This window comes from Saccopteryx leptura, chromosome 3 (assembly GCF_036850995.1).
Source record: "Saccopteryx leptura isolate mSacLep1 chromosome 3, mSacLep1_pri_phased_curated, whole genome shotgun sequence".
NCBI lineage: Eukaryota > Metazoa > Chordata > Mammalia > Chiroptera > Emballonuridae > Saccopteryx > Saccopteryx leptura.
This window is the reverse complement of record NC_089505.1, coordinates 225,177,042-225,321,220: the sequence shown is the minus strand read 5'-3', so window position 1 is coordinate 225,321,220 and position 144,179 is coordinate 225,177,042. Positions and strand designations below refer to the sequence as shown.

General features: G+C 43.9%; 3 protein-coding genes across 3 annotated transcripts; all 3 read left to right on the top strand.

Annotated features, from left to right (window-relative positions):
- The first annotated feature begins 43,417 nt into the window (after positions 1-43,417).
- TTL (tubulin tyrosine ligase) lies at positions 43,418-78,619 on the top strand. The gene is made up of 7 exons (XM_066377731.1): positions 43,418-43,785; positions 47,705-47,783; positions 55,885-56,117; positions 58,236-58,371; positions 65,306-65,575; positions 72,925-73,068; positions 75,197-78,619. Exons 1-7 carry the CDS (start codon positions 43,629-43,631, stop codon positions 75,309-75,311), a joined length of 1,134 nt encoding a protein of 377 aa, XP_066233828.1. The 5' UTR covers positions 43,418-43,628; the 3' UTR covers positions 75,312-78,619.
- Positions 78,620-84,285: 5,666 nt separating this feature from the next.
- POLR1B (RNA polymerase I subunit B) lies at positions 84,286-106,047 on the top strand. The gene is made up of 15 exons (XM_066377730.1): positions 84,286-84,513; positions 85,479-85,646; positions 85,878-86,024; positions 87,238-87,370; positions 87,988-88,124; positions 88,846-89,069; positions 89,811-89,982; positions 91,959-92,130; positions 92,876-93,157; positions 95,493-95,626; positions 99,159-99,329; positions 99,882-100,043; positions 103,050-103,241; positions 103,667-103,920; positions 104,525-106,047. Exons 1-15 carry the CDS (start codon positions 84,337-84,339, stop codon positions 105,405-105,407), a joined length of 3,408 nt encoding a protein of 1,135 aa, XP_066233827.1. The 5' UTR covers positions 84,286-84,336; the 3' UTR covers positions 105,408-106,047.
- Positions 106,048-125,982: 19,935 nt separating this feature from the next.
- CHCHD5 (coiled-coil-helix-coiled-coil-helix domain containing 5) lies at positions 125,983-129,385 on the top strand. Its single transcript, XM_066377729.1, has 4 exons — positions 125,983-126,226; positions 127,026-127,166; positions 127,368-127,533; positions 129,209-129,385. The coding sequence occupies exons 1-4, from the start codon at positions 126,135-126,137 to the stop codon at positions 129,230-129,232; spliced, it is 423 nt and encodes a 140-aa protein (XP_066233826.1). The 5' UTR covers positions 125,983-126,134; the 3' UTR covers positions 129,233-129,385.
- Positions 129,386-144,179: the final 14,794 nt, after the last annotated feature.

Genomic DNA, 144,179 nt, shown 5'->3' with positions numbered 1-144,179 from the left:
ACCCCTAAGAAGGGTCAGAAGTGGGGGTCTTGGCTGGAGCAAAGATGTGGAGGAGGACTGTCACAGGTAGAGCTTCCCAGGAGGGGACTGTTAGTTAATGAATGGGCTGATGGCAGAAGCCACCTAATAGCTGACTTGAAATTTTAATCTTTCACCTGACCTGTGGTGGTGCAGTGGATAAAGCGTCGATCTGGAACGCTGAGGTCACTGGTTTGAAGCCCTGGGCTTGCCTGGTCAAGGCACATATGGGAGCTGATGCTTCCTGCTCCCCCCAACCCTTCCTCTCTCTCTCTCTCTCTCTCTCTCTTTCTCTCTCTCTCTCTCTCCTCTCTAAAAAAATGGATAAATAAAAAAATTAAATCTTTCTAGGCCATATTTTTTGTCATTTAAAAAGAAAGACTTGGACCAGATCAGCAGTTTTTCATTTTTTTCTTCTTGTTTTAAGCCACAGAATCCATTATTTAATTAAAATCTTAAACATAATGGTGAATATTGAGACAAGATGGGCTGTTCTCACCTGCTGGTCTGGGATGAATAGGTAAAGTGGCCTTTCAAAGGCTCACAGGAAAGTGGACATTATTTAGAAGCAGGAAAACCAGAAAAGGCCACAAACCCTCTGTTACAGCCCTTTGGTAAAGGCAGGATGGACCCCTCTTCCCAAAATTTGGTTCAGATGTCCAGGCAGATGATGCCACCCACGGATGAAGCAGAGGTTTATTACTCACATAATGAGGTTTCCTGGGGAGAGCAGAGCAGGCTCCCAGCCAGGTAGGAAAAGGCTGGACAGCAGAAAAGAGAGTGGTGTAGGTGGGGTAGGAAGTGGTCAGCCGACATTTAAAATGAAGTTGGACTTGTTCTTGTAACTGCCCAGTTGAGGGACTCCTAAATGCCATGAGGAATGGGCACTATGTTAATGGACAGAGCTTGATGTTTCTGGCCCCTGGCCATTCTTTTTGTGACATCTCGCTCTGGTTGGGAGCCACTTCCAAGCTTCTTCTCCTTTCTGAATCATGAAGCCATCTCAGCATCAACAGTATTTGCTGAACGAACAAAGACTTGAGATAACATGATGTTGTGGAAAGTCTCCAGTGTGGAGGAGAAGGGCTCAACTTGAAGAGGTCAAGCTGGCATATTCCAGAACTCATAATCCACATCTCAACGGTGCCAGAGAAAACTCAGACCACAAGAGCATAGTCTAGTGTAGATCTCTGCCTTTCGGCTTCTCCAAGGGACACCCACTCTGGACTTCCTGCCTTCCTCCAGCTGCGCTGCCCTAACGGGTACCTCAGTGGGTATCACAGAATTTCCCAACTCTGTCAGGAGTCTGGGATCCCCCACCCCGTGCAGCCTGTCACCCTCTAACTGCCATTTCAAACTCTTTTCTGTTTTAACTCGAGAGCACCAGGCACTTAGGTGCTAAAATCCAGTTGTTAGGAAGATGAAAATTTGAGAGTTTGGGGGAGAATTCTTCACATCACTCTGTCTTTCCAGGCATGAGCCTCACTATTAAAATTATCCTTTGGTTTTTCTTTAGGTGACATTTCCCAGGAAACCCCTTGGGGTCCAGGGTTTGCATATTCCTGGGCCCTCGGCCATACACCACAGCTGGCATCCAGGGCCTGGGTGAACTGGCTATCAGAGATGCTTGGGGAAAGACTGGGAGTCAGCACAAAGAGGCGACACTGCCAGGTCTGAGGCAATGACCTTGGGTCACTGTTCCAGGGAGAAACTGGCTGGTTGAACTAGGCAGGAGTGGGGAGGAGGGATGGGGCGATGACAGGTCTGGGCAGCAGGTGTGGTGGGGCTGCCAGGTTTGGCTGGGCAGTCACCTGGTTGGGGCACTAGCCTTCTCGTCTGGACCCATCTTCCACACAGAATGAGAAACGGGGCCCCACAGAGCCTGGTCACGGGTTTAGGAGCCATTTGTAGCTAGCAGACCTATATGGGAGGAGTTTTCTAAATGGCTGTGGTGTCCTTCTAGCTATTGCTTCTGGTCCCCACTCAGTAAATGAACTTCTTTTAATTTTTTCAGTGTTGGTGTGTTGATGTTAAACAATGCTTAGCTAAAAGAATCAAGATGAGGGCTGGAGGAAATTACAGGTCACACAGGATGGAAGTTGCACCTCCCCCAAGTGGAAAGCAGCCCCTTCCCCTCCAGGCTGTGCTGGCCCTGAGCGGCTGTCCCTAGGAGGCTGTCACCTTGCCACCTGTATCTGGGGGAATTATAAAAGATGTAAATGGCTCTCTTAGTTCATCCTTCTGGGGTACAAATGAGTTCTTGATTTTACTAAACTGCACCTCTGACAATTATCTTCCGTGGTGGAATAAGACAAAACTATAGTAACTGAGCCCAAAAGAGGAGGGTGTTAACGATGCACCAGATGAAGGAAGAAGAGAGCGTATAAAAAAGCTAAGTGCCAAGCAGCGAAATGTGGCTCTATGTCCCGGGAGCCCGGCTCTGGAAGGCCACAGCTGGGCATGCTTCCCCCGCAGTGCCTAGTCCTCCCACCACCACCGCCCCCGAAGGCCAAGTACCAAGAGGTGTCCTCTCCTCAAACTCTGAGCCATCAGGAGCACCTCCTGGGCCATCTCTTGGGTCACCTGAGTGATTCTGTTCCCACCGTCTGTACTGCGGTCCTCCTGTGGAGGCTGGTCAGCGTGTGGCCAGGCTGAGCAGCTAGTGGAGCGGGAAGGGGTGTCACCAGGCTGCTGCTGCAGAAAAGAGACAAAGCGAGTGAGCTGCCGGATGCTCAGACTGTCCGTTTACCATGGGGACATCAATGGCCTTCTCATCATGTTTTAAAGAAGAGAAGGAACCAAGAGGTTTCCCGACTCCCCACGCACCAGCTACTCTTAGCATCTTCTCCAAATCCATAGGAAAATAGCAAGAAAAGGAAATAGTAAGTCCCTGTCACTCGGGCCATGCATCCAGAATTTGCATAGACTGAGCCCTGACATGCTCAGATCCCAGTAGAGTTGAAATGTCACCTTTTCCCTCAGAATTGGCAGGCCTTACCTGGGAGAAGGGAGAATCTACAGCTTTTTGAAGAAATTCAGGAATCCCTGCATGTTCCAACTTTGGGGACACAAATACTTGCACATCAGTTGTTCTACATGAAAGAACTTTACAGCTCTGCTGTGAATAATTACGACCACCCCTACCCGCCATTACCTTGTTTTCTCCTACTGAGAAAAGAGGCAGTCCCCACCATCCAGAAGCCAGCGGGACACTCACTCCTATCTGGCCCTAAGTGAAGCCTGCCCAGAACCTCTTCCCGACTCAGATCCACACAAGTTGTTCTGCACTTAGCAGTCAATCTAGTGACCAAGTTCACGAGCGGCTCTGCCTCACCAGTCAGGTCTCAAGCTCCCTAGGGCAGGGCTGGTGCCCGGATTCGAGTGGGCAAGAGGCATGATGGGAGCAGCTTCTGAGCCCGCCTGCGCCCACACTGCCTTCAGCACCCCATGCTGTGTACTAAGGTCTCAGAAGGGGCACAACTCAGCTGTTGGAAGAGCACGAGGTCAGAAACGTGACAGTAAATCCCACATCAGTCAGGAGCTTTAAGTTCATGATCCCACTTGGTCTAAGGCTGCACATGTAGCCAGAGGCAGATTTAATGGCAGGTGCACTGGGCATGCCGGGCATGCCAAACTGAAAGGCCCCACAGAACCCTAACTTTATACTTTTTCTCTAATGACACCAAGTTTGGTTTCATATGTGCAATTTGAACATTAATAGTACATAATATTTTTATTTATTTAAAACTATGGTTAACATGTATTTTTATTTTCCCTGTCGCTCTCCTTTTTTTAAAGGGCCCAATATTTTCTTCTGCGCCCAGGGCCTCAACCGACCTTAATCCACCTCTGCATGTAGTAGATACTCCACCAGGAGAGGAATAGAAGTCAAAGGGTTGCCGCTCCAGAGCTGTTGGCAGAACTGCTTGTGGCCTGCATCCTGTCCTCTGCCCCGCCCCCTCCATGGGTGTGTCCAGTGTTTGTCATGCTCCCACCACACAGGAGGCTGGAAGGTGCTGCAGCTCCCCTGTGGCATCAGGACACCAGTGGCCCAAGGCAGGCTGGGATGAACTGCACCCTACACCTATAGAGCTCATGTGGGTGTTTAAGTGAGCAGTTGCCATGTAGCAGACAAAGGGACCACAGAGGTTAAGGTCTAGGTGACCCACCCTGGGGTGTGGGCGGGCTCCACATTAGGGGTCTTGACTTCAAGCTGGCCAGGGGCAAGCAGGCCTATGGAAGAGTCCTGACAGCTCAGGGTCAACTCAGAAGTTGTCCAGATGTCAGAGCAGCACCAGCAGGTGGGCGACTGGAGGTGGGACAGGATGCTCACGGGAGAGGGGGGGACACCTTTACTTCAGGTTGGTTTCCTCTACCTCGAGAACACCTGCTCCATTCCCCCTCCCCTCTGCCATGATCATTTTGCCCCAAACCTGAACCTCTTCTGTGCTTCTTAGCTATTTTTGGCATCCTAGCATGCAATCAAAATCACTGTATGCCTGTGATGCCCAGACACTGTGCTTGGCATGAAGGATCTAAAGACAGGTAGGGCCTGCCCAGGCGGTGGCGCAGTGGATAGAGCATCGGACTGGGATGCGGAGGACCCAGGTTCAAGACCCCAAGGTCACCAGCTTGAGCATGGGCTCATCTGGTTTGAGCAAAGCTCATCAGCTTGGACCCAAGGTCGCTGGCTTGAGCAAGGGGTTACTTGGTCTGCTGAAGGCCCACAGTCAAGGCACATATGAGAAAGCAATCAATGAACAACTAAGGTGTTGCAACGAAAAACTGATGATCGATGCTTCTCATCTTTCCGTTCCTGTCTGTCTGTCTTTATCTATCTCTCTCTCTGACTCTCTCTCTGCCTCTGTAAAAAAATAAAATAAAATAAAAAATAAAAGACAGGTGGGCAGGGTCGCTGAGCTTCACTGCTAACAGTCATCTTTCTGAGCTAGCGCACACTGACAGGTCGCTTGGCATTGCTATTGGTTTTTGTTTGGGCTTCTTCAATTAAATCACACCTCCCCCCCCCTTCTGAAGCTTGCTCACTGGCCTTGTTCCAGACAGGCTGCGATGTCCTCTGAATGCTGGGAAGGTGGTGGAAGCTTTTCTGGACAGGGATCAAATGACACCAAGGGCCAGCATGCTCCCCAGGTGGGCCCGAGTAGGTGAGAAGGAGAGAAGGGACAGGACTCTTCTGGGACTACAACTCAAACGCAGTGACTGAAAATGGAGAAGATGGCAAGTGTGTGACTTGATGGCCCTTGAGCTAAGGGTTAGGAAAGTAGGAAATACTCTTTTCAACTCACATCTCATATTTAGCTGTCAGGGACCTGAAGCTTTCAAAGCTAGAAATGTCTGCAGGCTCTTCTATGAGGCAGAAGCCTGGGGCTGGGTTGGAGGCCCTGTCATTACTTTGACTGCTTGCTAGAAATGGAGCATGTCCAGGTTGTGACTTATAAGTGCCCACAAGGCGCACAGACCCCTTAGCTAACCACGTCCCCTCAGCAGGTTCTGGCAGGTACCCATGGTTCAGATGCTGTTCTGGGCTGTACGGAGTGGTGTCTCTGCCCCCCATGAGCTCCAGTTAGTGGGAGAGTGGGGCTGACACAGCATGGAGGCTGAGTCTCCTTCCCCTGCCTCTTGTACCCTCACACAAGGGGCTCCGAGGTATAGCCTTTGTCCCTTGTGAAACTGGAACTCTGTGTGGAGGAGTGCCTCGTGGAACAGAAACCTGATGTGAGAGGCCTTGTCCTCCACCCAGGGACTCCAACCTGCAGCAGGAGAGATGACACCCTTCACGGGTTGGTGGGGGGTGCGGGGAAAGATGGGGGCTGGCAAGCTTGCTGGGTGCGGCCTCCATCCCAGTGCCGCTGAGCTGTGGGCAGCCAGCAGTCGTGTGATGTGCTCCTGTGCAGGTTTTGATGAGAAGGGGAAGGTGTCAGGTGAGCCATAGACACTGAATGTGTTAGTCAGTTGGGCATAAAGCATGTGTCAGAAAGACCTTGTGGGAAAACAGAAAAGGAGGAGCCCCACAGGGCATCGGAACCGATGGGCCCAAGGCCTGTGGAGTGAGGAGAGCCTAGAAGTCGGCCAGGACTGAGCAGAGGGGATGCAGGCTGCAGGGAAAAGGGCACTGCTTGCCCTCCACCCAGCTACTTTGGGAAGGGGCCCTTTCTCAAGGAAATAACATTGTAATGAGAAAGAAGAAGTAGAGAGTAATGGAGTGGAGAAACACGCGATCTGGTCAGCTTTATCTCGGGAGAGGACCCAGTGGAGGGTTTGGAGGGTCTGGGCACAAGATCAAAAAGGGGACAGAGCAGGTTGGGCATAAAATGCCTACCAAGCCATCTGCTAGGGAACTTCTTGGACACAGCCTACCCACTGTCTCTTTGTAAGTAAATCAAATGTTTGGGACCTGCAATGCCCCACTGTCCCAGCTGTTGCCCTGGGAAGACTGACTGTGCCTGGAGCATGTTCCACAGCCCCAGCACGCACACTCCCAACAAGTCCTTTTGTCTTCTCTGATTCTACTTGGATCCCTGCCACTTGGAAAGAGAAGAACCTTGATGGAGCAGTGTGGTCAAGGTGGCCTAAGGAGCCAGAGCCAGTGGTTTTCAAACACTGGTCCATGGTTGAAATATAGAATCTATAATCATTGGGTCTATAGTCTTCATACAACTTCAGGGTGGTTAACCCTTTCATGGACCGGCATGAAATTTTTGGTGGACCAGTCCATGAACCAGCCATTGAAGAACACTAGCCAAAGCCACAGAAGGACAGACGTCAGTCACAGCAAGGAGACCTGCTCCAGCTGGGACAACCAGGAAAACTTCATGGAGGTCAGTAATTATGGCCACTACGCATAAGACATTTACCATGTGTCAGGCAAGTGCAATTTACATGGACACTTTCATGAACTCTCTGCCAGGAGGGTATCAATGCTCCAATTTTCTAGACTAGACTCTTGAGTCCAAAATAACTAAAAAGCTTCCCTGGGGTCTCCAAGCTGAGAAATGGTGGAGGCAGGCACAGCCCCGGCAGTCTGGTTCTCAACTCCAGGCTCTCAAAGGCTGCCTGTGCTCCTTTTGCCAGATGTGAATTATAGACATGGGCACTGGGATGGCTTTTTCTGAAACTTGGCAGTGGGTTTCGGCTACTAGAAAATGGGCTGAGGACAGAGAGGAGAAAAGATGCTGACTAATCTACCCTGTCCAGGTCTGCTGCAACAGTCCTGGCGCTGGCTGGCCTGGCAGTGCTGGTCCCTGCTGAGCTCCCTGGGGTGTCTCCTGCAGCAGCGCCCTGGGAAGACACACCGCCCACGGCTGCAGCTCCCGAGGCTCCTTCACCAAGTTGGAGCTGGGGCTTGGCAGGGTCCCATTCATCACCGGGCTTCAAGCAGCTGGCCAGGAGTCTGCAAGCTTTGGTGTGACCACCTTTCCAGGCCTGGAGCTGGGCCAAGGCATGGTGGGCCTTGGCTGCCCACTCCCACTGAAGCCAGTCCAGGAGGTGCATTCTTTCATCCTCTGGGCATTTCTGGAGCACAGGGATCCTCTGGGCCACCTCCTGGGTGAGGACAAGAATGCTCTCCAGAGCCACAAGGAGGTCTTCCTGGCAGGGCCCGGATTCCTGGCCTCCTACCACCATCGCCTGCACAGCTTGGATTCCAGACACCATTCTTTCCAGGGAGCTTTCTGGCCTGTAGGGTCTGAGGTTTGGGGTTTGGGGGTCTTCACAGACAGAGAGCTGTGGGCAGAAGGCATCTTGGAGGGCCTGTCTATAGTCTTCATTGATACTGCTGAGGTGGCCAGTCAGGGCCCTGGCTCTAAGGATGAGCTCCAAGCAGAGAAGTTCAAAGCGTGTGGACAGGCTGGGCGATGGTCTGGGGGAGGAGGACAGGATCTGTGCCACATCCAGCAGAGCATCCGTGAGCACGTGAACTTCCCTGCACAGAAAAGAGACCTCACCCTTTACCTGCTCATCCCCACATAGCAACCTAGACAGCCTGGCAGCCTCCTGGAGCCTCTGAGAAACGTCTGCAGCCTGAGCCAACCCTTCCTGCAGCCCCTGCTGGCCCTTCACAGCCTGTCGCAGAGGCTGTAGAAACAGTCCTTGCCTCCAGCTGAGCCTCTCCATGCACTGGAGCAGGTCTTGAACAGCTACTGACCATAGAAGGCACCTGTCTTCAAAGTTCTCTTCCCACGATATGGGGTCTTGAAGATCATCAGAGACCAGAACCTTGTCCAACAGCTGTTTAGCATAGGTTTCTGCCTCCTCCAATCTGTCCTGCATTTGTAAAAGTGCTTCTGGATGCCCAGTTGAGTCAGGGTCCTTCTTACCCCAATCCATGGGCCCACTTTTGGCTGCTAGTTGAGCCATAGAAACTAAATTCTGCTGAAGCTCCATGAACACTGTTGTACTCGCTGGAAGATCTGCTGCTGGGTTGTGACAAAACAGCTGTTGACACAGAGGGTACCAGTCACCAGCCATAGCTACCAAATCCTGCCTGTTGTTTCTGGCTCTCTGAGACTGCTGGAGAGATACTTCCAGAATCCCGGTGGCTCTAGCAGCTGTGCAATATGCTATATTCCCGGCTAGGTCAGTAACAGAAAGTGCCAGTGTTGGGATTTCTTGGAGTCCATTCATCCTCTCTGACCTTAGTGGTCCGTCCCCAGCCAGGGACCCTCGAGCTGCTTCCACAGCTACACCCCACTCCTGAGGGCTGGTGCTTGAGGACACTGCCTGGTGGCTACGGCTCTCTCTAACAAGGGCGAGCTTGCTGATGATGGGGCATGGAGGAGCCCTTCTCTGTGTACAGGTGTCAGGAATCAAGAGGCTGGAAAGACAGTCCCTGGGTGGACAGGAGGTGCCTGGGTCACTTTTCCCCAACTCAGACTCTCTATGGTGTGTCAGTTCTGGAGCTGGGGAGTCCTGGAGGTTGGGGAGAATATAAGACTGTCTCTTCGCCATGTCAAACCTTTGGACTTGGTGCCGAATGGGGCTGAGGATAGCAGGATGGTTAGTTCCATCCAGGCCCTTCTGGAGTCTCTGAGCTGCACAGATGAGATGTTTTGCTGCGGTCAGAAACGCACCTGTGTCCTGAGAGCTGAGCCCATCTGAACAGTGCTCAGCTGCCACACCCAGGACCAGGGAGGATTGCTCCAGCTGCTGGATCAAGATTCTCAGGCCATTCCGGAAAATGGGGTCTTGATCTTGGTCGACATACCTGTTCATCACTTGCACTATGTGTGAGGCCCGGCCCTGTAGGTATGCCACAAGTCTGGGAAAATGTCGGGAATCTCCACTCTTCAAAGCCCAAGTGAAGAAGTCCAAGTGCTTGGCCATTTCCTGAATGGATACACTCAGGAACTCTGGAATATTGAGAACATCATCAAAACATGCCAACAGGCGTTCAGACACCCTGGCCCAGGCCTGGAGCAGGGCCTGCAGGGCGGAGGGGCTGCAGTCTAGGCGGGACTCCTGTGGGTCTTGTGAGAAAAGCTGCTGCACTGTGACCACAAGTTCCCAGAGTCCTGACAGGGTGGTGTCCAAGTCTCTGCCAGTTTGTTGTCGGGGACAGCAAACTAAAACCAAGTGGCCCACCTGGAGCATCTGCTGGGCCTGCTTCTGGAAAGCTGCAAGAAGAAGCTGGAGGCTCTTGGGCACAGCCACGCTGCCGCATGGGGAGCTAACTGGTGCTGTTTCCAAGGCGACTTGGACCAGCCTTTGCAGAGGGCTCTGCGTGTCGGTGAACGTGTCCAGGATCTGGCGTAACAGCCCGAAACGCACCCCTTGGGACAGAGCCTCGGTGGCGGCCCGCAGCGCCGCGCGCTCCTCCTGTGGCTCCAGTCCCCGCAGCTCCAGGAGCCGGTGGCAGGGGGCCACGAGGCGCAGCCTCTCGGGCGGCGCGGCGCCGGCGGCCAGGCGCATGCAGGGCCACAGCACGGCGGCCAGCAGCGTTTCCAGCCCGCTCCGCAGGCGCTCAGGCCCGGGCGTGGCCCCCAGGGTGTGCAGCTGCCGCAAGTGCTGGGGGAGCGCGCCATGCGCACAGGCTGGGGTGGCCAGAGCGCCTGGCTCCAGCCGCTCTAGCAGCTGGCCCAGGGTCTCCCGGGCCAGAGAGAATAGGCGGCGCCTGGTGGCGTCCAGTGGCGGGCGCTGGGATTGGGCGCGGACCGCGGTGAGCAGCGCGGGGACCCGGCCCCGCAGCAGGCGTCCCCCGGGCCAGCGCGCGCCCAAGCGGCCCAGGCTCAGCAGCGCGCCGGCCAGGTCGGTCCAGGGTCCTCGGGGCGAGCCCGCGCCCGCAGCTTCCAGTGCGTCAAGGCAGGTCAGGCACCGGCCTGCCGCCCGCGCCGTGGTTCTCGCCGCCGCCGCATCCTCCAGGAGCAGCACCTGTTGGGACAGAGGAGGGGAGGGAATTTTGAAAAAACCTGCACGTTTCTGGAGCGACAGCAAGCTCTCCCCACCCCACACCGTTTTACAAACAAATGTACAAACATCCCAAACACTGAAGAGAACTGAATTTCAGCCCCTCCCTACCCCGCCCAAAACAAGTCAGCTAGGAGTGACATTTAAAGAAAAATCACCTAGCCCTGGCCAGTTGGCTCATTCGGTTAGAGTCTCGTCCTAAAACACCAAGGCTGAGGGTTCATCCTGATCAGGGCACATACAGGAGGACCAATGAAAGCACAACTAAGTCGAACAACAAATGAATGTCTCTCTCTCTTCCTCTATGTATCTCTATAAAATCAAGATAACATTTGGTGTAACTGAAAATGTAAGGTCTCCTAAATTTGAACTACATCTCATGCGGGATCCAGTCTGGGTTTGAGTGCCTATCTCCAGATTAAAGGAGACTATCAACCCTCAACAGGATAACGGCACGTAACTCACGAAACTGAGGAAACAGTGTGTAGGAAGAACTTACTGTTTGAATAAGCATGATGGGGCCTGGAGAGATGGCCTATCCAGGAAGCACCCCTGAGAATCTTTCCTATCCTGACCACCCCTGCCCTCCCCTTCCACAGAGCTGGTACCCAGATATTTCTAAAAGCCAGCCTTACCCCCTCTCTCCTCCTACCAGCAGGTGCCCAAGCCCCCTGGCTCTGTCTCTCATCTCCTCAATTCCATTTTATTTTAATAAGAGTTCTGTTAAATTACAAATATACCCCCCCCAGTGACCCACACTACTAAAGTTTTAATAATGAGCATTACTAATATTTGATATTTATGATATATGTTCCATCAGGGAGCATGTCCCAGATGTTGTGCCAGATGGTGGAATTCCAGGATGGAGAGTGGGGGCATTTGGAAGCTGAGGGGCTGTCCTGGCCCAGAGGTCCTCCCAGCTGTAAGCCAATGAGCAGCACTTTCATCTTAGAACCCAGTTTCTGTAGCTTCTCCCCATGGCTCCTGGCCAAGGGCAGGGTGGACAGTGAACCCCTTAGTGACACTGTTTTATTAGGGGTTTGTGGATAAGTGTGGGGGTAGAGGGGCCGCACATGGGTTTATGATCATAGAGTCTAGCTCAGTATGTCTACTCAGCTCCCTATGACAGCTTCCACACTTAGCATTTATATAATTGGTAATGAACTCTGTGCCTGTGATCTTGGCAGATACTTGGGCAAGTTTCTCTATTGGGAGAGTGTCCACTGTGGGAGTGACATGACTCATCCAGACCACCCTGCAATGAGCTCTCTGTCCAGACAAACCAGCCAGCTCTGACATCAGCCTTACCTTTGTGGTATCCAGCAGGATCTGCTGAGCTGTAGTCACTAGCTCTTCCCGGTGGCTCTGACATTCTGGCTGAAGACGGAGCTTCTCAGCTACCAGGACGATGTCCCTCCCAGACGTGATGAGAGAGTGGGCAGCAGGCCCCATTTCCTCCTGGAGCCACTCCTCCTCGGAGGCTCCGGCCAGCCTGCAGACACATTCTCACTCAGCATGTACTGACATGCGATATTATAACAAAGAAACACCACCAGGAAACTATGATACATAGAAGTTACGGAGCATGAAGAAGCCATTAAAATGCTGTAAATCTTAATCCCCTCACCCTAAAATAAGTCACAAAGTTGTGAGGTACAGCACAGGGAATGTAGCCAATAATATCATGATTACTTTGTACAGTGGCAGATGGTTCCTAGACTTACTGTGGTGATCACTTCATAGGGTATATAAACATCGCATCACTATGTTGTACACCTGATACTAATATTGTATGTCAATGAAAATTAAAAATAAATTGATTAATTTTTTAAAGGTAAAATAGGTCTATTTTTCATTTGTTTAAAAAAAAATTTTATTGATTGATTTTTAGAGAGAGACGAAAAGCAAGAGAGAGAAACATTGATGACCAGGGATGGAACCCGCAACTTTGGCATATCAGGCTGACACTCTTACCAACTGGGCTACTCAGCCAGAGCCTAGTGTAGGTCTGTTTCTATGATGACAGAAGTCTCTCCAAGATACTGTGTTGAGAAGATAAAATCAAATTCTAGACGAGTGTGTGTGGCAAGATCTTATTGTTCTCATTATGTGCAGATTTATATGGAGAACCATTTATCTAGACAAATAATCATCAAATGGGTTATATCTCAGCATTTTAAAATATGTTTTGTTCCTTTTTAGACTGTACTCATTTTCTCTGCAATGAACATGTATGATTACTATAAAAAAAGTAATCCTCTTTTTGTAGAGCAGAAATATGTAGAATCTTATTTCAATCCATGTTATCAAGAAGTTTTATGTAACAAAAATCCATTTCCGTGAACACAAATGTCCACAGCAACTGTTTTGTTCATGTGATTGCAAATATTCCCCTTTCAATAATAATCCCTAATCACACAAAACAAAGCAAGAGAAGTCGCAACCCTTATATCCTCCATGTTTATATAGGCAATTCTTTACAAATAAGGCTGAAGGCTGTGCCTTTGGAACTGTAGGCCACAAGATCACACAAAGTGCCAGCTTGAGTGGTCACTGAGAAGCTTCTCTCCTCTATGAACAGCAGCCAATTTCAATGCCCCACCCTGCCCCAGACATCCCAGCTACCCTCATGTGAAATGTCCCCTGAGCTTCCCATGTGCATTGTCACACCAGCCCAAACAGCTCAGCATGGCAAAACACTGAAACACTGGGAAGAGGAGGGTGGCAGAGAGAGAAGAACTCGTAACAGCTGTCTCCATCCCTTATTTTACTTTGAGCCCTTGTGGAGCATTTGCTCACCAGCTGCAGCTGACATTTGGGCCACTCAGCTCATAAATATGATGGTGCCACGTCCTAACAGCTGTTTGTTTGCAGAGTGAGGCCCGCATGCACACAACCTCGCTGCCTGGGTTTTCTCATTTCTTGGTGTTAAAAAGAGAAAAGGGAAACACAGCTACCAAGCATCAGGGTTATATGTGTGAGATGGGGTTGCATCGTCCAGTGTCTAGGCAAGTTAAGACTGTGTCCTAGTCTAACCTTGCTTATGAGGTACCCTATTTCCCCATGTATAAGATGATCCCCTATATGAGACATACCTTAATTTTGGAGCCCGAAATTTGGAAAAAAAATGTATTATGTAAAGTTATTGAATTCAAGTTTTATTCATCATAAAATCCATATAACTCATCACTGTCAAAACTCCCATCCATTAGTTTGTCCTCATCTGTGTCTGATGATGATGTTTTCAACAATGAGTGCAAAAACAAGCATGAAAAAGCAGGAAATGCATGTAAAAAAACAAACAAACAAACTACAACCACCGTATAAGATGCATCCAGTTTTTAGTCCCCAAATTTTTTGAAAAAAAAAAAAAGAAAAGTGCATCTTATAAGTGGGGAAATACGATACTTCATACAGAGAGAAACCCTCTGATGACCTGCTAGACTTTCCCACTCTCTTCTCTCTTCCTTGAGAGAGTTGGAACGCTTTTTGTTTTTCCTTTCTTTCCTCACTCCTATCTCTATGTTGAGATTTGAATGAGTTGATTCAATGTTTTTAACTTAAAGCGACAATTAGAATTTCCCTTAGCCCCGCGCCTTCTCTTTTAAAGACACATATTCTCCTTTCCAAAGGCCTTTTCTCCATCTTCTTTTTTCCTGAGGTCTCTGGTATTCGTGTGGGAGTTACAGTGTCTATCAATATCTTTCTTAGCTTCTTGAGTTGGGGTGCACAGAGAGATGGTCACTAAGTCCTTGCCCATCTGCATTCATGTCTCCCAGTAGTGTGCTGAATGATAAGGTGTCTGGATAGTACATTCTCTGTGGCAGGCCTGTCCCCTCACAGCCCACAGATTTGATTCCAGCACCTCCTGGTCCCCAGCATTATGAGTGCAAGCCCAAAGGTCAGTCTGTCTAATACCAGGCTAACTGAACTGCCTTTGTAAGTAGTTTGTTTTCTTTTGTCTGAAAGCACTGAAAGTTCAGGAATTTACCAACGCATGTTTTATGTGTATTTTTCCTTCACAATCTCATCTAGAACCTAGGAAGCAGTTTTTATGTACAGATTTGGGTCATTAATTGGCTCAGAGAAAGTTCTTGTGCTATTTGTTTAATTATTGCCTCTCCTCAATGTTTTCATTTTTCTCCTTCTAGAAGTCCCATTATTTGCAAATTGGATCAGTCTTACATGTCTACTATTTTTTCATGTATGATATCTATATATTTCTGCTTTAATCTGTGGTTTGAATGATAACTGTTGGTTTGATCTTTGAAGTCACTAACTTGAGTCATAGTAGTAAGTATTCTCATTTTTCTGCTTCAAGCCATGAGGGTATCAGACCAACCTTTTCACCAACAACACTTATAAAAGATAGATATAATGCTAAAAAAATTCCAGCTATTTTAAGGTTCTAGGGAACAATAAGGCAGCAGGACTTAATCCTAAGTAACACAGGCTGAGAGGCAAAAAAGCCATGTAAAATTGGCAGCTACACTGCAGAAGTCTCCAAGTGCTGAGAAAACAAGAATTAGGGTCTGAGTCTTGTCAATGTGGAGGGAACCTGGTAATCACTCCAGGGTTTCAGCTGATACCCCAGAGGTTACACTGTAGGAGTGAGAACTGGACGGAGGCATTTCCTTGGAAAGATTGAAACAAGTCATGAATCATCTCAAGGCTTTGATTGGATAAAAATGACCTCTCCCTAGTTTAACTGCACAGAAGAATAAAATTAAATTCCCTCTAGAAGGAGACAATTCTATCTAGAAGCACTACAATTTTGCATACATAATGTACCATATTCAGAGTTTTAAAATTACATGAAAAAATAATGTTTACTTGGTAAAGTCAGACTTTATAATAAATAGTGTTGGGACAACTCAGTTGTCATCTGGAAAAATATAAGGTGAGTTTCCTATTTTAGTCCATACACAAGATTGAAATCTGAATGGATTAGGGAATCTAAGTGTAAAATCAAAGTCATACAAGAGCTTGACCAGGCAGTGGTGCAGTGGATAGAGCATCAGACTGGGACATGGAGGACCTGGGTTCAAAACCCTGAGGTCACTGGCTTAAGCAGGGGCTCACTAGCTTGAGTGTGGGGTCACTGGCTTGAGTGTGGGATCATAGACATGACCCCATGGTTGTTGGCTTGAGCCCAAAGGTTGCTGGCTTGAGCAAGGGGTCACTCATTCTGCTGAAGCCCCCGGTCAAAGAGAAAGCAATCAATGAACAACTAAGGTGCCACAACGAAGAATTGATGCTTCTCATCTTTCTCCCTTCTTGTCCGTCTGTTCCTCTCTCTGTCTCTGTCTCTCACACTAAAAACAAAACAAAACAAACAAAAAAATAAACCCCAAAAAACATACAAGAAAAGATGAGTGAATTTTTCTTTAATCTTGGTATAGAGAAATCTTTGTAACTATGAGTCTACGTCCAAAGGCAATAAAAGAATAGGTAGATAAATTTAACTCCATAAGAATTTTAAAATTTGAATGACAAAAAAAATTTAAAAAGTCAGAAGACAGATGGCAAACTGAGAGAAGGTATCTGCAATATATATAACAGACAAAGGACTAAAACCTTAATGCATAATATATTTCAATATTTATAAACCTGATAATATAACTATCCCCTATACACTTTGCTTTTATCACTTAATACCTGTATGTATTGGGTTAATAATATAGCCCAACATGTATTACAAAGGATTAATAACTTAATACATATTTAACCCAGAAATCTCATGACTAAGAATCTACCATCCCCAACAATTTGAAAGTACATATGCACAGGATTATTTGTTGCAAAATTGTTTATAATTTCAAATCCTGGAAACAACCTAGCCGCCCACTGATGGGAGAATGGTTGAATAAGTTGTTGTGCATTCATACACATAAAGGCATATTATGCAACTGTATAAAAAGGTAAGGATATTTCTGTAAAATGATATGTGTTATTTCCAAGATATATTGTTAAGAAAAAAAGGTGCACAACAATATCTGTAGTCTATTCCCCTAGGCAAGAAAGAATATATCAGAAAATAAACCCAGAATGTAAGAACCCCCAAAATGAATTAGGAAAAGTGATAAATGACTCTAACTAGTTATGATAGATGGCAAAATTCTAAGATGGCCCCCAGGTTCCCATCCTCTGGTGTGCACATGCTGTATGTACAAGGGTCTCTCCTGCTCTGTGGGTCAGACCTGTGAATTGGATGGGATTCTTTGATTATGTTATGTTATATGAAAAAAGGATTTTTTTCCAGATGTAATTAAGGTCCCTAATCAGTTGGCTAGAGTTAGTCAAAAGATGGTCTTGAGTAGGCTTGGCCATATCAGGTAAGCCCTTAACAGAGGGAGAAGATTCTTTCTGAAGAAATACTAACTATTGGCCTTAAAGAAGCAAATTGTCACATTGTAGAGAGGGACACATGTCAGGGTCTCAGTTCTACAACCCCAAGGAGCTGAATTCTGCCAACAGCCAGTGAGCGTGGATGTATACCTGCCCCTCAGATGAGATTGCAGCCTGGTCGACACTGGGCTTACCCAGGTCTCCCAGCCTGGTAAATCAGTGAACCAGCTACCCCACACCAAGACATTGTGGGATAATAAATGGGTGTTGTTTTAAGCTGCTAAATTTGTGGCTATGTATGATACAGCCATTGCAATGTATGATGAATACCATTGCAAATGCAGGAAGAACATGATAGCACTCGGGGGAAGAACTAACCTAAGTAACTTTGGAGAACACCATTTTTCCATGATAGGGTCAACCTAAAAACAGTAAAAACTGCATACAACCTGCCCTCTAGTCAGTCAGTCTCTGTCTCGGGTGATTACAGGTGAAGTCTGCAACTTGATGCGTGTGCTAGCATTGAACAGTAAGTGGATCTGTTGTGGATCATGAGAGTGAGAATTCCCACGGTTGGGGGGAAAAAAGCTGCAAATAAAGAGAGGGAATGGAGAGAAAGAATGTATAGTGTTGGATTGAAATGGAAGATACCAGTATGATTACATATATATGAATATTACATATGAATATGAGTTCAGATACATAGAGGTAAGTATCAAGGAGTGTGTGTCCATGGATTGGCATATGTACGTATATTCTTGACTCTGTCTGCTGAAAGGCCCAAGGAGCAATGACCCCTTGTAGTCATGAGCATATTTAGAGCCCACTTCTTGCTTCCTAAATACTATTCTTCAGTAAAGAAACCAGGGTTCTTTGGGGAAGAGGTTGATTCCAGGGTTTGGGCTGGGAAAGTACAAGATGAGTCTGGAAAATAAAGAAGTACTTTAAAAAAATGGAGATGTGTCTAAAGGACACAGGAGCCGATGGAAGGAGCCCCTAGTGACCAAAGCAGGAATGAAATGAACAGTAAAATAAATAATAACACTATTGGATTAAAACCCATAAAATGAAATAAATATCCATGAGTCTATTATGTATGAATAACTGAATAAATATAATTGAATTATTGTATAAACAGGAGAGAAATGATAAACTTTCTGTACAGAAGAATTTCAATTAATAAGTGTAGAAGGAATGAGGGAAATAAAATATTATCAGTAGGCAAACATTGCAATAACAACGCTTGCAAGCAAGATGAAATGATGGAAGCTAGTGGCAATGCCTAAAGTTTGAAAAGAAACATGCAGAAGTTACTTTAATATACTCACCAATTACAAAGGGAAAAATAGTGGAGATATCTCTTAGTGCCTTAACCAAATGTTTGAAATCACCAATAGTAAGACATGTTAATATGATCGAGTGCATAACAAGAAACACAACATCACTTCTAGGATATCCCTGACAAAAACATGTAACCTCAATCGAATCATGAAAAAGAATCATGACAAACCCAAATTGATAGATATTCCACAGAAGAACTGAGTCCTTATCATAGTGCCAGAGTCATAAAAAACAAAGAAAGAATGAGGAACCATCACAGGCTAAAATAGCTTATGAAGCAATCACAGTGAGAGATTTTTATCACACTTCTCTCAGAAAAAAAGTCTATTGGGATGTACAATCTGAATCTGTAAATTCAACCTAAATGACATATAGAGAGAACACTGTACTACATAAGAGAACACATGTCTATTCAAGGGTATATGGCACGTTTACAAATATAGACCAAATGCCAGGCTACAAAATAGGGCTCAAAAGTCATAGAAGCTTTAATAAGCTGCAGTTCAATTATTCTAGAAATCAGAACTGAAAGAAAACTGGAAAACACCAATCCCTGTGGTCCAGGAGAGACTGATGTTGGAGTGGACCAGGGAGATGTGTTAGCACCATCTTTCCCAGGGCTGCTGGGATGTGCTTGCTGACTCTGTTCTGTCACCAGACTCTGGAGCAAATGGCATCTCCCAGGAGGGGCAACCCAGGGGCTCTGCCCCATTTACCAATCAGTATAACTAATTTACATATCCATATCTATGCATGTGTATATATGTATATGTATGAGGCCCATTTACACATATATAGCCATGTATACACATGTGTATATATGTATATGAGTATGTATACACAGTTATTTATATAATTTTTTTTTTAAGGAAAAGGGACTGATGGGGAATAAAAAAGGATAAGAAGAGAGAGAGGGAAGGAAAGAGAAAGGGGAAATATCTGGAATAAATACAGTGTGTCTGTAAAGTCATGGTGCACTTTTGACTGGTCACAGGAAAGCAACAAAAGATGATAGAAATGTGAAATCTGCACCAATTAAAAGGAAAACTCTTCCAGTTTCATACCTATTCAGTGCAGTTCGATGTGGGCTCACGCACAGATTTTTTAGAGCTCCTTAGGTAGCTATCCCGTATAGCCTCTAGACTCATCACTGACTGATGGCCTACCAGAATGGGGTTTCTCCACCAAACTGCCGGTTTCCTTCAACTGCTTATCTCACCCAGTAATGTTATTCCTTTGTGGTGGTGCTTCGTTATAAATGCGCCGATATTCACGTTGCACTTTGGTCACAGACTCAAATTTAGTGAGCCACAGAACACACCAAACTTTCTTCTGTACCGTCCACATCTCGACTGGCATGGCCGTGGGCTGCTCCGCTGTATACACAGTGTTCCGTCATCATCTGCACACGCGCACATGCTGCCACATCATCCTACAGAAACTGGGAGGGTTTTCTTTTTCTTTGGTGCAGATTTCACATTTCTATCGCTTTTTGTTGCTTTCCTATGACCAGTCAAAAGTGCACCATGACTTTACGGACACACTGTATACACCCCAATGTTCATTGTGGTTATCTCTGGGTTGTAGGCTTATGGGTAATTATTATTTTCATTTTTATTGTCTAAATATTCACAATAGGATACATTTTTAAGTAAAAGGAAGCATATACTTGTGTTGGCCTCCTCTCATGGGGTCTTCCTGAAACCCTGTTTGCTGCGAACTCTGGTGCTGATGTGGCGAGCTCTTTCTGGCTCCTGGGAACTTGTGCAGCAGAGGGAAACACTGGAGCTTGCCCCAGACACTTAGCATGCTCCGTGCAGACTGCCTCCACTCGGCCCTTCCTGAGACCTGCTGCAGGAGCTGCCTGGAGCACCGGAGCCAAATCCAAGCCAGAACATGAATTATTTGCAGTCTTTCCCTGATTGATGGACTGGACCATTTCCCATGGTCATGAGCATGGGTAATTTTCTTTATAAATAATTTACTTGCTCGGAACAGACAATAGAACAAAGGCATTTATATTAAAACAGACAAAAAAGGATTTTTAACTTCTCTCAAATTTAGCATACCTGTTTTTTGTGATTACAAAATGCATTGCATTAGAAAATATAGAATGTACAAAAGAGTACGCAATCGGTATAAAATCACTATTCTCAAACTCCTAAGTTAATTAATATTTTGGCAAATTTCTTCCCATGAATTTTTTTCATTTTACACAATTGGGACTACGCCATCTACAGTCTCCCAGTTTCATATCTTTTGTATGTGTTAAAATATACATAACATTAAATTTACCATCTTACTAATTTTTATTTACTGATTTGAGAGAGAAAGAGGGGTGAACATCAATGTTTTGTTCCATCCATCCATGCATTCTTTGGTTGACTCTTGTATGTGCCCTGACACATACAAGATCACACCTGCAATCCTACCACATTGGGATGATGCTCTAACTGAGCTTCCTGGCCAAGGCATTACCTATTTTTAAATGTACAGTTCAGTGGCATTAAGTATATTCACAACGCTAAGCAACCATCACCACTGTTCATCTCCAGAACATTTTTCATCTTCCCAAACTGAAACTTTGTCCCCAGTAAACAATAATAACTCCCCATCTTAACCTGTACTCCCCACCCCAGCCTGGCACCCATCATTCTAATTTCTGACTCTATGAGAATTGACTACTCTAGGGACTTCATATAGAATTGTACAGTATGTTTGTCTTTCTGTGGCTGGCAGATTTCATTGAGCATTAAGTCCTCAAGGCTCATCCCTATTTAGTAGCAGGTGTCAGAATTTCCTTCATATTTAAGATTGCATAATATTACATTGTATGTGTAGAACACATTTTGTTTGTCCATTCCATTATGGATGGAGACTAGGATTGCTCCCACCTTTTGGCTGCTGTGAGTCATGCTGCTATGGACTTCAATGTGCAATTATCTTTTCGAGTCCCTGCTTTCATTTCTTTTAGGTATATGCCCAGAAATGGTATTGTATCATCATATGGTGATCCTAGTCTTAATATTTGAGTACTCATATACAGTTTTGACTCTTCTTTGTTTCCAAGTCACTTAAGTTTTGAACATGATTATTTTCAACAATATTTTTGTAACTTTTCATTTTTATATAATTTCAAACTTTCAAAAAACTTGCAAAAATAGTATAACAAACGTTGATGTATTCTTCCACTGGATTCACTAATTGTTCTCATTTTGCCACATTTACTTTATTATTCTCTTTCTGTACATGCATATGTATGATGTGTGTATGTGTGTGCATGTGTCAGTGTAGTGTGTGTCTGTGCATGTATCTCTGTGTGTAGAAAGTTCTAGATAGGCTGCTTCTTTATCCCAAAATAATTTATTGTGAATTTCCTATGGAAAGGACTTCCATTTTCATAACCATAGAACAATCAAAATCAGAAAATTAAACACTGACACAATACTATTATCTAATTCAAAGTCAATACTCATATTATGCTAATTGTCCACAGTCTCAGAACATGCATTACATTTAATTAAATCCTGTGGTGGGCAGTTCTAAAGATGCCCCGACCTCAAAATACTGACCTCCTGGTTAGTCAATCAAAATCCTTATCTGTTTTTGATGGAAAAGGACTTTGCAGATGGAATTAAGGTAATAATCAGCTGACCTTGAAATAGGGAGATGACCCTGGACTATCCAGGTTGGTCCAATGTAATCACATGAGCTCTTAGAAGCAGAGGCAGAAGGCAGGAGGAGACATCAGAGAGGTCTGAAGCATGAAAGGAGCTTGACTCGCCATTGCTGAAGGGGCCGCATAGAGTACATGCAAACTTGAAGAGCAAAGGCCAGCCTCTGGCTGACAGCCAGTAAGAAAGGGTTTCCTTGGTTCCATGAACACAAGAACTAGATTTGGTCAACAACCCAAAAGAACCTAGAAGCAAATTTTTCCCAGAGCCTCTAGGTAAGAGTCAAGCCTGTAGACACCTTGATTTTGACCTGTGAGACCCAAAACAGAGAAAACAGTCAAGCCCACCAACTCCTAACCTACAAAACTGTGAGACAGAGGATCCAAGATGGCAGTGGAGTAGGTGAAAGCTATACTCACCTCCTCCCAGGACTAAACTGGAATTACAACTAAATTTTAGAACAATCATTCTGAATAAGCAACTGAAGACTAGCTTAAGAGAAGTCTTATAACCAAGGATTCACATAAAAAGCCACATTGAGACTGGTAGGCAGAGCAGAGACATAAAAGGGCTGAACTCATACCTACAAGTGGCAGTTGAGGTTCCAAAGGGATATCTGAGCTGCAAAGGTTCCCCCTAAAAAGTGTGGGGTCTTACTTCATGCCAGGCTCTCCAGCCCAAAGCAATAAAGCTGGGAAGTGGTGCCCACATAACATCTGGCTGTGAAAAGCGGTGGGGATTCTGTCTGCCAGGGAGAAACAGGAATCTTCAGAGATACAGGCACCTTCTTAAAATGCCAATGCACAAAATTTCATTCACAGTCACTCACCCCAGGCAACTATGGAGGTAGGGCAGAGCAGACTAGAGTCATGTGAGGAGAATCTGGGGATTGTTGCTCTGGGGAGACAGCTGAAGGGACAGCTGCCAGGATCCCTAGGCTGACTCATTTTCCCATACTGCAGGCCCTCTCTTCAGAATCAGCCTGGGGAAAGCAATAGCCTTACCCACTGGATTCTCTGTCGCCACTCCCTGTGGAGCTTAGGCCCTGGTAAGGAGCACACCCAGAGATTCTTTTGGTGTCTGAGCCTAACAGGCAAACAGCAGGTGGAGGCAGATGTTAGGGTGCCTTTGGACTTTTGCTGACCTTCCCCCAGGGCCCAGGGCTGGTAAAAGCCAGCCTTGATACTCAGCTTGGTCCTTCCCATGCATACCCAGGCCCAGCAATGGTAGACACAAACTATGGAACACTTGTAGCTCAAAACAGGCTGTGTAGGGACAGTTACAGGCAGTATCTTGCATCTGGTTTGCACCAGAGTCCCTTCCAAGAGGCCAACTTCAGACAATTTCAGAACAGGATCCAATTAGTTTCACAAAAAGCATATCCAAAAGGGAGATCTTGACAGGCGCCAAACCTAGCTGAAGCAATTTCTGCTTCCTGTGGTCAGCAGCTGCACAGCAGCTGGCATGCCTTAATCCAGGTAGAGCCTTACAGTCAGCCAGCCTGAGGTCAGTCCCACACATGAACAAGCCAGTGGCAATCAAAAGTCAGTTACAAAAAAAGGGCCCACATAACCCATACAAGAGACATTCATGGAACACCCAGCTCAGGTAATCAAGGAAACTGCACCACTGGACCTCACAGAATACCTACATAAGGCCACTCCATGAAGACTGGGAGGCATAGCAGATTTATCTAATACATAGAAACAAACACAAAGAGACACCCAAATAGGGAGACAAAGAAACAGGCCCCAAATGACAGAACAGGAGAAATATCCAGAAACGAGCTAAATAAAATGGAGGTAAGCAATTTATCAAACATAGAGTTAAAGCAATGGTTATAAGAATGATCAACAATATGAAAAAGAACATAGAATCCATAACAAAGGACCAGTCAGAAGTGAAGAATACAATATGTGACATCAAGAATACACTGGAAGAAATAAACAGTAGGTTGGATGAAGCAGAGAACTGAATCAACAATTTGGAAGACAAAGCAGAGAAAAAAAAACAACAACACCCAATCAGAGCAGCAAAAAGAAAAAAAAGAATTAAAAAGAATAAGGATAGTTTAAGGGACCTTTGGGACAACATAAAGTATAACAACATCCCCACCATATGGTTACCAGAAAGAGAAGAGAGAAAGCAAGGGATAAAGAACCTATTTGAGCCTGACCACTTGGTGCATAGTGGATAGATCATTGACCTGGGACTCAGAAGATCCACGTTCAAAACCTGAAGTCACCGGCTTGAATGCAGGCACATCTGGCTTGAGTGTGGGCACATCCAGCTTTAGTGCAGGCTCACCAACTTGAGCACAGGGTTGCCAACTTGAGCATGGGATCATAGACATGATCCCATGGTAGCTGGCTTGAGCCCAAGGTTGCTGGCTTGAGCAAGGGGTCATTGGCTCAACTGGAGCCCCCCCCCCCCATTAAGGCACATATGAAAAGCAATCAATGAACAACTAAAGTGCTGCAACTATGAGTTGATGTTTCTTATCTCTCTCCCTTCCTGTCTACATGTCTCTTTCTGTGCCTGTGTCTGCCTCTCACTTAAAAAAAGAAGAAAAACATATTTGAAGGAATAATCACTGAAAAATTTCTTAATCTGGTGAAGAAAAAAAACACACAAGTCCAGGAAACACAGAAAGTCTCAAACAATATAGACCCAAAGAGGTCCAAACCAAAATACATCATAATTAAAATGGCAAGGTTAAATAAAAAGAGAGAATCTTAAAAGTCAGAAGAGAAAGACAGTTATCTACAAGGGAGCTCTCATAAGACCATCAGCTAATTTCTCAACAGAAACATTTTAGTTCAGAAGGGATTGCCATGAAATATTCAAAGGGATGAAAAGCAAGACATACAATTAAGACTAGTTTATCCAGCAAAGCTATCATTTAAAATTAAAGGTGAAATAAATAGCTTCCCAGAGAAAAAAAAGCTGAAGGAGTTTGTTACCACCAAACCAGGAAATGTTTGGTGTACCACCTTTCACAAGAAATGTTAAAGGGCCTACTTTAAAAAGAAGAGTCAGGAGAAGAAGGAGGAGGAGGAGGAGGAAGAGAAAGAAGAAATGCAGCAGGAGGAGGAACAAAGGCACATAGTGAAAAGAATAAAATGGCAATAAATATGTACCTATCAATAATCACTTTACAGCCTGATCTCTGGTGGTGCAGTGGATAAAGTGTCGACCTGAAACTCTGAGGTCACCAATTCAAAACCCTAGGCTTGCCTGGTCAAGGTACATATGGGAGTTGATGCTTCCTGCTCCTCCTCCCCTTCTCCCTCTCTCCCTGTCTCCCTTCTAAAATGAATAAAAATGAAAATTTTTTTAAAAAAAATAAAAAACCCTGATCACTTTATATCTAAATGGCTTAAATTCTTTAATCAAAAGACATAGGGTAGCTGAAAGGGTAATAAAACAAGACCCATATATATGCTGTGTGCAAGAGACCCACCTCAGAGAAAAGATATGCTCAGACTAAAAGTAAAAGGATGGAAAAAGTTATTTCATGTAGATAGAAAGGAAAAATGCTGGGGTAGCAATACTTATATCTGACAAAATAGACTTTAAAACAAAGGTTATAGTAAGAGACAAAGAGAGACACTACATAATGATAAATGGAGCAATCCAACAAGAGACTATAACCTTTGTAAACATTTATGCATCCAACATAGGAGCCCCTAAATGTGTAAAGCAAATCTTGATGGACTTAAAGAGAGAGATGAACAGTAATTAGTCATAGTAGGGGATTTTAACATCCCATTAACATCAATGGATAGATCCTCCAGATAGAAAATCAACAAAGAAACAGAGGGAGTAGAAGAAAAAAAATAATAAAAATTAGAGCAGAAACAAGTGAAATGGAATCTAAAAAAATACAAAAGTTTCAATGAAACCAAGAGCTGGTTCTTTGAAAAGATAAACAAGATTGACAAACTTTTAATGAACCTCATCAAGAAAAAAAGAGAGAGGACCCAAAATAATAGAATAAGAAATGACACAGAAGTAACAACTGACACCAAAGAAATACAAAGGATTATAAGAAAATATTATGAACAACATTATGCCAACAAATTGGACATTCTGGATGAAATAGATAAATTCACAGAAACATACAATCTTCCAAAAATGAATCAGAAAGAATTACAAAATCTGAATAGACAGAATACAGCTAGTAAAATTAAAGCAGTAATAAAAAGAAAAATCCACAACAAACACAAGTCCTGGACTGGATGGCTTCAAAGATGAATTTTTTCCAAACATTCATAGAAGAAATAACACTTATCCTTCTGAAACTATTCCAAAAATTCAGGAAGAGGGAAGACTCCCAGGCTCATTTTATGAGGCCAGCATTATCCTAATTCCAAAACCAGATAAAGACACTACAAAGAAAAAAAATTATAGGCCACTATTACTGGTGATCATATATGCTAAAATCCTCAATAAAATATTAGCAAACCATATACAGCAACACATTAAACAGATCATACTCTGTGATCAAGTGAGATTCATTCCAGAGATGCAAGGTTGATAGAATATCTGTCAATCAATAAATGTGATACACCACATCAACAAAATTAAGGATAGGCACTAACTGGTTGGTTCAGTGGTAGAGCGTCGGCCTGGCATGTGAAAGTCCTGGGTTCAATTCCCAGCCAGGGCACACAGGAGAAGTACCCATCTGCTTCTCCATGTTTCCCCTCTCCTTCCTCTCTGTCTCTCTCTTCCCCTCCCACAACCAAGGCTCCATTGGAGCAAAATTGGCCTGGGTGCTGAGGATGACTTCATGGCCTCTGCCTCAGGCACTAGAATTGCTCCAGTTGCAACAGAGCAATGCCCCAGAAGGGCAGAGCATCACCCTCTAGTGAGCTTGCTGGGTAGATCCCATTTGGGCGCATGCAGGAGTCTGTCTCTCTGCCTCCCACTTCTCACTTCAGAAAAATAAATAAATAAATAAATACTTAAGGATAAAAACCATATGGTTGCATCAATAGATGTAGAAAAAACACTTGATAAAATCCAGCACCCATTTATGATATATATTAAAAAATCTCTCAGCAAAGTGGGAATAAAGGAAATATACCTCAATATAATAAAGACCATATATGACAAACCCACAGTCAACATCATACTCAATGGGCAAAAATTACAAACCACAAGTGTTTCCCTTAAGGTCAGGAACAAGAGAAGAAGTATACACTTTCACCACTCTTATTCAAAATAGTACTGGAAGTCCTAGCCAAAGCAATCAGATAAGAAGAAGTAAAATTGTTGTTATTTTCAGATGACATGATACTGCATATAGAGAACTCTAAAGAGTCCATCAAAAAACTACCAGAACTGATAAATAAATTTAGTAAAGTAGCAGGATACAAAATAAATATCTAGAAATAGGTAGGTTGCATTTTTATACATCAATAATGAACCAACAGAAAGAGAAAATAAGAAAACTATCCCATCTACAAAAAGTTTAAAATACCTAGTAATAAATTTAACTAGGATGTAAAAGACTTGTACTTGGAAAATTCTAAGAAATTGAAAAGAGAAATTGGAGAAGATACAAATAAGTGGAAGCATATACTGTGTTTATGAATAGAAAGAATTAACATCATTAAAATGTTCATACTAGCCAAAGCAATTTATAGATTCAATGCCATTCCTATCAAGATACTAATGGCGTATTTCACAGAACTAGAATAAGTATTCCAAAAATGTATATGGAACTACAAAAAACTCCAAATAGTGATAGCAATCTTGAAAAAGAAGAACAAAGGTGAAGAAATCATGCTACCTGATAACAAACTATACTACAAGGCCATAGTAATCAAAACAGCATGGTACTGGCATAAAAACAGACATATAGATCAATGAAACAGAAAAGAGAGCTAAAAAATAAACCACACCTTTAAAGTCAATGTGTAATATTTGACAAAGGAGGCAAAATATACAATGGGGTAAAAATAGTTTATCAATAAATGCTGTTGGGAAAATTGGACAGATACCTGAAAAAAACCTGAAACTAGATCACCTTCTCACACCATATACAAGTATATAAAGTCATTATGAATCAAAGACTTAAATGTTAGACTCAAAACCATAAAAATCCCAGAAGAAAACATAAGTAGTAAAATCTCAGACATTTCTCATAGCAGCATTTTTTGATATATAACCTCAGGCAAGGGAAACAAAAGAAAAAATAAACACATTGGACTACATCAAACTAGAAAGATTTTACACAGTGAAGGAAACCATTAATGAAATGAAAAACAACCCACCGAATAAGAGAACATATTCTCCAATGATACATCTGATCAAGGTTAATATCTAAAATGTATAAAGAACTTGTAAAATGCAACACCAAAAATAAATAAATAAATAAATAAATAAATAAATAAATAAATAAATAATCCAATTAAAAAATGGGGAAAGACTCTCTCCAGTCCTCAACATAGGACTGGACGTTCTAGCCAGAGTAATCAGACAAGAGAAAGAATAAAAGGCATTCATATTGGGAAAGAAGAAGTAAAGATTTCATGTTTTGCAGATGACATCATTCTGTATATAGAAAACCTCAAAGACTCCACAGAAATGCTATTAGAAACAATAAACCAATACAGTAAGGTCACAGTATACAAAATTAATATACAGATGTCTATTGCCTTCTCATATGCCAACAATAAAATTTCAGAAAATGAACTAAAAAAAAATAATCCTTTTCATGGTAGCAACAAAAAAATAAAATACCTAAGAATAAACATAACAAAGAATGTAAAAGACCTATATTCTGAAAACTACAAAGCATTATTAAAGGAAATCCAAAAAGACACAATGAAATAAAAAAATATTCCTTGTTCTTGGATAAATATAGTTAAAATGGCCATATTACCCAAAGCAATATACAAATTTAATGCAATTCCCATCAAAATTCTAATGTCATTTTTTAAAGAAATGAAACAAAAAATCATCAGGTTTATATAGAACCATAAAAAATCTTGAATGACCAAAGTAATCCTAAGGAAAAAAAAACGAAGCTGGAGGCATTGCAATACCTGACTTCAAATTATACTACAGAGCCACAATCATTAAAACATTATACTGGCAGAAAAATAGACACACAGACCAATGGAACAAAATTGAGAGCCTAGAAATAAAACCACATATATATGGTCAAATCATATTTGATAAAGGAGTCAAAAATACACAATGGAGAAAAAAAGCCTCTTTAATAAATGGTACTGGGAAAATTGGAAAGCCACATGCAAAAGAATGAAACTTGACTACAGTTTGTCTCCTTGCACAAAAATTAATTCAAAATGGCCTTGGCTGGTTGGCTCAGTGGTAGAGCATTGGCCTGGCGTGCAGGAGTCCCGGGTTTGATTCCCAGCCAGGCCACACAGGAGAAGCGTCAACCTGCTTCTCCACCCCTGCCCCTCTCCTTCCTCTCTGTCTCTCTCTTCCCCTCCCGCAGCTGAGGCTCCATTGGAGCAAAGTTAGCCCGGGCGCTGAGGATGGCTCCATGGCCTCCTCCTCAGGCGCTAGAATGGCTCTGGTTGCAACAGAGCGACACCCCAGATGGGCAGAGCATTGCCCCCTGGTGGGCATGCCAGGTGGATCCTGGTTGGGTGCATGCGGGAGTCTGTCTGACTGCCTCCCCATTTCCAACTTCAGAAAAATACAAAAAAAAAATTAATTCAAAATGGATCAAAGACCTAAATATAAGATCTGAAACAAAAAAATTACATAAAAGGAAACATAGGCACTAACCTCATGGACCTTGGCAGTAGAGAATATTTTATGAATTTGACCCCAAAGGCAAGGGAAGTAAAGGCAAAGATAAATGAATGGGACTACATCAAACTAAGAAGCTCTGCACAGCAAAGGAAACTGAAAACAAAGCAGACAGCCAACTAAATGGGAGATGATATTTTCAAACAACAGCTCAGTTAAGGGGTTAATATCCAAAATATATAAAGAACTCACAAAACTCAGCAACAAACAAGCAAACAATCCAATAAAAAAAATGAGAAAAGGACATGGAAAGACATTTCTCCCAAGAAGAAATACAAATGGCCAATAGATATATGAAAAGATGCTCATCTTCATTAGCTATTAAAGGAATGTGAATCAAAACTACAATGAGAGACTACCTCATACCTGTTAGAGTAGCTATCATCAACAAGACAGGTAATAACAAGTGTTGGAGAGGCTGCAGAGAAAAAGGAACCCTCATTCACTGTTGGGATTGTAAATTAGTACAACCACTATTGAAGAAAGTATGGTGTTTCCTCAAAAAATTAATAGAACTACCATACGACCCAGCAATCCCTCTACTGGGTATATACCCCCAAAACTCGAAAACATTGGTACGTAAAGACACATGCACCCCCATGTTCTTCACAGCATTGTTCACAGTGGCCAAGACATGGAAACAATCAAAATGCCCTTCAATAGAAGATTGGATAAAGAAGATGTGGTACATATACACTATGGAATACTACTCAGCCATAGGAAATGATGACATCGGATCATTTACGACAACATGAATGGACCTTGATAACATTATACTGAGTGAAATAAGTAAATCAGAAAAAGCTAAAAACTATATGATTGCATACATAGGTGGGACACAAAACTGAGACTCATGGACATAGATAAGAGTGCAGTGGTTACCAGGGGGAGGGGAAGAGAGGAGAGGAAAGAGGTAGGGGAGGGGGAGGGGCATTAAGAGAAACATATAAGGTGACAGAGGATGATTTGACTTTGGATGATGGGTATACAATATAATCGACTGTCCAAATGATGTGGAGATGTTTTCTCTAAATCTACGTACAGCTAGTGCTTGACTTACGACCACGATTGGTTCTGACAGACCGGTCGTAACATGATTTGGTCGCGTTATATGTACAGTACTGTGAAATGATGCTATAAAAATCTTTAAGTCATATTTTATCATAATTTTCTTTCATTATTGTTATATATTTATATCATAATTTTCTCTGTTCATTTTATGCCATTTGTATCATTTCTACACCATTTTGTTTCTTATTTTTACATTCATCAGGTTTAAGTAAAACACTGCATTACCAGTACAACTGGTTTAATATTTGCAAAGACAATTTCCTCTTGGTAGACATCTTGGGAGAGGTTTGATGAAAAATATCCAAGACACAAAACACAAGTTGCTGAACCAAGTCTGGGATAACAGTTGAAATGGTGCACGCGGAGATGGTAGTGCTGCCGGAAGCTGGTCCGCACTGTTGTATGCCCAGCTGGGCAACGCTTGCGCTGCCAGATGCGGAGCAGTCGTGGCTAGCAATTGTGGTCATAAAGTCGAATGATCGTAAGTTGCATAGGTCATAAGTTGATCATTATTTGTACTCTGGTTGATCAATGTCACCCTGATAAATTTAATTGTCTAAATAAAAATAAATAAATTTTTTTAAAAATGGGGAAATGACCTAAATAGACATTTCTCCAAAAAAGACATACAAATGACCAATAGATATATGAAAAGATGCTCAACATCACTAATCATCGGAGAAATGCAAGTTAAAACTACAGTGAGATAACACTGACACCTGTCAGAATGACTATCATCAATAAATCCACAAACAAGTGCTGGTGAGGGTGTGGAGAAAAGGGAACCCTCATGCATTGTTGTTGGGAATGCAGATTGGTGCAGCCATTTTGGAAAGCAGTATGGAGTTATCAAAAATTAAAAATGAAACTGCTTTATGACCCAGACAGTCATCTTCCAGGCATATATTCGAAGAAATCCAAAACACTAATTTATAAGGATATACACACCCCTATGTTTATTGGAGCATTATTCATAATAGCCAAGATTTGAAAGCAGCCCAAGTGTCTATCAGCAGATGAGTGAATTAAAAAGCTGTGGGACATTTATATAATGGAATGCCACTTAGCCATAAAAAAAGAAAATTTTACCTTTTTTGATAGTATGGATGGAACCAGGAGAGCATTATGCAAAGTGAACTAAGCCAGTCAGAGAAAGACAAATATCATATGATTTCACTCATATGTGGAATCAAATGAACAAAATTAACTAACAAGCAAAATAGACATTCTCATACAGAGAGAGCAGGCTGACAGCTGTCAGAGGAGGGATGGAGGTGGAGGGATTGAGAAAAAAAAAGAGAAAAAACTCACTGACATGAACAACAGTGTGGTGATTGCCAGGGAGATGAGAGATGGAGGAGTGTATGGTGGGAAAATGGTGATGGACGGCGACTTGACTTGGGGTGGTGAACCCACAATACAGTGTACAGAGATGTGTTGAAAAATTGTGTATCTGAAATCTGTATATTTTGTTAACCAGCTTCACCCCAATAAATTTAACTTTAAAAATCTGTGAGATAATGAATTTATGTTGCTTCAGGTTCCTAATTTTGTGATAACTTGTTACAATAGCACTAAATATTTGGCTTTCCCCTGCCAATATAGTTATGTTTTCTTCTGTTTCTCCTTTGCTCCTGAGGACAGGGACTGTGAATGTCCTATTCACTGCTGTATTTCAGCACCAAGAACAGTGCGAACATCTAGTAGGTGGTCAGTATATACTGCTGCATGAAAGAGAGGAATATTTAATGAGACTCTTTCTACTTTAAAGATATGTCTGAAGCAATTATTCACTGCTATCATGCTCCAGGTACTATGACAGGTGTGGACTATTTTTTTAAAGTTTTTATTTAAAGAGAAAGGGAGGGGGAGAGAGAGAGAAACATCGATTTGTTATTCTATTTATTTATGCATTCATTGATTCTTTTTTTCCTTTTCTTTTTTTTTTCTAGGTAAGAAGAGAGAAGATAGTGAGGTAGACTCCCGCATGTGCTCCAACTGGGATCCACCTGACCGCGGCTCCTGGGGCCAAGGCCGAAGTACTGAGGTATTTTTAGCACCTGAAGCTGATGTGCTGGTGCCAACCAAGCTATCCTCAGCGCCAGAGGCCACGCTCCAACCAACAGAGCCACTGGCTGTGGAAGGAGAAGAGAGAGAAGGGAAAGAGGGCAAGGGGAGGGGAAAGAAGCTGATGGTCGCTTTTCCTGTGTGCCCTGACCGGAAATCAAACCCAGAATGTACATACACCACCAGACCAATGCCCTATCCACTGAGCCGCTGGCCAGGGAGCCACTGGTTGTTTCTTGTATGTGCCCAATCAGGGGGTCAAACCAGCAACCTTGGCATATCTGGACGACACTTGAACCAACCAGCCACCTGGCCAGGACTTGTGTGGATTATTTCTCATGCCCTGATAGCAGTTCTGTGAGGGAGATTTGGTTAGTACATCTACCTTGAGAGATGATGCACAGGCAGGTTTCAGAATTTAGCCAGACAACTGGTAAGTGGTGGGGTGGGACTCAGATACAGGAAATCTAGCTCTAGTATCTACACTAAGTTTTGGACCGTAAAAATGTAACACTTTTGTTACATGTAAATTGTATTTAACTTTCATTTATAGAGTTCAGTTTTGTTGTTATAACTAGGCCCTTTTCTATTAACCCTGAGATTGAAATTTAATATGGAAATAATTTGCATGCAGGTTTACTAAAAGAACCAGGTGTGATGCACTGAATGGCAGACATGAAAATGGTGTTTAGACAACTTTGAAAATTCTTCTCTCTACAATAGAAACAATCTGTGAAACAGAAATGAATCTAGAAACCTTTTGATGGAACATATAACTGCTTCTTAGTGGGAAACCCAGTCAAATAATTCTGAAATATATGCATGTTGAAATTATACCCCGACTAACAGCATATTAGGTAAGTTTGATTTAGGTTTTATCAGTTTATTTTTTACACCTCATTTGACTCCAATAAGGTTCCAGTGACTCTTCTTCTTCTGCAACCGTGTCAGTGTAAAGGGTTCAGTTTCTCTGAGATCATTACCTGTTAGCAATTTGCACAAACTGTTCGCTCGCCTGAGCCAGTTCCACTGCGGTCTTCTCCAAAGAGGCAAAGACCTCACTCCCCATGTTGTTCCTCTCCATGGCAATGATCAGATGGCAAAGCTGGACTGTCATTGGTGAGATGAGTCTCTTGATGACCTCATTCTGAATCATGGAGCCGATGTCATCAAAGACAAAATGCTCCATCTCTTCCTGTCTGTGAACAGAAGTGTGACAGGGTCACAGTTCATGCTGACTGACACACAAGAGTGTTTCTTTCTGACTTGATGTTCATCTAACTTTACTTCTACAATGGGGAAGAAATCTAAGAAATATTAAAAAGGATAAATATGGGTAATTATCAGGACCTTACAAATATAGAGTAGGTTGTGGCTTAGCAGCAACATGTGAAAAGTGTGACTAAGACAATGAGATCAGTTCAGAGAAACAGAATGGAAAATGGACCTACAAACTGAAAATGATTAATTATGAAACCTGACTGAGGTCTCCATTATTTGTAGCACTGCATATGTTGAAGGAATATATTCTGCCCAGCTTTCACTCTGGGAAGCTCCTCAGAATGAGGGATGAAAGCCATGTGGCATCTCACAGCAAAATTCTCGAAGATCCTAGGAGCACTATTAGTGGGATTAATAAACTTCCTTCCCCAGGTGGCTTGCAAAGCTGGGGACAACTCAAGGATATCATATAAAAATCTGAAGCACTGTGTGAGTAGACAGACAGATTTCCAATGCTGATATTCTGTGATGTGTTCAGTGGTATTCTCCCGTTCAAAACTTCCCTCAAATGAGATGAAAACAGGAACCTCAAACCTGCCCTTCTTGTTAGGATAAAATAGATTACAACAGGTCAAATATCCTGCCATCACATCTGGAAAAGTCAGATAAATTATATACATTGTATTCTAGAACAAATGAGATCGCTGTAGAAGCAAGAATCCTGAGATGGACTGAAATTCCAGAGGGGAGACATGAGTCAGTATCAATGACTATTTATCATCTTAGGGGCATTTGTTAATTCTGGGCACAGGTTGAGGAATAGGGCCTGGACTAGTAAGAAGCATTGTGTTGGGGGAAACAACTTTTGAAAACCTTTTATAATAAAATAATCCTACACCTAGAAACACTCATAGTCCAACTGCTGAAAATTGAACACAAAGAGAAAAATCTTAAAGCATCCAGAGAAAAAAAGGTATGCTATCTTTAAAGGAGCTCTATTAAATTATCCACACATTTCTGTGTCAGTACAATCTTATGTCAAAACCTCAGCACAAGCAAAGGGCAAGAGTCTTATCCAGTCACACAAAAATCTCTTTAAAGCAATGTAGGGTGTCCCTCTCAGATCCTTTCAATGAAACAGTAAGTGCTCTGGGAAGCTTAAGAGCTTGTTCCTCAGTCTCTCAGCAGGAATCCAGGATATTTCTTACTCTGAAGGTCCACAGCTCCTAGAATTAGGTCCTGTGTCCAGTCTTCATCTCTGTGGACCCCAGCTTCAGAAGAGAGGGGTCTTCACATCACACAGGAGGCCCTCAGACTCTTACACTTAGCTTTAATTGGGATTTGATTGCTCTGAGACCATAATTTTTCTCTCTTCAAAGAATCAATGATATTTAATAGCACAAAGAAGTCTACGACCCATTACTTCCCATTTCTCCTGCATCTCTAAAAACCAGGGGTATTGCATGAGGAAGTGCCTCTCCTCTGACTGTATCTTGTTTCAATTCATCACAACTGTAAGTTTTAGAAATCGTTCTGCTAAATTATGACATTTACATTTTTTATGGTGTTAGTTAGTACTAGACTTGTCAAGGTGATCATTGCGTAAGTTTTATAAATGTCTAATCACTATGTTGTGTACCTGAAATGGACATAATGTTGTATATTGACTGTGATTGAAAAATTAAAACAAATAATCTAAATTGTGACACTTTTATCAATACTCCACTTAGAGTGAGGATAGAGTACTCATTGCCAGTGGGCTGGTGAGTGACCCAGGTTCCGAGTCCTGGTCCTGTCCTCAGATCTGTTTCCCAAGACCTTTCCTGGTGATACTTTCTCAAGTTGGACTCCCTGAAAGAGTGTGTCATGATACAGGGGGCTCTGTGACACAATCGCCGAGGGAGTGAAGGAGGGAGTGTTGTGGTCTGCATGTTGTCCCCTAAAATTCATATGCTGACACCTATCCCTCATGGAATAGTAATTAAAGGTGGGGCATTTGGGAAGTGACTAGGTCATGAGGTTAGGAGCCTTAGTGAATGGGATTTGTCCTTATAAAAGACTCCAGAGAGCTCTCTTGCTTCTTCTTCCCTGTGAGGACATAAGGAGAAAACAGCTTCCTGTGATGCAGGAATTGGGCACTCACCAGACACCAAATCTGCCAATGTCTTGATCTGGGACTTCCAGCCTCCAGAACTGTGAGAAATAAAGCTCTCTTGGTTATCAGCTACCTTGTCTATCGCATTCTGTTAGAGCAGCCTGAAGGGACTAAGACAATAGGGAACGGGGTGGGGACGAGCAGTGTCTTGGCCTGATATATGAGGAGCATGAAACACATTGCAGACTTGCTCCCTCTAAGACAAGGTGCCGGCATTTTGTGCCCCGTCTTCGTTCAAGCTACTATAACAAAATACTGCTGCCTGGGTGCTTAAACAAGACACATGTATTTCTCTTTTTTCCAGAGGCAAGAAATCTGAGACCAAGGTGGCAGCAGATTCAGTATCTGGTGAGGACTCTCTTCCTGGTTTGCAGATGACTGCCTTCTTGTGTCCTCACGTGGTGGAGAGAGGGGTAGTGTGTCTCTTCTTCCTTTTATAAGGCACTGCCCATCATGAGGGTTCCACCTTCATGACTTAATCTAACCTTAATTATCCCCTAAACTCCCCACCTCCAATACCATTACCCTGGAGATTGAGGCTTCAACATATGGATTGGTGGGAGACACATTTAAGCCACAGTATTCAGTAGTTAGCCATTAGCCATGGGCTGCCTCCCAGTTCCCCTCCCTGTGCCCAGGCACAGGCTAGAGGGCACGTCTACACTGTGAACCAGGTGAAGTGGTTCCTGTGTTGAGGGAAATTCTTTAGAAAAGGGGTGCACTTGAGATTGGTCTCACAGCAGCTGGAGGTGGGTGCACTGACTTGATGAAGGGAGCCAGGTAGGGAAGCAGAACCAACCTAGGGCAGGGATGTACTGACAGATGAGGTATAACTCATGTGCCTACCATACACCCAGTGCTGGGATTGGCCCCCCCAACGACACAGACTAAAAGTGGGGGAGGATGATTCTATATAGAAAATCAGGTCCCTGTGGAAGGATACCAAGCAGAAAAAACAACAGATAGCACTACCAAGGAATTGAATACAGTACACATACATATCTGAGGTGATACACAAAAACAAAGTGCTTAGCCTACTATCTAAAGTAATTTTACTAAATTTATAACTCTGTAATTACATTAGGCAGAAAAAAATTGATTTAAAAAATTCCTTAATTAAGCAATGTCATCAATGACTTCATGTCTCAGAAGCATCACAAAACAAGGAACCTGTTCTCCAAAAAGGAGGGGAAAACCAGTCTCAGACAGCCCTGGCTGAGGTGAGCACAGACTCAGGGCCACACTTTGATTAAATCTGCACCAAACTGCCAAACAAAGAGCAACCCTCGCAAGGTGAGCTTCCAACCCTACAACTGCAGTCACATCCTCAGCCCAGTGCAATCCCACTTCATGTGGACCATTGACACTCACACATAAGCCCTCTCCTAGGCCATTAATGAGCCACTGTGACAGCACGCTTTTCCATCCTGGTCTGATAACGTGCTAATCAACTGACTCGTTTGGCCTTCTTCCACTGGTTAGCCCTGATTTTATATACATGTGATAGAAAATAAATAATTAGCCTGACCAGGCGGTGGCGTAGTGGATAGAATGTCGGACTGGGATGTGGAGGACCCAGGTTCGAGACCCCAAGGTTGCCAGCTTGAACACAGGCTCATCTGGCTTGAGCAAAGCTCACCAGCTTGAGCCCAAGGTTGCTGGCTCGAGCAAGGGGACACTCGGTCTGTTGTAGTCCCCCGGTTAAGGTACATATGAGAAATCAATCAATGAACAACTAAGAAGCTGCAATGAAGAATTGATGTTTCTCATCTCTCTCCCTTCCTGTCTGTCTGTCCCTATCTGTCCCTCTCTCTGTCTCTGCTACAAAAAAAGAAAATAATTATGTACTTTATGTATATATATGAACATGTATATATATAAAATACATAAACTTGTACATATATGAAGCAGAGGAATGGCTTCTTAAAAATGCAACCGAAAAAAAAAATGCAACCAAGATGCAAATCTGGACATAACACCCTACAAATATGAGATACTCTTATTCAAGATGTGGTGCACTCCTTAAATGAATGGCCATTGATTGGTGCTGTTCCACAGGGTAGACCACACTGATAAGAGAATCCCTAGTGGTGGAGGCAGGAGTGGCCTTTCTCACTGTCCCATTGGGTGGATTTGTGCTTCTGTTCCTTGTCAACTCTAGACTCTGAGTCTGGAAGCCTGGTACCCAAAGCAGGGATGCACCCATGGACACACAGGAAGGGTCTCACCAAACGGAAGGTAGTGGGTGCTGTGGGACCCAGGCAGACTCCTTCACCAGCCAGTGTACCTGATGCTCTGACTGTGCCCCCTCCCAGGGATTGCTCTGAGTTGGCAGACCTATTTCCCTGGAGAGTAATTCCTTTCTCTTGGGTTATGGTAGCCAATGACGGAATAATAGGGGGTATAAACGGCCAGGCCTCGTCTTCAGGGTCATATCCTGTGGGTCAGACCAGGTCAGATTTGATCACATTCTTGCCTCCCTCCCTCTCCAGAGGCTTTTCCTGAAGGGAGAGTCATCCCTCATGTGCCTCCAAGCCATGGACCCAGTTACTGCTTCTAGAGAAGCTGTGCTTAGACTCTTCCCCAGTCTGTCCAGTTAGGCGGAGCCCCAGGCTCTGTGCTTAGAGCTGCTGGCAGCTGTCTGCCCCCATGATGAGGGCCTGCCTATGCATATAGCCATCTCAGGGATGGAGACGGTGTGACCAAGTCCTAAAGGTGTTGCTTAAACCCTTGGCTTCAGGCAAAAAGTTATGCTCCAACACACTCATCTTTGTTTTGCTAAAATAATTTTGATTGGGTTTCAGAGGCACAGAGGTACACCTGGGAACCCCCAGAGGGATGGGTCCTTTTAGTCTGTACTACAGGTGGTTGACAATAGTGCTTACAGCTTAAGAGAGACAGAGGGAGGAGTTACATAATACTGGCCCACTGTCTAAATTAGCAAAAAAAAGAAGAAAGAAGGAAAGAAAGAAAGAAAGAAAGAAAGAAAAGAAAAGAAAAGAAAAGAAAAGAAAAGAAAAGAAAAAAATGGTTGTTATATCTAGTAATTTTTTTTTACTTTAGTGGATCTTCTCATTTTTAAATGGATAACTTACACTATGTATTTAGTGTGAACTCTGTTAACAAAGATGCATTATATTGTGTTATCAAATGAACCATTCCAGATAAAAAAAAAAAAAGTTTGACACATAAGGAGAAGGGGATGTGATTATCTCGGCTTCTGAATGCGCCAAAAATCAGCCAACACCATCTTAGCTCAAGAGCGTGAATAAATTGACAATCATGAGAGGAGAGCCACCACGGGAAACCAATAAAGGGGAATGTGACATTTTTGCTTACCTTGATGGGATGACACTTCTACACTTGAAGCCAAAGAGCAGGTGACAGGATTTACTCCTACTGTAAGAAATCCAGTTTGCTTTTTCTAACTAGCAACAGGAGTCTATTTACATCCACACTGTTGGTTAAGACAGTGGCATCCTAAACACCTGTCAGCCGACGCTGCTGCTGACGTCACAGGTGGTGTTGGTAACAAGCGAACTTCATAACTTATGCATGGACCTACCGAAGGTCTGCGGTTTCTGCATCACTGAAAGTCCTTCTTATTTACAGGAATAAGGACTAATTTAGAACATGAGAAAGAAGCTAAATATTTTAATCCATCAAGTCATAAAAAAAAAAAAAAAAAAAACCAAGAGAGAGACTCAACCATGGGTCTTCAAAAAGTTCTATTGTGGGGAATTGAAAGGAAATTAGGCACTGGGGCTAATGAAGACCAGATGATGATTAACTAAGCAGTTTAATTACCTTAGTTATTCATTCTTTTTAGTCCCTTGTGTGGATTTTCCCAAGAATTTGGTTTGAGTAACTATTTAGGCTGCTATCTTTTGGGAACAATAAAAGAAATGGGTCCTTAAACTGGGTGGAAAACAGACTTTAAGATGGATCAGGAATGAGCTGTGTGCCAGGTTTTCTCCCTACATCATCTCCCTTACTCCATAGAACAATTTAATTAGAAATGAATAGCTTCCCATTACAGTTGAGGAACCAAAGATGCGGTGTTTGAATGGCACCAAAGCTCTGAGAATTATTTCCTCTTCAAATTACCATCCATTCCTTAACTTGTCATAACTTGAGTTGTGTCTGGTCAGGAAGATGGAAGCCACTGAAAGTATTAAAAGCAAAGCAAATTTGATTCAAAGAATTAATGATAAAAGTGTTGGGAGGGGTTGTAATTCAGGCAAGATTGAGTTGAATTGTAGGAGACCCGACTGGTGTCACAAAGAATTGCTCAGTGTCATAAAGAATTTCAGGGGAAAACCTCAACACTTGGTGTCAAAGTGAAGTTTTCTGTGTGAGTAGTAAAGGAGACAGACTCACAAGAGAAAGAAACACAGGGAGGGAAACTGGTTTTTCAACTCAGACCCAAATCCACTTTTGTGGAAGAATGAGCAGCACTAGATGTACAAACTGGGCGGAAAGAGCCCGTGGAGAATCCGCATATAAAAAAGACCTGTATTGTTCATAAACATTTATACAGCAGGATATGCAAGAAGAACCTGCTGAAATTGATCTGTCAGAGAAAGGTGGCTGGAGCACTGTCAATTAAGTTCTTCTGCATGAGAATTTTTAACTTCATTTTTTAACTTTGTGGTTGTAAAAAAAAAACTATCACTGTTCACAATTAGGAACTTATTTTCTAATGTTTCTTGTTAATTTTTTTTTTTCTTCAGAAAGTTTTACCTATCGCGGGACAGGCCTTATGTGAGAGGCTGAGCTGACGAAGTCCTTGGCCTTGAGCATCAGGAGAAGAGCCATGCAGGCTCTCTGGAGCTAGACGGTATGAGTGGGCACTCTTCCTCAGGGAGGGGCTCAAAGGCTCCATCCATTAAAGGAAGAGGCAGCTCCACCTCCGAAGTGCCAAAGAGCAACCAAAACCTCAGGCTAAAGAGAGAATAAGTCTTATTTTATTTGGCATGATTGTGAGACAGAAATTGCTGGCTAACAAAAGGTTTTGATTACTAAGGACTTTATGATTCATCTGGGACATGGTTCATCAGTTTTGGAAGGTTAATAAAAAAATTAGCATTAAAACTACATCCGACCGACTTTCATTTGGCCTTGATGATGACCAGGACACTTCTAAGACTTTGGATGGAAGATATGGTCAGTGTGGCAGGAGAGACACAGTGGGAAGAAGACTCAACAGAAGTCTGTGAATTTGAAACCGAGAACTCTGCTTCAGTGACCATGGCCATTTTGATGTATAGGTAGATGTAATCAATGCTGTGTTTTGAAAAGATTAATTTGGTCATGATATTCATGAAACTAGAGATGTAAAGAGGCTAGAGCAAGAACAACTAGGAGGCATGAATGAGGTGATTGTGATGATGTCAAGGACCATGAGGAAAAGACAGTTTGGGGTTGTTTTGTGTCCAAGCATAGGACACAAAGACCAGAGAGAGGGGAAACGGGAGTTGAGGATTCTCAAACTAGTTTCTTAGGAGCATGATCCTTAGGCCATGTGAGATAGGTCCTGGCTTTAGAGACTTTCAATCTGGTCTTCCCCTAACCATGATCCTTCCTATGGATGAGATGTTTGTGATGTCCAGGACATAGGCACCCCTTTCTAGACTATGCCAGGTATCTGAAAACCAGAACTCACCATCTAAATAGCCCAGCCCATGTCCTGGACCTGTGTACCTGAAACAAACAGAATGAAATATGTCAAGTATATCTCAATTTTAAAAAGTGTATTACTGTATTACTTAAATTTCCAAACAGCTTAATTTCAGTGAGGTCAGAGAAAGTTTGTTTCGATCCTTTGACATTTGCTAAAGTTTGCTTTGTGACCCAGCATATAATGGGTCTTGGTAAATTTCTTACATCTTTTGGTTCCACTATTGTTATTGATTGTGTGTCCTGCCTCCAGGAGAGGGAGAGGGCATGCTCAGATTCTAAGGTTCAGACTAGAAAGAGATGCACATCACTTTGTTAGGTTTTGTCATCAAGAACATATATTTCCACATGGCCGGACCTAATGCAAAGGGGATGGTAAGGTGAATTTTTATAGGGTCCTCCCTCTGGAGGATTTCAAGAGAGCTGCAGGGTGTCTCACATGATCCTCCAGGTAGAAAATCAGATTGGCCAGATTTGGATCACTTTTCTATGTTAAACCAATCACAATGGCAAAGAGATGGAGTAGTCCTAATGGGCCTAGCCTGGTTCCCACAGATCCACCCAAGAGGTGAGGAAGCTGGGCACTGTCGCCCGACTAATCCCTCCCTGCTGGACAGAGGGTTGTGGGACTGGGAGCACGTGAGCCCAGCACTTCTGGGTCGTCCCCATTTCTTCTCCAGCTCGCTTCCCACAGCCAGTGAAGGCTTTGGTGGAGCTGGAGGCCCCTGCGTAAAACCGACACCTTCCCCTAGACACCCCTCTATCTCCGGAACGTAGGTAGAAATGGGAGAGAAGGGTGCCTTCACAACATTCGAGCTCAGGGAATGTGATCAGGAAATGTGACACATGACCAGGGAGCTCAAGTCGATGCGGAGAGGTCCCGGTTCTTGCTGTAAAGAAAAACAAATATGCGAGGCGCGTGGCTGATACGGATAATTTATGAGGGAGGGTAGGAAGTTTCTTTGTCCCACAAATGCACCAAAAATTCGAAGGGACTTTAAAGAACCACTCTCCCACTTAGAGGGGAAGTCAAGGTCCGGAGAAGGGAAAGCGATTTCTCAACGCCTGTCAATGGCGGGGTGGGCAACGGTGCCGGGCTCCTGGGGCCTGTAAGCGATCCAGTACTCCAGAGAGACCTAAAGTCACACCCGCCGAGCTCCACCCAGGGGGTCTCAGCAGGTGAAACGAGCCTCGACCCCCACAACCACAGCCGCCGAAACGCTCCGGGTTCTCTGCGGACCTAAAGCAGGGGAAAAAAAGGAAGCGTATCTTGGACACAGCTTGGGGCCTCAGAACTTTTGTTTTTATCTTTAAAACGTTCCGTTTAAAATAGTAGATAGAAAAATCCCTCTTCTGCTTGCAGCGCCCCCCGGATTGTGACCCTGAGCTCTGGAGGACGCGCCCCAATCCTCGGTCCCTGTCCAGTGTCCCTCCCTACGCCCCTTGCAGCCCCTGCGGCGGACGCACAGCGCCCTACCCTCCCTCCGCAGCGCGGGACAGCGGGACGGGTCTCCCTCGGCTGTGACCCTGGGCACGTGAGGGGCGGGACGGGATGCGGGGCGGGGACTCTGGGGGCGGGGACGAGCAGAGGCGGGGCACTGTCCGGGCGTGGAGGCCTGTGCTCCAGGCGGGGACGCGGACACTGGCCTGTGCGTCCGGGTTCTGGGGAGTCGGGCACGCGCGGGCCAGGGAAGCAGGGACGCGCGGAGGCGGGGCAGGGTTGGAGTTCCGTGTCCTGTGGCTGGACGGGGACGCAGGGACCCGGGCCTAGGCACTTCCCTAGCGGGTTCCAAGCGGAGCCGCAGGTCCCCGCGCCCTGCGCGGGCGGCCTCGCCATGTTCACCTTTGTAGTTCGCGACGAGAACAGCAGCGTCTACGCCGAGGTCTCCCGGCTGCTGATCGCCTCCGGCCACTGGAAGAGGCTGCGGCGCGACAACCCCAGGTTCAACCTGATGCTGGGAGAGCGGAACCGGCTGCCCTTCGGGAGACTGGGTGAGCGTCCTGCTTCCCGCCTGCGCCCCCTTCCTCCCGCCCCCCCCCCCCCTCGCTGCAGCTGGCGCTTTTGTGTTACGGCTGCAGATCTTTCTCCCGTCGCTCCTCGGGCAGATAAGACACGGACCCCTAAAGGTTTAAAACCATCGTTCTTAATGTCCCTCGTCTTCGGAATCGGATTCAGACCCTAGTCACCGAGAGGCCACCTGACAATGGGCCGTCCTGCAGCCCCCGGGACGTCGGCTGACCGCCCCCACATCCTCCCGGCCTATGTCCCTATGCTTGGGCCGGACGTCCCCCCAAACCCCCGGCCGCGCTTACTTCCATCCCAGGTCCGACGTCCCCAGTCCCGGGGCCGCGCGCCCCTCTCCCCATCTCCGGGCCGACGCCCCTCATTCCCGGCCCGACGCCCTCACCCGGCAGGTCCGCGGGCCGAGCTCGTGGCGGGGAGGTTTCACGGAGCCGGGTCACATCTGGCTGGAGGATTGCCCCCGGCCTGCTGTGGGTGCGGGAGGGGCACTTGTGAGTGGTGGAAAGCCCACGGATTCAGCTCCCTCAAGGCTCAGAAAACTGCCAGGGATTTGGAAAAGACCTGGATTCCAAAAGCAGAAGCTTCGGAAGGGAGCCCACGGAAGGGCGGGGTACGTGTGGTTTCAGACCCTGCTTTGGCTTCATCAAAGAACGTGTGTTCTCGTGGGTTCACAGTGGGGCGCTGCATGCAGATTTTACACGACGCTGGGTTCAGCCTCTTCCCTGCTTCATTCACATGGTTGGAGCTGGCTTGGTACCACCAAGTGCACGCGGACTTCTGTGGGAGGGGGAGGAGGAGCGGACCACTGCACTCCTATTCCGATGATGTAATCCAGAAGTCGTGCAGGGGCTTCTACTCACATCCCCCTGACCTGTCCAGGCCTCTCCCTGCTGCACAGTTACCAGGAAGTGCAGCCCCTGTCCTGGTAGCCAAGCTGCCTGCCAGAATTCCCTGGGATGGGGCCAAATCATAGGCCAAAGAAAGACCCAAACAGAATAAACAGTGAAGAAAAGCCATCTCTGCCTTGGAGGGCAAACAGAGCAGTGTTCTGTGTCCAGGAGAGGAAATGGTTTTAGAAATAGGTGTAGTCAGGGTTAGGGAGGTTAAAAGGCTAGAGACTGAAGACAGGCCATTTGGAACCAACTGCTACTGTGAGCTTAGAGCCTTTGACTGGGGCCATGTGCAATCGTGATGGTTTGGGGAAGGAAGGGTGTGGCAGCACAGCCTGACTGAAATTTTTTCTTTGAAATATTACCATGAACTGCTTTTTATGGTTATTACAAGTTTATGATGCATGGTGGGTTTGGCTCCAACCCCCAGAAATCTTGGAATGTGGGGAATTTGCCTGGAGATCCCCTTTTGTCAACTGTCTCCTCGGGAAGCCCTCTGCACAGAGAACACCTTCCCTCCAAGAAGAAAACCAGCTTAAAATTGGAAATGTTATTTTCCTCCTTTCTCCATCCACTTCCCAGCTTGCCTGACTTCCTCTCTGCAGAGCCTGGCTATACAAGCTTAGCTGGAATCCTAGCTTTAAAAACAGGGAAATGGTTCTGCCAGGCTGAAGCAGAGAGATGGCATTGCCATGGAGCTCAGGCCTGGGAAGAGGGAGCAGAACCACCCAGCAGGTCCAAATCCTAAACAGGCCCCACAGAGTCAGCAGAGGAATAGTAAACATTTGGTGTTTGCGGGAAAGAAATCAGCATCTCACAACCAAAATGGTTTTATGCCCTCACTGTAGGCGTATTTTCCTTTTGCTTACAGTTCACTGCCCAAACCCCAAGGAGAAGTCAGGTAGAGGCTCAGGATGCCGGGATCATGGGGTAGAAGGTAGGCAGCCCAGGTGTGAGCCAGGGAGCTGGTGACAGCCAGGTAGTGCCTGACACTTTTTATTCAATTATCTACTGTGCTTAGATCAAGTATTCTTACCTCTTGCAACTTCAACTCAAATTCCTTTTCTTTGACTTTACTTTTGTTTTTGTTGCTGGAAATTCAATGCATTTTGTTAGGATTTTAAGCAAAAATTGAGGCTTTTGTTTCTATTTGTATCCTTTCTGTTCTGATTTTATGAAAGAAGGGGCTTGCCATAAAATCTATTGAACATGACCTCTTCACTGTCTTCCTTCACCTTCTGGTGGCTTTCGTAGAAGCCTGCAGAGGCAGACATACTGGAGAACAAGGGGCATCCATTCTGCTGCCTTCCCTGGTGGCTATGGGGAACAAGGCTAGGAAGGTTAGGAGCGTGATGCTGCTGAAGTCTTACTGTACAGAGATAACTCATAAATCAGTATATTAAAGTTTGGGAGAGATGCGGAGGGGATCCGGGAGATGGGAAATAGGAAGTAAGTACCCCTCTACTCTAAGAACAGCGAAGGCTACAGTGGTCTCAGGCAGGTCCATGAGGTTGATATTATAATATTCACTATGCGGAGACTGAGTGTGCCAGTGGGATGCTGGAGCAAGGGGCAGTACAGGTGCAGGGTAGCAGAATTGTTCCTTTTCTTTCTTTTATTTTTTTATTCAGTGTGAGGAGGAGAGACAGAGACAGATTCCCACCTGCAGCCCAACCAGGATCCACCCATGTAGGAAAATGGCCAGGAATTAGACTGTTGTCCTGAGACAAGTCTTTGGTGCAGACTTTGGAACACCAAGTCCTGCAGGAGCAGAATGCTGCCCTGGCAAGCACTGATGAGATTGTTTTAGGAAACAGCTGATCCCTATAGCCATTTTCCTGCGTACCTGAAAGGTATTACAATAGTTCTGTACTGGAATCCATTCTAGACTAATTTGACCCAGGCTTTGCTGATTTGCTTGATGAGCAAAGACACAAATAAATACAATGAGGCTGCAGAGATCTGGGCTCTCAGTCCTAGAGGCTGGGAGTCCCCTGTACCCATCTTTTCTTTCTTTCTTTTTTTTTTTTTTTCTGAAGCTGGAAACGGGGAGAGACAGTCAGACAGACTCCCGCATGCGCCTGACCGGGATCCACCCGGCACGCCCACCAGGGGCGCTGCTCTGCCCACCAGGGGGTGATGCTCTGCCCCTCTGGGGCGTGGCTCTGCCACGACCAGAGCCACTCTAGCGCCTGGGGCAGAGGCCAAGGAGCCATCCCCACCGCCCGGGCCATCTTTGCTCCAATGGAGCCTTGGCTGCGGGAGGGGAAGAGAGAGACAGAGAGGAAGGAGGGGGGGGGTGGAGAAGCAAATGGGCGCTTCTCCTATGTGCCCTGGCCAGCAATCGAACCCGGGTCCCCCGCTCGCCAGGCCAACGCTCTACCGCTGAGCCAACCGGCCAGGGCCCCATCTTTTCTTTATGTTGTGTCTTGTGTGTGTTTTTTTCTTAAGTCCTGCAGTGCCTTCTTTTTGTTCACATCCATTGCTGAGCTGGTCTTGGTACACCAATCGAGCTCACTAGGGGGCGATGTTCTGCCCATCTGGGGCATTGCTCTGTTGCTCAGCAACCAAGCTCTTCTTAGTGCCTGAGGTGGAGGCCATGGACCCATCCTCATCACTGAGGGCCAACTTGCTCCAATCAAGCCATGGCTGCAAGAGAGGAAGAGAGAGACAGAGAAGAGGAGGGGGAGGGGTGGAGAAGCTGATGGGCGCTTCTCCTGTGTTTCCTGACCTGGAATGGAAGAGAGAGACAGAGAAGAGAGAGGGGGATGGGTAGAGAAGCTGATGGCTGCTTCTCCTGTGTTCCCTGACCTGGAATGGAACCCAGGACATCCACATTCTGGGCGGATGCTCTGCCATTGAGCCAGCCAGCCAGAGCCGAATTGTTCCTTCTTTAACCACCAGTCTGGAAAGGGAGAGAAAAAGCTGGGTGTGCCATGGCTGTTCACCATCTCTTGCACCTGTCCTGGCCCCCTTCTGACCTCCTTTTCCTCCACAGGTCACGAGCCTGGCCTGGTGCAGCTGGTGAATTACTACAGGGGGGCTGACAAACTGTGCCGCAAAGCATCGTTAGTGAAGTAAGTATTCTCTACAATCTGGTCTTGATTTTGTACATAAATGGTGTTAGCTTTGATCACGAAGCACTTAAGGGAAAATGGGTTATTTTTAAAAGGCAACAATACTTTCATTTTAAAAGCCAACACATATCGGTTCTGGAGCTTCTACTAAGCTACTTTGATTGCTATCCAGAACTCTACCACCTAGCACTCGATGAGGCCTCTCTGTCTCAGAGGTGAGAAGGCTACTAAAAGCAGAGCCGCGGTGAGCTTCTAGTCTAAGTGAGGCACAGGGGATGTATTTTGCACTCTAGCATTTGTCAGATGGGGGGGGGGGCATTTCTGGGTCTGGCTGGTCCCTGGAGAAGGGGGTGCACAGGCTCTTGGCTGCACTCTCACATCAGTGAGGGTTCCCTCAGAAAGGACACTTGGCCAGGCATAATTGCATCTGCTACACTGCCCCCCTCTGCAAAGTTGGGTTATGGCAGGTGTCATAAGAACAGTATCCTAAGGTAAAGGAAGCAACATTATCTGCTGATCTTGTAATCCCACGTCTTCCTCCTGTTAGTTTATTTTTAAAATTAATTTTAATGGGGTGACATTGATAAATCAGGGTACATATGTTCAGAGAAAACATCTCTAGGTTATTTTGACATTTGATTATGCTGCGTTCTCATCACTCAAAGTCCAATTGTCTTCCGTCACCTTCTAACTGGTTTTCTTTGTGCCCCTCCCTTCCCCCAACCCTCTCCCTCTCCTCCTCCCCACCCCGTAACCCCCACACTCTTGTCCATGTCTCTGAGTCTCATTTTTATGTCCCACCTATGTATGGAATCATATAGTTCTTAGTTTTTTCTGATTTACTTATTTCGCTCAGTATAATATTATCAAGGACTATCCATGTTGTTGTAAATGATCCGATGTCATTGTTTCTTATGGCTGAGTAGTATTCCATAGTATATATGTACCAAAGCCTTTTAATCCACTTGTCCACTGACGGACACTTGGGCTGTTTCCAGGTCTTTGCTATTGTGAACAATGCTGCCATAAACATGGGGGTGCATTTCTCCTTTGAAACAGTGCTATGGTGTTCTTGGGGTATATTCCTAAAAGTGGGATAGCTGGGTCAAAAGGCAGTTCGATTTTCAGTTTTTTGAGGAATCTCCATACTGTTTTCCACAGAGGCTGCACCAATCTGCATTCCCACCAGCAGTACAGGAAGGTTCCCTTTTCTCCACATCCTCACCAGCACTTATTCTGTGTTGTTTTGTTGATGAGCGCCATTCTGACTGGTGTGAGGTGATATCTCATTGTGGTTTTAATTTGCATTTCTCTAATGATTAGTGATGTTGAGCATTTTTTCATATGCCTATTGGCCATCTGTATGTCCTCTTTGGAGAAGTGTCTATTCATTTCTTTCGCCCATTTTTGGATTGGATTGTTTGTCTTCCTGGATTGAGCTTTTGATTGGATTGAGTTTTACAAGTTCATTATAAATTTTGGTTATTAACCCCTTATCAGACAAATATGTTCTCCCATTGTGTAGTTTGACTTTTTATTCTGTTCTTATTGTCTTTAGCTGTACAAAAGCTTTTTAGTTTGATATAGTCCCATTTGCTTATCCTGTCTTTTATTTCACTTACCCGTGGAGATAAATCGGCAAATATATTGCTGCAAGAGATGTTGGAGAGCTTACTGCCTATGTTTTCTTCTAAGATGCTTATAGTTTTACGGCTTACATTTAAGTCTTTTATCCCTTTTGAGTTTATTTTTGTGAATGGTGTAAGTTGGTGGTCTAGTTTCACTTTTTTGCAGGTAGCTGTCCAATTTTCCCAACACCATTTGTTGAAGAGGCTGTCTTTACTCCAATGTATGCTCTTACCTCCTTTGTCAAATATCAGTTGTCCATAAAAGTATGGGTTTATTTCTGGGTTCTCAGTTCTGTTCCATTGATCTATATGCCTGTTCTTATGCCAGTGCCAGGCTGTTTTGAGTACAATGGCCTTGTAGTATATAACTTGATATCCGGAAGTGTGATACCTCCCACTTTATTCTTTCTTTTGAAGATTGCTGATGCTTTTTGTGTTCTCTTTTGGTTCCAGATAAATTTTTGGAATATGTGTTCTATATCTTTGAAGTAAGTCATTGGTATTTTAATTGCTATTGCATTGAATTTATAAATTGCTTTGGGTAATATAGATATTTTAATAATGTTTATTCTTCCTAACCATGAGCACGGTATATGTATCTTCCCTGATTTCTTTTATCAATGTTTTATAATTTTCCAAGTATAAATCTTTAATCTCCCTGGTTAAATTTATTCCTAGGTACTTTATTTTTTTGGTTGCAATGGTGAAGGGCCTCCTGTTAGTTTAGACAAATATCCTCATCCCTCTAAGCTCCACGAGATTCCACATAGATGGTTGTAAGAATGGAATAGGTGGTGTGTATAAAGTATGGGGCACAGGGGTTCACAGGGACCATGTGATTCTGTGATTCAGTTTTCTTCTCTATAAAATGTGGATAATAATAGTAACTACCTCCGGGTTGTTGTCAGGTGTAAGGTAATTTATGTAAAGGCTTTGACTAATATCTGCCTCCTAGTTCACAGTGTATAAGTCAAAGATCTTATAGTTATTAATTATTATGATCATCACTGCTGGTGTTATCATTTCAATAGGAAAGGTGGATATTACCCCTAAAACCAGGGCAATAGCAGGTCTCTGGTCACTTCCATGATGACTAGTGAACATGAATGTGTAGCCAAACAAATCATTCAGGTGAAAAGACATGATTCAGTGCACCTGCTCTTTCCCCACTCACATTTCTTTCTAGACTCTAGACATTTACAAGATGAGTATTCATAGGAATATATCCCCCTTTTTGTTCAGAATCACTGGCACCAGTAACTCTGTATCACTCCTCTCAGTAATGGGTTTTCCTGATTTGCCAGCTGCTTCTAAAGGAGACCAAGGGTCTGCTTACATTTTTATTACATATTAGATGCAAAAGATTCTTTCACTAGAACTGAAAGTGAGACATGATTGCTTATCCAGTTTATTCATTTAGAAATTACTGTAAAATGTTTATTCAATCTTTTTTTTCTATGATTGTTTCTATAAAGATAGATTTTGATTTTATAAGTAGGAGCAGAGGATACTGTAAAACATTTTCTACATATTTGCATGTTTAGCAGCTAGACTGAGGTGGAGTAAGACGTACAGGACTGGAGTCATGAGTAGGTATCTGATCACCAGAATGCCGGACAGTGCCACACTGATTTCCAGTGTCCCATCTGTAAAATGGGGATGGTGGTGATCATATTGCTCTTTGCCCCTCAGTGACATGTGACACAGTCTGTGATGTCTTGACTTATGCAGGCTGGGCTTGTCCTCATCTTCATAAGTATCCTTTATTCTCTCAGGTATCCTCTGAGGAACTGTAGTAGTTCCAGGAGGTGATGGTTCCCTTTGTCATTTTGTCTCCCATAATTTTGCCTGGCTCAAAAGGGCTCAGGGAGCTTAAAAATGTCATCTTAAATGGCAGCTCACAGAGGACAGCTGGAGTGCCCAGGGCCACAGCAGTTAGTGTAGAGCCAGGATGGTTCTCATCTGTACACAGGAGACCATGGACAGTGACTATACATCCCCCAGAGGGTTCTGATGGGATCCTCCACTGGACCCTGTGCAGTAGGCACCTTCCTGCTATTGCTTCAGAGTGTCAGAAAACCATTGAGGCTCCAAGGCCAGAGGCTCAGAGCCCTGAGAGCTTTCCTCTGGCTCAGGTTGGGGACTCTTTTCCTCTTGTGAGCATTTCTCCCTTGTAGATGTAAATAAACCTCCACTCATGAATTCTTTCCAAATTGTCTTATGAGGAAATGGGACAAATGCAAGGAGCTTCCTATAAAAACTGGTCTTGTTTTTATACAAGAAACGGCTTCCAAATGCAGGTTACCCTGCAGGCCAGCGCTGTCCAGCAGAAATAGAATGCCAACCTCATGTATGATTTAAAATTTCCTAGCAGCCACATTAAAAGCAGTACAAAGAGCGGAGGACCCAGGTTTGAGACCCCGAGGTTGCCAGCTTGAGCACGGGCTCATCTGGTTTGAGCAAAGCTCACCAGCTTGGACCCAAGGTCGCTGGCTCGAGCAAGGGATCACTCGGTCTGCTTGCTGTATCCCCCCCGGTTAAGGCACATATGAGAAAGCAATCAATGAACAACTAAGGTGTCACAATGAAAAACTGATGATTGATGCTTCTCATCTTTCTCCGTTCCTGTCTGTCTGTCCCTATCTATCCTTCTCTCTGACTCTCTCTCTGTCTCTGTAAAAAACAAAACAAAACAAAAAAACAAAAGCAGTACAAAGAAACAAGTGCAATTTATTTTAATAATATATTTTAATCAGATAATTCAATTTATTATTTTGACATGAAATTAATATGAAAAACAATGAATGATATATTTCAGATTTTTTTTTCATTCTGAGTCTTCAAAGTCTCATGTATTTTACATTTATAGCACATTTTAATTCAGACACTAAATTTTCATTGCAGACCCCTCATTCTGTTTTTAGATTTTATAAAAATTTATGCTTGGAAAATAGTTAACATACCCAATTTGTTCTCATCTATGTAAAAATTTTTCAGTAACTGAATTGAATACCAAAAAACATTTTCCTTTAATAATCACATGCACATTGACAAAATGGGTTCATTTTATTAGAAGAATTGACTTGGCTTTAAAGCAAAAGCAGTCTAACCTTTGGTGGCACAGTGGGTAAAGCTTCAACCTGAAATGCTGAGATTGCGAGTTCAAAACTCCTGGGCTTGCCCAGTCAAGGCACATAGAGGAGGCAACTACTATGAGTTGATGCTTTCTTCTCCTCCCCCTTCTTTCTCTCCCTCTCTCCTCTCTCTAAAAATCAGTAAATAAAATTTAAAAAATAAAGCAAAAGCATATCATGTTCAAAACTACATCCAAGTTAAGTAACTTTACCAACTCTTGTGTTAACTCAGTAGAAGTACCCTCAAATTTAAAAGAGTATTAAATAAAGTAAAAAGAAACTGAATATATTAATATCAAACAAGTGTTCTTCAAATTTTTCCTAACTTTTTATAGCCAATTTTCTGTTACAATTAAAATCTGCATATTAATTGTTAATCTAATATAAATTCATGTTATAAAAATATGTAAAATTATTATTATTGACTTACATTATAAAGTTGGAACATAAATTCTCATACCTGTCTGGCTAGGTCATAAATAAGGTTTTCTTTTCCCTTCCTCAGAGCTTTAAAATTAGCTTGTTTATAGCAGTGTGAGAATTATGCTACCATTTTTAACCTTTGATTATTGAGTGAAATAATGAATTGTTGAAAATAATGATTTGAAAAGCATTCCTTTAATTTCAAGAAAACATTAATTGAATTAACTGTACACTAAATCTTTGCAAAACTCTTCCCTCTGACTATCCTCGGCAAAGAGCACAGCATCATTAAACACTGTCTTCTGTTCCTTGCAACAGTTCTTGCCTGGTGAATCATTGTAGCATTCCCAAGTACTGTATATCGCCACTGTATCCATGATACTGTCTGTGGTGTGGGCTTCAGAACACTGAATGCAGGTGTTTCCAGGATGTCTCAGACAGTAGAGTGAAGCAATAAAGGAAACAGCTGTCTTTTAAAATACCACTAAATCTAAATTTTAACCCAACCTAGCTAGAGTACTGTCTGTTGTATTAGAAACTGATTTTTCACATGTAAGTGAAACTCTTCTTTGACAGATGTAAAAGATTAAAAACTAGCTACACGAGTTTGATATTTTTTAGGCTGCAATTGACAATGTTTTTTTGCATATATTTGTAAATCCTTTGAGGGAAACATACCCAAAGTATTAATTGCACAATGTTTCTGATGTCACACCATTCATCTAAAGATCAATAAGATGTTCTAAAAGTTTCAAGTTTTGAATCAATCTTTAATTTTGTTAGAAACATTTTGTACTCTATAGGCAATTACTTAACTGGCTTCACTAAAAATTGTTCACTTTTTGTAAAAAAATTTTTTTAGTCTTTTTCTTAAAATAATTTCTTTTACCACATTTCCATCTAAAATTATCTTCCTTCCTCCCTCCCTCCCCCCCTTCTCTTTCTTTCTTTCTTTTTCTTTCTTTCTTCCTTTTTTTTTGGAGGGGGGAATCCAAATCAGTTTATAGCTGACCAAAGTTACAAGCACAGATCCTATTAAAAATTTGTTTAAATATTTTGTTGAATATTTAATTTGGATTTCAGTCACTTATTTCATTGATTCTTTTTTGATTGTTGAGAAAAAGATACTTATCGAAACCATTTTGTATTTGCTGAAAATGTCTCCTGTACAAGCAATGCTCATTTTACTCTGCCACAACAAACTGCAGTTGTCATTCATTATAAAATTCATGGCATACCTTCTTCTAGGGCTTTCCCCCCCTAACTGTTCTGGTTGTAGTTCTAGCATCTGCATCCCTATTGAATTTGGCTGCATCTGTAGTATGCCTTTATTTTAAATTTAAAGCTTATCCATACTTTTTTTTAACTAGAAAAATAATTATATTTCACTTTAGTTACCAATTGTGATTTACCTAGTGATCACTGTAAATCATGTTGTCTGCATAATAAACACATTATATTGTTTCATAAGTGCATGAAAAAATCCACATGAACTGAATCAATCCAGTGTCCCTGAGTGGAACAGTGATGTGTTTCTGTGTAATACTAGTAACAACAAATGCAGCTGACATGCATGCTGCGATACAGCAAATGTTGCAGATCACGCAGTGGTTAAAGCAAAATGTCCTCCTACCAACACAATGATGTTGTACTTAATGGACAAATAGTTCACAATGCTTTGGCTTTTAAATGAAAACTAAACTAAATTTAAGATTCTGTTCCTGAGTCACACTGGCCACATTTTAAGTGCTCAGAAGTCACATGTGACTGGTGGCCACCCTGTTGGACGATGTGGGTAGAATTGAACATTCAGTGAATTAGAAATACGTTTTTTTTTAGCTCAAGGAACTCAAATCCTGTCATATTTAACTTTAAAATAACTTTATTTTAAATTTTAATTTTTCCTCATTATTTTTGCCATTTGCTCATAGACTGGGTTTGCAGGTGAATTTTTCTAAAGGTTTTATTTATTGATTTATTAGAGAGAGGAGACAGAGAGAAAAAGAGGGGAGGGTGGAGCAAGAAGCATCAACTTGTAGTTGCTTCCTATATGTGCCTTGATGGGGCAAGTCCGGGGTTTCAAACCATCCACCTCAGCATTCCAGGTTGACAATTTATCCACTGTGCTGCCACAGGTCAGGCTGCAGGTGAATTTTAACATAAGCTTAATATGAACAGTTTTGTAGAAGAGGGAGCCTGGCTTAGGGAAAGCCTGTGCATGTGTTTGGTTGCTCCCCAGCTCTGATTACTGGGGAGCGAGGTCGGTGTAGGGTTAGGACTTGAGGGCTAGGGGACTTGTATTCTGCTGTGTCTTACAACCTGTGTGATGTGGGAAATGTACTTATTTCTCTGTGACCGAAAGCCTGGCCTATGAAATATGATGCTGGTGCCTCCCCCGCAGGGGACCAAGTGGAGAGTAGATGAGGTGGGAAGCCCTTCATGAGCCCTGCTGTTTATTAAGTGCCTTGTCCAGAGCATCTCTTTATCTTCTGTTGTGTCATGTTATTTGGGGGGCAAGAGGTATGTGTAGTTATGACCACTGGAGTCTTTTGTGTCCCATTAAAAATGTTCTTCCTTTATTCAGTCTCCGAAGCCAGGAAGGTATTGGCTCAGGATTATTTCAAGTTAAGTTTCCTTAGAGATGCATTTTAAAAGGAGCTGAGGTTCTGGACATTAGGTCCCTTTTGAATCAGCTGACACATGCCTTTGAGGTTGCATGTGTAGCTGTGTGCACCTGATAGTGCATTACAGGTTGGCCCAAGGAGGCCAAGAGCAAAGACTGGGTAGGATAAGGAGAGCAGCCTCTGGCTCCCAGTTACACCCTGCCTCCCTGATGAGCTATAGAGGTAGCACTGGCTTTTCTGAATAGAGTGACAGAGTACTAAAAAGGGAGATTGACTTTCTGTCATCTGCCAGGCTAATCAAGACAAGCCCAGAACTGGTCGAGTCCTGCACATGGTTCCCCGAGTCCTATGTGATTTATCCCACTAATCTCAAGACTCCAGCTGCTCCCACACAGAATGGAATCGACCCACCGATCCATAGCTCAAGGACAGACGAAAGGGAATTCTTCCTGGCTTCTTATAACAAAAAGAAGGAAGATGGAGAGGGCAATGTTTGGATTGCCAAGTCATCTGCCGGTGCCAAAGGTGAGTTGGCATTGCTGGCTCTTCCACCCATTCCTGTAGGCCTCCCATTCCTGTAGGTTCACAGTGCTTTGTGAAAATTGTGTGCTAGATTTTAATGATACATTGAGATGAGCGGCCCTTCTACTCTGAATCCTTGAGGGTAGATAGGACATCTAGTTACATAGTCTTAAATATTTATCTACATTCTGATGACTTCTACATATACAGCGAGGTCTCTCCCTGTAAGCTCCAGGTCCTTTTGCACACTCTTGGGCATTTGTGCCGTATAAATGAAAACATGTCCACACAAAACTGTATGTGATTGTTCACAGCAGTTTTATTCATAATAGCCCCAAATTGGAAACAACTCAAATTCCTTCAAAAGATGAACGATAAAGCAAACTTTGGTAAATTGATAGCACAGAATACTAGTCAGCAACAGAAGGGAATGAACTGATGCTAAATGCAGCAACTTGGGTGAATCTCCAGGGAATTAGGCTGTGTGAAAAAACCATCCCAAAGATCACATACTATATAATTTTATTTATATAACGTTCTTGAAATGGCAAAACTATAAAAATGGAGACCAAATTAGTGGTTGTCAGGAGGGTGGCATGGGTGGGTGGTGGTGGGGAGATAGGGAGGCATTTGTGGATTTAAAAGAGTAACATGAGGGGTCCATGCAATAATGGAACTGTTTGGGATGGAAAAAGATACTTGCAAATCATATCTCTTATAAGTCACCTGCATCCAGAATGTATAAAGAGCTCTTATAACTCAATAATAAAAAGACAAATAACCCAATTAAGAAGTGAGCAAAGAATCTGAATAGGAATTTCTCCAAAGAAGGCATACAAATAAGACAACCCATAAGCACATGAAAACATACTCAACATTATTAGTCATTAGGAAAATGCAAATCAAAACTGCAACAAGATCCCACTCTACACCCACTAAGACAGCCGTAATCACGAAGATGGGTAACAGCAAGTGTTGGCAAGAATGTGAAAAAATTGGAACTCTCACATATCAAGGGAATGTAAAATGGCGCATCAGTTTTGGAAAGCAGTAAAAAAGTTAAACATAAAGTTACTGTTATTATTCCACTCCCATGTATATTCCCCAAAGAATTGAAAACATATGTCCATACAACACTTCTATGGAAATTTACATAGCAGCATTTTTTATAAGAGCCAAACAACAGTGGAAACAACCCAGATGTCCATCAACTGGTGCATTGATGAACAAAATGTAATATATACATACAGTGGAATACTATTCTGTCATAGAGAGGAAGGAAGCACGGACACATGCTACAACCTGGGTGGACCTTGAAAATGTGACACTCAATGAAAGAAGCCAGACAAAGCGGCCACATACTGGATGATTCTGTTTGTAGGAAACATCTGGAACAGGCAAATCCATAGTGCGTTACTCTTTGTCAGTGGCTAGCATGAGGAAGGAGTGGGGAGTGACTGCTAATGAATACAGTGTTTTAGTGGTTTTGAGGGGGACGAGGTGATGAAAATGTTCTAAAATGATATTGTAGTGATGATTGCTGGAATATACTAAAAACCATTGAATTGTACTCTTTAAAAAGATGGATTTTATGGCATATAAACTATATCTTGGTGAAACTGCTAAAAAGGATACAGTATCATTTATTTAATGTTGACAGACACTTTGAATGTAGCCAATTTTTTTTTCTGTTACAAAGCAGCAGGGAATTCACTTGTATATTTGTATCTATGCTCTATTCTTCCTGATATTTCCAGAAGATAACAATGTTAGACATGGTCAGTCTTTATCATGGTAGCCAGTGATCAACAGGAGAGCAGCATTTATTCAGGGTGCTTAGATATTTAGAGTGTCTTTTGAAATGAAATTTAGTGGTCAGAGCTCACCAAGACAGTGTTTACAACCCTGTGTGGACAAAACGTTGAATGACCTGGTGCTTCACGGGGTGGAGGGAGAGCCTGAAAGATCAGAAGAGGGAAGAATGGAGGAACAAGAGTGGGCAGGTCAAGAAGAGCCTCCTATCTGTGTTTTCTTGCTGTCAATGTTTCCTTTCTGGCTGTGCAGAAGTGACTCCTCTTGGGGTGAACTACACTAATTTCTGTTTTGATTTTGCCCTGATAGGTGAAGGCATCCTCATCTCTTCCAATGCTGCAGAACTTCTGGATTTCATAGACAACCAGGGCCAGGTACACGTGATCCAGAAATACCTCGAGCGCCCTCTGCTCCTGGAACCAGGTCATCGCAAGTTTGACATTCGGTAATGCACTCATGTCCGTTTATTTCACTGATCCGAAAAAAAATGCAGGATCTGTGATGAGGAGGATAACATGGAATGTGAGGGAGTGTTTGACTGTGTTTATATGTTAACAAAATTGAGCACAGCCAAATGGAAATGAGCTTCAGTGCCTAGTTCTCTATTTTTCTTTCAATACTTTTTGTTTCTAGAAGAATATGTTACTAAGATTATGAGTTTTTTCTTTTTCTTTCTTTCTTTACTGGAAATGACTTGTGGATCCCAAGAGAAGGGATAAATGTATGGGCCTCACTTGTGGAAGAAGCAGAGCACATAATTCAGACACAACAGGTCCTGTGATCCTGACAACTAATATGTCTTGACCTTTTTAGTGACCCACTTTTTAAGGATTTCATGAACACACCTCAGATCTTGGGTCTTGATCTTTCTGGGTGAAGGGCCTGGCAAGGAAAAGAGGGGAGGTGCTTTCTACAGCTCAATGGCCCTCAGCACAGCCTGCTCTTGGCCCTGCTGTTGACCTCTCAGAAAGGACTTGGTTTCTGCTGCCTGATGTCAGGTCAGCTCTCCTATGTAGGGTCCACTTCAGGATAAACAATCTTCCTCTTAAAATTACTTAAACTTAACAAACATGGCAGATAGAGGTTTCATAGATTAACCTTTAAAACTGTTGGAATCCATGGGAGTCCGAAAAGACCAGAGTAACAGGCTTTATTGAAAGGAAGAAAAGAACCCTGCCGAGGGAGAAGGGCACCCGTACAAGCTAGGGGGATGAATTTTATAGGGTAAAAGGAGAGTCTCGAGCAAGTGGATGTTGAATCAAAAGTCCTGGTATGTCCGGAATGCTCCTCCTTGGGGCGGCTGACCAGCTTCTTGGAATTCCTCTGCTTCAGGGGCGATAGTCCAGTGAGTAAGGGTGAGGTCTGACAGATAAGCAGAACATCAAGAGGGCAGTTTGGAATTCCTGGTAAATTCATGTATCTATCATTTCTCCACTCTGTGGTATGATAAAAAGGAAAAGAGGTGAGGGGAAGGAAAGGGTATGGGGTTCAGGAAGGAGGTTTGTCTCGGACTGGCCATCTTCTGGAGCTACTTCCTGCTGTTATCCCTATTGGGAGCCTCTTTTGTGGACCTCCCCCTGCAGTTGGAGTAGGGGTTGTAAAAGAATTTGATTGTAGGTAATCCTGGAGATTTCTCTCATTCAAGCCTGCAGGAACTTGATAAAGAAAGAGGTAAGCATTAAAATTAGGTACAAAATTAGGATTGGTCCTATAATTGATGCTAGTATCGAGAATAAGGGGTTTTCCCACCATTGTTCGGAATAGGGGTGTTTTTATACAGTTCCAGATTTTCTGTTTCATGAAGGCAGGTTTCAGGGTTGGTGTGTAGGGTCAGGTAGATTTTCTGATTGGCGAAGGTCTGCATGTGGTTCTGTAAGAAACTAGTGAACAAATGTAAGAGGCAGGGTTCAAAAGTTAGAAAAATAAATAGGAGAGTGTGTGGACCAATGAAAGGCAATAGTCAAGACACCCAGTTTGTGCAAAACCACTGATTCCATATTTACAAATTTGCTGGGCTTCAGAGAGAGAGAGAGAGAGAATAAGATAGGGAAGTGGCCAGTCCCCCTGCTCCTAGACCTACTTCTGTAGAGATTCCTAAAGCAACAAGAAGAGGGATTACCTGTACAGCTCGTTTGGTCCTTAGATTGACGGCTAGTGTACTAGGAATTGGAAGAGGCTCATGGGGTGGGATTAGGTTGATATTTGGGGTGAGATAGATTAGGGTACAGGTTTCTATCCAGTTAGTAGGGAGACATATATAGATGTTGGTCCCACACAAGTAGAAAGCCCCTGATTGGGTGATATAGGATGAGAGTTGGATAGAGAATTGATGGACAAGGGGTCGGTTTCGTTTCTCTGTTTCTGAGCTCCAGATGGTCAGGGTAGAGGAAAGAGCTGCTCTAATAAGTGGGGAGAGTAGAGGATTGTTAGCTAGGTGAGTGATTAAACATTCTTTGAAAACCAGTTTTTTGACTGTACAAATTATTTCTTCTCAGTTCAAACTTCTTACAACCTGCACAAACCTTCTACAACTTACATAAACCTTTAACTTTCATAAACTTTCTTATTCAAAAATAACTGGCCTTCATAACAACTTGCTTTTCCTTTTTCTTTCAAAGGTATTTCCATACCTTATACCTTCTATTATCAAAACCATACAATTCCTTTCTAGTCAGGACTCTTGACTTTAAAAATCTTAACCATTAGTGATAATTAAGTTGGCTTTTGTTTTACCCTAGTTTCCCTTTTCCCAAAGTCTGATTAAAAGAAGTCCTTAGTGAGTTTTTCATACATTCACCATACGTAGACCAACCAGCTTCCAGTTTGTGGTTGGAGTAAGGCATGATGTTTTTCTACCTTAGCAGCAGTGGGAGTTGTCAGGATCACAGTGTGTGAACCTGTCCACGTGAAAGTCCGTCCTTGGGTGATGTAATGCTGGATCTTCTGGACAGTCTTTTGAACAATTTGTTGAGTAACCTGTAAATTCTGTAAGTACTTAGGGAAGGTTGATTACATTTCTACACTTTGTAGTTAGAGTTTAAGTCCTAGTGGCCACTGCTTCTAGCTGGAATTAGCAGCAGGTCCCAGCCTATAATAGGTATGGGGCATTGAGACAAGAGGAATAAAGGAGATGCTATACATTAAATAAAGTAACATTAAATAAATCAGACTGTCAATACTCACAGTAGAGATCTTTGAGGGATAAATAAAATTCAAATATTCAGGCAAGGCATAGCAGATGGCCCTTGTGTTTAAAAGAAATGAGATCAATTTATCTGCTACTTGGAAGAAATACCTTAGGCTCATGAACGATGTCCTTGGGCCTTCGGTGGCAATTCCCAGCATGCTGGGCAATGTCAGGTCACAGGTAGTTGGAGCAGTGCTAGAACAGACTGAACCCTCCCTCCATGGAGCAAGGGGGCAGCTTACCTTCTCGTTTCCCTCTTTCCACAGCCAAGGTGTGTCCCTTGATGGGGCTGGGAAGCCTGGCAGGCTTCAGTTCAATGACCTTTCTTTCCTCTCTGGAGCAGGGCCCTGATGGAATCCTATGAAGCCCTTTAGGGTGCTGGAGCCTTTAAGACCATATGCCAAAAGCTGGTATTTCCTGACTTCTTTTGGGCCTTATTTGCCTTTTCTGTTACTTCCTTGGCCATTATAGACCTTAAAAGCCATGCTCAGAAGATCTCACTGAGGGGCTTGACTAAGAGAGCAAAATTGGAAATCCAGTGTCTAAAGAAGACTATTAGACCAAGGAAAGAAAGGATTTGATTTGCAGTGGTAGGTGGTTGGAGACTGCGGAGGGACTGAGTTTGATCTAGGGTGAGACCTCAGGTGGTGGGGGTTAAGGCGATGCCTAGATAGACTATGGACTAAGAGTGAAGTTGAGCTTTAGTAGAGAAGACATGATATCCCTTCATGGTGAGGAAGTTAAGAAGGGTGGGCGTGTGTCTCCTTGAGGCAGATAGGGAGGGGCTGCAGAGAAGTAGGTCTTCTACATATTGTAAGAGAGTACTAGTTTTGAGATTGCATGCTGCTAAATCCTGAGCTAGTGCTTGCCCAAACGGTGTGGGCTGTTTTTGAACCCCTGCAGTAAGACAGTCCACATAAGTTGCTGGGCTGCATTAGTGTCCAGGTCAGTCCGAGTGAATGCAAACAGAAAGTAAGAGTCAGGTTGTAGAGGAATGGTAAAGAAGGCATTCTTGAGGTCTAGGACCCTGAAGTGAGTGGTGTTTGAGGGAATGTGTGACAGCAATTTGTAGAGATTAGGGACTACTGGATGGAGGGGAATTACTGCCTCATTGATCAGGTGTAAGGCTTGTACGAGGTGATAAGCCCCTGAAGGTTTTCAAACAGGAAGGTGGGGGTATTGCAGGGAGAGTCCATGGGGATGAGTAAGCCTGGTTTAAGAGGTGGCTAATTATTGATTTAAGACCTTAGAAACAGACACAGTTACACATTAAACAAAGATTTTACATATAAATTATAAAATAAGAAATTTAAATGAGCGCACTTTACTTGTTTCAATTAAAATTATACTAGAGGTATTTTCTGACAAACAGAGACAGAACAAATTATTCACTCACATAGCTTAATAGACAACTCTGCTATTTTAAGCTTTTCAAGATGGCAAGGAGTTGTCAGCATAGAGGGGAGGAAGAGAGAAAGCAGACGCATGGACAGTGTGAACAGCTGGATGGAAAGGAGGGTCAGAATCTGCAGGAGGAGGAGGAGGTTGAGGTGTTAGTGGTGGCGCCATGTGGTTAGAGGAGTCAAAAAGATTTGGAGCTCTGAAGAGAGGGGAGAGGATGAGGGGAGAAGGGCATAGCTGTAGCCTGTGAGGAGGGGGGTTGGGGCGAGGAGAAGAAAGGCAGAGCCTGCAGTTTGTAAGGAGGGAGGAGGGGTTTAAGAACACAGTGGAGAAGGGAGGGGCCCCTGGCCATCAGGGGAGGAGAAAGAGAGACTGGTATTTGCAGGTGAATGAGAAACAGGATCCTGCGAAGGGAGGGGGCTTTCTGGAGGGAAGAGACTCAAATGAAAGAGATTTGCAGAGGGACTAGAAAGGAGTCCTAAGAGAGGGGTGCCCCCGGGGGTCAGGTAGGAGGGGGAGAGAGTTGGGAGTCTGTGGAGAAGGAAAGATTAGGAGCGGAGGTTTTAGGTGAGGTTTCTTTGGCCAAAAACAGCCTGCGTGTAGAATAAGTGGCACAGAAATTAAGGACAGGAGCGAAAGTAGAAGGAAGCCTGCACGTAAGGAATCTCTGAGACCTTCCCAGTCCAGTGGCAGAAATTATCTAGGTCCCTCAGAATATCGTAATTGAATGTCCCTTTTTCAGGCCAATGGGAGTCATTGTCTAATTTGTATTGGGGCCACGCCATGTTACAGAAGAAAATGAGTTTTTTTGGCTTAAGGTCAGAGAGGCCCAACTTAGTAAGGTTTTTTATGAGACATCTTAGAGGGGTCTGGTCGGAAGGCTTAGACTCTGAAGAGCCATGGAGACAGATGAGCAAGAGGGGGCATCCCCGCCTTTTGTCACTGTCCCAAGAGGAGAAAATCTCCGTGTGGGGGAGTCATCCCTGATAGAGGTCGTCACCACCTGTCAGGGAGCTCTGAGAGAGAAAGAGTGGAGAGGTTTGGCTAGGCGCCTAGTCTTCCGTGCAGTCCACTGAGACTGAGAGTCAAACCCCTCAAAAGCTGAGGCGTGTCAGAGAAAACTGTCTGACCAGAGAAAATTTTTATGAAAAAGAGAAGCCAACGGGGAAGGGGAAGGGAGAAAACTTCTTACCTCCTGATCCAGCAAGGGTTCAGGACAGGGACAGATCTCTGGCCAATCAACCCACAATTACACGTCCAAACAGAATCAGGGAGTAAGCCCGGGACGAGCTGCCACTGCCCATTGCTTCCCTGGTTGTAAGTTTGGATGGCAAAGAGGGATCGTCCAGGCAGTTAGTACCCTGTCTCAGGTTTCAGCACCAAATGTTGGAATCCATGGGAGTCCGAAAATACCAGAGTAACAGGCTTTATTGAAAGGAAGAAAAGGACCTGTGGTGGCGCAGTGGATAAAGCATCGACCTGGAAATGCTGAGGTCGCTGGTTTGAAACCCTGGGCTTGCCTGGTCAAGGCACATATGGGAGTTTATGCTTCCAGCTCCTCCCCCCTCTCTCTCTCTCCTCTCTAAAAATAAATAAATAAAATTAAAAAAAAAAAAAAAAAAGAAAGGAAGAAAAGAACCCTGCCGGGCACTTCTCCGGGGAGAAGGGCACCCGTACAAGCTAGGGGGATGAATTTTATAGGGTAAAAGGAGAGTCTTGAGCAAGTGGGTGTTGAATCAAAAGTCCTGGTATGTCCGGAATGCTCCTCCTTGGGGCAGCTGACCAGCTTCTTGGAATTCCTCTGCTTCAGGGGCGATAGTCCAGTGAGTAAGGGTGAGTTCTGACAGATAAGCAGAACATCAAGAGGGCAGTTTGGAATTCCTGGTAAATTCACATAGCTATCAAAAACAAACCCATCAAATCTCTTCAAAATGCTGTATCTTTTGAATGGATCCAAGTCTCCCTGTGTCCTAAAGTACCGCACCCCAGATTCTGAAAGGCACTGTATCTCATTTCATCAAGTTCACATAGAGATGCCCAGTCCAGATAAATTTTGAAGAGTTTTATTAGAGGAGATTTATTAAATATGCTGGCTGCATATGGCTGACACGGGGCATCAGACCCAAATCATGCAGTTCCAAAAATAGTTCAGGGGCTGTTTATATACCCTTGATCACATACGGGCAGGGGAGAGCATGACATCATGGCATGGGCTGACAACATTTGTTTAGGGGATACACAGAAACATTAAGACTTTCAAGGTAACACAATTAAAGATGTTTACAAATCTTTCAGGGTTCATCTTCCCTCACTAGCCTAGAGTATTTTACTCTCAAGATTCGGGGGGGGGGGGACTATAGTCAATGCAAGGTGGTATGTAAATTCTGCCTCCTGTTGAAAGAGAAGAAGTTTCTAGGTTAACCTTTATTTTAGATTTAAAACTGAATGACCCATTGTTCTTGCAAGCCAGAAACTTCTACATTCTTCTCCCTCCCCTCCCTAAAGGAGGGACAGGACAGGAAAGCCTGACCTTTCCTCCCAGAATATCAATATCAATTTTCAGCTTTTTGGTACCTTAGAACACCTGTCACTGGTGGTGAAATGTTGTCTTTGATCATTACAGTCATGGTAGTGTACTACTTTTAATTTTCATGCTTTGCCTTGTATAATTTTAGAACCTACCTTCTTCCTCTACTTCCTGCCAAGAACATCAAGGTGTGGGGATGATGTATATATCTGATATGAAGGAATGTTGGAGGACTTGAGTGAGACTGTTTGTGTTGACTTGCAGAAGCTGGGTCTTGGTGGATCACCAGTACAATATCTACCTCTATCGAGAGGGCGTGCTGCGGACTGCATCAGAACCCTATCATGTCGATAATTTCCAAGACAAAACTTGCCATTTGACCAATCACTGCATTCAAAAAGAATTTTCAAAGAACTATGGGAAATATGAAGAAGGGAATGAAATGTTCTTTGAGGAGTTCAATCAGTACCTGACAAGTGCTTTGAACATTACCCTGGAGAACACTATCTTACTACAAATCAAACATATCATAAGGTAATTTAGTCGTATCTTTTTGATCATATGTGTCTCAAGAAGCTTTGGGAGTTTGAGCCTTTCAAGGAAGAATTATTCCATTCACGTTGTCTAATTTAAAGACAAAACTTATTTGTAATATTCCTTTATTATCCTTTTAATATTTGTAGTATCTCTAACGATATCACTGCTGTTATTCCTTACATTGATAATTTATTAATTTTTAGAGAGGAGAGAGAATGAGAGAGAGAGAGAGAGAGAGAAGGGGGAGGGAGGAGCAGGAAGCATCAACTCCCAGGCAAGCCCAGGGTTTTGAACCGGCGACCTCAGCATTCCAGGTCGACGCTTTATCCACTGCGCCACCACAGGTCAGGCACATTGATAATTTATATCTTTTGTTTTTCTTGGATAGATTGGCTAAAAGTTTATCAATTTCATTAATCTTTTCAAAAAGTCAGCTTTTGGCTTGAATTATTTTCTCTGTTGTTTTTTATTTTTTTGATTTATGCTATTTATTATTTCCTTCCTTCTGCTTTTTTGGGGTGTTTAATTTGTTCTTTTTCTAGTTTCCTTGTGAAAGATTAGATCATAGATTTGAGAGATTTCACTTTTTAAAAATCTAAGCATTTAATGCTATCAGTTTTCGCCTAAGTACTCATAGGCTATACCTCCAGATTGTGTTATGTTGTGCTTTTATTTTCATTTTATTAAAACACTTTTTAGTTTCTCTTGTGATTACATATTTGACTCATGTATTATTAGAAATTTTTGCTTAATTTCCAAATATTAGGGGGCTTTTCCAAATATTTTTCTGTTACTGATTTCTATTTTAATTCCAGAGAACATAGTTTGTATGGTTTTGTGCCTTTAAAATTTGTTATTTTCTTTCATGATCCAGAATGTGGTCCATTTCAGCGAATGTTCCATGTGCACTATACATAACATTTACTCTGCTCTACTGAGGCATAGTGTCCTTTGAATGTGAATTCCGTGAAAGTGGTTGCTATCGTCTTTTATATCCTTGCTGATTTTCTGTTCTACTTGTTTGTTATTGAGAGAAAAAAATACTAAAGTCTTCAAGTATAATTTGGATTTCTCTGTCTCTTTTTAGTTTTATCAGTGTTTGTTTCATATATTTTGCAAATCTATTGTTAGGTGCATATACATTTAAAATTGTCTTTTTTTTTTTGAGAAATTGACCACTTTATCGTTATGTAATATCTGTCTTTATCTCTGGTAATATTTCTTATTTTGAAGTTTATATGTTTATGTTAATATAGCCACTCCAGCTTTCTTCTGATTAGTGGTATTTTCTTTCCATCCCTTTACTTCTATTCTATTCTATTCCATTCTATTCTATTCCATTCCACTCCACTCCATTCTATTCTAGTGGGCTCTTGTAGACAGCATAGAGTTGGGTTTTGTTTGTTTTGAATCCAATACGATAATCTTTGTCATTTAATTGGTATACTGATACCATTTAAGTTTAATGTAATTATTCGTTTGGTTGGCTTTATATCTACCATTTTATTATTATTTGAAATTTTTTAGAGTTCCATTTTAATTTTCTTTTTGAGTGGCAATATCTGTATCTATCATCTATCTATCTATCTATCTATCTATATTTTAGTGAGAATTTTAGGGATTAAAAATATATACCTAATATTTTAGTCTTCTTACAGTTAATAATTCACTACTTTAAATAAAATGCACTATACTTCACTTGACTCTCCCTTTCTATGTTATAGTTGTCACATGTATTACAGCCACATACATTGAAATCTCTACCACATAATTTTTTAGTATCAACCATTATGTAAATTTTTATGTAGATAGGTTGTATTTTTTTAAATACAACGCCAAACTGTATTCTGTCTACAAGAAATGCATTTAAATATAAAATAAGAAAAATATTTTTTTATTTACCAAGTTTTTTGTTTGTTTGTTTGTTTTGCTTTGTTTTTTGCTCCTCCTTTAGTCCTGCAGGTCCAGATTTCTCTCTGGTATCATTTCCCTTCAGATTCTGTCATTTCTTTTAAAGCACTTACTTCTGCTGGTAATAAGTCTTTAAGTTTTTTCATCATCTGAAAATGTCTTTATTTCACCTTATTCCTGAAGGGTGCTTTCCCTGGAGTTGTACAAATATAATGTCAAGCAAAAAAAATAAAATAAAAGCTGTATACAAGATGCATACAAATTGATTCTATTCATATAAGTTGAAAAACAAGCAAACTTAGTGATACATTATTTTGAGGAAGGTACATAGGTAAAAATACTACACTTGATCTTAGCCAAAAGTCTGAGAAGTGATAGGTACATAGGTAAAAATAAAGAGGGAAGCAAAGGAGTGATAAACACAAAATTCAAAGTAGTGGTTATCTCTGGACAAGAAGCAGGCAGGACCCCAGGAGCAGGTCAGAAGACCCTGGGTGTGGATACATGATGTCATTAATGCTCCATCTATTTTTTTTTTTTTTTACAGAGACAGAGAGAGAATCAGAGAGAGGGATAGACAGGGACAGACAGACAGAAACGGAGAGATGAGAAGCATCAATCATTAGTTTTTCATTGCGCATTGCAACACCTTAATTGTTCATTGATTGCTCTCTCACATGTGCCTTGACTGTGGGCCTTCAGCAGACTGAGCAACGCCTTGCTCAAGCCAGTGACCTTGGGTTCAAGCTGGTGAGCTTTGCTCAAACCAGATGAGCCCTCGCTCAAGCTGGCGACCTTGGGGTCTCAAACCTGGGTCCTCTGCATCCCAGTCTGATGCTCCATCCACTGCGCCACCGCCTGGTCAGGCTGCTCTATGTATTTTAAACTCACAGGACATTTTTATTAGTATGTGCAGTTAATATTTGTATTTCCCCATACATTTTAACCTCTCATGTTGCCTCTCTTTCTGTCATGGATATTCTTGCTTCTGTTTAGGATCATTTTTCTTATTCTAAAAAACTCATTTCTAGTATTTTTTTTTAAAGTAGAGTCTAATGATGAGTTATCTCAGTTTTTATTTATCTGATTTTATTTTGTCTTCATTTTTAAAAAGAACACTTGCTCTGGAAACTTTTCTAGATCAGTCACTAATGTATTTTTAGCACTTTGAAGGTAACGTACCATTATCCTCTGGCTTCCATCTTTGCTGTGGAAATGTCAGCTGAAATCTTAGTATTGCTCTTAGTGATTCTTTTCTCTGTTTTTAAGATTCATTTTTAAAAATTTTATATATTTTACTAGGAGATGTGTGTAGTTTTCTTTGTACACAGTCCTGTATGGTGCTTCTTAAATCTGTGGCTCAATATCTTTTATCTGTTTTAGAATACAGTATTCATGGTTTTTATCTTTTTAATTATAGCTATTATCCCATTTTCCTTTCCTTATGCATCTCTAATTACAAGGATATTTATCGTTTTCACTGTATCTCATATTTCTCCTATTTTTTTGTATCATTTTACCTGTCCATAAACCTGTTTTAAAAGTTTAAAAAGTAAAAGGTTAAAAGCTGCCTGGCCCGTGGTGGCACAGTCGATAAAGCATCGACCTGGAACACTGAGGTCACTGTTTTAGAACCCCAGGCTTGCCTGGTCAAGGCACATATGGGAATTGATGCTTCCTGCTCCTTCCCCCTTCTCTCTCTCTCTTTCTCTTTTTCTCTCCCCTCTCTAAAATGAACAAATAAAATCTTTTTTAAAAAATATTTTTAAAAAAGTTAAAAGCTGTTAAAACTGCTATCTAACTTATCTATTGAGTTCTTGATTTGAATTATACTTTCAGCTCTAAAATTTTCCCTTAGCCCTGGCCGGTTGGCTCAGTGGTAGAGCATCGGCCTGACGTGCAGGAGTCCTGGGTTTGATTCCTGGCCAGGGCACACAGGAGAAGCACCCATCTGCTTCTCCACCCCTCCCCCTCTCCTTCCTCTCTGTCTCTCTCTTCCTCTCCCGCAGCTAAGGCTCCATTGGAGCAAAGTTGGCCCAGGCGCTGAGGATGGCTCTGTGGCCTCTGCCTCAGGCGCTAGAATGGCTCTGGTTGCAACAGAGCAACACCCCAGATGGTCAGAGCATCGCCCCCTGGTGGGCGTGCCGGGTGGATCCCGGTCGGGTGCATGCGGGAGTCTGTCTGACTGCCTCCTCGTTTCCAACTTCAGAAAAATATGAAAAAAAAAAAATTCCCCTTGACTCTTATATTTAGATGACAGTTCTCTTTTGAAATTGTCCCACTTTCCTCATATATTTTCTTGAATACACTAATGACAATTATTTAACATCGTTGTCTGACAACTCCAGAATCTGGATTATACCTATGGGCCAAATCTAGCCTGTAGCCTGTTTTATATGACTATAAACTAAAAATAGTTTTTAACATTTTAAAAGATTGTAAAATAAAAATAAAAGAATATGCAACAAACTGTATATGTCTTACAAAACCGAAAGTAGTTACTGTCTGGCCTTATGTAAGAAAATTTTGCTAACCCTTGATTAGTAGGTTTGTTACCTATTGTTTGTTTTATCTCTTGGTCGTGTTTCTTAATATGCCTGGAAATATTTTTTTAATGTTATTATTTATTTAGTGCAGCTTGCTAAATCCAATAGGGTTTTTTTTAAATTGAAGTATGACATGTATACAGTAAAGTTCACAAGTCTTAAATGTACAGCATAATGAAACTTTAATGATGCATATACTCACCTAATCATAACACAAATCAGAATATAAAACACTCGGAGCACCTCAGAAGACTCCCTTGAACTGCTTCAAAATATGTACTCCCTGGCAAAGATAGCTACTCCTCTGACTTTTATCATGATAAATTCCTTTGCTTGTTCTTAAACTATATGAAATGGAATAATCCTGTATACTCTGTTTCCTGTTCAGCCTTTTCAATATTGTGTTTATGGGGCTCATCCATATGGTTGCACATTGCAGCAGTTTGTCCTTTTGATTGCTGTATAATATTTCATTGTGTGAATATTCTAGTTTTTTCCTTCTGCAGTTAGGGACCTCTGGCTTTTACCTCTTATATTTTATATTTTACCTCTTATATATTTATATCTGTAATGCACCTGCATTGGTATGTGTCAAGTTTCATGTTTTTCATAAGGATTTCTTGTTGACAAGGGGCCACTTGTGCATAAGGCTGTCCTTTCCCCACTACATTTTGGGTGCCTTTGTTACACATCAGGTGACCATTGGTGTGAGGCTGTGATACTGGGTTCTCCCTCTGTCCTGTGGCTCTGTTTATTTGCCTGGCCACTACTACCCTGTTGTGACAGGGCCTTTTCCCTTCCATATTCTTACCCAGAGGCCAGCAGACTAATTACAAGGCTGAGTTCCCTTTCTTCAGGGATTATAAGTGGTTAGGATTCTGATACCAAGTAAATCAAGTATGTTGAAGAAAGAATTCCTGCTTTATGCAAAACATTTGATGATTATTTGATATACGCCCCCCCTCTGTCCCAGCCTGTTCTGTGCAGTTCAGAGAGTTGCACCACTTAGGTGCTGGGACTGCTCTTTGGCCTCACATGGTACTGTCGCTAGCCACCCACACTGCCCACTCCTGCTGGACCAAGATAGCTGTACAAACTCTCTGATGGGAAAAACCTTCTTTAAAGTCAAACTTGAGCTTCTAGCAGATAAAAAATAATATTTAGCTGTGATTTGGTTCTGGCTCTCAGTTTTTCCTTTACGTGCTGGAATGTAATGTTCCTTTCTCTTTTTTATCCTTCAGTATTATTGGCTTCCTCCCTCCCTCCCTCCTCCCTCCCTCCCTCCCTCCCTCCCTCCCTCCCTCCCTTCCTTCCTTCCTTCCTTTTTCTCCCTCCCTCCCTCTCTCCCTCCCCTCCCCTCCCCTCCCTCCCCTCCCCTCCCCTCCCCTCCTCCCTCTCTCTCTCTCTCTTTCCCATGAGCATCTATTAAATTAAATGTTTTTTCTTAATGATAATGTTTTAATTAAAACAAAAGTTAAGGGTATTCTCTGTAACACAGAGATAGGGTATAGAAAAGCATGTGATCACTGGCATACCTGTGCATCTTAAACATGAACGGAAAGAGAAATTCTTATTCCAGTTGGTTCTTAAATGGCTAAGCATCCATTATTTTTAATGGTTTAAGCATATGTATAGAGATAATCTTCTTTGGGGGAAAAACTAAAGGGAGTTGATACCGGGAGTGACAGAGAAAGCTTGGGAGAGCAGGACAGTAGCCCTGCATTCCCAGAGGCCACAGGTCTTTAAATTCGTGAATTAAAACCAGCTGTGGGGACACATCTTAGAGGTAGTCATATGGAAGCCTGCATGATTTTCCTTCTAACTGTATAGCTGAGTATGACAGCTATCTGGTGATCTTAGAGTTATTGTACCCTATTTTATTACTAAGATAGGTATTTGCCTCAACATTCAGTTAGGGAAAAATCAGTGAAGATCTTTATAAAACAGAAATAGCCTAAGTATTCTGGGATGGCTCTACTAGACAACAGTGACTTATTCAAACAAGTTCCTTGTTTGATTACCTCGTTGAGCCATCTTGGCACCAGAAGTAGGTATTATTTTATTCCCGACTTTATGGAAATCAAACCTTGGCTCCAGGAGGCTAAAATACTGACCAAGATTCTGGCCTTGACAGCCTGACCTCTGACTTCATTACTTAGTCACCATGTTTCTGAGATTCATTTTCCTTTTTAAAAAAATTAATTTTAGACAGAGAGAGAGAGAGAGAGAGAGAGAGAGAGAGGAACATTGAGCTGTTCCTGTATGTGCCCTGACAGGGGATCGAACTTGCAAACCGCCATGCTTTGGGACAATGCCAACTGACCTATCCAGCCAGGGCAAGATTCACTTTCAACTGTTATATTTTGTTTTTTTAAATTTTTATGTTTTATATGATATTTTCAATTTTTCAGTATTTTTACAATTTTTTTCTAACAGTAGTTGATGTTGATAAGTCTTCTATTTCAATATTTAGTTTTAATATACGTAGCTCTTCAATATTTTAATCTGTAACAATTTGGCAGTAGAACCAGAACAAGCAAAAGAAATGATTATGGCCAATAGTCTTTGTACAAATTCTGCTCCTCACTGAATGGTGGTTCATGGAAGTGTTTTGTCACAAACAAATGTGGCAGCAGCCGTCCCGTGGGAGGGGCCCACCTCTGCAGGGGCCACGGTGGCCGCGCTGAGCTGGGAGAGCATGGTTGCAGTCTTCCAACAAGTTGCTTGATACGTAGCATTGTCTTGAAGAATTTATTGGTAATAACTTTAAGAGAGAATTCAGTCAAGCTGATTTGCATCAGCACGTGTGAGACACACCCATCCAGGCCCATCTCCCTTGCTTCTTCCCCCTGGAACCGCTCTCAGCAAGCTCGCCCCTCTGCCCTGCAGGAGCTGCCTCATGAGCGTGGAGCCCGCCATCAGCACCCGGCACCTCCCTTACCAGAGCTTCCAGCTGTTCGGCTTCGACTTCATGGTGGACGAGGAGCTGAAGGTCTGGCTCATTGAGGTCAACGGTGCCCCTGCCTGTGCTCAGTAAGCCTAACCCCACTGGGTTGTAACAAGTGAAGTTGGTTCTGCGGTTGGAATGACCTGTCTCACAAAGGCAATATACTGCTAAGGTCGTTGACCACTTTCATGGAGGAAGTGACATGACAGGAGTCCCTGGGGAGGACCCCGCTGGCAGGGGCTTTGTGAGGCATTTCCTTTCCCATTTCTCCCAGGTGTGCTGAGCAGTTAGACTGCTCAGGTGGGTGGTCTTTGCTGTGAGAGTTTCAAACAAGCCAGGAACTGCTAGTGGAGACCCTCTTGCATGACACGAGTGAGCAGGGTCCTGGAGCGGGGGAGATAGTGATGACCAGGAATGTCGGGGCTCCTGGGGCAGGAAGGGGTGTGAGGAGCATCGGAGCCACAGTGGAGCTGCAGCTGGGACGTGAGAGGACTATGACATGTGCCCAGAGGAGGAGGGAGAGCCTTCAGAAAGGAGACCTTGCTCGTTGCCAGGCTCTGTGAGGAGCACAGATGAGCAGAACTTGCCCTCCCTGGGGGAGCTTGTTCCTCTAGGAGAAATCTGGCTGCAGCATGGTGTCAGTGTCATGGAATGAGGGATGATGAAGGGGAATGATGCGTCAGGACTGCACCGCGGAAGGCCTTACCTGTAAGGGAAAGTCGTTTGGACTTGAACCTTAAAGGCTGCTGATTCTTCTGAGATCCACTTTCACCTTTTATCCCTGCCCACATCTTGGAGAAACTGAGGTGACCTTCCAAAGGGTTAGGAGGAGGTCACATAAAGATGAGTGTCCTCAAAGAGGCCCCCTGAAGGAGAGAGACAGACACTGCCTGATTAATTACTGTATGAGTCATATTGTTACAAGTCTGTCATAGAAAAAAAATAGATTCTGCTTTTAGGTGATGATTTTGAGAGGGGAGGACTTCTGGACTGGGGTATGGGCACTTACAGTGAGATGGCCTGGAAACTGACAGGGGCCATGGGCCACATGGAGGCGAGAGGCAGGTGATGTGCTAAGTCCCAATTTTAGTAGCCACCTCACTGCCTCACAGGCTTCCTGTCACTGTTCCTTATTAGTGGGAGGTTGAGTGGTTTGGAATATAGAAGCACCAGCCACAGGCTAGTAAAAAAGGATAGGAGAGGTGGGGAGGAGGCAGGGGAGAAGATCCTGTGACGGGGAGAGTGACAACAGGGATCTGCCATTGCATTGGGAGGGAAGGAACCAGGTTGTGAGGATTTTCTGCCTGGTGGAGACTGGAAAGCAGGACAATAAAGACCTCTGGTTTTCTAGGTCGGGGTGGGCTGGGCACTTGCCCTTGGGTCCAGCCGCCTGAATTCCAAATGTCTCTTGAGCACATCGAGTAGGTGACTCAGAGCATAATCTCAGATGTGGGATTTCCCTCCGGACCATACATTTCTGGTTTTACCCTACATTAGAGTCAGTCCTGAGGGAGCAGTTCTTGGGCCTCGTGAGCTGCCACATGAAAGGGGCAGAAATCCTACAGGGAATAGTGGCTGTGAGAGATGGAGGGCCTCCCTGCTATTCTGAAGGCACTGAAAGGAAGTTTTCTTCCTTAGCTTTTCTGCTTTGATGCTTCCATTGTGATTAAGCCCAGACTCCTGGATATGGTGTCAGGGTCCCACGTGGCTGGGCCAGCACCCTGCCCACAGCCTCAGCCTGCATGGATCCACTTTCCTTCACGCTTGTCCTTTCCTGTGCTGCTCTCTTCTCCGCACACAGACTCGCTCCCTCCTTCATTGTCCTAGCTCTCCCTCACCCTCTTTTCTACCCTGCCCGCCATTCCCTGTCTGACTTCATTCATTCCCCTAGTCTTAGCTTAGCTGTCACTCATGGGGAGTCTTTCCTAAAGTTCCCTCAGCCACATGGAGTGGGTGCCTTCCATGAGGAGGGCTGTTACACATCAGAGCAGGAGTTCTCTGTCTTCACCTGTGAAGCCTTCCAGGACGTGTGCTAAGGGGATGCTTTGTCTTCCCACAACGCCTCCTGCAGTATTTGCACAGACAATGGAAGCCAGTTGTATAAATGTGGTCATGGGATGGAATTTCTGGGGCAGAGCCTGATGAAAAAAACTTTGGTTTCTCCCTTGCACTTCGATGAACTTCTTCAATAATATATTTTTAAATATGTTTCAGGAAGCTCTACCCAGAGTTGTGCCAAGGCATCGTGGACATAGCCATATCCAGCATCTTCCCACCTCCTGACACTGAGCAGCAGCAGAACCAGCCTTCTGCGTTCATCAGGCTGTGACAAGGGAGACACATGGGGTCCTGCTCTAGGGGAAGGAGAGACATCCGATTGGTCTACATTAAGCCAAAATGAAAAAGAGCCAGCTCGGAAAGACGTGATGGAGGAGAGTGAGAGCGAAGGTGACTCCCCAGAGGGCTCCCAGGTGGAGCTCTGTGCACTACTGTTGAGATCTGGAAACTGCAGCAAAGTACCCTGCGGGGAGAGCAAAATAGTCTTTTAAGGGGAAAACTGAGGGATCTGATTGTTTTCCATTTTTATCCTTTAAAGAATCAGATTTCTCTCCTAAGGCAATGTTGTAAGCAGTGCCTTTTCTCCCCAGGGACCACTGGACCTTTGCTTGGTGTCTCCATGTGCTGCAGCCTTCGTGCCTTAGCGCTGTGCCCAGCTGCAACCTGTTTGCGCGGGGACTGGATGCTAGAGCAATTGGGAGGTTGCCCTGTGTCCCTGCTCATCCTCCCGCCCCCGTGACACTCTGCCTATGAAAATCTGGACAGGCATGCACCTGCAGCCCTCGGTGTCCTGCTGTGTGCTGCCTCCAGGGCAGGGCGTTGTCCTCAGCCCGCCCTGATGGCACTGGATCTGTCACTTGTCAGGGTTGGTGTGGGCTGGGCACTAATACAGCAAATGCTGCTATCAGTCTGCTCTGTGCATGTTTAGAAACCGAGCAGCAAGTTTGCCACAAACGCGTAAGCATCAAATAAGCATGAGAGAGAAAAAAATTCATAGTTGGGTGTCCTTGAAATATGATGAATTTGTTATTTTTGTTTTAACCTGCATTCTTCGTGCACTTTGGCAAAATTCCCTGCTGTTCACTATTTTTGTTTGTTTTTACTTGTGAAAACCCCTCTGGTGGTCAGGGGAAGGCAGAATTGCCTTTCCATTGGGTGGCACTGCTCCTGACACAGGAAGCTCCCGCCATGCCATCTTCACACTTTATCCAGGCACCTTCTGTGGGAGCGGGAGGACAGGCTTTATTCCGGCAAGGAGTCTCTGCCTTGGTGGAAGGCTCTCAATGAATTATGTGTCATCTGAATGGGAGAATCTCCGGAAATAAGAAAGATGCAGTTTTAGAACTTTACACAGCATCTTGTTTGTGGGTCACCAGATGTGTCCTGTTATGTGTGGTTTTCGCTTACTGGATCAACAGGGATTCTGCAGACTTTTCAGGAGACCATGTCACAAGCAGTAGGAAGGACAAGATGCCATTTGTGTTAACTGAGCTGAGTGGACAGGTCCTTCTTAGAAAGTGCTGGGGTCACAGCACACTCATTCACAAGGCTCCTCCTCCTCAGAACATGATGTGTGCTTCAATCATGTATATGTGTGCTCCATTATTCTACTTGTACAAAAAAACCCAGTTCTGTAGTTGGGGAGATGTTTTTAAAAAGAGAAGAAAAAGCAACAGTCCCAAAATATGATGAGATGTGGGAGTTTACATGTGGGGTATAGGAGAAGGTGTGATGTCCAGTGAAGTGAAAAAAGTCAGCTGGGTTGGCTTGCATGGGGATTTGGAATTATAAAATAAATTCCTGGTGGTTATCCAGAGTACAGACCGTGAAGTTTGCATGCAGAGCACAACGAAACCGTCAGTGGTGAACGTTTCTCCTGGACACCTAGCGTAGCTGCTGCGTTGGTGTTTGGGGACTTAGCAGATCATGGCCAAGTACACACGTATTTAGAAAGTGTAGGGTGCTGAGTCCTTGGGATGTCTATGTGGGCTGGTAATAGGGGAAGCATAGAGGTTTGTAGGGCTATCCCATGTGAGCTCAGATGGGTAATGATATTCGGACCTAAATTACAGGAACGTTTGTGAGTGTTCCAGCTGCTACAGTGACAGAACTAAGAATTCAGATGTCAGGAAGTCTGTGGATCTTGGATTTTCTAAAAAGCTTGAATCAATACCATACAAGGTAGAACAGAAGTAGGTTTACAGTTATTCAAATGGAAAATGCTACAATAACAATAATCAAACATCTCTGTGTTTCGCATGATCACAACTGTAGATCAACTTTTGCCCCACTCTGTATAATGAGGGAAGTGAGACCTCATTCCTAACATGTTTTCAAATAAATATCTATTTTATGCATTTATTTGTGATCAGAGGGTTAGTTGGCTCAGAACTGTTCCGTGTCCTTCCGTGCTGTCCCAGCACAGATGGTCCTGTGTTGCTGCCTAATCAGTCTTCCTATGTGTGTCTGTGTTCGTGTCGCTAGTTGCTGGAGAGGAGGTGTTATTCATTGGAGATGTCGACTCCAGTCTTGGCTCAATCATTGGCTCAGTGTCAGATGAGTCCTAACCTCTCTGTGCCTTAGTTTCCTGTCTCATGGAAGAGATTGTTGCCTGCCCCGGTACTACCTCACAGGCTCAGCGAGGACAAGTGAGATTAGGAAGACTCAAGAACCTTCAGCACCAAGGTTCCCAGTGCTGGCTATGTGCTGGGGCCACCTGGGAAGCTTCTAACAGTGTCGGTGCCCACGCTGTTCCCCTCCCCATCTCTGACGATGGCATCAGAACCTCAGGCCCAGTGTGCTACGTGATGCCTTGACCCACTGCTTGAGAAGAAAGGACAAACACATTGTTATTATCTTGGAAGAATCAAAAAAAGCCAAGGGCTTTTTAAAAATGCCTTTTGGAAGAACTGGCATTTCTTTAAGAATGACCAAGTATTGATGTGTCTATTCATACTACAAACAAGTACTGTCAAAGCAGGTTCTCTCTCTGCTTCTGTCAAACATACCTTCATCTACTTAAAGAATTTGTGAAGCCTTGGCAACAAATGTAACACTCTGCTAAATCTGAATTAAGGTTATCAATTAGTTATTAGAGAAAAGTCCCTTTCCTCACACTTAATTCCTGTGCTATTTAGAAACTCAAATTTACCTAGAACATTCAAGTGCCTCTGTGTCTATATGATAGGGTGGAGCAGGCACTGGCATACTTGCCAGCTGACACGATGTTTCTCTAGCACATTGGATGTTTATCACAGACTTGGAATATGTGGTAGTGCTGGAAGGTATGGGATCCACAGAACTTGCTGGGCAGTGAAGCTACAAAGTGTGTTTAGAAGTTGGGGTTGTGTCAGACAGGGTAGGTCCAGCCCTGCTGTGTGTGTGGTGGGGACTTGTCTAGAAAAGACAAGGCACCAGAGTGCTCCCCACTGCATGTGGGTGCTCTGAAGAAAATTCAGTGGTATTCCTGTCTCTGATCCCAGACACAGTCTCTGTACCTAAAACAAATGACTTATGAAATAAGGTGATTTTATGAATGTTTAAAATGCCTGGAGCATTAAAGTAATAATATTTCAAGTATTTTTGTACCCTTTGGTTTTATCATCTTATTGTTGGTGTTGATTGTCATAGGGTATCACTGGTTGTTTGAATCCCTGATTCTGTTATCCAGGGGTAAGCAGACTTTCTGTACAGTGCCAAGTAGTAAATATTCTAGGCTCTACAAACCCTGTAGGGTCTCTGATGTGTTTGCTCTTTGTCTTCTCCCCAACTCTTAGGAAATATACAAAACATTCTTAGCTCAAAGGCCATACAAAAATAAGCCAGATGTGGCTGTCGTTGGCTGAACCCAGCATGTTATCCAATACACAGGACAATAGATTGTCCCTTGTAATTCAGATGCACATAGGTTTTGAAAACCTTCAACATATTTCTAAGAATATACACTGCTCACAAAAATTAGGGGATCAGGAAACATGCAGATACTCCAGTACTTTCAGCCTTTTGTAGAGTACATTTTCACCAATGAAATAAAAGCTGGTTTTGCATCTCATTTGCATAATTGAACAACTTTCTTTCTTTCTCTTTTCATTTTTCTGAAGCTGGAAACGGGGAGGCACTCAGACAGACTCCCGCATGCGCCCGACCGGGATCCACCCGGCACGCCCACCAGGGGGCGATGCTCTGCCCCTCTGGGGCATCGCTCTGTTGCATCCAGAGCCATTCCAGCACCTGAGGCAGAGGCCACAGAGCCATCCCCAGCGCCCGGGCCATCTTTGCTCCAATGGTGCCTTGGCTGCGGGAGGGGAAGAGAGAGACAGAGAGGAAGGAGAGGGGGAGGGGTGGATAAGCAAATGGGCGCTTCTCCTGTGTGCCCTGGCCGGAAATCGAACCCGGGACTCCTGCACGCCAGGCCGACGCTCTACCGCTGAGCCAACCGGCCAGGGCCCGAACAACTTTCTTTGACTTGTTTGCTTTTCTGATGGTTCTTGTTTAATAAAAAACAACATGCTTCTTTTTTTTTATTGTTTCATATTCATTTTGACATATCCCTTAATTTTTGTGAGCAGTATAGAAAGCCATACACATGTGTGCAGCTGTGTATGTGCCAGGGTAGATGTGAATTCTCTCAGCTTTCACTTCTGTCTCCACAAGCAAGAAGTGAAGACTAAGGCAGTGCTGTAACACACACACACACACACACACACACACACACACACACACACACACACACCGTCCCTTCACAAAGACTAGGAGAATTACTAGTTCCAGGCATTTAAGGAAATATCTATTCAATCAATTGACCCCTAAGTTAACTGAGCACAGACTTCAGTGACCACACACAACAGAGAATACAGGTTTTACAGGATAGTTCAGGAAAGTCACTAAATAAAGAGCTACTACAATGGAGAAGAGAGAGTGTGTGGTTTCCAAAGTTGCCCATTATATCATTAAAATTTTGCAATTTTCAGCACAAATTATGAGGTATGCAAAGAAAAAAGAAAGTATGGCTCAGCAGTCAATAATAAGTGTAATAAGGCATTGTACTTATTACACAAAGACTTTAACTCAGCCATTTAAAATGTGTTTAAAGAACTAAGTGAGTCTGACCTGTGGTAGCGCAGTGGATAAAGTGTCAACCTGGAACACTGAGGTCGCTGGTTTGAAATCCTGGGCTTGCCTGGTCAAAGTACATGTGGGGGTTGATGCTTCCTGCTCCTCCCCCTGCCCTTCTCTTTCTTCCTCTTTCTCCCACCTCTCTAAAATGAATTTTTAAAAAAATAAAAAAATTGGCCCTGGCCGGTTGGCTCAGCGGTAGAGCGTCAGCCTGGCCTGCGGGGGACCCGGGTTCGATTTCCGGCCAGGCACATAAGAGAGGCGCCCATTTGCTTCTCCACCACCCCCCCACTTCCTCTCTGTCTCTCTCTTCCCCTCCTGCAGCCGAGGCTCCATTGGAGCAGGGATGGCCCGGGCGCTGGGGATGGCTCCTTGGCCTCTGCCCCAGGCACTGGAGTGGCTCTGGTGGCGGCAGAGCGACGCCCCCTGGTGGGCAGAGCGTAGCCCCTGGTGGGCGTGCCGGGTGGATCCCGGTCGGGCGCATGCGGGAGTCTGTCTGTCCCCGTTTCCAGCTTCGGAAAAATACCAAAAAAAAATTTAAAAATTAAAAAAAAAATTTAAAAAAAATTTAAAAAGAACTAAGTGAGACTGATAATGAAATGTCATCAAACAGAGAAAATCATTAGGGATAGAAATTGGGTTTAATTAGAATCAAGTAGTATTTTAGCATTGAAAAAATAAAAGAATTCAGTTGAAGTATTCAAAAGCAGATTTGAACTGGCAAAAGAAAGAAATCAGTGAATCTGAAGTCAACTGAGATGATCCAGTCTGCAGAAAAAACAAAACAAAAACAGCCCTGGCCAGGCAGCTTAGTGTCGTCCTGATACACCAGGGTTGCAGGTTCAGTCTCTGGTCATCACGTATAAGAATCAACCAATGAATGCATAAATAAGTAGAACAATGAATTGATGTTTCTCTCAAATTAATAAATTTTTTAAAAAAGAAAGAAAAGTGAACAGTGCTCCAGAGATTTGTCCAGAGACATATATGTATACGAATATATACATAACAGGGGTCCTAGAAAAGAAAACTGTCCCACTAATGAAAAACATTAAAATGCAGGTGACAAAGTTAACAAACTTTATGTAGGATAAACTCAAAGAGATCAACACCAATATAAATGAAGCACTAAGAAAATAACTATATAGTAAAAAAGACACAAGAACTAATATGTAACACTAGAAAATAACAAAAGAGAAAGCAGGAATGAAGGAATGAGGGGAGACATATGCAAAAAAATGATAGTCATAAATCCTACCTTATCAATAGTTTAATTCAATGTAAATGGATTAGACACCAATCGAAAGTCACAGATAGTAAAATGGATTGAAAAACCCCCAAAACTACCATGATCCACCTCAATGCAATCTGCTAAAGACAGGTGAAAGTAAAAATATGGCAAAAGATACTCTGCGCAAATAGTAACTCAAAGAGGGCTTGAGTGACCATGCTAATATTAGAATAGGCTTTAAGAAACAAAGTTATTACTACAAGCAAATGACATCTTTTAATAATAAAAAGAATCAATCCATCAGGAAGATATAACAATTATAAACATGTGCCTAGCAACGGCAGATTTGAAGAGAGATAGACAAGTCAACAGTATTAGAATTTTCAATGCTCCATTTTTGATAATGGATAGAACTATTCAGATCAACAAGGAAATAGATAACAATATAAACCAACTAGATCTCACAAATATCTATAGGACTGTCCACCGAACAGCAAAATATACATTTTTCTCAAATGCACATGAAACATTCTCTGGAATAAACCATATGCTAGACCACAAAACAAGGCTCAGTAAATTGGTTTAAGTCATACTACTTATATTTTCTGACCACAATGGAATAAATTAGAAATCATTAACAGAAATTTGGGAAAATCACAAATTTGTGGAAATTAAAAAGTACAATCCTAGCCTGATCGGGTGGTGGCGCAGTGGATAGAGCATTGGACTGGGACGCAGTGGACCCAGGTTTGAGACCCCGAGGTTGCTGGCTTGAGTGAGAGGTCATCTGGTTTGAGCAAGACTCACCAGCTTGAGCCCAAGGTCGCTGGCTTGAGCAAGGGGTCACTCGGTCTGCTGTTGCCCCCTGGTCAAGACACATATAAGAAAGCAGTGAACAACTAAGGTGCCTCAATGAAGAATTGATGCTTCTCATCTCTCTCCCTTCCTGTCTGTCCCTATCTTTCCCTCTAACTGTCTCTCTCTCACAAACATCTACACAAAAATACAATCCTAAATAACCAACTGATCAAATAAATATTCAATACATAACAAGGGAGATAAAAAATACTTTGAGATAAATGTAAATGAAAACATACCAAAATTTATGGAATGCAGTTAAAGCTTTGCCTAAAGGGAAATTTATATTTTTAAGTGGCTACATCAAAATAGATCTCAAATTAATAACCATTGGGGCTTTTTCTGCCCTGAGGAACTAGAAAAAGAATAGTAAATAAATCCCCCCAAAAGTAGGAAAATAATAAAGATTAGAGTGGAAATAAATGAAATGAGAATAGAAAAACAATAGAGCAAATTGAGACCAAAAGTTGGTGCTTTGAAAAGATTGCAAAATAGACAATACTTTAACGTAGACTCAATTAAAAAAAATAGAGAACTAAAATTAGGAAAGAAAGGGTACATTACTACACAAAGGATTATAGAGGAATCCTATGAACAATTATATGCCAACAAATTAGATAACCTACGTGGAATGGGCACATTCCTGGTAAGACACAAAACTTGATGACACTGATTCAAGAAGATAGAGAAAATATGAATATACTTAATAATTAGAGACTGAATAATAAGGTGACCAACTTTTTTACAATAAAAAGGACAAAAATAAATTGAAGAAAACAATATCGTAAATAAAAGAAACATTTTATTCATTGCAACAATAATACACTATAATATGACAAATGCATAATAAAAACATTTGTAATATTTTATATTGTAATTATGCTTACATGCCTATTAATTTTTAATAATAATTGTAAGAAAAAATGCTCATTTAGATACAAATATGTCACATCACATGCAATGGATTGACTCTGCATCAATCGAATACGGACATTTACAGATTAGTCTTCCAGTATCAAAAAGGAGGATATGTAGGAGGATACTTTTCAAGGGAGGACAGAACTTACAAAAGGACTGTCCTCCCTAAAGGAGGACCATTGGTCACCTTACAAAATCTTCTCAAATGGAAAAGCCCAAGATAGCTTTACTGATGAACTCTACCAGGTGTTTAAAAAGGAATTAACACCAATCCTTCATAAACTCTTACAAAAAATATTAGAGCAGGGAACACTTCCCAAGTTATTCTATGTTAATACACTTGATACAAAACCAGACAAAAACATCACAAAAAAAGCAAACAGGCCAATTTCTCTTAGGAAATAGATGAACTTGACTAGAGGGAGCGGTTCCAAAGAGACAGGAGAACACTTAGGAGTGGCGTTTTAATTCCTTAATTGTGGCAATGGTATCATGAGTGTATATACAAGTCAAAACTTTCCAAAGCGTACAATTTAAATGTGTGTCGTTTATTGTCTGTTGATTTTACCTCATTACCAAATGCAGCTGTTTCAGACACACACACGCACGCGCGCGAGGTTGAGACACCTGCAGGCATTCCCTAATAAATTCCTATTCAGAGATAGTGATTCCTAGGACTCAGACTAAAGGATCTTAAGGCTGGGAGGCACCTTGGACGCTGCCATCCCCCAATCCCCAGTGCCCGGCCTACAAAAGAAGGGGAGCGGACAGCGAGGGCAGACAACTATTTGCCCAGCCCAACTCGAATTGGGCAGAGAGAGCAGTAAGCCATAGTTTTCCTCGAAGCCAGGACGCGGCTGAGGTCTGCCCAGGGTCGGAACCAGCAATGATCGGAAAGCAGTCACGGGAAGTGAAGGAGACCTTCGAAGGCTGCTCTCGCGTACCTGGCTGGTGGAGCGAACGAGAGCCAGAAGGCAATGCTGAGTTGGGAGGGCGCACTCTGCTTTGGGACAGTCTCACACCGGCCTCTTCACGCCACGGTTTCGGTTCCAAGTCGGCCCTATAAAATGAACGGGCCTCGATCCAGCGGAAGTAGAGGAGCTGCATTTCTCAGGGCGCTGTGGCTTTTTCCGGCGCTGCGGAGGCTCGCAGGCGTTGCGTGTGCAGGAGCTGCATGGATCCGGGCAGCCGGTGGCGGGGCTTGCCCAACAGGCCCAGCCTCAAGCACTTGACGGATCCCTCTTACGGAGTCCCGCGGGAGCAGCAGAAGCCCGCGCTGCAGGAGCTGACGCAGGCGCACGTTGAGTCCTTCAACTACGCGGTGCGCGACGGGCTCAGCCACGCGGTGCAGGTGAGTGCGGCATCTCCAGGCTCCCGGCAGATCTGCGCTCTCAGGCGCCGCTCGGTCGGTCGGAGGAGAGGGGCCCCGTGGGGCTGGAGGTGGGCGGATGGTGGGAGACTGCCTAAGTGAACACCTAGGAGGCGGACTGAATGGAACTCAATCTGGGCACCGGGTCCCAGACTGATGAGATGGCGGGGAAGTCACTGTATACAGTAATCCCAAATACTAGTTGTGCTCGATCGTGCCAGGTTCAGTACGGGGTTTGAGGTGTAGTCGACCAGGGGAAGATGTATTTGTAATTCCTGGATTTATATGTAATTGAGAACCGTAGTGTTTTGAAGGATAGTTACTGTGTGCCGAGAATGAGGGAGAAGCCCGCGCGGGCTTAGCTTTCCCACCATAATAGGTTATTCATAGTTAATATGGAGGAGAGATAAACAGCAAAGCTTTCCCCTGGGTATGGTACAAAAATGCAGATGCTGTGGAGGGGGTTGGGGAGACGGCCGTGGGTACCACCTTTCCCTTTGCATGACTCCGGCGTCAGTATGAGACCACATGGAATGAAATGTACAAATATCAGCCTGAAGAATATCAGAGTGTCCGATCCTGAATCAGGAGATGCTTCCATATCCTTGCTCTGTTAGCAGCAGTCCCATCAGTCTTGCTATGCATGTAGAAGTACAAGGTAAGAAGAGAGAAAGCAGGTTCTTGAATCAGAGGACAGGTTTGTTCTGTACACAGTGATATCCTTAGAGACTATTGCAGACACTAAAATATATGAGTTAATGCCTTACAGTTTTTGGTACATAGTGAGAGGTGTGACTAGACTGGCTGTAGCTTTAAACTGTCTAAAAGATGTGTTATATTAGCATTATAAGCAACAATGTTTGTAGAAAATTCATGGGATTTGGAAGAGCCTTAGTGAAAAAGTACCTTGGACACACAAGCAATTAATAGTGTGAATTGTATTTCAGGCTATACCTCCCTTTGAATTTGCTTTCAAAGATGAGCGTATCTCTCTTACTATTGTGGATGCCGTCATCAGCCCCCCCACCGTTCCCAAAGGGAGCATCTGCAAAGAGCTCAACGTTTATCCTGCAGAATGTCGGGGCCGGAGGAGTACTTACCGGGGAAAGCTGACAGTGAGTGCAAGTGATGGTGTGTGGCTCTCACACTGTACATGTCTGAGAATATTAGTGCCCAATAAAATGTAATCAGAATTCTACTTTCTTAATACTGTCATCCAAGAGATTCCACTTTTTAAAATCTGAAGCATAAAAGCATCTAATATATGGTCTTCTTCCTCTTTTAAAATACTCATTTGTTCTTGAAGATCCAGAGACTTTTTTCCCATAAGTAATTTTTTCATTTAGGCTGATATCAGCTGGTCGGTGAATGGAATCTCAAAAGGAGTCATTAAGCAATTTCTTGGCTATGTTCCCATCATGGTGAAGTCCAAGCTTTGCAACTTATACGGCCTTCCTCCGAAAGCCCTCATTGAGCACCATGAGGAACCAGAGGTAATTTTAGGGATCCAGGGCCCTAAACGGCCAGGTGATAATAGAAAGGGCCTGAGTGGGAGTGAGAATATGTGCAGCTTGCCTGTGGGAGTCAGTTTTTCTTTCTCGGCCTCCAATTTTGGATAGGTAAAATGAGGCATTAATATCTTTCTGCTTATCGTGCATGGCTCATAATGAGTCTCAAATGAGGCAATGAATGAAAAACTGGCTATGTAGTCAGAGGATATTGTTATTATGGGGGAAGAATTGGTAGGTTTATCCTTAATTTTCTGAAGGGTGTATATTTAGAAACATATTCTTGTTTTTAAAGCAGTATTAAACCACAAAACTTCCTAAAAATAGCTGCTTTACTGGCAGTAAAATTCTGTGAGTGTATTAAATGCTTCATATGCTTTCCCTTTGGCATTTCTTTTTAGCCATGTTTGGTGGCTTTACAGTATTGAGTTGAAGTAATCAAATTTATAGACTGCCTATATAGTAAAGAGAGTTATCTGGTTGGAAGAGGGTTTTGGTGTCTGATCTGGGTTTGACACTCGGGTGCTACATTTATCAATTGTATGGCTTTAGGAAGTTGAGTCTCCTAGAGCCTGTTTTTCTCTACTAAAAAATGGGCACAATAGCTATCTTACTCATTATCATGAGGATTAAATGTTATGTACCATAGAGTATATAGCGTGATATGCCTGCTTCATAGTACCTCTTTATTTATTACAGAGATGTGATATTGACAAAAGCAATTAAAAATATTTTCTATTAATTTGAATTTCTGGTTTCCAGGGCTTTCATATGCTCATCAGCTTTTTGGTTTTTTTGTTTGTTTGTTTTAACTTATTTGGGAAACTATACTTAATTGGAAGTAAAATGTTTGCTATTTTCATTTTCAGACTTGTTTGGAATAAGGTGTTTGTTTAAGAGTGAAGTCATTTTAGGGGACAGAAAAGCAAGTTAGATCAAACCTGTCTGGTAGAGAAAGTACTCTGACTTCCTACCATACTTCCCTCCCAGGTTCCTAGACCTTTTTTATACACTTGAGAAGACTTACTTTGCACACTGACACTCCCAGGGATCCGTGGCCCCTTTCCCCGGTGTGTTTCTCCTCTTCTGCCCACTGCACTGGGTCTGTTAGGAGGGAGGTTAATGTTTGCAGTTAGTCAGTTTCATATTTACAATTAGTTATCTTTGTTTAACACGTTATAATTCATCTCTTTGGCAGGAAATGGGAGGCTATTTCATAATCAATGGCATTGAGAAGGTCATCCGAATGTTGATTATGCCTCGGAGAAATTTCCCCATTGCAATGACAAGACCAAAGTGGAAAGCCAGAGGGCCTGGCTATACTCAGTATGGTAAGTTGTAGTGATTTGTAGAATGTTCTTTTAGAAAATTTGTAGCCCCGTTTCTTTTTTTAAAAAGGAGATGTATCTATAAATAGAGTCTTTGATATTTTTCCTCATATACAGGGGTGGGTAAAAGTGAGTTTGAAATCATTTGTATGGAAAATAAATAAACTGTTTCCCATACAACTATAAACCTACTTTTGCCTACTCCTGTATATAAATTTTTGTTTTTCTGTTAAGCATTTCTGTGTTAAGATTTCACAGTAGTGAACTCACTTCCTGTTATTTCTGGAAGTGAAAGAACGTGTATTTATGTTACTATGCCTGAGGCTGAACGCTGGCCTGCCTGGGCCAGAGGTGGGTGTGGGCCCAGAGTCTCTGGTTCGGGTACCTTGGTATTTAAATCCTTTGGGGTCTCTGGTTGACAGCCACCTGGCCTCTGTTTGAGGGAGATTTTGAACTCCAGAGGAAATTTGCCAAGGTCTAGAGACATTTTTGGTTGCCATTCTTGGCTAAACTTAGTGATTTGGCTCTAATTATTTCTAAGAGGGTAAAGTAATTTGGAAAAGATGATTGAGGCAGTTATGGTGTTACTGAGTTTCTGACGTTTTGTTCTGTTTCAACAGGAGTGTCAATGCACTGTGTGAGGGAAGAACACTCTGCTGTCAATTTGAACCTTCACTATTTGGAAAATGGCACAGTTATGTTGAACTTTATTTACCAGAAAGAACTGTTTTTTCTTCCTTTGGGATTTGCACTTAAGGTGTGACTTACTATTTTTCTTTTGTTATGAAGAGAGTCGTTGGAAGTTGTAGCCTATGCAGAATAAACAGGTTCTCCTTTTCAGAGCTCATGCTGTAGTAGTTACTGATTGCTCTATAGCCTTGGAATTTAGTGGCTTAAAACGCATCAATGAACATCATAGTTTCTGTGATAAGGAACTTGAGTAGTTCTGGCTGGGGTGTCCAGAGGTTGCAGTACAATGTTAGGAGGGGCTGCAGACATTGTGTAGAAGGCTCACCCAGGGCCAGAGAATCTGCTTTCGAGGTGGTTCCCTCCGGTTTGGCAAGTTGGTACAGGCTGTTGGCAGAAGGAGTCAGTTCCTCTCCTTGGAACTAACTCCTTTCAATAGCCTGCTTGGGCCAGAGAGTTAGCCAAGTGAACGCGGGGAAGCTGTAGAGACCTTTGTGATCTAGCCTTGAGAGTCATGTGTAACTTTTCACCATATTCTCTTGGTCACATGGACCCTGGTTTGGAGTGGGAGGTGACTGTGCAAGTTTGTACCCTCCAGGAGGCGAGGATCATTGGGGCCATCTTGGTGTCTGTCTTATAAGAACTGCCCTTACTTTGGAGCCTTCACTTCAGTATAACAATAGTGGAGTGCTAATTATTCTTGAGTATTAAAAAGAAGAAGAGACCTGTTACTGAATGAATTGGATGGTTTAGTTATTCATGACTTTAAAAAAATCTCATTTCTCTTTTAGGCACTTGTCAGCTTTTCTGATTACCAGATTTTTCAGGAGCTCATCAAAGGAAAAGAGGACAACTCTTTCTTTAGGAACTCTGTGTCTCAGATGTTGAGGATTGTGATGGATGAGGGTTGTTCCACACAAAAACAGGTCCTCAACTATCTAGGTGAACGCTTCAGAGTAAAACTCAATCTTCCTGACTGGTATTCAAATGAGCAAGCTGCAGAATTTCTGTTTAAGTATGTGTGCTTTTGCCTGAACTGTTTCCTCGGGGGTGGAGGTGCCACGGTTCTTTGTGTTGATGTAGTTGGGCCTGGGAGACATCTGGGAATCAGAATGGACCTGAGGCTAGAATTATGGTCTAGAGAAGCAGGGGCTAGCTTAGATTCTATGGTCATCTTCACCTTTCTCTCATTTTGTGATAGTATTACTTTATTCTAATATACTTTCTTTTATTTAGAAATAACTTCAGACTGCCAGAATTGCTGCAAAAATAATACATTGAACACTGACTGACTTAACACTTTTACTACACTTGCTTCCCTTCTCTGCACATAAATAATTGTTTTTCTTTCGGACCATTTGGAAGTTGCAGGCCCTGTGTCCCTTTATTTTCCCAAGGCAAGGCTCTGTCTTTGTGACCTGCTCCAGATCAGGGAGGTCCACTACACAGCCATGGGCCATGCTGAGCACTTGAGTGGCCATTGCAACTGAGAAACTGAGTTCTTAATTTTATTCCATTTTATTTCATTTAAATGTAAATAGCCCATGTGGCTTGTCCCTACCATGTTGGCTAGCACAGCCCTAGACCTTGTTTGTGGTTATAACCCTGTTTTTTTGCTGATATTCCCTATGAGATAAAAAGGGATTTTCTGAACATGAGTGAGGACTTTAAACATGAATTGGGGGCCTCGGTTGGTGGGATGGCAAGTAGTAGTAGCAGCTGAATCATTTTAAGCTTTTTCTTTCTGTTTTGACAGCCAGTGCATCTGTATCCACTTGAAATCTAATACTGAAAAGTTTTATGTACTTTGTCTGATGACCTGGAAGCTGTTTGCTTTGGCCAAAGGAGAGTGCATGGAAGATAATCCTGACAGTTTAGTGAACCAGGAAGTGCTCACCCCGGGGCAGCTCTTCCTCATGTTTCTGAAGGTGGGTGCAGGCTACTTTCCTCCAGGCCTCATTGTACCTCTGCGGATTGGGGTAATGGCACCCCGTGATGTTTTTGTACATGTTTATAATTTATTGTTTTGGCAGTTTATGTCTTCTCTTTTTTCTCTTTTTTATTTGTTTACCTAGCAGTAAGGTACTTAATCAGACGTCTTAGCTTGTACTGGGTTCAGAAATGCCTGATATGTTTATGTAAGCCGAGTAAAGAGAACATCAAATCTTGGTCATATCATGGATGATAAAGTATAAGTGGTTGTATAAGTGGCCTGTATAAAGTGCACAGTCAGTCCTGTTTACTAATTCACCTGCTCACTGAGATTTACCTGTAACCCCAGTACTGCTACTCAAAGCTTTCATGGTCCTTTGCAGACATGCACAACAGGTAAAAATTGAGGTGCCCTGGCCATTTGGTTCAGAGGTAGAGTGTTGGCCCAGCATGTGCATGTCCTGGGTTCATTTCCTGGTCAGGACAAACAAGAGAAGTGATCGTCTGTTTCTCCACCCCTCCCTCTCCCATCTTCTTTCTCTCTCCTCCAGTTGAGCCATGGCTCAATTGGTTCGAGTGAGTTGGCTTCGGGTGCTGAGGATGGCTCCATGGCCTCCACCTCAGGTGCTAAAAAGTGGCTCAGTTGCTGAGCAGTGGAGCAAGGGCCCCAGATGGACAGACCATCACCTCCTAATGGGCTTTCTGGGTGAACCCCTGTTGGGGTGTGTACAGGAATCTGTCTGCCTCCCCTTCTCTCATTAAAAAAAGAAAAGGAAAAAAATTGGGGTGTCTTGATGCCCACGCTCCTAGCCAAGGTCCAGGAGATGATCTGCCTTCTCGTTTCAGCTCTCACGCTGGGAGCAAAAGTCTCTTTATTTAGTACCATGTTTTTCACACTTTTGTGGTTTTTGTTGGTGATTTTATTGTTTAAAATGGCCTGTAAGCATAGTGCTGAAGAGATGTGTGAAGTTCCTAAGCACAAGAAGGCTGGGATGTACTTCATGAGAATATATGAGCATTGGATGGGCTTTGTTCAGTCACAGTTACAGTGCTGCTGGCTGTGAGTGTGATGGTAGTGAATCAGCAACATAAAACAAGGTGTCTTTTGGCCCTGGCCGGTTGGCTCAGTGGTAGAGCGTCAGCCTGGCGTGCAGGAGTCCCGGGTTCGATTCCCGGCAAGGGCACACAGGAGAAGTACCCATCTGCTTCTCCACCCCTCCCCCTCTCCTTCCTCTCTGTCTCTCTCTTCCCCTCCCGCAACCAAGGCTCCATTGGAGCAAAGTTGGCCCAGGCGCTGAGGATGGCTCCATGGCCTCTGCCTCAGGCACTAGAATGGCTCTGGTTGCAACGGAGCAATGCCCCAGATGGGCAGAGCATTGCCCTCTGGTGGGCGTGCCAGTTGGATCCCAGTCGGGCGCATGCGGGAGTCTGTCTGACTGCCTCCCTGTTTCCAGCTTCTGAAAGATACAAAAAAAAAAAGGGGGGGGGTGTCTTTCAGCAGAAACACCTTAAACGAGCTTATGTATTGGCCAGTTGATGAACATCTTGTAACTTGCAGAAACCTTTACCTGGGAGCAGTGGCTTAGTACTTGCTAATTTAGTGTTCACAGCAACATTACAGAGCGTAATTACTGTCAGTAACGTGAGTTTGTGTGTGTGTGTAGTATTGGTGGTCTTTTATATTTTGAATAGTATCCCTAAAATGATTTAATTTATGAGATAATGGTGGAATGAAAAGTGAAGACGACTGAAGTAAAAAATTTTTAATTCTTTAGCCATTAATTCTCATTTAAATTCTTACTGAAAAGTAAAAACTTTTGTTTCTGTCTGCTCTCTCCATAAAATGCGATTGAAAATTTTCAGCAGCCTAGAATTTCCCTGATGAAAATTGTGTCAGGCAGAAGTTTTCTGTTACTGGCAATTTCAGTAAAACCTTTCAAATAAACATGTAATTTAAATTTTTTCATTTCAGGAAAAAATGGAGGCGTGGTTAATATCTGTTAAAATAGGTTTAGATAAGAAAGCTCAGAAGACCAATGTATCTATAAACACTGAAAATTTGATGAAGATTTTAAATCTGGGAACAGACCTCACAAAACCATTTGAATATCTTCTTGCTACTGGGAATCTGCGTTCTAAAACAGGTGAAATTAAGTAGATAGGCTTTGTTTTAGTTATTTTTTAAAATTATTTGTTTAATGTAGATTTATATCACTGTAAGAGGTTCTATTTAACAGCAAACTTTTCACTTTTCTTAAGAGATTTCACATTATAAGTTTTGTGTATTAGCCTGAAGGCCTTCCAACAAGTTGCCTAAATGACTTAGGTAAGTCCAGTTTTAATGATGAAATACATTTCCTGTTCATCCTTCTAAAAAACTAAAGATAGCTTAGAGATCTGTCTAAGTAAAGGTGTGTGGGGGAAGGTCACCTGGACATGTGGTCTGAGTGGGTTCTTACACTTGTTCATCCCTGAACCACTTGCATTGGAATGGCCTGGAAAACTTAAAAGTAGCAATTGAGGGCCCAGAACTTTACATTTGTCAAACAGATGATACTGATGCAGATTCCTTTAGAACTAACAGCTGCTTGTGTATTATCTAGCCAAGTCTGATGAATTTCATTTAATTACTTGCTATTTTGTTATTTATTTAAGGTTTCCTTACAGTGAGGTTGTGGAAGAAATAGGGAACCAGTTGGGGCTGATACAGTTTGTGAAATCTGAAGATTTTTACTACTTTTTGTGAACTATTCCTATTCATCTGAGCTAGTAAACTCTGTAATAACCTACTCTGTGATTTAGAGTATGCTCTGAGGTTTTGCATGAAGACCTTAAATAAAAAGACTTTTTTTTTTTTTTAAGTTTTTGAATGACTTTTGTTTTATTAAGGTCTTGGCTTCCTTCAAGATTCTGGACTTAGTGTCGTGGCTGATAAACTGAACTTCATCCGCTATCTCTCCCATTTCCGCTGTGTGCACAGAGGGGCTGCCTTTGCCAAGATGAGGACCACCACAGTGCGCAGGCTGCTGCCAGAGTCTTGGGGTTTCCTGTGTCCCGTGCACACCCCCGATGGGGAGCCCTGTGGTCTGATGAACCACTTAACTGCCATTTGCGAGGTCGTCACACAGTTTGTGTACACGGCATCTGTTCCAGCTTTGCTCTGCAACCTGGGTACGTGACACGGTGACAGTCCGGCTGGATGTATGCGTTTTCACGGGGTAAGACTGTTGAGTTACTCTGCCTTGATGGCTGAGCAGAGCATTCCTGCAGGAATTGTTTTTACTCTTCTGTGCAGGAATTGGGCTGGTTTCTTAGCTTCTGCTTAGAAGGTCAGATGCATTCTTAGAAAAGGAATGAAGGAGAACCAGCGGGAAGAGAAGTAGGGGAAGGTTGAAGAAGGTAGAAGGAGGATAAATGGTGATAGAGACTTGACTTGGGTAGGTAAACACACAATACAACATACAGATGATGTATTATAGAACTGGATACCCAAAATCTATATAATTTTATTAACCAATGTCACGCCAATAAATTATTTAAGAAAAAGAAAATGAATTGAGAAATTCATGTTGTTGCCATTTAAAAAAAAAAAGATGTGAAAGCATTAGAAACAGCAGCATTTAATATTGGAAATAACGTTTGGATCCTTTCCCTGCATCTGTTAGGTTGACTCCTGCGTCTCTAAGCTGGAAACAATGTCAATTTACGGCAAGACAGTTAAAAAGGCAGTTGTCCAATCTGTACCCTGGGATCCTCAGATCCGTAGCCTTTGTTCCCGGGGTTCTGGCAGCTCCTCTCTGCCTTCTCTGGAAGTCTGGCGTGCTGGTCTTTAGGTTGGTGCTAGGTTTGGGTTTACATTCACACATAATGATGCCCTTTCTTTGGGCATTCTTCACTGTTGGTCCTGGGGGTCCCCAGTTGTGATCTGGAGACAGTTTTCTGTGTACTTGCTGGTCTGTGTGTTGGGTCTCCACTGGAATTTGTGTTTATATGCAAAAACTTCCATTTTGCAGGATTCAGGTGGTAGGCATTCTTCAGCATCCACAAAGGCATTGAAGTCATGAGTCAAGAAATTTTTACTAAAAGTGTTTCTGCCAGTTATGCTGTAAGTTTTCAGGGAGGAGCTCCAGGGAAAGTAATTCAGAATTACTTGAGATTTAGAAATCATAATCAGTGTAATTTGCAAGTTCTCTCTCTACAAGGGAAAGAATCATTTTGTTTGCCACCAGTGATGAAAATGTCAGTGCAGGAAAGGGTAGAAAGGAGTGGGGAGAGGTGGAGAGTGTATCCCATTGCAGAAAAAGAGATGGGAAAGGCTCTGGTACTGGGGAAGGATACAGAATGGAAAACGCCTAATATCAAACGGGTAACTTGTGACACTTTTGTCAAACACTTGCTATCTTCAGGTATTTATGATTACAGTTGGTTCTTGGTGTTTGTGGTACTTCTGTTCTATAAAGTCACAACTAACCCTGAATTTAAAGAAGTGCCGTTACTCCCAGGGAAAATAAAGATTCAGTGCCTGTGAACCTCTTGTCACAACATTTTTATCAGCCAGTTGATACACAGCCTTGTTTTCTGTGTTCTTTGTTCAGATACCTTATTTAACATTGTGATTCACTAATATCGAGGTATCGGCCAGTGACACTGAACTTGTCTAACATGTCCTTTCTTCTTGAGGTACCCACAGCCTGTGCTCAGTCTCAGTGTCTGCTCTGCACTCGGGGGCTGTTTACAGAGGGAAACCACCAACAAGAAGCAGCAGAATGCAGCACACTGGCAGTGAGCAGACTGCTAGGAAGATGCTTGTTTGCAGTCTGAGCTGAGATAGGAACACTTGTTTGATATCAGCTGGGAGTGTGCGTGTAGGCGATGCAGATTTTTCACCAAAAGACCCCAAAAATGCCATTAGTTACTGATACTGAGGTTATAAATCTTATCAAGTGGGCAAATTTGCAGATACAGAATCTGCAAATAATAGCAATCAGAGGTAATCAGTTTTTTGGGAAAAGTTATTAAATGGCTCAGAAATGAAAATAGAAAAGGTGTATAGTCCTTGCACTCCTGTCCCTACTGCTCTCCCGACAGGCCAGAGTCACTAGTTCTTGTGTGTCCTTGCTGAAATGATTAGAAACTTACTTAAGAAACAGAAAAACAGCCTGACCTGTGGTGGCGCAGTGGATAAAGCTTCGACCTGGAACGCTGAGGTCAGGTCGCTGGTTCAAAACCCTGGGCTTGCCTGGTCAAGGCACATATGGGAGTTGATGCTTCCTGCTCCTCCCTTCTCTCTCTCTCTCTCTCTCTCTCTCTCTCTCTCTCTCTCTCTCTCCTCTCTAAAATGAATAATATAAATAAAGTTAAAAAAAAAAAAGAAACAAAAACATTCTGGTGTAGAGACAAGATAACTATTGATAGATGTCTAAAGTGGTGCTATGGACCCAGCTGCAGGAAATCTGTAATGTTGGAAAGGCATCCTAATGCAGTGACCCTGTCTGTTCCTCCCCAGGGGTTACTCCAGTTGATGGAGCACTACACCGACCGTACTCAGAGTGCTACCCTGTCCTTCTGGATGGTGTCATGGTTGGCTGGGTGGATAAGGAGCTTGCTCCTAGTGTTGCAGCTTCTCTCCGACGTTTTAAGGTGACCTTGAGTCTTTGTGAATTGTTCTGTCCCTTGATCTTAGGTTTCTGTCCTTATCTAGTTGTTGAGGTGGTCCCTGGGCAGTCTGGACTAGAGTGCTCATAGGGTTGGGTGCTCAGAAGCTGATTCTGAAAGTACTTTACATCCCCTGGTGCTGACCTCATAGGTTCCGGTTGGTGATAGATATTTGACCTGTACACCTTTTATTTTTTTGGTAGTTTTACTGAGGCCTTTTGCTAATCTAACAAATTTTAACTTTTCTTCTTTGTAAATACTAGTGGCATGTAGTGGACCTCAAAATATGAACTTTATATTCCAAGTAATGTTAAAAATATGCAAGATGTAAGTCATACCCTGTTGCCTTCTGGGTCTTGAAAATACATGTTTAAAATTTCCAGGAGAATGACATTCTTTGGAATCTCCTCCTAACAAAAGTCTTGGCCATAAGACTTGTTCTTTGGCAGTAGTATGATCTGTAGTTCATGCTGTTTTATTTTTATTTTTCATGTTTTCTTAGTTTTTAAAATTGTCTTACTTTGATATAATTGCACACTTGAAAGATGTTTGGACAACACAGAGAACTCCCGTATACCCATCACCCAAATTTTATCATTTGTATGCTTTTTATAAATATATACATATTTTTTCTAAAAAGAACTTTTTCTCTTCAATAACTGTAGTGCACTTACCAAACTCAGGTAAGGTTGCTGGAATCCAGAGCTGGTACTCAGATTACACCAGTTTTCTCAGTACAGTAATGGCCTTTCCCTGTTTTTTTCCTCCTGGTCTGGGACCTACTTCAGAGTCACATGTTACATGTGATTATCATGTCTTTTTATTCTCCTGTAATCTGGAGTAGTTCCTTAGCCTTTCAGGCTAGGTAGTGTGTAGAGTGTCCCTTAACTTATGGTTGTGTTTGCTTCCTCCTGGTGAGATCCAGTGTCCTTTCAGGAGGCACGTTATGTTGACGTGTCCCAAGACCAGTGTGGTGTTAACATTGATCACTTCTAGGCCATGTTTTTTAGGTTAATCTATACTGTCACAGATTTTCTCTCATTAATAATTTGTGAAAAGATATTTGGAAGGTATAAGACCTTTCTTTTCCACATCAAATTTTCACCTGTTAGTTGATGTAGTGTATTTTCTGCAGGATTATCACTATTCCATTGATGATTCTGTCCACTGAGCCACTGGCCAGGGCCTAATGTTGTTTTCCAAACCCATCATTTGTTGTGTTTGTTAGTTGCCATTCTGTAAGGGTGAGCTTTCTTTTCTCCTCCATTTATTAATTTGCTCATTTATTTACAGCAGCAGAAATTTACAGATGCTGTTTTATTTAGTGAGTATTCTGTTACTGTTGTTTATTTGATGCTCAAATTATATCAGATTTGACTCTCTGCTCTGGTCCCTGTAGGTTGGTTTTATTTTGTTTTGTAAATATACACAAAACTTACCATTTTAATCATTTTCAAGTGTCTAGTTCAGTGGCATTAAGTACATTTATATTGTTGTGACCCATCACCCTCTCCAGCCTCCGATATTTTGCATGAGCGACTGGAACAGTAACTGCTGTCTGCCCTTCCCAGCTTCGGGTAACCACATAGACCACATTGTGTTTATCCATCATCCATCAGTGAACCCTTGGGTTGCCTCCAACTTCTGGCTGTTGTGAATCATGCTGCTGTGAACATGGGTGTGCAAATTTCTGTTTTGAGTTCCTGCTTTCTTTCTTTTTTTTTATATTCATTTTAGAGAGGAGAGAGAAAGGGAGAGAGAGAGAGAGAGAGACAGAGAGACAGGGGGGATGAGCTGGAAGCATCAACTCCCATATGTGCCTTGGCCAGGCAAGCCCAGGGTTTTGAACCAGCGACCTCAGCATTTCCAGGTCGACGCTTTATCCACTGTGCCACCACAAGTCAGGCCCCTGCTTTCAATTCTAAGTGTACGCCTATCAGTGGTATTGCTGGATCATACGGAATTCTGTGTTCAGTTTCTTGGCATCTCTGTGGAAAAACTGTAAGATTTTCCCCTTAGACATATTAGGTGTATTATATTCATTCCCTAATAATGATCGTTTTCTAATACTAGCGATGAACAATGATTCTTAAAATGTTGGAATAAATTTTACACAGTCATGTTTATTTTCATTTAAGAGATGCTGATACTTTCTTAAATATCAATAATTTATTAAGAATTTTTTAATTGACATTAGTAAGTCAGCACGATATTAAAAGAATGAGGAAGTTTTCCTTAGTTTTCAGTGCTCTGGGGCAGTTTGGGGAGCATTGGGCCACCTGGTCACCGGTCTGCAGGAGTTCCTGTGAGACCATCTGGCTCTGGTGCTTTCTTCCAGGGTGCTTTCTTGACACCTTTTTTTCTAATATGGAAATTGATCTTTAAGCTCTCTATCTCTATTGAGGTTTCCTTTGGTGACTCCATTTTATTCATTTCATCTTGGTTTGTTAGAGCTATGCAGAGTAGACCCATGATTAATTTCAGGTTTTATCTTTATTTACCTGTACTTTTGGGAGGTTTATATTTTTTTTTAGCTTTTGATTTAAGAATTTAATTCATTTGTTTTTGATTCTTTGATTTTTTTTGGTAATATGTTTGTGAACCCCCAATAAGTTCTGATATATAGGTTTGTTACTTTTTTTTTCGAATTTCTATACTTTTGGTTTGTATGTCTCCTTTCACCCAAGAGTTGACTAATAGAAGTTTTTTTGTGTTTTAATTCTCAGGTGGAAGGGCCTTTTCATTAAGTACATTTCTTTTAAAGATTTTTATTTATTGATTTTAAAGAGGAGAGAGGAGGGATGGAGCAAGAAGTATCAACTCCTAGTTGCTTCACCCTAATTGCTCATTGATTGCTTGTCATATGTGCCCTGATCTGGCAAGCCCAGGGTCTTGAACTGGTGACCTAAACATTCCTGGTCAACACCCCATCCACAGGCCAAGCTCATTAAATACATTTTAAAATAAAAATAAGCCTGGCCTGTGGTGGCGCAGTGGATAAAGCGTCGACCTGGAAATGCTGAGGTCGCCGGTTCGAAACCCTGGGCTTGCCTGGTCAGGGCACATATGGGAGTTGATGCTTCCAGCTCCTCCCCCCTGTCTCTCTCTCCTCTCTCTCCTCTCTCTCTCTCTCTTTCTCTCTCTCTCCTCTCTAAAATGAATAAATAAAATTTAAAAAATTTAAAAAATAAAAATAAAAACAGTGCCCTATGTTTCAGACATTAGAGAACAGGATGTCATTTAGTATGTCTGTAAGCACATCCTGAGTGTGCCTGACAGTAGGGCTGAGCCCCACAGAGCAAACTTCTGCCAACTCTAGGAATGGGGTGAGTGGCATTCGATGAGGGATGAGACTGGTAGGGCACTATGGTTGTTACTTGCCTAACATGTAAATTCTTGACATACTGCTTTTCATATTTGACCTTCTTCCCCAGTTTGCCTGCTTCCCTGGTGGTAGGGGATAGATGTAAAATACATCACGTGCTCTGGTTTGAACTCTTATTTTTGTTGAAAACAGGTGTTGAGAGAAAAAAGAATTCCTCCCTGGATGGAGGTGGCCCTTGTCCCCATGACGGGAAAACCAAGTCTGTACCCAGGACTGTTCCTCTTTAGCAGTCCTTGCAGGCTGGTGCGGCCTGTGCAAAACTTGGAATTAGGCAAAGAAGAGCTGATTGGAACTATGGAGCAGGTACGTGGACTGTGTATTTGGTAGGTGTATGTGACTGTGTCAAATATAACTTCCACAGACTTCAACTGTTGCTTTTTAAACATGTTAATAACAATTTCTCAATTGAAAGAAAGCCAAAATTTCGCTGTTTCAGGACCAGCTGGAAGCACTATTCGTGTGTTAGCTAACTCCTCTCACAATCCCCCCCCATGAGAGAGTTGATGTCACCATACCTGCCCTCCCACCCTGCCCAGCTCCCCAAGCCCCAGCGCACCTGGTTCTGCCTTGGGGCAAGGCTGAACCATTCCCTTAGACTCGCTCAGAGTCTTTGCCTGCATCTTTGCAGTTGCGAACTGTGTGCTTTGTACTAAAAAATGTTCTTCTATCCCCCTTCATAACTGGCCCAGGGTAGATTTATAATGAAGTATGGAAGACAAGTGGCAGTTCTGACAGGAGGCTCCCTGTGGGTCACTTCAGTGTTTACTGTTCTGGGTGGGGAAGGCTTCCCTCCAAGTCTTTGCGTGCTCACCTCAGAGAAGGAGTTCATGTGTTGGCATTCACCCTCCCCCCCAGCTCTTCATGAACATTGCCATCTTTGAGGATGAGGTTTCTGCTGGAGTGACCACGCACCAGGAGCTCTTCCCTCACAGCTTGCTGAGTGTGATCGCCAACTTCATCCCTTTCTCCGATCACAACCAGAGTCCGAGGAACATGTACCAGTGCCAGATGGGTAAGGTGACATGGGGATGGTGGCAGTCACACTTACAGAAGAAGAGTAGTGCTTGTAACTTTTTTTACTTTCAAATAATTTCAAACTCTGAAAAGTTGTGAGACTGGTACAGAGAACTTCCATAAACCCTTTACTTGCATTTTGTTAATATATATTTTGCCCATTTATACTGTTTTCTATTTGAAGGTAAGTTGCAGGCTTGATGCCCCTTTCCCCTAAATATTTCAATGTGTATTTCCTAATAAGGATGTTCACTTGCATAACCAAGGATAATTATTAAAACCAGAGAATTTAACATTGATATTATCATATTATTTTATAATCCCTATTCAGACTCTGACCAGTTGTAACAAAAAATAGAGTTCATGGCAGTTTTTTCCTGTGTAGCACCTAGTCCAAAATCACATATATTTAATTATCTTTTCTCTTTAGTTTCCTTTAAGTTAAAACAGACCTTTAGCCTTTCTTTGTCTTTCTTGACATTTTTGAAGAAAAAGGTAATTTTGTAAAATATTCAACGATTTAGGTTTGTCCGAGATCTTGTGATTCCGTTTTTGACGACGACAAGCTGTCCACATCATTTTCTTTCCAGTGCTGTTCATTCCTGCCTGATGGCACCATACTGTGTATTTATAGTCCTTATTCAGACTAACTGTATCAGAAATGTGGTTTAGTTTTCCTGGAATATTTTCCTTGGGTCTGACAACTTCCTTAAGCATTTGTTATTGCAGATTGCTGGCTACAATTTCTCTTAGTTTTTATTTCTTTGAAATGACTTTATTTCCTCTTCCCTTGAAGGAACTGGGCATATATATATAATTCTGATTTGATAGGATTTTTTCAGCACATAAATATAGAGGTGGGCAAAAGCAGGTTTGTTCATCTGGAAATACGGTAATTAACAGATAATACAAGAATAAACTGTTTTACATACAACTGTAAACCTACTTTTGCCCACCCTTGTATATTAGCTGTCTATTCGTGGTCTCTCATTTCTAATTAGAGGTTGGCAGTCGTAGGTTGTTTCCCTGTATGTGATGTGTTATTTTTCCTCTGTCCTTAAGATGTTCTCTTTATTTTTGGTTTGTAGCAGAATGACCATGGTATGCCTACATATGATGTTCTTTGTGTTTAGCTTGCTTGGAGTTTGCTGGTCTTCTTAAATCTGTTTTTTTTTTTTTTTTAAATTTGTAAAGTTTACTGCCATTATTGCTAAAAATAATGTTTCTGCCCTTTCCTCTCCTGATACTGCAGTTATGCATCATGTGTGTTAAACTGTGGATGTCCTGTGAGCCATTGGGTTTCATTCTCCTTTTCCCATCTTTTTCTTTCTCTTCAGATTGAATAATTTTTATTGACCTAGTCATCATGTTCAGACTTTTTGTTCTGTTTTAGTTATTTCATTTTCCAGCCTGGAATTTTCATTTGTTTCTTTTTCATTGTTTTAATATTCTGAGATTCTTCATTTTGAACATACTTTCTTTACATCTTGAACATATTTTCCTTTACAGCTTTGAGCAGTTATACAATGTGTGTTCTAAAATCACTGTCTGCTAATTCCAGTATCTGGATCATCTCAGGATGTCTCCATTCATTGCATTTTTTTCTTCAGTATGGATAGTGTTTTACTGTGTCTTTTATATCTAGTAATAGTGCATCATATTGTGGGCATTGTGAATGAGTGATGTTTTGAAGATCATGGATTCTGTTATGTTCCTCTGAAGAGGATTGGTTTTTAGATTTAACTGGTAGATAGATAACACAGCTAAGCACAGCAGCTGCAGTCATTCTTGAGGGCTGCTTGGAAATGTCCTATACATGCATCACTCAGGATACCACCAAAGATCTGGGATTGGTAGAGTCCTAAGTTAAATTCAGATGCAGAATTTAAGGATTTCCCTGTATAGTACTTCTTTCTGAAATTTCCCCCATTACTTTTCAGTTATTGTAGTGCCCTGAACTGTCTTTCTTGGTTCTTAGCCAGTCAGACGATGTGTTTCTATTTAAGTTGTAGCCACTACATTGACTGGGCCATTAGACTAAAATAATTTTTTTTTAACTGACCTGGGGCCTGACCTGTGGTGGTGCAGTGCATAGAGCACCAACCTGGAATGCTGAGGTCACTGGTTCGAAACCCTGGACTTACCCTGTCAAGGCACATACGGTAAGCAATCAGTGAACAGCTAAAGTGAAGCACCTACTTCTTGTCCCCCAACCTTCTTCTCTCTCTGAAATCAATAAATAGAATCTTAAAAAAAAAACAACCAAAAAACTGACCTGGAAATTCACCTAGTGCAGTTCCTTTTGCCCAAATGTAAATTCCTCTCCGGTTTCTGCTTTTGGTTACTCTCCAGTATTTTCAGGGGTATGTATCTGTGTGTGTGTTGGTTCTGGTGTTTTGGGGGTCTTATTACGTGTTAAGGGTGATTGTGTAGAAGGAACCTCTACTACTGGAAGCTGGAAATCTCCTGTGTTTTAAAGAATTCCACTATGCATGTATATTCAGTTTGTGAAATCATTTGTGTTGAAGTGATTCTCTGTACTATAAAGTGGCACAAAGAATAATCTTACCTACCCCCTGTATGCCAATACCTGAATTAACAAATACTGACATTTTGCTCTGTATGTGTGTATAAGAAAGTGATTATAGATAATAGTTACTGTCCCCCTCCCCCTCTTCTCTCTCCGTACAGTTTGTACATATCCTTTATATCCCCCTTTTATTACATATGTCCATAAACTAGGTATAGAATTGTTTGGGGTGTACTACAAATGTAGGTAAATAGTATCATGTTAAACACCTTTCTGTCCCTTTTCCCTGTCAGCACTGTTTTCGTGGTTGGATCGTGATAACGTGCAGGTCTACTCATTGTCACACTATAAGGATTACCACCATGACAGATTTATTCATTCCCTTACTGTGACTGTTTCGTTGTTCCCAATTATATATATCACCTTTATAATCAAGGGGAAAAACAAAATGCTAAGATGTTTTTCCTTTTGTAGGTAAGCAAACTATGGGTTTCCCACTTTTCACTTATCAAGACCGGTCAGATAACAAGCTGTATCGTCTTCAGACCCCACAAAGTCCCTTAGTGAGGCCGTGCATGTATGATCACTATGACATGGACAACTATCCAATTGGGACTAATGCCATCGTTGCAGTTATTTCTTACACGGGCTATGATATGGAAGATGCCATGGTAGGTTTACCAAGAGTAGTTTCATTCTTTTAATATTTAACTGTTTAGTGTGAGGGCACTGCAGGACTGTTTCTGTGTCCTGAATGCAGTGTTTGGCGCATGAGTGTTGTTTTAAACAGTCAGTTCCTGGTCTGAGTTAAAAGTGGCAGTCTTGAGGGTTATGCACTAAATAGTCAGATATGCATGTTTTGTGCATCTTTGAGTGTGTAGCTGAGTAGATGTTAAGGGAATATGAAGTTTGTGCATGATTAGGTTTTATGCTATTTATAAGAATTATAATTGTCTGGGTTTTAGTAGTTAGTGTGGGTGACTGGGAAAATGTGGATAGTTTTAAATTGAATGCCAGTTATCCTAAACCAGTCTGACCAGTTTTATTTTTGAAAATTCTCATTTTTCTTCACTTCCTTGATTCTTTGACCACACAGATTGTAAGTAAGGCTTCATGGGAACGAGGCTTTGCCCATGGAAGTGTCTACAAGTCTGAGTTCATCGATCTCTCTGAAAAAATTAAACAAGGAGATGATAGTCTGGTGTTTGGAGTTAAGCCTGGTGACCCGCGGACTGTGCAGAAGTTAGATGGGGACGGGCTGCCGTTTATTGGCGCCCAGCTGCAGCATGGGGACCCGTACTACAGCTACGTGAACCTCAGCACTGGCGAGAGCTCAGTGGTGTTCTACAAGTAAGCTGCATTCTCGGGCTTGTTTTAAAGGCCATTTCTCAGCGAAATTGCTGGAGGTCATTGAAAGTGTTCTTTTAATAGGAGAATTTTGGGAGAAAATAGAAGCAGTAGCTCAGTTACTGACTCAGTTGTAACTGAATCAGCATTTATAAAATGAGACAAAGTTGCTATCCATCATACTACTACCTTCACTGTTTTACTTCTCAGTCTCATAATTATTGAGAATTTAAGTATATTATTCAGACTGGATCATATCTTTCATGCATGTTGTTAGGAATGTTTCCTAGCTAAACTGTTGAGATTATTATGCCTCTTGTTAAAAATAAAATTTTAACCTTATTTTACATATATAAGAGTGGTTTCAACAGGTCTTCATAATAGTTTCATCATAGTTGTTCAGAGGAACAGAATTCTGTAGTTAACATAACCAGCAGCCCTATACATAGATGGTTTTAGAGATGCCAGCTCTATTCATATGGGAGAAGAGAGGCAAGAATAAGTTTTACAAATACCCTTTATGCAGTACTAATTACATATAAAGCCTATAGACTGCTATAAGTTTAGAAAAATAGGTTGACCTTTTGTATGGTTTAATTTTTCCTAGGAGTAAAGAAAATTGTATTGTGGATAATATCAAAGTGTGTAGTAATGACACTGGAAGTGGGAAATTCAAGTGTGTTTGCATCACGATGAGAATCCCTCGGAACCCAACCATCGGAGACAAGTTTGCCAGCCGGCACGGGCAGAAGGGCATCCTGAGCAGACTGTGGCCAGCTGAGGACATGCCTTTTACCGAAAGTGGGATGGTCCCAGACATTCTGTTCAACCCCCATGGGTTCCCGTCCAGAATGACCATTGGTATGTTAATTGAGAGCATGGCAGGCAAGTCTGCAGCTCTGCATGGTCTCTGCCATGATGCCACACCCTTCATCTTTTCAGAGGAGAACTCAGCCTTGGAATACTTTGGTGAAATGTTAAAGGCAGCTGGCTACAACTTCTATGGCACTGAGAGGCTGTACAGTGGCATCAGTGGGGTAGAACTGGAAGCGGACATTTTCATAGGCGTGGTTTATTACCAACGGTTACGCCACATGGTCTCAGACAAATTCCAGGTCAGGACCACAGGAGCCAGAGACAGAGTCACTAACCAGCCCATTGGGGGAAGAAATGTGCAGGGTGGGATCCGCTTTGGGGAAATGGAACGGGATGCTCTTTTAGCTCACGGGACTTCTTTTCTCCTTCACGACCGCCTCTTTAACTGTTCAGACCGGTCGGTAGCCCACGTATGTGTGAAGTGTGGCAGTTTGCTCTCTCCGCTCTTAGAGAAGCCACCGCCTTCGTGGTCGGCCATGCGCAACAGAAAATACAACTGTACTGTCTGCGATCGCAGTGACACTATCGATACTGTTTCTGTGCCTTATGTTTTTCGGTATTTTGTAGCTGAACTGGCAGCTATGAACATCAAAGTAAAACTGGATGTCATTTAATTTGATGTGGCCTTTTGGGTTCTGTCAGATTAAAACAAAATGTAACTACAGTGAAAATGTTACTGTGTTATTCTGAAATTTTTTCAAGGTTGTTAGAGCTTTCAACTGACAACCGAAAATTCAAGGTGCTGAGTCTCAGGTGTAATAACCACTGAAATTGCTTTTCACTGTATATATTTGTTCAAAAGTTCCACAAGTATTCTCTTTAAAAGTGTTATATTGATAAATAGGATATACAGGGAAAAGCTTCTAACCCCCAGTTATTAGTATGCTGCTCTCAATAGATAGTGACTATCAAACACACTATCCCTCTGGAGTATAGCCATGACATAGGCCAAGTGTGTGATTTTGTATTTTCTACTGCCTGACCTGTGGTGGCGCAGTGGATAAAGGGTTGACCTGGAATACTGAGGTCGCCAGTTCAAAACCCTGGCTTGCTTGGTTGAGACACATATGGGAGTTGATACTTCCTGCTCCTTCACCTCTTCTCTCTCTCCCCTTTCTCTCTCTAAAAGAAAAAAAAGTTTAAAAAAAGCAGAAATATTTTTTAACGGCTTAATTGAAGTGTAATTGTACAAAATACTGCACATCTTCAATGTATACACTTCACCAATCACAGTAATAAACATCACCTCCGAAAGCTTCTTGTGCCCCTTTGGGTTGTTTGTTTTTCATTTTATTTGTATATATTCTAGCTTCTGTTATTTGTGAACACTGAACTTGACACCTACCCTCCTAAGGAATTTTTAGGTGAACACTGCAGAACTGTTACAGACACAATGCTACAAACAGATCTCTAGACACCTATCTTTTATTAGAACTTTATAACCAATGACTAGCAATTCCCGGCTTCTGTCTCCTGCCAGCCCCGGTAACCACCATTCTGTGTCTGTGAGTTTGACTATTTTAGATGCCTCACAGGGGTGAGTTCATGCAGCATTCATCCTTCTGTGACTGGCTTGTTTCACTGAACATAATGTTCTCCAAGTTCATCCACATTGTGCAGATGGCAGGATTTCCTTCTTTTTAAGGCTGAATTGTGTATAGTACATTTTTTTAATCTATTCACCTCTTGATGGATATTCAGGCTGTTTCCATAACAGAAATAATGTTGACACCATATTTTATTAAATGTAATATATCCAGCCTGACCAGGCGGTGGCGCAGTGGATAGAGCGTTGGACTGGGATTCAGAGGACCCAGGTTCGAGACCCCGAGGTCGCCAGCTTGAGCACGGGCTCATCTGGTTTGAGCAAAAGCCCACCAGCTTGAACCCAAGGTCACTGGCTCCAGCAAGAGGTTACTCGGTCTGCTGAAGGCCTGCGGTCAAGGCACATATGAGAAAGCAATCTATGAACAACTAAGATGTTGCAACACGCAACAAAACACGAATGATTGGTGCTTCTCATCTCTCTCCGTTCCTGTCTCTGTCTGTCCCTATCTATCCCTTTCTCTGACTCACTATCTCTGTAAAATATAAATAAATAAATAAAGTTTTAAATGTAATATATCCAGAGTGCCATTTCAACATGTAATTAATATTAAAAATGTATTGAGATTGTTTACATTTTTTTTATATCAAGTCTTTAAAACCCAGTGGTTGTTTTTTCTTTCTCTGTGTACATTTCATTTCATATCCCCTGTGGATGGATATTTGGGCTGTTCTAATTCTTGGCTATTATAAACAGTGTTAGCAGTAGGTAGCCTTATATACACTGTGTAAGTATAAGATGATAAGTAAAACAAACAAAAAAAAACTTTCCTAAGATTATTCTTTTCTGAGTCTGGCTCTCGGTGTTTGTCACTAATTATGAACAGATAGGGCTAGGCTGAGAACTATCCATCCATTCAAGGTATATCCTGGCTTTGTCTCCTGAAACTGTTGAAAAGAATTAGGAAAAGGGCCTTGAATGTTTTAGCTGATACCTCCCCCTATGTGAGCAGCATCCCAGCTAGATTATCTCACCTCATTCCAGTTTGCCTACGTCACAATCCCACAGCTGATGTCTATTCAAGTCTCTCCAAGTTTTAGCAGCACTGGTAATTGTGAAAACATTAAAAAAAATTCTAGCTTTGATTTTATAGATTCACAACTGCAGACTGACACTGAGACAATGTACAGAGCTTAGTCGTTTTTCACGTTTCACATGCACTCATTTGTGCATGATTGTATAGTTCTGTTCACTCTTGTGCAGACTGATGTGACCACCATAGTCGAGACAGCACTGCTCCACCTCCGCACTCTGCCGTGTGCCCTCATATCCCCACCCCCACTTTAACCCCTCAATCAAGAATCTGCTCCCCATGTCTAATTTTATTTCAAGAATATTATATAAATAAAATCACAGTTGTGACCTAAGACTGGCCTTCTCCACTCAATGTAGTTGCCTTGAGATGTATTGAAGCCGTTGCATGTATCAGTCATTCTTTTTTGCCTCTGTTGCTCCATATGGATATGCCAGTGTGTCAATCTGTAAGAACACATTTTGGTTGTTTCCAGTTTTTGGTGTTTACAAATAAAGCTGCTCTGAACACTCAAAAGGTACACGTTTTGTGTGAGCATACATTTTTCTCTGGGACAAATGTCAAAGAATGAAATTGCCAGGTTACTCGGTAATGGCATGTTTTAGGAGAAACTGCCAGACTATTTTCCAAAGTGGCTGAACCATTCTACATTTGTACCAGCAATGAACAAGTGATCCTTTCTTCCACATCCTGACCAGCACTTGATGGTGTTTTTTACTTTAGTCATTTTGATAGGTGTGTAATGATGTAATGCTGGTGGCCGAGGCCAGGCAGGTCCACATTGGATTTGGGCTGATGGTAGAGAAACTGCAGAGCTGGAAAGGGTAGGGCCATTCCATTTAATAAAGTCTCACAATGGCGGACAAGCACACAGGCCGGGGAAACCGCCTATCGGGCAAACAAACAGCAAAAATGGTCCCTCACAATGGTGGGCAGGCAATCCATTCACCCACAATCCCCCATCTCTCAAGCACAAGCACCCATAGCCTTATATAGGCTGTGCACACATACCTCTGCTAGGTGCTCACGCACTAATCAAGCAAAGTGCTTGCAGCTGGTAGACCTGTGAGCAAGCCTAACACAGCTGCCCCACACCCAGTTTATCAATTTTTGTTTTTTGGTGGATCATATATATATATTTAAAGATTTTATTTATTGATTTTACAGAGAGAGAATAGGGTGGGGATGAGAGCAAGAAGTATAAACTCATAGGTGATTCCATTTATTTGTTCATTGCTTGCTTATTGCTTGTCTGTGCCTTGACCAGGCAAGCCCAGGGTTTCAAACCGGTGACCTCAGTGTTCCAGGTCGACGCTTTATCCACTGCGCCACCACAAGCCAGCCTGGTGGATCGTATTTTTGATGTGTCAGAACTCTTCACCAAGTCCAAAGATTTTCTCATGCTGTCTCCTAAAAGTTTTGTAGTTTAATGCTTTACATTTAATTCTATGATCCATTTATCTGTTTATTGTTGGGTTTTTTTTATAAGGTATGAGCTTTAGGTCAAGATTCTTTTTATTATTTTTTTTGCCTATGGATAGCCAGATGCTCAGCCAGCTCCTTCACTGAATTACTTTTGCACTTTTGTCAAGAGTCAGTTGGCTGTACTTGTGTAGTGCCAGTTATTTTTTTATTTTATTTTATCTTCTTTCTTGGCTTACTGACATACTTCTATGTGAGGCAGCTGTGTTGGCCTTGCTTGCAGGTTTACCAGCTGCAAGCACTTTGCTTGATTAGTGCATGACCATGTGGCAGAGGCCCGTGTGCACAGCCTAGATAAGGCTATGGGTGCCTGTGCTCAGGGGGATTGCAGATGCGCAGATTGCCTGCCTGCCACTGTGAGGGGCCATTTTTTCTGTTATTTTGCCGGATAGGGATAGGTGGTTTCCCAGCCTGTGTGCTTGTCAGCTTTTGTGAGACTTTATTAGATCCAGCCCTTTTTGGCTCCACACTTTTTCTACTGTCTGCCCGAATTCAATGTGAACCTGCCTGGCCTCAGCCACCGGCATTACATCTGGCGTAGTGGGCAGGGTTCGGAGCAGATGGGTATGGAGCCTCTGACACCCTTGAAAGGTGAGTAGAGGAGCGGTCGCTGTTCTCCATCATATGGTTCTCCATGGCTGTCCTTTGGGGGGCCGTATGCTGGCTGTTTTTACAGCCCTGTGAGAGGAAACCGAGAGCTCTGCAAGAGGAGGCCTGCGGTCGAGAGCTCTGGGTGAGCTGCGGACCTAGTGGCAACGATGGCACAAGCTGGAATGGTCACTGAAGAAAGAGCTGCAGATCCGAGAACTGCAGGTCAGACTGCAGGCTGAGAACCAGTGATGGTGTGAACTGGAGCCAGCACTGGAGAGGGAGTCCGACCGGGGTCGAGAGTTGTAGTGTGAGGTGTAAGCTGAGTGGCAAAGGCGCCTGGAACTGGAGCGGTCTGAAGAAGGAATTGTGGGTTTATGCGTTGCAGTTGGCCCTGGAAGCTGAACATTGGCAGCGACAGCTGTTGGAGAAACAACTGCAGGTTCAGGAGCTCGAGAGTCAGCTTCAGGCTGAGAGCCGGCAGCCGCAGGAACTGAAGCGGGCACGGAAGATGGAGCTGCATTCCTGCCGGCAGAGTGGCTGAGTTGGCAGGAGCAGGCGTTTCGACTCCTCCTCTTTTGAGGTGGAGGCTCCCGCAGCAACTGCTGTCCCCAGTCTCAGAGCCTGACTGGTGGTTGCCAAGAAGGTAAAATCCCAGCAGCAAAGAGTCCCTCAGGGGCAACCACAGCCTCCTCCCCAGGTAAATGAACACTGTGGTCTGACCCTACACCCGGGCAGAGCTGATGGAGTTGGGGGCGCAATTCAGGCAGAAACCCATGGAGCCACTGGTGGTCTGGCTACTGAGGTTGTGTGGACATAGGGGTGGATGGTATCATTCTCTACGGAACAGAGATGGAGAAATTGGCCGTCATTACCACATACTCCTCCTTGAGGCAGCATCTTCAGAACTGCCATGACAACCCAGGAGACCATACCCTATTAGAATGGGTGATGGCTGCCATTCGTATGGTCTGGCAGGATGCTGGGGACTTGCTGGGGGCAGTGAGTTGGTGGCAGTGCTATATAGTGAGTTAGTAAAGGTCCTTCGGGAACTAGGTATGAAGAATGCTGCTTTCCACCCAGGGTCCTGTGGACCAGATGAGGAAGTGTTTGTGCTGAGATGTGGGATCTTATCCGCTGCAGTGCCCCATCAGCCCTTTTTGGGTCACTAGTGGCTATTCTAGGCCCTATGTGGGACAGCCTATCAACGCGGTTACACAGATGGCAGAAGACTCGAGGGAGCTGGAGGCAGCACAGAATCACAAAACTGAGGGCTGTTGCCTGTGCTGCCTGTCCAACTAGCAAGAGGAATGGGCCTGTGAAAGTTACCCAAACACAGATGTGGATAGATTTGATTGTGGCATTGGCAGATAGGGAGAAATTGGATGGCAAGCCTAATAAGGTTCTTTTGAAGCTTTAGCAGCAGCTTAAACCAGGGCAGAGATTCCAGCCGCTGAGATGAACGGCCCCAGCAGCTACCAATAAAACAGTTGGTGCGCAGGCGGCATGGTTACAAGATTATATGACAGAGACCACTGAAGGAGAGGAGGACCCCCGAGACTCGCTATTCCAGTTTAAACAGGGGGAAGGCTGAGGGAATCATCTAACAGGGGCGGATGGGGACTAGAGGCCACACATGGAACTGGCTCTCCACTGGTCCCCTTCTAATGTATGAGTATTGGCCTTGGTGGATACAGGTGCAGAATGTTCCCTTCTTTATGGGAACCCAGAGCGGTTTGCTGGAACCCCAGTGACCATTGACGGTTATGGGGGCCAAACTGTTCGAGTGAAGCCAATAAATATTCTATTGGGGATAGGAAGACTGCCTCCTAAGCCATATAAGGTGTATGTAACCCCTATTCCTGAATATATTTGGGGGTAGATGTCTTACAAGGACTGTGGTTGGAAACTACAGCTGGGGAGTTCCGCCTGTGAGTCTGGGTTGTGAAGGCAGTGTTGCGGGGACATGCATCACATGCCCCCTTTCAATTACCCATTCCCCAGGGTGTGACTAGCATGAAGCAGTACCACCTGTCAGGCGGCTATGAAGAAATCACTGGGACAGTCCTCGAACTAGAAAAGGTGGGGATCATCCGACCAGCACACAGCCCTTATAATTTCTTAGTGTGGCCTGTGTGCAAACCAGACGGAACCTGGCGAATGACAGTGGATTACAGGGAACTTAATAAAGTTGTTCCCCTTTGCATGTTGCTGTACCCTCAATAGCTAATCTGATAGATTGGTTAAGCCATGAGTTGGGACATACCACTTTGTGGCAGATTTGGCTAATGCCTTTTTCTCTTGACATAGCTGCAGCGAGTCGAGACCAATTTGCCTTCACTTGGGAAGGGCAGCAATGGACCTGTACAGTACTACTACAGGGCTATTTGCATAGCCCCACCTTGTGTAAGGGGCTGGTGGCTGCTGACCTGGCTAAATGGAAACAACCAGAGGCAGTTCGTACGTATCATTATATCGGTGACATTATGCTAACTAGTGACTCTTTTCCAGAAATGGAGCAAGCAGTCCCTACTCTGCTATCCCACATGAAAGTATGTGGCTGGGCCGTCAATGAGGGCAAATTACAAGGATCTGGGATATCTGTTATGTTCTTGGAAGTTGTCTGGTTGGGTAAGACAAAGGTTATCCCTGACGCAATTATAGATAAGATCCAAGCATACCCTGTGCCCACTATGGTAAAGCAGTTACAGGAATTCCTAGATCTGTTGAGGTATTGGTGAGCATTCATACCCCATTTAGCTCAGTTAATGCATCCCTTATCCCATCTTATTCGGAAGGGGGTTCTCTGGGATTGGACTGAGCATGCATAAGTTGCATTTGCAGCAGCTAAGAGAGCTGTCAAGGTGGCACAGGCCTTAAATATGTTTGAACCTGCCAGGCCCTGTGAGCTTGATGTCCATGTAACCCGGGAGGGGTTTGGATGGGTCTTGTGGCAACAGGCAGAGCACTACGGCAACTTATTGGGTTTTGGTCCCAGTTGTGGAAAGGTGCTGAAGTCTGTTACTCATTAATGGAGAAACAGCTGGCCACTGTGTATACTGCTTCCAAGACCAGCTTGGCAATGGGTGTTCACAAAAGGAAGGCACTGCTAGACTTAAGAAAAAACACACAAGATACAACTAGAGAAAAGATGGGTACAGGGGACTCCCAGCCTCTAGGACTGAGAGCCCAGATCTCTGCAGCCTCATTGTATTTATTCGTGCCTTTGCTCATCAAGCAAATCAGCAGAGCCTGGGTCAAATTAGTCTAGAATGGATTCAGGTACAGAGCTAATACCTTTCAGGTATGCAGGAAAATGGCTATTGGGATCAGCTGTTTCCTATAAACAATCTTGTTTCCTATAAACACTTGCCAGGGCAGCGTTCTGCCCCCACAGAACTTGGCATTCCAAAGTCCACACCAAAGACTTGTTTCAGGGCAGTCTAATCTCTTGCATTTTCCTACATACTCTTAGCCACTGAGAGTATTACGACCACAACTCCAGTTACATTCAAGACCACATACCCTATTGCAGAATGGGTGAGAGATTGGGCAACCAAACTTTGTAGTGGTATAGCCCAAACCTCCACCCTGGTCAAGTGTGGTACATACTTGCAACAACACTGTGCTCTTAGCACCAGCCTATTGAGGGTAGAACTGCAGCAAGTCTTGGATCCTGTCACCTGTGTGACCTTAAGAGTCAGGTGCCGCTGGGACTCAGGAGGCAGAACCTGAAGTCAGTCCCTACCAGGAGGGGCAGACGCCCATCTTCAGGATGCCTGGTATACTGATGGTTTCAGCAAGGGCCAACTGGCCAAGTTGATGGCCATAGCCTTCCATCCAGCCACTGAGACTATTTGGATGGACACAAGTACAGGCCGAAGCAGCCAATGGGTGGAATTAACAGCTGTATGGCTAATTGCTTATAATGAACCTTCACCTCTGGTGAGTTGCACTGACAGCTGGGCTGTCATAGACTGACCCTTTGGATTGCTACTTGGCAGACTAATTAGTGGATGGTAATGCATTGTCCGCTATGGGGACAGGCCATGTGGCAGGACTGATGGGAAACAGAACACTAGAAATAGGCGACAGTATACCATATCACAGGGCATGCCCCTCTAGCCCACCCTGGGAATGAAGAGGCAGACAATTTGGCGAGGGTACAATGGTTGGAGACTGCGCCTGCAGGTGACGTGGCACAGTGGTTCCACCGGTATCTGCTCCATGTGGGACAGAAAACTATGTAGGTTACCATTAATGTATGGAACTTACCTGTGTCCTATGCAGAGGTACTTGCAGCCTGTGAGCAATGTGCAGTGTGTTTCAAGGAGCAGCCACAGAGAAAACTGGCATTACCTGGACAGATCCAGAGAGGTCGTGTTCCACTGACACAGTGGCAAATAGACATTATTAGACCCTTACCAAAGTCAGAAGGGTTCCAGTATGCAGTCACCTGGGTAGATACTGCCACCAGTCTGCTTGCTGCTTTCTCAGCCCGTAACCCACACCAAAGGGCAGTCATACAGGCTCTGGACTGCCTGAGTGCTGCGTACGGGCAGCCGCTGGTCCTTGAAAGTGACAATGGTACCCACTTCACAGGTTCAATGGTGAGGCAATGAGCTCAAGACCTAAGGGTGGACTGGAAGTACTGTGACCCTACCACCCCCAGGCTGCTGGTATCATTGAGTGGTATAATGGACTCATAAAGCAGGGACTGTGTCAGGAGGGAGCACTAACTCCCTTACTGGATGGACACACCACTTATGGACAGTACTCCGGATTTTGAATGAGAGACCTCAGTGGGGATGCCCAGCTTTAGTGGAGGCGCTCCTGCACTGCACAGCTGCCCCCATCCAATTGCAGATACGCACCAAGGATGCTTTACTCAAGCCGGGCTTTGGACGGCAGGGAAACGTGCATTTGCCTGCCCCAACAGCCCTCCTTAAAGGCCAATGGCTTCAATGGACATGGCCTTGGGCTGTACAGGCACCCCACCTATGATGGGTGACCTGTTGGCACCATGGGGTAGGGGACTAGAGGTGGACCTCCAGTTAACTCCCTGGGCAACAAGCACCTGGCCGCCTAAGGTAGAAGTGAATTATCCCTTGAGTGCTCAGGGAGACAGCATTATGAAGGGCACCTTCGTAATTTCTTTATGGCCCATAATGAATGAGTTCTCCCATTCTGCTGCACATCAAACCAGCAGATCCTGCTGTACTGGCCAATTAGGTTTGGTATGTCCGCCCAGGGCGGCCTCTGGTACCTGCGACTGTGCTGTCTGCAGATAGAACTCTGGCCTGTGTTCTGCCAGAGGGAAAAGATTTGCCTCTCGGTGCTGCTGACCTGACCACTCTATCATTTCACCCACAGCTGTGTTTGTAATTCTGTCGCTGTAGACTCTACTATTTTGGTTTTTGTAATGTACCTCACTCCTTACACAGGGACTATCATGGAAGAAACCTGTCACGTAGATTGTGAGGCAAGCAACTCTAAAGGCTGGAATGTGGGGCAGCTGTGTTAGGCTTGCTTGAGGGTTTACCAGCTGCAAGCACTTTGATTAGTGCATGAGCACGTGGCAGAGGCACATGTGTGCAGCCTGTATAAGCTATGGGCGCTTCCCCTGGGCAGCATTCTCCCAGATCCCTCTCCCGCCACCGTGAGGTGTGGTTTCCCTTGCTCCCTTGTCCTTTCTGCGAAGAGCAGATTTTCCTTTGTTTACTAGCTCTTTCCCTTTTGTTGTGTATTTGCTCTCCTGTCCATGTGAGCCTCCAATAAATGGGTATAGTTCGACACTTTCTGGCTCTGCAGTTCCTCTATTGTCTGCCCGAATCCAATGTGAACCTGGCCTCAGCCACCACCATTACACATGGATTGCCTGCCCTCCACTGTGAGGAGCCATTTTGCTGTTTGTTTGCCTAAAAGGCGGTTCCCCCTGCCTATGTGCTTGTCTACTGCTGTGAGATTTCATTACACGGAATGGCCCAACCCTTTCCAGACTCACAGTTTTCCTACTATCTACCCAAATCCAGTGTGAACCTGCCTGGCCTCGGGCACTGGCATTACATCTGGCATAGTGGGCAGAATTCAGAGTAGACTGGTATGGAGCCACAGACACCCTTGAGGGGTGGGGTAGAGGGCTGGTCATTGTTACGGCTCCCCAGGCTGTCCTTTTGGAGACCATGGGCTGGCTTTTTTTTACAATCCTGTGAGAAGAAACCAGGAGCTCTGTGCAAGAAGCTGAGTGAGGTGGAAAGCTCCAGGATGAGCTGCATACTGAGTACCAAGGATGGTGTAAACTGAAGTGAGCACTGGAGAAGTAGGCTGACTGGGTCTGAGCATTGCAGTGTGAGGTGCAAGCTGAGCACCAACACTCCTGGAACTAGAGCAGTCTCTGGACAAAGAGTTATGGGTTCGTGAGTTGTAATTTGCCCTCGAAGCTGAACATTGGCAGCATGGCTGTTGGAGAAACAACTGCGAATTCAGGAGCTTAAGAGTCAGCTTCAGGCTGAGAGCCAGCAGACCCAGGAGCCAAAGTGGGCACAGAAGATGGAGCTATATTCCAGCCAGCAGAGTGGCTCTGAGTCAACAGGATCAGATGTTTCCAACTCCTCTGAGGCTTGGGCTGCAACTGCCATCTGCAGCCCAGCTGGTGGTCGCCAAGAAGGTAAAGGCCGAGCATCCAAGAGTCTCTCAGGGGCAACCACAGCCTCCTCCCCAGGTAGTGGAGCATTCTGTAGTCTGTCCTATACCCGGCAGAGCTGGTGGAGTTGGGGGTGAAATTCAGGCAGAAGCTCATGAGCCCCTGGCAGCCTGCTTGGTGTGGCTCTGGAACACAGGAGTGGATGGCATCATGCTCTCCAGAACAGAGATAGACAGTAAGGCTGTGAGGGCTGCTGCCCATGCTACCACCTTCCCCTCCCAATTAACAAGAGAAACAGGCCTCTGAAAGTTACCTGAACACAGATGTGGGTAGATTTGATTGCGACTGGGGCAAATAGAAATTAGATGGCAAGCCTAATAGAATCTTGTTAAAGCTTTGGGACAGCTTAAGTCAGAACAGAAGTTCCAGCCGCTGAAAAAGCAGAGGAAGTGGGTGGCCCCGGCATCTACCAGGAAAATGGCTGGCATTCAGGTTACAGGATCCCCAAGACTTGTTGTCCCAGTTTGAATAGTGGGAAGGAGAAAGGACCCATCCAATAGGGCAGGCAGGGGCCAGAGGCCTCATGTGAAATTGGCAACCCACTGGTCCCCTTCTAAAGTGCAGCAGGTATTCGCATTAGAAGGTAATAGGTGCTTTTTTTTTTTTTTTTTTTTTTTACAGCAGCAGCAGCTAAGAGAACTGTGAAGGCGACACAGGCCTTGAATGTGTTTGACCCCGCCAGGCCCTGTGAGCTTGTTGAGGGGTTTGGATGGGGCTTGTGGCAACAGACAGCACACTATGGAAAGGTGCTGAGGTCTGTTAATAAAGAGCTGTGTGGCTCGTTGCCTGAAATGGACCTTTGACCTTGGTGATTTGCACAGACAGCTGGGCTGTCTCTCAGGGACTGGCTCTTGGACTGTGACCAGAGGGGTCACCAGCTCCCTCAATGGATGGACACATGGTTCATGGACAGTACTATGCGAGATCCTGATGTGGGGATCTGTGGCACCTGTGGAGGTCCTCCTGCACTGGTTCTCATCCAGTTGGAGAGGGGCACCAAGGATACTTTACAGTTTCCATGGACACAGCCCTGGACTATACAGGCCCTCTCACCTACCATGGGTGGGGAGTTGGAGGTAGGCCTCCAGGTGACACACTGAGCAAAGTGCTCAGGGAGACATTGTGAAGGGCATCTTTGTAATTATTGTGTAACTTTTGCTGTTGCTGTAGTCTCTGTTTCCTGTTATGTAGATTGTGACACAAGCAGTGGAATGTGGGGCAGCTGTGTTAGGCTTGCTTGCTGGTGTACCAGCTGCAAGCGCTTTGCTTGATTAGTGTGTGAGCACCTGGCAGAGTGATGTGTGTATGGCCAATATAAGGCTATTATGGGTATTTGCGCTCAAGAGAGATGGGGGATTGAGGATGCACGGAGTGCTTGCCCGCCACTGTGAGGGACCATTTTGCTGTTTGTTTGCGTGAGAGATGGTTTCCCCTGCCTGTGTGCTTTTCACCATTGTGAGACTTTATTAAATAGAATGGCCCAAACCTTTCTGGCTCTGCAGTTTTTCTACCGTCTGCCTGAATCCAATTTGAACCTGCCTGCCCTTGGCCACTGGCATTATACCCCATAATACATTATTATTTTTGCTTTAAAGAGTCAATTATCTTTTTATTTATTTATTTATTTATTTTGTATTTTTCCAAAGCTGGAAACGGGGAGAGACAGTCAGACAGACTCCCGATGCGCCCGACCGGGATCCACCCGGCACGCCCACCAGGGGCGACGCTCTGCCCACCAGGGGGCGATGCTCTGCCCCTCCAGGGCGTCGCTCTGTTGCGACCAGAGCCACTTTAGCGCCTGGGGCAGAGGCCAAGGAGCCATCCCCAGCGCCCGGGCTATCCCTGCTCCAATGGAGCCTCGGCTGCGGGAGGGAAGAGAGAGACAGAGAGGAAGGAGAGGGGGAGGGGTGGAGAAGCAAATGGGCACTTCTCCTGTGTACCCTGGCCGGGAATCGAACCCAGGACCCCTTGCACGCCAGGCCGATGCTCTACCACTGAGCCAACCGGCCAGGGCCTCAATTATCTTTTAAAGAGATTTATAAAATAAGAGTTATTTATTGGCACCACAATTGTCATTTCTAATGATCTTTATATACCAGATTTCTACCTCATCTCATTTTCTTTAATCCCCAGGTCTTGCTTCAGTATTGCTTGTAGTGTTCTTAAGCTTTCTTAGGTGGGATGAGAGCAGCCAGCAGGCCTGTCACCTGTGCTTCTGACCAACTAGTTATAGACTGAATCCATCTTGGGTTAGAGGTGGGCCTTCAGGTGACACCCTGGGCAGTTTGCTAGAATGGCTCACAAAACACAGAAACATTTTATTCACTAGATCACTAGTTTATTATAAAAGAATATAACTCAGGCCCTGGCCAGTTAGCTCAGTTGGTTAAGAGCAGGGGTCCCCAAACTTTTTACACAGGGGGCCAGTTCACTGTCCTTCAGACCGTTGGAGGGCCGGACCATAAAAAAAACTATGAGCAAATCCCTATGCACACTGCACATATCTTATTTTAAAGTAAAAAAAACAAAATGGGAACAAATACAATATTTAAATTAAAGAACAAGTAAATTTAAATCAACAAACTGACCAGTATTTCAATGGGAACTATGCTCCTCTCACTGCCCACCAATGAAAGAGGTGCCCCTTCCAGAAGTGCGGCGAGGGCCGGATAAATGGCCTCGGGGCTGCATGTGGCCCGCGGGCCGTAGTTTGGGGACCCCTGGTTAAGAGTGTCATCCTTCAATGACAAGGTTGCAGGTTCGATCCCTGATCAGGGCACACACAAGAAATAACCAAAGAATGCACAGCTGAGTGGGACAATTGAATGCTTTCTTCCTCCCCGCTCTCTCTCTCTCTCTCTAAAAAATCAATAAAAATTAAGCCCTGGCCTGATAATTCGGTTGGTTGGAGCGTCGTTCTGGAGCACGGAGGTTGCCAGTTTGATTCCCGAATCGGGGCACGTGAAAGAGCGGCTCAGTGTTCCTGCCTCTCCCTAGTTCTTTCACTTTTGTTGATTATTTGTTTGCCTGTCTTTGCAAGCCTCTCGTAAACGGGTATGGCCTGACACTTTCCGGCTCCACAGTTGCTCTACCATCTGCCCGAATCCAATGTGAACCTGTCTGGCCTCGGCCACTGGCTTTACAGGTAGTCAACAAATAAAATAATGTCATACTGTGAAACTATTTTACTTTGAATAAAAACAAACGATGGGGGGAAGTAGTTTAGGCTGAGTGGTTATGGATATATTCTTTGGGGACATTTATGTTCAGAGCTGAAAGTGACAGAAAACCAGCCATGTGGAGATGAGGATTGTACTGACTTGCTGGGGCTGCGATAACAAATATTCCACAGACTAGGTGGCTTAATGTAATGCTGGTGGCCGAGGACAGGCAGGTTCACGTTGGATTCGGGCAGAGGATAGAAAAACTACGTAGCCGGAAAAGGTTGAGACATTTTGTTTTAATAAAATCTCACAACGGCAGACAAGCATACAGGCAGGGGAAATCACCTCTCAGGCAAACAAACAGCAAAATGGCCCCTCACAATGACAGGCAGGCCATCTGCACATCTGCAATCCCCCTGAGTGCAAATACCCAATGCCTTATATAGGCCGTACACATGTGGCACTGCCATGTGCTCACACACTATTACACTTATTAGGCAAAGGGCTTGCAGCTGGTAAACCCGTGAGCAAGCCTAACACACTAACTCTCTCTCAAAAAAAGGGGGGGGGATATAACTCAGGAAGAGATGCACAGGGCAAGATCTGGGGACAGAGCTTGGAGCTGCCATGCTCTAAGTGCACCACTCCCCCCACATCACACGCTCACCAACAAGCTCTCCAGACCTCTTCTGGGCTCTTATGGAGGCTTCATTACATAGGCACGGTTTACTGCATCACTGGCCATTGGCTACTGATTCAACTTCCAGCCACTTTCCCCTTCCTGAGGTCAGGGGAATGAGAATCAAAGTCCCAACCTTTTAGTCACATGGCTAGTTCTTCTGGCAACCAGCCCCCATCCTTAGTGGGGTCCAAAAGTCACCTCCATAACAAAAGACACCTATGTTGTTCTCATTATCTATGAAATTCTAAGGACATCAGGAACCCAGGACCACTGGATGAAGACCAGACATGTGTTTATTGTAAATCACATCACACCTCTGGCCACTCTCCCAACGCTTACCATTCCCTACCTACACTGATAACTCTCTTGAGCATTCATCACTAATTTAGTGAATGTCTTTCTTATTTTGGTAATTGTCCCTCCACTAGGATGTTCAGCTCCGTGATGGTATTTCTTTCTAATGCCAAGGCAGCAAACTGACACTCAGATCACTTGTTTCTCTTTAAATGCTCTGCTTGACCAAAAATACAGTATATCCAGTCAGCCAGTCCCCAAATGCTAAGCTAGCCCTGCTGTCTCCCCCCAAACAAGGTTGACAGTGCGGCCTCAGCAATTAGGCATTTTCCACTTGTGGGGCAGTTGTGTTATGCTTGCTCATGGGGTTACCAGCTGCAAGCACTTGGCTTGATTAGTGCATAAGCACGTGGCAGAGGCACGTGTGCATAGCTTATATAAGGCTATGGGTACTTGTACTTGAGAGAGATGAGAGATTGAGGATTGTGGATGGCAGGTTGCCCACCTGCCACTGTGAGAGGTCATTTTGCTGTTTGTTCGCCTGAAAGGCGGTTTCCCCTGCCTGTGTGCTTGTCTGTTGTTGTGAGACTTGATTAAACAGAATGGGCTATCCCTTTCTGGCTCCGTAGTCTACCATCTGCTCAAATCCAATGTAAACCTTCTTGGCCCCGGCCACAGGCATTACACAACTTCATCCTATAATTGCTTCCTGCCTTTCACCCATTTACTTATTGAAACACAGACCATCCACTTCTTTTTTTTTTATAATAAATAAATTTTTATTAAATTTAACCATCCACTTCTTGATGTGTTACATAGTTTTTTGTAGCACCTGAGTTGTCTTCTTTAATCACTTTTTAACAGCATAAATTTTTGTCTGTTTTATTCACTGTTTCCCTAGCCATTAAAACAGCTCCTGGTACAATATATGGCATTTAGTAGGTATATGAGGGAATGCCTGGATGTCATCTAATCCTCACAGCAAGCCTCTGGGAATTCAGCTCACTATTCCTCTGCCTGCCCCAGGCTAAGAGGAGACCCACAGTGATCAGGAAACAGATACAAAGCCAATATCTGCTTCACCCTATACCCCGTGTCACCTGGGTCTCCCTCACATGCAATCATCAGACAGCCACAGCCCTAAAGGCAGCCAGAAGTCGGGGGGCTCAGGTGTCATCCTCCCCAAAGGTGGTTCCCTTGCTGGGTGTGGGGCAGCTGTGTTAGGCTTGCTTGCAGGTTTACTGGCTGCAAGCCCTTTGCTTGATTAGTGCATGAGCATGTGGCAGAGGCACGTGTGCACAGCCTGTATAAGGCTATGGGCGCTTCCCCTGGGTGGCAATTCTCCCAGATCCCTCTCCCACCACCATGAGGTGCGGTTTCCCCTGCTCCCTTGTCCTTACTGCAAATAGATTTTCCTTTGTTTATTAGCTCTTTCCCTTTTGTTATATGCTCGCCTGTCTTTGCAAGCTCCAATAAACAGGTATGGCCCAATGCTTTCCAGCTCCACAGTTTCTCTACTGTCTGCACGACTCCAGTGCGAACCTGCTTGGCATTGGCCATGGGCATTACACTGGGCCTTCAGGTACCTACTACAAGCTTAGCCATGTGCCTTCCCATGGGGACGCAGGTGACCTGGAGTTTGAAGTGAGATTCAGGGACAGGTTGGGGACATCTGAGAACTTGGTGCACTTTGAGGTCACGTAAAAGTCATGTGTCCCTCCCCCTCTCACTCTACTGAAAGAACCTGGAAGGTTTTGCAGGAAGGAGAATGCAGAGGGTTTGGGTAAAAGGTTTTCCTTTGGGGCATGTGGCTCCAAACCTGTGTCACTGCGGCCAGCTCAGTTGTCAGCTCAGGGGCAACTCCTACCCCGGCCCAGGCTCTGCCCGTGGAAATGCATCACCATCTCACAGACGAGACTCCGGGTATCACTGACTCATAAGCTGTTATAAAGTATGTTACAGTGGTACCTTGAGATACGAGCAGACCAACATACAATTTTTTTTTTTTTTTAAGATACGAGCTGCGACTCAGTCTGTATTTTTGTTCAAGATCCAAGCGAAATTCTGAGATATGAGTCATGATTCGGAAAGCTGCTGCTAGTTGGCTCATTGGCTCATGGGTCCAGTATCGGCAGCACAACACCAGCATCTCATTCTTTCTCACGTGTTACCCGCAGAATCAAGTCGAATCTCATGCGCTGTACTTGTTCTTGCATCATTTTTGCACTTTTTAACTAACTTTGTGTGTGTGCTATCATGGGGCTGAAGAAAGTGATTGTAAAGGACACTAGTGAGAAGAAGAAGAGAATGATGTAGATAGAAGTAAAGCAAGAAATAATAGAAAAACATGAGTGTGGTGTACGAGTGATTGAACTGGCAAGGCTGTACGACTGCAATACATCTACAATTTGTTCCATCCTTAAACAAAAGGATGACATCAAAAGCACAAATTTAGTGAAAGGATCTATAATTCTGTCCCCATTAAGGACAAATATCCATAAAGAAGTGGAGAAGCTTCTGCCGGAGTGGGTGAAAGAGAAAGAGCTGACAGGAGATACAGTGACGGAGACTGTAATATGTGAAAGGCATGTATTATTTATGGCGACTTGAAGAAGAAAGAACCATCAACCTCAAAAGAGGCAGAAGATACGTTTAAGGCAAGTCTCGGCTGATTTGAAAATTTCAAGAAGAGATCTGGCATCCACTCGGTGGTGAGGCATGGTGAAGCTGCGAGTGCTGATGTTAAGGCAGCTGAGGAGTACATTGCATGTTTTGTTGCACTTATCGCAAAGGAAGGCTACATCCCCCAACAAGTGTTCAACTGTGACAAAACAGGATTGTTTTGAAAAAAAATTCCCCAGAGGACTTTCATCACCGCAGAGGAGAAGAAGCTGTCAGGCCATAAACCCATGAAGGACCGTCTGACCCTTGCATTGTATGCAAATGCTAGTGGTGAGTATAAAGTAAAGCCACTGGCTGCTAGTATAATCATTCCGAAAATCCTTGAGCCTTTAAGACTCACAAGATTTTTTTTTTTTGTATTTTTCTGAAGTTAGAAACGGGGAGGCAGTCAGACAGACTCCCCCATGCGCCTGACCGGGATCCACCCGGCATGCCCACCAGGGGGCGATGCTCTGTCCATCTGGGGCATTGCTCTGTTGCAACCAGGGCCATTCTAGCACCTGAGGCAGAGGCCATGGAGCCATCCTCAGTGCCTGGGCCAACTTTGCTCCAATGGAGCCTTGGCTGTGTGAGGGGAAGAGAGAGACAGAGAGGAAGGAGAGGGGGAGAGGTGGAGAAGAAGATGGGCGATTCTCCTGTGTGCCCTGGCCGTGAATCGAACCCGGGACTCCTGTACGCCAGGCCGACACTCTACCACTGAGCCAACCAGCCAGCCAGGGCCAAGACTCACAAGATTCTTAAAGAAAAACTGCAGGTTATGTGGCGTGCTAATTCTAGGGCATGGGTTACATGGCAGTTTTTTATTGAATGGGTAAATCTCGTCTTTTGTCCTGCAGTGAAGAAATATCTTCAAGAAAATAAACTCCGGATGAAAGCATTACTAATCCTTGAAAATGCTCCAGCTCACCCACCTGGTCTTGAAGATGACATTCTGGATGAGTTCAAATTCATGAAAGTCCTCTACCTCCCACCCAACATGACTTCAATCTTGCAACCCATGGATCAGCAGGTCATTTCCAATTTTAAAAAGCTTTACACAAACTCTTGTTCCGCTGCTGCTTTGAGGTAACTGAGAATACAAATCTAGCCCTTCAAGAGTTTTTGGAAAGATCACTACAACATCGTGATATGTTTACGCATTATTGACTTGGCATGGCAAGAGGTTACAAGAATAACCTTGAACTCGGCATGGAAAAAGTTATGGCCTGATGTTGTTGCCAACAGGGACTTCGAAGGATTCAAACCAGAGACCGAGACTGAGGTAGAAGCATTGGAGGAGATTGTGTCCCTCAGAAAGTCGATGGTTCTGGATGTAGATGAGGGTGATGTAAACAAGCTGATCGAGGAACATGAGGAGGAACTCTCAACTGAGGAGTTGAAGGAGCTACAGATGATGCAACATACGGAGCTTCTGCAAGAGATTAGTAGTGAGGAGGAGGTAGAGTTGGAGGAAGTGGTTTCTACAAGTGAAATTAAAGACATGCTGGCAATGTGGGAGCTTTCAAGTTTCATTGAAAAGAAACACTCAGAAAAAGCTTTAACTGGCCCTGGCCGGTTGGCTCAGCGGTAGAGCATCGGCCTAGCGTGCGGAGGACCCAGGTTCGATTCCCGGCCAGGGCACATAGGAGAAGCGCCCATTTGCTTCTCCACCCCTCCGCCGCGCTTTCCTCTCTGTCTCTCTCTTCCCCTCCCGCAGCCAAGGCTCCATTGGAGCAACGATGGCCCGGGCGCTGGGGTTGGCTCTGTGGCCTCTGCCTCAGGCGCTAGAGTGGCTCTGGTCGCAATATGGCGACGCCCAGGATGGGCAGAGCATCGCCCCCTGGGGGGCAGAGCACCGCCCATGGTGGGCGTGCCGGGTGGATCCCGGTTGGGCGCATGCGGGAGTCTGTCTGACTGTCTCTCCCTGTTTCCAGCTTCAGAAAAATGAAAAAAAAAAAAAAAAAAAAAAAAAAAAAAAAGCTTTAACTGGTCATGCTTCAGCACTTTTTAATGACACTTGTCTGTCACATTTCCGTAACATTTTAAAAGGCAGGCAAAAGCAAACCTCTTTGGATAGATTTTTATTCAGAAGTCCTGCAAGTGAAAGTGCTGAAAGTGCAGCCAAAAAGGCAAAAACAGGTGATTATTAAATGAAAAATACGTAATGTTAAGCTTAGGTTAAGTTTAAAGTTAAGAAAGTGCATTTTTTTACAATTAAGTTTTTGTGGTTTCATTTTAAATAAAGAAAGTGAAGTTTTAGTTTTGTTTAAAGAAAATGCAGTTTTAGTTTACATTTAGTGTTAAGAAAGTGCAGTTTTAGTTTACATGTCTACAGTGCCTGCATCCCTTCCACCGTCCCTCCTCCTCCTCCATTCACCTCAGTTAGCCACACTGTCTGTCACCAAGGTAAGAATACAGTACTAAATAACACTTTTTTTCTTTTATATATTTTGTTACGCATTGGTAAAGTATACATGTGTGTTTCTTAATTAAAAACATGTCTTTTTTCATAATTTAGGATGCTTTGGGGATGTTTCACAGGGCTGGAATGGATTAAATCTATTTCAGTTATTTTAAATGGGAGAAATTTGTTTGATATACGAGTTGACTAACTTACCAGCGTGGTTACAGAACAGCAGAGGAGCCAGGATGGGCTCTGACGCCCACTGGCTTCGGCAGAGGTTGTTTAGCTGCGGGTACCCCAGGCCAGGGCCTGCTCTGGGTCACGCGCACCAGCTGACGTCCCTAGACCCCGAGTGCAGGCGCAAGGCAAACACCCGCGAGCGGCACTTTTTTGTGGGGGGCAGCAAAGGGGAAGCGCGGGCCACTAGCTCCACTCGGGTGTCTGGGAACAGCATTTGTGGCTGCGGTCCAGTCCCATGGGGACTGGGGTAGCCCAACATCGCCGCCGCCTGGGTGCGGGCGCACAGCCGCACCCCTTACCATTTACTTCCGGTGGGGTCCGGAGGCCTCCAGGGCGAGCCGGAAGTAGAAAGGAGCCGGCCCAGCCGAAAGTGGCCAGCGGGCCCCGCCATTGCAGATCCGGGCGGAAGCGAAGATAGGGCGCCGCCATGACGGTTTGGCGCTAAAAGCAATGGGGCCGCTTGGCCGCTGTGCGACCGCAAAAAATGAGTCAGGGAGGGCGCCGCCATGACAGTCTGACACCGGAAAAGGCGGGGCGCTACTCCTGGACTAATTTCCCCCGCACCAGCCTCGAGATGTGAGTAGCAGGAGCGTCTTCCTTGCGCCTGCTGCGCAGGCCTTCTCCGTTCCAGTGACTAGGATGCGGGAGGAGGGGTTGGCTTCTGGTCCTTGGAGCTCCAGCCCTCTGGACTCCGCGCCATCACCCTCGCCCCGCGTGTTTAGGCCCCGCCCCCTCCTACTGGGAACGGAGGACTCGGGTCCTCTCTCACACCGAGGCTTCCCGCAGGACCCCAGGCCCGGGCTTGGAGCCCTACGTTCCGCCCCAGTGTCACCCCACCTTCTCTCTTGATCCTTTCGTATCTGCCCTGGACCCTGCACCTCCACGACAGGCACACAGACTCCTTCCCGACACTGGCCCTGTGCTGCCCTCCAGACCTGTCCCTACAGCTCGCCTTCATAGAGGACGATCCAAACTTACCCGGGCCTCAGCCTCACCCGGAGTTTCCAGATTGTGCCCCGAGGACTCTGCGACCCAGCAGGGCCTCCGGTGTTCTTCCAGTGCCCCGTCCTCAGGCCTTCGCTCTAATACTGGTTAGGAGACCGTTTCCCGGATACCAAACCCCCGTACCCACCTGTGGCTCCCAGGCCCTCCTAGAGCACTGGGTTCTACTTCTGAGGATCTGCGAGGGGTTGAATGAACTTCACGATCCCAAGCCCGCCTTAGAGTGATCAGGTCTGTTTAAGGACCCCCGCTCCCTCCACAATCCAGCATCCTACGGGCCCTGTTCTGGGACCTGCCAGACTTAGGGACCCGCCCCAGATCCCTACTTCCACTGGAACCCTGGTCAGAACCCCCTTACCTGTGTGTCCTGCAGGCAGGCGGCCCTGGAGGTCACTGCCCGCCACTGCGGTCGGGAGCTGGACCGGTATGGCCAATGTGTGGCTGCCAAGCCCGAGTCCTGGCAGCGGGACTGTCACCACCTCAAGATGAGCATAGCTCGGTGCACCTCCAACCAGTGAGTGCTGGACAGTTTAGGGGTAGGCAGTGTGGGGCAAGCAGTAGAGGGAACAATGCTTTAGTGGGCAATGCGAGTGACAATTGGGGGTCAGCGCCGGGGGAGGGGGGCTGGCGGACAGTGTGGGGGTCAATGCTGGGATGGACAGTGGGGCGGGGCAGTGTCGTGGAAGCCTGGACCTCTGAGGTGCCCTCCCTGCAGCCCAGTCATCCGTCAGATCCGCCAGGCCTGCGCAGAGCCCTTTGAAGCCTTTGAGGCCTGTCTTCGGCAGAATGAAGCAACCATGGGCAACTGTGCGGAGCAGGTGCGCCGCTTCCTGCAGTGTGCTGAGGAGGTGCAGCCACGGGACCCACATGCAACTGTGCAGGTAAAGGCCTGGGAGCACCGTCCCAGCATGAACCTTCATGTGCATCCAGAATTTACAACATCCACAGCCCTGCTTTAGTCTAGTCCACCTCCAGGACACCTTCCCCACCATCCTCCTAATCTCCCGGAATCCCCGGGACCTGCCTCCACACAGTGGCCAGAGAGCACCTAAGAACTGAGAACTAGTCACATTATTCTTTTGCTTAATGTTCCTCAGCAGCTTCCAGTTGACACCATACAAACTCCAGGTTTGGGCTGGCTCTCTGTCTTCCCCAGGCCAACCTGTCAGTCTCCTCCCTTGCACTTTCCTGCCTCTCAGCTGTCCTGGCAGGGCATAAAGATGAGGCATAAAGAAAAGGTCTTACTCTTTTTAATGTATTTGGTACATAAACAAGTTAGTATATCTATGGTATTAAAAATCATAGATGGGTGCAATTTAAAATAAATGTCTTTAAAAACTCTTTGGGGGACAATATTGAGAAAAGGTTGAGAAACCCTGGTTTAGATGTTTCTGGGACTGTGAGCTCCAAAGACAAAGGTCACCTTCAGCAGCTCCTTTGATATGGGCAGAGAATATCTGCCTATCTCTGTCCTTCTACGGTCCATTCTCCTTCCTAGGTCCCAGGGGAGAAGTTTTCTCTCAGGCCGCTGTGCTCCTCTTAGTCCCCCCACCCCGTTCATTCTCTGCAGTGGTCCCCAAGGAAGTCTGACCATGCTCTACTTTACTTAAAAACCTTTCCACAGGTCAGGTCTCAACTCGGTGGTGCCTGTTGGCCCTTGTTTCCCCCTCGAGCCCTGTGTTCCAGCCCCAGGGAATGGGCACTTACTCCAGCCCATGTCTGTCCTGCTGCCAGGCTTTTATCTAGCTGTTTCTTTCCACCTGGACTGCCCCCTAGTTCTGCTGGATGATTCCTATTCCAGCTTAGATGTCCCCTTTCTCGGAAAACCTCCCCCAACGGCCCATGCCCACACAGGGTTCCCTCATTATGGCTTACCACCCATCGCTTGTTTCAGAGTTCTTGCTAAAGATGGGGCAGAAGTCCTGTCACCAGGACCTGCAGTTATTTTTTTGAGGCAGGAATAAGTGAAAGGCTTGCGCCCCAAGAACTATAAGTAGGAAGGACTTGTAATTCTTAGGAAATATTTAGTAACGATCACATACTGTTCATGCTAGTTTCTTAGTTGTTGATGTTTTTGTCAAGTGTTTTGAGCATCTGAATAGTAAACATCCCACCTTCTCACCTTAGGACCAATTTTACCTTCTATCCTGGGATAAGCAACCATCTCATACATCATGCTGTACCAACACCTCATGTTTCATGTAACTAATAATTTAAAGTACCACTAATATCCCCTCCCCGCCTCTCTCTATGCTGACTTCATCTTCTTGGTAGATATTATCAGTTGGAATATTTTTGTTCATTTGTTGTCGGCCCATTCCTACAGTTAGAAATTTGCTCATTGCTGGGTCCCCAGTACCAGTAGCAATGCCAGACACACAGCAGATGCTCAGTACATGCAGCAAAACTGCCTTCCCTGCTCCCGGTGACAGTTCACTGTGTCCCGTGTTCACGGGCCTGGAAGAGCAACCTCTGCTGTGTCTACGTGATCTCCCCATGGCGGTCCCAAGGCTGGCACAGAGGGAGGCTGGTAGATGATGATGTGTTTTTCCCCAGGCACAGCCACTTTCTGCCTCCTGAGGACTCTTTGGACCGTATGAAAACTGGACAGGAGTGACTGGCCACTGAATGTTGTCAGCCCTGAAGAGTGACCGGATGTTATCATTAGGTCTTTGGATGTGGGCCTAGTCTCTGGACAATAGGACTTGTAATAAATAAAGACTGTACACCAGGCTTTGATTCCTGCCTTCAGCATATGAGGGCCCTGGAGAGCTGACTGGGCAGAAACCCCAGTCCTTTGTGCTCCAGCATCACCGAGTGTGACAAGGAAGGGCCTGTCTCCAGGGCTAAGATCACCCCCTTTCCTTGTTAACTCTGCCACAGCCATTTTTGTCTCCTGCTGTGTGGACATCGGGACAGGCCTTTCCACCCTGCCATGCCAGCAGTTGCCAGGTGTTTATCAAATGTTTACTTGAGGCTTAGAAGGCATAAGTAACACATCTCTTTTCCTCCTTAGTTCAGAACCAGGAGAGTCATAGTTTGGGCACGTGGGGCTCAATCCCACTAGGGACTCCTGGGAGACTGCACAGGACATCCCTCAGTTACTCTCCAAGGGGCAACTTATCTGTCACTGAGGACTATTTCTGTGGGCACTGACCGTCTGGCACTTGTGCCTCACTGTGGAGTCGAGTGGCTCCTGCCATCAGAAGAGCCCTGAGCAGAGGGAGTCAAGTGAGCAGCGCACAGAGTGAGTGCCAGGTGGACCCAGGCAGTGGCTGCAGCAGATTCTTCCTGTCTCCTGGGGTGGAGGGCAGGTCTGCAGAGAGGGATCGCAGGGTGCTGAGCTCAGTGTGCCCAGAGCTACACCCACATTCACCATTCAGACCAGTTGCTCCCTCTGGAGGTGACTCCAAACCTCCAGAAATTGGAAGTGACTGGCCAGTGCTGATTGCACTTGCCATTTGACCTGAGGCTTGTGCCCTGGCTTGGAACAATGAGCTGGAGTCTGTTTTGGGGATTTGATGTTTAGGTCAAAGGCAGCTGGCAGTTGGCATGGGTGCTAAGGTGGAAATCCAAGTGGTCAGGGTGGAGAGAGCACTGTGATCTCTGAAGAGCTGTGAGGACTTGGTGGCTTCTTTTCCCAGCTCCAGATTCCATGGGCTGTCGTTTGAGGCCTCCAATTTCTGTGCATATTCTTGGCCGCCCTCACTTTGCTGGAGTGGGTTGTGCTCCATGTAACTGAAAAGTGTGGTAACAGGTAAGTTGAGACTGAGACTATGTTTCAGAATATCTTCCAGTAGGCTAGAGCAGCTCGGTGGTCTCAGGGCCAAGGGGAGCAGAAGGGAAACCTTAAACCTGTACCACACACTTGGTCAAAGCAAGTTGTGAGACCAACTCAGGCACGGAGGTGGCGGCAGGCACCCCTTGATGGCATTTAGCTGCAAAGAATTTTTACCCGTGTTTAAACGACCATAAAAATTTCATTCTATTCCTATGGTAAACTACTTTTCTAAAAAATTTTCACATGACCTGAATTTTTAAATTGCCATAAATTCGTTTAGAATATCATAATTATCTTTTCAAGTTCTGTAGAATCCAGTGAAGACCCCTTTTTTCTTTTCTTTAAAAAAACGTTTTTTTCTTTATTGATTTTACTGAGAGAAAGAGAAAGAGGAGGGTGGAGCAAGAAGTTTTATAGTTGCTTCACTGATGGCTTGTTTCTGTGCCTTGACCAGGCAAGCCCAGGGCTTTGAACCAGTGGCCTCAGTGTCCCAAGTCAGCACTTTATCCACCACACTACCACAGGCCAGGCCCTTTTTGCTTTCTGCTGTTGGTTATTTGTACCTGTTTTTCTTCATCAGTCTTGTCAGGACTATCAATTTTATTAACCTTTTCACAGAATCTCTTTTTGGCTTTGTTGATATCTCTATTTTGTATGTTTGTTTTTAACTTTATTTTCTTTGTTACCTTTTTTTGCATTTAATTCCCTGTTTTTTTGCCTTTTTGACTTGAATGTTTAGCTCACTGATTTTTTGTCTTATTTCTTTTCTAATTCATGCACTTAAATTTCCCACAGAGCATAGCTTTCTATTTTGCTTTTTACATTTATCCCAAATTTAGAAGTTTAAAATTCTACTTCTTTATTTCTAAACATACGGGAATTTTTCTAGTCATCTTGCTTAATTGCATTTGGGATAGTAACAGTTTTATTTTTATTTTTTGAAACATGTTGAGACTTTATGGCTGGGCACATAGCCAGTTTTGTGAATGCCATTATGTGTTCAAATCATAATCCTTGGTTCATGGTGTGCTGTCTTCACTTGGGTTCTCCCAGAAACAGACTTAGGTACAGGGTTTGAGAGATGCTCCCAAACCGCATCAGAGGGCAGACACAGGGCAAGGAACTCAGCATCTTGGGCACAATGTCAAGCACTCATCACTGTGGACAACAACAGTAATTCTCTGAGGACAGTTGAGAACACATACTTCCTACTTAAGGGGCAAAGCTTATGCATTAACCCCCATCAGTCACCTTGTTGTTGAGGCTACTTCAGAGGCTCGAGTTTTAATTCCCTGACACTTCCTGGGTTCATGTCAGTGGTGGGCACATTGTGGTCATTTACTTCAGTGGTTACTACCTGTGGCCATTACCTCAGCCTGTCATGGCTGCATCAACAGACGCCATCCATCATCTCAACCACTTGTGCTGTGGCACTGCTGCCGCCCATCACTGCCTATCACAGGCACCAGGCACCATTGGTGGAGGTGTTGCCTTCAGAATACTTGACTTGTTCACAAAATGGCCACACTCATCCAAGGGGGCCACCTAGAAGTGGGGGGAACTAGGTGGGGGTGGGGAATAGCTGGCTGTGTTGGGAGTTGTGTGCAGATGCCAAGTGGTTGTGGGAGCTGATGACATAGGATTCCTAGGAGGCAGAATATGCAATCAAGGGAATGAGGGGTGGGGTTTGCTGACTGAAAACTGGAGTATCTCCAAGGGTCTCCATTTCACCCTTGATGGTGGAACTGACTTTGCTAACAAGGATAATTGCTATTATGATTAAAGCATTTCAGTCAGCACTTCCCTGCAGTGATGAGCACCAGTTTATGGGGTCCGGACTTCCAGGCAGGATGTGCACAAAGAGGAGTCAGATCATCTAAGGAAGATAGTCATCCTAAAGTAGGCGGGCTCCTTGAAACAGGCCGGATGAGCTGTACAGAGCCTTTGCCTTCACCCATGTTTTTACATAAAGGAAAGGGGTCAGATTCCTAGAATAAGTCTGCCTGTTGTTTCTAAACGATGTTAAACTCATTGTCTTGGCAATATTGCAAGCCCCAAAGAAAGGCTGGAAGTCCACCTTGACCTAATCAAATAGTGCCTTGGTCTGATTGGCCTCATTTGGGGAAGCTGCTCTCTTGTCTCTCATTTTAACTTGACATCCTTATCCAACACTTTCTCTTCATTACCTAGCAGATTTGATAAGGAAAGGAGAAAGATTAATTGCCTAGATCACAAAGCAGAGACAGGCAACTCCTACTTGGCCCTCAACATTTACAGCCTGGGCAAGAGTACACTGGAGACCCTTAAATCAACATGTCCAATACTTTAAAATGTCATGCTAAGAAGATGCTAATTGAATCATGTTTGGTCCTCCTGTCGTGATAAATATTGACAAAATAAAAACCATGTGTAAAGCAGTGGCTGGGGATGGCTCCTTGGCCTCTGCCCCAGGCGCTAGAGTGGCTCTGGTTGCAACAGAGCGACGCCCCGGAGGGGCAGAGCATCGCCCCCTGGTGGGCAGAGCGTCGCCCCCTGGTGGGCGTGCCGGGTGGATCCCGGTCAGGCGCATGCGGGAGTCTGTCTGACTGTCTCTCCCCGTTTCCAGCTTCAGAAAAATACAGAAAAAAAAAAAAAAGTGAATACAAGTAGAAATGCTCAGCTAAAAGTACTATATGATAAAAGTTGTCAACATATCAAAGTTGACTGCATTTAATATTATTGCTCATGTCTAGGTAATTGGTGATGGTTGGATGAGTAATAAAGATGTAAGTAGCAGAATTATTTCATTAAATTATTTTTTCCTTCATTCAGCAAAATCACTAACTTGTTAAAAGTGGTGATTTCTACTTCTCTTGAGAAGCAAGAAAGTAGGTGTTCAGCACTATTATGCAAGGACCTATGGCATATATGATACACATTTTTGGTGGGAATGTAAAATGCAACAACTTTGGAAAGCAGTCTGGCAGTTCCTCAGAAAGTTGAATGTGGAATTACCACATGACTCAGCAATCCCACTCCTGGGCGTTTTTTTCCCAGGAAAGGTGAAAACATGTTCATGTCAAAATTGGTGCAAGAATGTCCATAGCAACATTACTTGTAATAGCCAAAAAGTGTTAACAACTCTGCCATTCACCAACTGATAAACAGGTAAACAAAACATGGCTGTCCATACAGTGGAATACTATGAAGCTGTAAGAAAGGGTGAAGTACCGGTCCCTGCCACAACGTGGATGAACCTCAACAACGTGATGCTAAAGGAGAGAAGGCAGACACGAAGGACCACAGAGTGGATGATGCTATTCACATGAAATCATCAGAATAGGCAAATCCAGAAATAGAAAAGTAGATTTGTGGGTGCCAGGGACTAAGGGGGCAGGGAATGGGGAGTGAATGCTAATGAATAGGAGTTTTTTTTTATGGTCATAAAAATATTCTGAAATTTGTTGTGATGATTGCACAACTTTGTGAATATATTATAGACCAAATACATAGTATACTTTAAAAGGCTGGATATTATGATATATGAATTATATCAAGAAATATTGATATAAAAATTTTAAGCCAATCCATTCATTCATTCATTCAATCAGTCAGTCAAACATTTATTAAGCATCCACAAAGTTCTAGGCACCATTTTATGTTTGGGGTTACATATAATAGTGAAAAAACCAGATAAAAGTATCTGCCTCATGAAAGTGATAGATTAAAAGTGAATACAGCCTGATCTGTGGTGGCGCAGTGGATAAAGCGTCGACCTGGAAATGCTGAGGTCCCCGGTTTGAAACCCTGGGCTTGCCTGGTCAAGGCACATATGGGAGTTGATGCTTCCAGCTCCTCCCCCACTTCTCTCTCTCTCTGTCTCTCCTCTCTCTCTCTCTGTCTCTCTCTCTCTCTGTCTCTCCCTCTCCTCTTTAAAATGAATAAAAATAATAAAAAAAAAAGTGAATACAGCCCTGGCCGGTTGGCTCAGTGGTAGAGCGTCGGCCTGGCGTGCAGAAGTCCTGGGTTCGATTCCTGGCCAGGGCACACAGAAGAAGCGCCCATCTGCTTCTCCACACCTCCCCCTCTCCTTCCTCTCTGTCTCTCTCTTCCCCTCCCACAGCCGAGGCTCCAATGGAGCAAAGATGGCCCGGGCGCTGGGGATGGCTCCTCGGCCTCTGCCCCAGGCGCTAGAGTGGCTCTGGTTGCAACAGAGCGACGCCCCGGAGGGGCAGAGCATCGCCCCCTGGTGGGCGTGCCGGGTGGATCCCGGTTGGGCGCATGCGGGAGTCTGTCTGACTGTCTCTCCCCGGTTTCCAGCTCCAGAAAAATACAGAAAAAAAAAAAAAAAGTGAATACAAGTAGAAATGCTCAGCTAAAAGTACTATAAAGAGGGTCTTTAAAAAATGAAATGGTTGCAGATGAGTTCATTGCCAAAATTTGGCTGGGAATTATATAATGCAGTCTCTGTTGGGCCCAGGACAAAACACCCTTCTGGGGCTATTGGCAATTATAGTTATGCATTTAGACTTCAAGGGGCATGAGAATTACTGCATGGTCTGAATAAGAACAGAGATTGCCTAAAATTCTGGTTCCTTAGGCCTCTTCACTTGGTTACATTTTTCACTAGGGAGCATTTAAAACAAATGCACCAATGGACTAGAATGGCAAACAGCCATCCAGCCCCAATGACAGCTCTGGAAGCACAGTGGTCTGGCAAACACATGGGTTCCTTGATATTCTATTGACATTTAGACTGGATAATTCCTTGTGGCTATGGGTTGCTGTCCTGGACAATGTATTATGTTTACCAGCAACCCAGGCATATACCCACTAGATATCAGTAGCACTCCAACCCACAGTCCTGATACTCAAAAATGTCTCCAGACATTGTCAAATGTCGTCTGGGAAACAAAAATCACTCTTGGTTAAGAACCATTGCTTTATGACACTGAGAACCAGCCATGTATTTTTACTGACTTGGACTGTCTGTAGCGGATGAGCCCGTTCCTTGGAAAACTACTGGCAAATGAAAAACACCACACTTTGGTCTGCAAACTGGAAGAGATAACTGTGGCTGATGATTCAACATATTGGGCCAAGGGTGAGGCCCCTTCTTTTGATGTGACTGACAAGAGTCACACTGCTGGTCAAGTCTGTGCTGTCCAGCTTGCCTGCGGGATCTGCCATTGTACTGAATGTGGCACTGTCCACCATCATACACTGAACACAAGAAAGGACCTTGTTTCTGATCAGAAGACTGCACTACACACCAGCCTCCTGAGTTTTGCCAGAAATTGTCCCCTTCATCTCTTGGTGAAGGAACCCCATGCAGGGAGCATTGGCCCCACCCGCTCCTGGCAGATTGACAACACTGAACCTTTGCCTCTCTGTGGCTGCCAAGGGTGCTTCTCCCCAGATGACACTTTTTCAGGTTATGGTGGTGCTGTTTCAGTGTGGTTGGCAGACTCTGGGCATCACCATGACCTTTGAAACCAAAGTGTCATGTAGTAGTTGACTTCTTGGAGTATATCCAGCCTGACAATGTGCACTTTTGGTAACAAAGCCCACAAAGCCACCCGGCAATGGACTGACAGTGACGGTATTCAATGATTCTACTCATTCTCTGTCATCCTGAGCATCTGGTAGTGTGGAGCTTTAAAGTTCTCCCTCAATAATCAGTTCACAAAAACTTGTCTCTCCCTTTCTCACCTGCTCCTCCTCCAAACTTCTTAGTGAGGAGGTTTGGTCACTGGGATGTCTCTGGAATATGTCAACTTGGCTAAACTGAATACACTTTCCTGAATTTCCTTAGTTCTGTATGGGCCCTTGTGATGGATGGCCACCAGGTGTCACAGCCAGAGCAGCCTCTGTGAGGGAAGAACATTCTGTTGAACCTGTGTGGGAATGCCATCATTCCAGCTGTGGTGTCCATCTCATAGATAGCCTATTCTGTGGACACTGTACCACTTATTCATGGGCCCACTGAGCACAGGCATCACTACCTGATTACATTTATGAAAAACTACCATCTAAATTTTGTTCAGGCCAAACATGTGAGTTAAATGAAGATGTGGTGGGAATCACCAGCTCTTCTGAGTCCTGGAAGGCAGTCTCAGTTGTGGGGACCCTCCTATGGAGGGAGTCACTTTTTGGTTTAGGATCTCAGTAGTAAGTGGGCAGGGAGCCACTTCAGGAGCTTCCAGTTGGCCTGGCCCTTCATAAAAGCCCTTGTTCTTTGGATCAGGGGGAAAATGTGAAGATTCTGTCAGTCGTGAAGTATGTCTGATGTGCTGGGGAAATAACATTAATCCAGGGTTTCACTGGACTCACTGTGAACTGAATTCCAGCCTGAAGTCTGCCTATCTACTTACTGATCAGGGGCACTTTGGCTCCCCAGAGATTAAGGTCAGACACTAACATGCCAGTGTCTACAGCAGGGGTCCCCAAACTACGGCCTGCGGGCCTCATGCGGCCCCCTGAGGCCATTTATCTGGCTCCTGCCACACTTCCAGAAGGGGCACCTCTTTCATTGGTGGTCAGTGAGAGGAGCATAGTTCCCATTGAAATACTGGTCAGTTTGTTGATTTAAATTTACTTTATTTTTTTTTTTGTATTTTTTCTGAAGCTGGAAATGGGGAGAGACAGTCAGACAGACTCCTGCATGCGCCCGACCAGGATCCACCCGGCATGCCCACCAGGAGCAGACGCTCTGCCCACCAGGGGGCGATGCTCTGCCCCTCCGGGGCGTCGCTCCGCTGCGACCAGAGCCACTCCAGCGCCTGGGGCAGAGGCCAAGGAGCCATCCCCAGCGCCCGGGCCATCTTTGCTCCAATGGAGCCTCCGCTGCGGGAGGGGAAGAGAGAGACAGAGAGGAAGGAGGGGGGGTAGAGAAGCAAATGGGCGCTTCTCCTATGTGCCCTGGCCGGGAATCGAACCCGGGTCCCCCGCACGCCAGGCCAACACTCTACCGCTGAGCCAACCGGCCAGGACCTACTTGTTCTTTATTTTAAATATTGTATTTGTTCCTGTTTTATTTTTTTACTTTAAAAATATATTTATTTATTTATTTATTTTAGAGAAGAGAGAGAGATAAGGGAGGAGGAGCAGGAAGCATCAACTCTCATATGTGCCTTGACCAGGCAAGCCCAGGGTTTTGAACTGGCGACCTCAGCATTCCAGGTCAACACTTGATCCACTGTGCCACCACAGGTCAGGCTGTTTTTTTTACTTTAAAATAAGATATGTGCAGTGTGCATAAGGATTTGTTCATAGTTTTTTTTATAGTCTGGCCCTCCAACGGTCTGAGGGCCAGTGAACTGGCCCCCTGTGTAAAAAGTTTGGGGACCCCTGGCCTACAGTGTAGCTTTCGATGGAATGAGCAGAGGCCTTGAAGGAGACCAAGGTCTGATTCTGTGCTCACTTTTTTCCAGATTTTTTTTTTTTTTTTAGGCAGAGGAGGAACAACATCTTTGAGCTCTTTGAGCCTGTTTGCTCAGCTAACAATACTCATCTGATTGGTGGGAAGGTTCTGTCAGACTACCCATGCTAAGTGGGGTTTGTGTGTGTGTGTGTGTGTGTGTGTGTGTGTGTGTGTGTGTGTGTTTACAGAGACAGAGAGTGAGTCAGAGAGAGGGATAGATAGGGACAGACAGACAGGAACAGAGAGAGATGAGAAGCATCAATCATCAGTTTTTTGTTGTGACACCTTAGTTCATTGATTGCTTTCTCATATGTGCCTTGACCGCAGGCCTTTGCAGACCAAGTAACCCCTTGCTTGAGCCAACAACCTTGGTTCCAAGCTGGTGAGCTTTGCTCAAACCAGATGAGCCTGTGCTCAAGCTGGCAACCTCGGGGTCTTGAACCTGGGCCCTCCACATCCCAGTCCGACGCTCTATCCACTGCGCCACCGCCTGGTCAGGCTTTGCTACATGTTTTTAATGTTGCCTGAAATATAGTCTAATGAAATCAATGCCTTCTACATCTTTGGAAAGAAAATACAGACCTCAGTCATTCCCATTCTTTCATCAATATTTTAATTACTTACATTCCACAGTATTTTCTTATAATTTACTTTCAAATGTCTTATTACATCATTTAATTATTTATAATTTTTCTTGGAAGTAGATTGAACTGATATAAATTTCCACTTCAGAGTACAGATAGTTTTCCCCTTAATTTCAAATAATTAGCTATATAATTTATTAAACAAATTAAATACTAGTATAGGGGGTACAATTGGTATGTGTACGGAATCCTGAACTGTGGTGAATGGCTTGGCTAGTTGGTCAGGGAGCTAGAAGGAGCAAGACAGGAAAATTTTTTAGAGACAAGGGAGTCTGAGGAAGACACTTCTGAAGGAATCTGTGCATGTGGGCACAAGATGTGAGCACAAAGATTGTGTTTCATGTCAGTGCCCTCCAAGGGTGCCCACCACAGAAGATGTACCCAAGAGTCAAGGCGACAGGGTTACTTACCTGAGTGTAGCACCTGGCTGCCGTCTTTTACAACTTCAGTGCTTGTTTGGTTAATACACGAGGAAACAGTATGGGCTCCTTCCCCTGACGGCTGATCAGCTCAACATTTATCAGTCACCAACTGAGACCAGCACTGTGCAATAAGGTGCCATCTCTGGGAGAACACCAGCCAGTCGCTTGGTGTCAACTTGGCTACATCAGACATGTTCTATTCTGGAGGGGGCAGTGATTTGGTGTTACAGGTATTGATTGACTTACGACCTATGCAACTTATGACCATTTGACTTTATGACCACAATCACTAGACATGACTGCTCCGCATCTGGCAGCGCAAGATGTTGCCCAGCTGGGTGTACGACAGTGCTGGCCAATAAAATGTTTCATACATGTTTATATATATATATATTTTTTATATGTTTTGCAATTGGGAAAATGTTTCCTATGGTATTTTTTACACCTGTATTTTGTATTTTTGTATGCACCTGTATTTTGTAATTTTGTATGTTTTGCAAATATTAAACCAGTTGTACTGGTAATGCAGTGTTTTACTTAAACCTGATGAATGTAAAAATAAGAAACAAAATGGTGTAGAGATGATACAAATGGCAAAAAATGAACAAAGAAAGTTATGATATATAACAATAATGAAAGAAAATTATGATAAAATATGACTTAAAGATTTTTATAACATCATTTCACAGTACTGTACATATAGCCTACTCAACTTATGACCAAATTGTGTTACGACTGGTCTGTGGGAACCAATCGTGGTCGTAAGTCGAGCACTAGTTGTACTGACACCTGCCTCACACGTGGTTGTGCTTCTCTGCCAGCGCCACTGTATGAAGGCTCACTACATGCTTGACTACTGCACTAGGGGCTTCCACATCTGTGGATTTATTTTGTCTTTTTTTTTTACAACTTCTCAAATAGGATACTTGCATGAATCTTTACTTTATAGCTTTTATTTTTCTCTAACGTGAGCATTTAAGGCTATAAATACCTAAAGACTGTGACATGGTAGTATTGTCATTTTTCATTTCTGCACACTAAGTGATTTCTACAATGATTTCTTCTTTGACACATGAATTATTTAGAGGTTAGTTTATGAATATCTAAATAGGATGTTTTCCTAATTTTCTCTTGGTTAATACTTTATTATTCAATTGTATTGCAGTCAGGGAGTGACTTCAGTCCTTCGAGATTTGTGAAATATGCTCTAAGGAATCTTTTACCATAAAAGTTCTATGTGAGATTCAAAACAATGTGTATTTGTTGTTCTATTTCTGCCCCAAAGTTAAGCTTATTGGCTGCAGAGTTTCGTCAATATTGTAGCATCATGATCTAAACATCACAGAGTGATGTAGATAATATTCCATGAATGGTAGCATTGTGCATTTCTCCTTGTAGTTCTGTCCATTTTTTATTTAGATACTATACTGTATTTTAAAAATATTTTATTTATTCATTTTAGGGAGGAAAGAGAGAAAAAGAGAAAAATGGGAGGAATGAGAAGCATCAACTCCCATATGTGCCTTGACTGGGCAAGCTCATGGTTTTGAACAGGTGACCTCAGCGTTCCATGTCAATGCTTTATCCACTGTGCCACCACAGGTCAGGCCCTGTGTTGTATTTTCATGCTGTTTAATTAGTTACTTGTTTTCTGTTCCCAGTGAGTTAAGCCCTTTGTCATAACACGGTGACCCTTTTTATTTCTGTTGATGCTTTTTTGCCTTAAATTCTCTTTGTCAGATAATAACATGGCTATATACATGTTCCTTTTGTCAATTTGTCCAAATATATCCTTTTGCATTTCTTTACTTTAAATCTTACAGGAAATTAAATATTTCAATGTTTCTTGTCAACAATATTAAAGCTATAATTTTCTAGAATTCATTTTGAAAAATCTGTCTTTTTTAAGTGAAAAATGTCAGTTATCTGTATTACATCTCTTTTATTACGATTTATATGATAATCAGTGATCTGTGGGATTACTTTAGCCATCTTATTTTGTGCTTTATATATATATGCCTTCTAGTCTATTGTTATTTCTCTAGGGCTTCTTTTGAATTGGTTAAATATTTCTTCTAGTTCCATTTTTTTCTTTGTGTAAGTGTGGGATTTATATTTCTAACCTAATAAGTTTTATCCTGGATATGTTGATGTTCATGATTAGCTTATTGTCATCTGAAACGAATTAACAGCTCCGTGGTCCTTCCAACCGTGCATGGGCATTGGAGTGCATTAACCTCACATCCCTTCCTCATGTTGTTCATCTCATTGTTTTCAGCCCCACAGACACATTTTAGTGTCATACCATCCATGTTCTTCATTCTTTTCTGCATCTCTGATCTTTTTTCTGGACTGCTTTTCTTCTGTTTAGGGTACATCCTTTAGGATTTACGGACTCTCTCTCGAGGGCAAACATACTATTTTTTTAAGCTGCAAATGTCTTTGTTTTGTCTCTTTCTTGAAGTAGTATTTTGTTGAGTATAGAATTCCAAGTTGACAGTCTGAGCAGAAAAGAGTTAACATAGCAACACTGAAACTGCTGTCCTTGGAAAGGCTTGCTAGCCAGGTTGGCCTCTTTCGGGAGGGTTCCCACCATTCCCTGACAGGTAAGTGGCTCACGAGGCCTACGCTGCTCGTACAATATAGTCTATGCTGGCCATACACTTTCCTGCGAGGAGTATGAATTTTAGTACATGCTAGACAAAGGATACGTGCTATGTGACCAGTTCCCAATAAAAACCTAATCTGTGGAGCTTCTAATGAGCTTCCTGGTGGACAGTTCACACATGTATCACAACTCACTGCTGGAGGAATTGAGCCCTGTGGGACTTTCCTGGAAGGGCATGGTTCCCTCCCAGCGGTGTTCCACACACCTTTCCCTTCATTGATTTTGTGTTCTATCTTTCTATTGTAATAAAGCATAATGGGTCCTGGCCTGTGGTGGATAAAGCATCGACCTGGAACTTTGAGGTCTCCAGTTCAAAACCCTTGGTTTGCCTGGTCAAAGCACATATAACAAGCTATGAACAACTAAAGTGAAGCAACTATGAGTTGATACTTCTTGCTCTGCGTCCCTTTCTCTCTGTAAAATCTTTAAAAATAAATAAATAAATAAACCATAATGGGGAGTCTTCTAGTGAATTGGGCCTGGGGTGGTCCTGGTGACACCTGACACTGTCTTTATCTCAGAACACTGGATATGCTCCATCTGTCATTTTCTGGTAAAAGATTAGCTATGGGTCTCGGTGTTATTCTTGTGTCCTCAGCACTGGCACAGTAATTAGCATATGGTAGGAATGCAGATGCCTCTCCAAATGATGGAGAGAGGGAATCTACAGAAGAGACTGGCAGTTGTTAAATAACCCGAGACTTTCCTAGTCACCATAATTCGTGACCCAGGGCTGCCTGAAGGACTACTCAGGCTTGAAATTGAGCAAGATGCTGTCTCCAGGAAGAAAGGTGAGAATATGCTTTTAGAGGAAGGTGGGCTGGACTCACATTAATGCTTCCCAGGAGGTTAAACGGGGGTCATTCAGGCTGGGAGCCTTAGAGGCAGAGGGTCCAGCATCCCTGTGCTGCTGCTGATGGGGGTAGGGGAGTCCACAGGCCAGCAGTTGGAAGACCAGAAGAGATTGGAAGCCCCTGCTGAGTTTTAAGTGAGAAAAAGCAGGCTTAGGTTTGGAATGGCTGGGATCTGCAGGTGAGATCGGGGCCCTGGGGAGGGGAGAAAATGTGTCTGGGTTAAAAGGTTCATGGAAGTAACACTTTCATTGTTTTCAAGGTCTCTAACCCAGTCCATCCTGGTGTTGGAGGAGGGGGGTGCAGGCGAGTTCCAGAGATGAATGCAAATTCCTAGACCTTGTGTCCCTAAGAGAGCCCAGTATCTAAATACATTTCCTGTAAACACTTTAGTGCCATACTCTTGCTGTGACACTGCAAGACTCTTTTTTACCTAATGCAGACGTGCTCTCAGAGTTTCTCCTTCTCCCCCAATCTCTCCTTGATCATGACCAGAGTGTGAGAAAGTTACACCCTGGGACAAGACTGTAAATTCCTGGTCAGGATGCCAAGAGCCCTTTGCCAGATCATTGACTGCTACTGTGTCCATGATATTCCCTGTCCCTGCCCTAAGGAAGCAGATGGACGGTCTTAAGGCTATTGTAATGCCTGGGGCTACTGTTTGGTTGCATTCGCATTCGCCCACTGTCTTCTTCTAGAATACAGTGGTCCCCCCTTATCTGTGGAGGACACATTCCAAGATCCCCAGTAAACGCCTGAAACCACGGATACTATCAAATCCTATATATACCTACTAATGATAAAAGTTAAGTATAAATTAGGAACTGTAAGAGATTAACAGCAATAATTAATGATAAAACAAAATGATTGTAACGATACAGTGTCTACTACAATAAGAGTTATATGAATGTGGTCTCTCTCTTTCAAAATATCTTATTTTCCTGTACATGTAGCGTGGAGATGCTGGACAAAGAAATGACGCAGGTTCCGGGCAGGATGGAGCAGGGCACAGCGGGACAAGGGCAGAGTCCATCACATTCAGACCATTATGCGTTTTAAAACTTATGAATTGGTTATTTCTGGAATTATTCCCTTAATGTTTTTGGACCATGGTTGACTGCAAGTAACTGAAATTACAGAAAGTGAAACCCAGACAAGGTGGGTCGGCCCTACATCTGGTTTGTGTGTGAACCAGATGTGAATTCAAAGGGGAATGGTAGGCACCTCTACCTCTGCATCCTCTCATCTTAATCGGGGCACTAATCAGTGCCACACCATCCTCCCCCCAGATATGGTATCATCTTTGGTATATTATTTTGGACTATGAAGCAGTTTCAGAGGCTTCCACTTGACCTTTCCACTCTGATAGTTCTTCCTTACAGGCTGAGGGCTATGTCAAGCATGTCCTTTGCACTTATATATTCATGGATGGGGAATGACCATCAGGCAGACCCATGGCTGCACTAGTCCTTGGCCTGGCCCAGGATTCCATTTATTACCTGGCCTCTCTAATGGTGATGCTTCAAGTCTCTGGTTTTCAGTGTTAACTCACAACTGCATTTGCCATGATGTTATAAGATCCTTCTGCATGCAGTCTGGCCTCCTTTTTAGTCAAAGGTCTGAAAACTAGGCAACAGCTCCTAAGTTATTAGGATGGCTGCCTTGAGCCTTCATCATTCACCCAGATTCCTTGTGGTTATACAGATGAAGCTTGGTCTTGCTCCCGGGAGCACTGTGTCTATTACCATCTCGCAATCCT

Bases quoted from the DNA above. Each gene is read 5' to 3' on its own strand.
- POLR1B (XM_066377730.1), top strand. From the start codon at position 84,337: ATGGATCCGGGCAGCCGGTGGCGGGGCTTGCCCAACAGGCCCAGCCTC. The intron at 85,647-85,877 runs GTGAGTGCAAGT...TTTTTCATTTAG, and splicing joins CTTACCGGGGAAAGCTGACA to GCTGATATCAGCTGGTCGGT. The intron at 95,627-99,158 runs GTGACCTTGAGT...TGTTGAAAACAG, and splicing joins CTTCTCTCCGACGTTTTAAG to GTGTTGAGAGAAAAAAGAAT.
- TTL (XM_066377731.1), top strand. From the start codon at position 43,629: ATGTTCACCTTTGTAGTTCGCGACGAGAACAGCAGCGTCTACGCCGAG. The intron at 43,786-47,704 runs GTGAGCGTCCTG...TTTCCTCCACAG, and splicing joins GCTGCCCTTCGGGAGACTGG to GTCACGAGCCTGGCCTGGTG. The intron at 65,576-72,924 runs GTAATTTAGTCG...TCTGCCCTGCAG, and splicing joins CAAATCAAACATATCATAAG to GAGCTGCCTCATGAGCGTGG.
- CHCHD5 (XM_066377729.1), top strand. From the start codon at position 126,135: ATGAGTCAGGGAGGGCGCCGCCATGACAGTCTGACACCGGAAAAGGCG. The intron at 127,167-127,367 runs GTGAGTGCTGGA...CCCTCCCTGCAG, and splicing joins GCTCGGTGCACCTCCAACCA to CCCAGTCATCCGTCAGATCC. The intron at 127,534-129,208 runs GTAAAGGCCTGG...GTTTTTCCCCAG, and splicing joins ACCCACATGCAACTGTGCAG to GCACAGCCACTTTCTGCCTC.